This window comes from Podarcis vaucheri (genome assembly GCF_965113315.1).
Source record: "Podarcis vaucheri genome assembly, chromosome: 12".
NCBI lineage: Eukaryota > Metazoa > Chordata > Lepidosauria > Squamata > Lacertidae > Podarcis > Podarcis vaucheri.
Window position 1 is genome coordinate 31,536,941 of NC_138750.1, and position 109,434 is coordinate 31,646,374.

Below are 109,434 nucleotides of genomic sequence, written 5' to 3' on the forward strand. Positions count from 1 at the left end.
GGCTTCTTTTGTTTACACTGGCTAATGTTTGGGATTATTATAAAAGAGCAAAGGAGAAAGAAAAAGCTAAGCCGAGGGTATGCAGACAAAGTGCTTGATGTGGTCAAAACAGGAAGCCTGTAAAATTGTTCAGGCTGATGGTGATGCTAGCAAAGATAAGAAACCAGTAAAAGAGGCAACGTTTTTAAGTTAAGGAGAGCAGACTCTCGTAGCGGAGGCCCTTACTAAGAGTTGGAGTGGCTTTTAGCATGCACAAGATAAAACAAAACGGTGCTGTGGGTTGCTTCACTAATTTCTAAATGCAATGAGCCAGACCTGTTGTGTTTGGGGGTCATCTTGCTCATTCTGCGGCCCTGGGCTTCACCCCCAAACTCCTGCTCTGATAGCACCATTGAAAAGCACTGACAGCTCATTGCTGAAGTGCACATTTACTAACTTTGTAATATTTCCAGGTAGAAAGAAATGCCTCTAGCTTAATCTTGCATCGAGGGAATTTATTAGAGTGCCATTCAGGCATGGCTGTGACAACACTATGAGGTATAAGCCAGCAGAAGACACAGGAGCCATTCATATCTGTGTCCAGGAATGGGTCCAGAAAGTGACACTGACCGTGAACTATTCAGACACAAGCATTAGGATGCTGGCCATAGGCAGAACAGCAAATACTAGCCCTTCATCTACAGCTTCACTAAATATAGCAAGATATGGTTCCTTCAAAACAATAAACATGGATGTGACAGCATGTCAGACTAATTGGACGACGGTAAGTGATGAGTGTCCAAAGCATTCCAAAGAACGTATAAGAAAACCTTCATATAATATTAAGTGTCTGATGAATGCAAGCTCACACTCCATTCTCTTATTAAGCTTCCCCCTCCCCTTGGTGGGGACACTCACTTCTATCGGCAGAGATGAAGTATACAAAAATTAGAATTTTTAAAAATGCAAAGAAATGTTTCATTGAAGGCCAGTCTATTTATATTTTGCTTAGCTTAAGCCTGGTGACTTAAAAAAGGGAAAGGAATAAATTTCTAGGGCTAATGTAACCCTACTGAGCTACAATCCAGCAAATATTGCAAAGTTCACACTGACTTGTGCCTTTCAAGTTGAGCATATGCATGTACGAAAAAGCCCTTTTAGAGCAAGGGTAGCCGATATAAATCCCTCCAGATGTCATCATATGGGAACACCCATCAGCCAGCATGGTTAATAATTAGGGTGATGGAAGCTGTAGTTCAACAACATATGGATGGCACCATATTGGTTACCCTTGCTGTCGAGTCACTTGCCACTCTGATATCCCTCTTCAAACACTCTCCCTCCATGTTTGCAGTGGAAAGCAGAACCACATCTGTTGACTTTGCCCACAGCCAGTTGCCCACCCCACCACTGATATCCATGTGTTTGGTGCAAGGATGCCTACATGTTTACAACTCTCCATCCAGCTGGGAATCCCAGTTGTGCAGGGTGGCCCAGGAGGAGGAAAACCTAAACCTGTGCAATTTCCAGTATCATGTAAGAAGCACTTTCAGAAGTTGTGCTAAATGCACAGACGTGTGGGTTGAGGCTGGGGGGCTGGGAGGAACAGGGACGTTGTTGCCTGGGCTGGTCCCATTACCACATCCACACATTGGCTTCTTGAATGGAGAGTTTCTTTGAACACCTCAGCTGTAGCAAATTATTACCACGATATTTAAAATGACACCCTAAATTATGACATCCCTAATAAAGAAACCCATCATCCGTCAGTGTCTGAAACTGCATGACTTGCGCACCAGCCGTTAGCAGTTTTCACAGGGAGTTTCATAGCTTATGGAGCCCCTTCTTGCAAAAGCATTCCATAGATTCATTCCTTGGAGACAAAAAGGATAATGACTCGCAAAGTGTCATTTCAACCTCAGCTTTATTTATTCTTGTTGTCAATTACATGAGTGGAAATAATCTGTCGTGCCGACAATGATTTTTTCGAGATGTGTCATGTGTTTATGGTTTAAATATGTTGAACGTCACATGAAAGTTGACAAAGTTATGGCTCAAGGGGGGAGCACTGTCAAACGTCCCCCGATTCAGAGGCGGCTGTTGTCATCAAACTGATTGTTTCTGTTTGATTCCAGTGTGTGGGGCCCTGAGTTTTCATATCATGACTTTTGAGAGACAAGGAGCTGTTTCCAAGAAATGAATCTGGTTGCAGGCATGAGCGCATATGCGCTCACAGCTGCCTCACCTAGAAGAAACTAAACCCAGTAGAGTTCTCTGAGAGAGACGAAGCTGTGCAGACCAATCCCTTCCTCAAGGCAGGATCTGCAATGCAGGGTGCAGCAATGAGACTCATACAATAAACAGTGGAAGTTTAAAGTGCTTTGCAAGTGTGGATCCAAAATGGTGCAAGGACCCTCTAAGTGCCTCTGTTTTCCAGGGACAGTCCTGGATTTACAGAAGCCATTCAGGTTTCTGATTTGATCCCAGAATGTCCCAGTTTTCCTTAGGACGTCCCTATTGTCTTCGGAGAAATGTTGGAGTGTAAGGAGTTATGCAACGCCTGAGCCAAGTAAATAAGTAACTCTACAACCTTTAGAAGACATCTGAAGGCAGCCCTGGATAGGAAAGTTTTTTAATGTTTGATGTTTTATTGTGTGTTTTTTTTACATGTTGGAAGTGGCTAGGTAATCTGTCAGAGGCTGGAGGCCAGTACTGGGTGACGACAGAACCCATACAGTGGTACCTCGGGTGACATGCACTTCAGGTTACATACACTTCAGGTTACAGACTCCGCTAACCCAGAAATAGTACCTCGGGTTAAGAACTTTGCTTCAGGATGAGAACAGAAATCATGCTCCGGCGGCACAGCGGCAGCGGGAGGCCCCATTAGCTAAAGCGGTGCTTCAGGTTAAGAACAGACCTCCAGAATGAATTAAGTTCTTAACCCGAGGTACCACTGTAGTTTTCTGGATTAACTGCCCTGCTTCAGTTTTCATCATAGCTACCACAGATTAGCAGCACTATCCAGCTAAACAGATCTGTTAGCACCAGGATTTCCACTTGTGCCATGTAAATTCCCTTCACTCTCTTCTCCCTGTGCACTTCCTATGCCCTCGCCACAGCTGCTCCAGAAGGTTGGGAGGAAACTCCAGAACAAATTTAGGAGGGCATGGAAGGTGCAAGGGGAGAGGAGGAGCGGAAGTTCCTTTGTACAGCCCAACAGTTTTGCCCTATTGAATCTTTTTAGCTGAAAACCACTCTCAGATTCTGAATCCTATGCAGGTCTTCTCAGACATAAGTCCCACTGTATTTCATGGGGTTACTGTCAAATTTTATTTTTCTAGTTGCAACTGATGAATACAGGTACTAGTCTGGAAAGCAAATGACAGCAATTCCTTTTTTTACTTATATGTGACATGCGCGTGCACACACAAAAATATGCACACCTATACCCATGGAAGAAGCTACCAGTTTGTTCTTAGACTGCAGAGGAGCATATTTTCCATGAGCCCCATAACTAGGCAAAAAGAGGGGAAATAATCATAGAAACCATGGTTAAGAAAGGGTGCTGGGTTCACCTGCAATGTTAAGCCGTAATTAAAATAGACCCAAGGTTCATAAGCTAACAACAAACCATGACCTTAATGTCACTGTGACCTGGTTCACATGTGACATTAAGTCAAACTATGGCTTAGCACAAATGGACAGGTGATGTTGAAATCTGGAGAACAGAAAGTAAGGAAACTGAAACTGAGAGAAACCTAAATTTGCCCTTTGCTATTCACCACTAATGTGCCCTTTTTGATGTAAAAGTCAGAATTCCTGGCTTGCTTTATGCGTGAACAGAATGGACACATGTATAAACAACCAATCATGACTTCCCTAAACAGGCCCTTTAGTTGCTCCATATACTGTACCTAGTTTGCCCTCTGTTTGACTGAACAAGTCCTGCTGCTGGTACATTAGGAATAATCCTAGTGAAACCGACACTTTTGCAAAGTGTTTGCTTTTTTTTCATATTTAGTCTCCTGTGGTTTTTAGCAAACTGGCCAACTTCAGTAGCAGTTGACTCAGAGGATTATCGCTGCTGTAAACCATTTTCCATGGTGATTTATAATATTTTAATTATGTTTAATACAGGGATTTCTAACACAGCTGGAGCAGGATTGCAAGCACACCACGAATCAGTATGAGCTGGCAGCTAAGATGTGACTTTCAGCCAAGGAGATTTTTATCAACGGTCCAGTCCCTTCCTCATTAAGAAGGATCATATTATAAATACCTCCTATATTTACATGCACATGCCATTTTAAGCACAGATGATTCACATTTTATAACATCCAGGAGCCAGCATAACATGTGCTACTGTGGACTTTTTAGAAAAAATATTTGCGCTGCCTCTTAAAAATGCAACAAGAAAAGAATGGTGATGCATATTTTCCAGAGGACTGCATGCATGTACATTTGTAGAACCTGAGCTAATACAGAAGTCTAGGTGCCCTAATCGGAGTTACGCTGTCACATCTTCTCCTGGGGGCTGATGGATATGCTAACCTGCAGAGCTACAACAGCTGGCATTTGATGCACAAGGTACAGGTACCTGAATACTTTCTAGTCAGAATAGTCAGAATAATTCAGCATCACTTGAATCATAAAGCTGCCCTATGATGGAAGCAGAAGACATCATTCAATCTGGGGACGATCCAGCCTCAGTTGAGCATTTGATTTCCACAGAGGAAGGCAGCCCCTGTGTATTACAGTGGTACCTCGGGTTAAGTACTTAATTCGTTCCGGAGGTCCGTACTTAACCTGAAACTGTTCTTAACCTGAAGCACCACTTTAGCTAATGGGGCCTCCTGCTGCCGCCGCGCCGCCGCAGCCCGATTTCTGTTCTTATCCTGAAGCAAAGTTCTTAACCTGAAGCACTATTTCTAGGTTAGCGGAGTGTGTAACCTGAAGCGTGTGTAACCTGAAGCGTATGTAACCTGAGGTACCACTGTACAGGGGTGGAATCCCACTCCTGTTTTCTGTCTCCCCTCTGTGTGCTGAAAGGAAAACCGCTCTCTGCTGCAAGGCCCATTTGCACCTGGCCTGGGGGCGGGGCCCAGACTCACCTTGAACAGCTAAAAACCTCCTGGGAGGCCGGAGGAACATTGCTGGAACAACTCTTGGGTTGGGGCAACTGGCTAAAATGTTTTAAACGGTTCTAATTTTGGTTCCTCTGTTTCCTTTTTGTCGGGTTGGTGTTGGTTAAATGTTTAGTTAGGGTTGGCGGTTATTTTAATTTGGGTATAACTGGAAATTGTTTGTTATTGTTATTGACTGTTTGTTGCTTATATAGGATATTTTGTTTTTTAATGTTTGATGTTTTGTTGTGTTTTTATATATGTTGTAAGCTACCCAGAGTGGCTGGGGAAACCCAGCCAGATGGGCGGGATATAAATTTTAAAATAATAATAATAATAATAATAATAATAATAATAATAATTATTATTATTATTATTATTATAATTATTATTATTATTGTTGTTGTTTTGTTGTTGTTGTTGTTGTTGTTGTTATTATTATTAAGCCAGCATGTCTTAAAAGCTGCTAGTCCTATGATTTTAAAAACAAACAAACAAAAGGATACTTTTTCAAATAAATACTTCCATCACAATACTTGAAATTTCCTTTCTTTCTTTTTCTGTCCACCAAACTATGTGAAACTGTGATACCTCGACACTTACGACTGCTTTGCTAAAATGTGTGTTCCGCTCTTAAGTAATCAGATATGGATCAATACCATTGGGATATTTACTAATTATTCTCCTTAGACCTCCTGTCAACTTGGATCATATGACAGACCATGGGGGGTGGGAATCATTTGATATTCATTGTTTGGTCCCTTTTAAAAAAAGAAGCTAAAGAATCTAAGTTCCAAGCCATGTGAAAAAGATTTCACACAAGGAGTTATAGCTTGTTCTCACTTTCCTGTTTGTGATAGTTCCAGTCTTAGCTCCTGTGCCATATCCTTGACTACAGCTTTGTTTATGTTGGTTTACTTCTTTTATAGATGTTACACCTGCTCATACATCTCTTTTTCAGCACTGCTTTGTTCCAGAGACAGTGTCTGGCATATTGCTGCCCTGGAGCAAGAATGGGATATTTGTGACCCTCCACCTGTTGTTGAACTCCAGCAACCATCAGCCCCAGCAAGTACAGCCAGTGGTCAGGGATAATGGGAGCTGGAGTCCAGTAACACTTGGAGGGCACCAGGTTCCCTAGTCCTGTCCATGAGCCCTCTGTCCACTCATTGTCCCCCTGCTTGGACCTTACATTCCCCAAGGGCAACTTCATGTCTCAAATCTAAACATACACATCAGCAAACTGTCCCTTGTTGGCTGCTTGGATCATTCCCTCCACACCTCTCAGTAACTTTTAATGATGTAAGAAGACTTTTGCACAGTCCACAATTTCCTGTTGAACTCCACTGCTTTGTGTGGGAAATTGCAGACAAACGTAACAATGCATGAAAGCTAGTTGGTGCATGAAGGAGTTAAAATCAAAGAGTTCTGTTCCTAGACTCCGCTAGGTCACATTCCCTTTTTTTCCGGGAGAAAATGATGTCAGGTGTGGGACAGGCAAAGGCTGGGCTTGGCTGAAAGGAGTTTTGCAGGCATTGGTGATTTCTGCAAAGCCCCTTGGAAGTGCTTCTCGAGGGCCGACTATCAGCTGTTTGTCAGCTCTTGCGAAATGCTCTTGTCAGCTCTTGTGAAATGCTGCACACATTTTTTTTAATTTCATTGTCATGTCAGGCAATTGGCAGGTAGACAGCCACACCCCCTTGGCTCATGGATGTGGGTCAGATCCATTTCCCCACCTCTGTTTTATATTATGGTAGAAGATCTAAACAGCAGATTCTTGTCTGTTCTCCTCTTCCAGTTATAGAATTCCTTTCCTGGACGCCTACATATAGTATTCTCCAAAGAAGACAAACTGCACAATAGCTGTGCTGGTTCACTAGGTGGCGATGGGGACGGAGGGGTGGGAAAACCATGCGGGGGTCGTAAAACAAAGATCAAAAGATGTTAGGCTTTATTGTTTGATCTTTTGGGGTCTGTGCCAAAGACTACAAGCTCTAAAAGCTGTTGAATTGCCTCTTTTGGGAGGTTATCTCCAATTTATCTATTCTTTCCATGTTATTGGATCTTTGAGAATTCAGAATTAATGCATTCAATAGCTGAAACCCAGCTTTGGAGCCCACTCTTAAGGCAAACATTTAGGCAAACATTGGATATGGCAGGTTGAATGCTGCGGGTAAAATCCAACCAAGAATGTCTCGTATTTCACAACTCCCAGTGGATCATGTTCTATTTTGGAGAGAGGAAATACGCGAGCCCATATGAAACACGTATAGAGAAGCCGTTTATGAACAAACACGAAGGCTTCAGTTCAAGGTTGAATCGCAAGTTAGACTTTTTGTTTCGCATGCTTGCATGGAAGGCCTTTCTGTATGGGGAAACTTATGGAAATTGCTCATAGGCTGCAAACTGTGATAAGCAGGTATGTGTCCCTTGATTCATGCACTTGCCTCTTAGCAAAGCAGCCACAGGGAGCCACTAGCTCTCCCATCCATCTCTGTCCTTACCTCTTTAGGCACCAATAAAGCTGTTGTCCCCATTATGCTTTCCGTCTTCTGGCATAAAATGACAAGACGTAACATGGCTGTGAGCACCAGCAGCACCTTATCTGAATGGCAGGAAGCAATAGGAGGAGTGATTTCAAGGCAGAGTTGCCTGTACAGTGGTACCTCGGGTTACATACACTTCAGATTACATACGCTTCAGGTTACAGACTCCGCTAACCCAGAAATAGTGCTTCAGGTTAAGAACTTTGCTTCACGATGGGAACAGAAATTGTGCTTTGGCGGCGCGGCAGCAGCAGGAGGCCCCATTAGCTAAAGTGGTGCTTCAGGTTAATAACAGTTTCAGGTTAAGAACTGACCTCTGGAACAAATTAAGTACTTAATCCGAGGTACCACTGTAGTTGCTTTGAGGACTGGCAACTATTACAGGTATTGAAAGGCTTCATTATGCACATGCCAGGAAAATAACTCCAGCTACAGCATACACCTACAAAATGGAAATACAACTATCCTTACACATATATTTCCAAACTTGAGAAATCTCAGTCAGATAAGCATCCCAACTAGAAGATCAATGCCCATAAACATAACTGATTAATGGGACTTTTTTGCTCTTGTTAATGGAGGCTGGATGTATTTACTTCACGGTGACCACAGATGTGGAAAAACCAATGGCCAAACACATAACAAATATGCCGCGTCATTGTAAATCCCAGCCAAATGCTGTGATGATAAAGTTGGGTATGGTTGCAATTACTTTCAAAGACAGAAACAGGAGAAGACTTGTACAAGATGATACAAAGGATAATTAAATGTTAAGGGAAGTAGAGAACAATTTAGGTGATTCTCCCCCCCCCCCCGATAAAATACTTTGACTGGAAAAAAAGTTCTTTCGCGGCACGTTATTGCAGTCTCATCATTTTCATCATTTAAAACTAGAATGAGAACACTTGCTGCAGGAAGCAATTCCTGATGACCTAGAAACAACCAAACATACAATCAAAATTATGGTATCTAAGAACAAATGTCCTTTTTATTCCTGCTGCAAAAAATGTGTTGAATTAAAAATATTTCTGTTTTCATCCTGCTGTTAGGCTGGCAGCCCTGAATTCACTGGTTGAAATTATGTTTTTACCTGTTTTTGAATGCTTTTTTATTTATTTTAAGGAAGCTATTATTGGGTCCCCACCCCACCCTGGGCTTCTTCGGGAGGAAGGCAGAGATATAAAAGCGTGTTCTCCCTAACAGAGAGCACGTGTTGCGGTTGGGGGAACAAGCCACCCTGCCGTTACTGGGCAGATTTGGTGAGGAACCCAAGCCTTTAAGTGGTTAAAACTGGGTTGCTGGGGAGTTTTGATTGTTGCCAATTTGGAGGAGGGGTCAGAGTCTTTAAATACAGGGGCCAGACGTTGGACGTCCTCTTGGTCGTTTTGCACCGGATCACCCGTCCTCCCTCCCTTTAATAGGGTGTTTTTTTCTTGATCGCTTGACCTTGCTATGCCTGTCATGGGGTCGTCTGCCTTGGAGCGGGGGCCTGGTAGGAATTTTGCCATCTGGCTGATTGGCTGGTGCCATTTGGTTTTTGCCTACTGCGTAGCAAATCGTCACAACTTGTAAGGTTGGCGGTTAGGCATTGGTTAAATTGGTGCTTGGAGGGGTAAGTGCCTATCCCTCCAAATGATGCGGAAAGGGAATTCCGTTAAAGGAATCCAGGGGCTTGCCATTCTTTTCGTCCTTGTCCCTGGCATCGGACTTGGGCCGTGCAAGCCCCACCGGAACATGAGGGTGAGAAGTGAGGGACTGATACCCAGCTTCATTCTCACCCAATACTTGTTTCCCACGCTGGCTTCCGTTGGTGTCCGGAAGGCCAGCTCTGTCCCTGAGGGCAAGGACAGATAGTCATAACCAATGCCTAAGCAACCACTCACATTTTTTGTATTTTGAATAAAGTTGTGGCCAAAATTATGCCAAAAACCTTAAACAAAAATTGATGTGTGAAGTGTGAATTTTTTGGGGGGTGGCATTGTGGGACTCAACACGCAATTGAATCAACGTGCTATCATGTACATATCTAATGATAAATGTTTCACTTATCTATTTATTTATTCAACTTCTAAGTCACCCTTCATTAATTAAGATCCCAGGGCAGTTTACATACAACAGATGAAGTTAGACTTTCACCCAGGTAAGCACTGATAGGACTGCAGCTTAAATGTGATGGACTTTATTAACAGACAACTGTAGTTATTTCGTGGGATCCATACACAGTCATACCTAGAGTAGACACATTTTGAATCAATGAAAGTCGAGCTAGTTATGACTATCTTTGAAGGTTTGGCATCATTATAAGGAAGATTGTTAGACACCTTTGATTAACTTTTAGATAGACAAGTGGGGTGTAAATGCCTTTATTGTATTGTAAATCTCTTTCAGGTACTTCATCAGAAGTGATCAATAAATGAAATAACTAATTGTGCAAAAATATATTTACCAAAAATAGATGCCAAAAATATTGTAAAGCACATGAGAATGATTGGATTTCAAACAGAACAGAATTTATCTGCACAGAAAAATAGAATTATGCATGAGCAGACTTTATCATCCCTCACTTATAGCTAGACTGGCTGGGACTGATAGGAACAGCTGTACAATGTCTGGAGGAGTGCAAGTTGCCCATCCCTGATCTAAGGGAAACTCCCTACATCAGCTTCATTTTACATTCCCTCTTGATGCTGTCTGAAATTTATTTATTTATTTAGCCAAATTTATATTTCACTTGTGGGTAGGAAAACCTCAAAGCTGTTTACAAGAATCCAAAACGCAATGTTAAAATTCTCGATGAAAAAACAGTTAAAAACAGGTACTTAAAAGCATTCAAAAGATGATAAAAATGAACAGATAAAAACACACACACATGCAGCTTCTACGTGTCTGGATAGGCTTGCATAAACAAAACGGTTTTAAGCAGGAGCTGCTAGGTGTGAACACACCTATATGATGTCACTAGGCAGGAAGTTCCAAAATGTAGGTGCTGCCACACTAAAAAAAAAAGATTTATTAAAAGTATTTTGTGGCACCTTTAACAGTGCAGCTCATGGTGGTTAAATGGGTATATTTGAAGGGAAGTGATCCCACAAGTAAACTGATCCCAGGCTGTTTGGGGCTTTAAAGTGGATTAGTTTTAATTTGTGCATGGTATCTAATGTTTTAGGAATGATTATGATCATTGGTGTGTTACCTCTACCACTGACAAAATCGCTCCAGTATGACTGGTCCAGGTTAGAGAGCAGGATTTGTATTCAAGAATACTACACAGATCAGACAATGGCTTCAGCTTCATATTCTAGATTTGTGTTATGGAAAAGACAAACCCTTGTATGTCGCCGTTGACAAAAGTGAGCCTGACATGGTTGACTTTATGAAAATGTGGTTTCTTTTTAAACAGACCTTCCATGGTTACCCCATCCCAATAGTTTTGGGATAGTTCTGCCAATGTTTGATTTATGTTTTGGCTAGAATGTCTGTATTTTCAATGCTGGATTTTATGGTTTCATTGTTACCAATAGCAGTTGTTTTGCATGGTTAAGAATACGACCATGGCTGTGATCTTTTGCACAAATTTTTAGAATTTCTGCTCCATGATTGCAGTAATGGGATTTTTGTCTGTCACATGACGGTATATGTTTTGACTCCACAGAGTGGGAAGTGACGAAGACAGGGTGTTTGTGTTACTGTGTTCCGTGAAGTGGGACTATTGTCCTTTGTTCTTTTTCTCTTTGCTGTCTGATGCTAGAGAGAGAGGGAGCCGTGTTGTAGTGCTCTTTGTGTGTTTATATGTAAAAATAAAGTAGATTAGCCAAAATGCTGAGTTGTTGAGGTCTGTTACATGTGATGCGCAAACTCTGCAGATCCCTAAGTGTGCCAGTGTCGGTTGGCATCAGTCGCTGTGATGTTCGGGCTGAAGAAAGCTTTTGAAGCTCCCGAACGATCGACCAGGAGGGAGAGAACATGCCAGTCGGGCATGTGTCTCTGCCAGGATCCTACTCGAGTGTAGGATTAGCTCCTGACACAAATACCTAGGCAGTGGTGCCAACTCTAGGGGACCAAAGAGACTTCATCCCCCTCAAAATTTGTTTTAAGGGGGGCGGCTCCCCTGAATCTTCAGACGACCTTGCACATGTTGTGCGCACAAGATGTCATGTGCACAACGCATGATGCAGGTCCAGCTGCCAGCTCCTCCAGAGCTCTTGGCCTCCTGCATCATGTGCAGGTTGTGTATGCAACATTACACATGCGTGACGAGTCATGGGCCCTCCAATCTTCGGGGTAACCCAGTGCCTCTGTCCTTTGGAGTAAGGAGAACCTGCTGGATCAGGCCATTGGTCCATCTATTACAGCATCCTGTTCTCACAGTGGCCAAGCAAGCAGGACCTGAGCAGAAGACCACTCTGCCCAACTGCAGTTTCCAGCAACTGGTATTCAAAAGCACCATTGCCTCTGATTATGGAGGCAGAACATACCCATCTTAGCAAGTAGCCATTGATAGCTTTAAGACAGTGATCCATCCTTCCAAGTAAACATGGGCATGGGACTGGCCTATAAACATTTCATCCACATGCCAAGGTAATTCAGCAAGATTGCACAAGTAATCTTAGAGAATGGGGTGGGGGAGGGAATTCTAATGCAAATGCGCAGAGGTAACAGCAAATCAGTTGTGACCCGTTCTAGGAGTGTGTTTGAGAGAGCTTTTTCTTCTCCAGCTTACAATGACAAGCTTTTGTTGGCTTCTAGTAAGCAAACATTTCGTTCGGGATGCATTAAGTCATCTGTGGGTAAAGGCTGCATTGTTATGCCACCCATTTCATGTTTGAACAGTTAAGCTTGAATCCTGGGCCCAGTTTGCTTAGGTAACCATGACTCGAGGAAGAACAGAAATCTCTGGCCCTGGTATTTAGCTGCTGTCTGTCATGGCACTGTGCTCCCTGCTCCTGCTGACTCATGCCGTGTGTGTTCAACAAACACTTAGAAACATCTGGCAAGATGGCAAAATGCAGGCAAGGCAGGTTGTGTTTGTTTTGGACTGGAATGGGGTAGATTTCACAGTCCACCCACTCACGTCCTGCCTGCCATCTTGCCAGCTTTTCGTTTCAATGAAATCAGGTCTGCAGAACCCCACGGTAGATCATTCAAAACTGATTTGACTATGAAGGTAATTTTGATCTGTTTTAGTGTTTTAAAGTATGTTTGGCATGTTTTAAAGTATGTGTCAGGGGTACAGGGACAGAGGCACAGGGAAGGCAGGAAATGGAGAGTGATGGAGAGGAATCCCAGGAGAGCGAGGAAGAGGATAGCAATGACGCAGGGGACTCCATGAGTCTCTCCAGCGAATCAGAGGATTCCCAGAAAGGGGCGCCTGTGGTAAGGGCAAGGGGAGCCCCAGGGGGAAAGTGTCAGGAGCGGGGGGCCAGCAGGGGACCCCAAAGCGGCAGCTGGGAATCAGGGCCAGCCTCCCCACCTGAGCGCAGCGAGGGAGGGGGAGGTTCCAGTGTGTCAGAGGGAGCAGCTCCGGCGACAGAGAAAGGGGAGGGATCAGAGCAAGCCGTTCTCCCGGAAGGGGAGGAAGGCAGTGAGGGGAGTAGCATAACTGTCAAAAGGAAGGTCAGAAGTTGGGCGCACGCGCCAAGTTCAAATGAGGAGGCGCGCAGGAGAACAGGAAGCCCGGAGGAGGAGGGGCCAGGACCCAAAGCCCACAGGAGGGGGCAGGAGCAGTCTGGAGACTCCGCTTCAGGAGAAAGCAGGAGGGAGGGAACCCCGACGGGCAGAAAGACCCTGCGGAAAAGGAAAGAGAGAAAGAGGTGGAGCAGCGTTAGCTTATTAAACTGGTGTAGGGGAGGGACCGATTCAGAGGGGACTTCTAATGTCTAGGAGAAAGAGACGCGGGGCTGCACGCCTCGGTTGTGGAACCAATAATGAACTGCAATAAACATCCTTGTATATAAGAAGAGCTTGGCGTTGGTCTTTTGTGAGCTGAGACCTGAGGCAGCCCTGACAGTATGGCTGTAATTTTTCTTGATTTTTCTTGTTTCATCTCTTTGTAAACTGCTTTCAATGTGCTTTTTTATTATTACAATCAAGTGGTGAGTAAATTTTATTAATTAAGTAAATAAAAATAAATGCATCACCTTGTCCCATTGCTGGTAGCCAGCAGTAAGCTCCCAGCTAGGACATCATGGAGTGGATCCAAAGTCCCAGCAACTCTGCTGATAAAGAAGGGTGGTAAAGAAATTTAATAAATAATAGTAATACAATCCTGTAAGTTAACCCCATCAGGTCTAGTTCAGAGGTTGTAACACATGTGCCCACATATGCCTTTCTTGGCACCCAAAGAATCTTCTCCTCCCCACCATCTACCCACTGAAATTAGGGTCAAAAGAAGCACACTATTGTAGCAAGCAGACTATGTTGCAGTATGGGCTTGGTTGTTGTGGTTGTGTGTGTGTGTGTACATGAACTCAAGGGCCCAACAAGATTTGCAGTCCCTGATCTAGGGGAACAGTGAACAAGTTTTTACCCTCTTCTATGTGGCAAGTATCTGCTGTCTTCTATTGTGTTCTTCAAAACCTATAAGTGAAAATCTTTTTTCAGTCAACTCTGTGCTACTTTTCTTCCTTCCACAGGGCATTCAGATGCCCTACTTGAAACTTGCAAAATGAGCCTGTTTCTATAAAGTCTGCTCAGAACAGGCTTCAGAAGCCTTGCAGCACTAAATGCAGGAAATCCCAAGGATAGAGTCACATGACTTTTCTGAACAAAATAGAAAAGTGACATGGCCTTGTTTTAAGAAGAAAGGAACAGGAACGGTACCATTCTGTTCAGGGCCTGGGGGTGGGGGAGATGACAGAATCAGATTGAAACCAGAGTAGCTATTGGAATTGAAGCCAACACAATTAAGAACAATTAGGAGAAAAAAGTGGATTTAAAAGAAAATGATCACATGGATATAATTTGACAATACCATTCAACTAGTAAACAAGGGAATAGCTTAATGAAAAGAGGAAATTGCAAGAGTGATGAATTTTAAAATGTGAAAGGGACATACAAGACATGAACAATTTAATAGCATTTTAAAAAGATGCAAATAGCAGATGAAGGGAGATCCAGAGAACAACCTGGAGACAACCAGGGCAGCAGAAGTGGTAAGGGGGAGGTGGCAAAGTTGAGTGGCAAAGCTTAGATCTTTCTCTCTTTGCCATGATTCCAACAGAAAAAGCTTTTCCTACTATTTGCATCAAAACCCTAATTAAACATAAGGTCAAGGGCGGGGGCGAAAGGAGACACACGCCTCCTTCTCATCCCCAGCATGTTTAATCGGGGTTTAACCTAATTAAACATGTGGCCAGTGGGGAGAAAAGGAGATGCACATACCAATGTGTCTCCTTCTCCTCCGCTCCTGACCACCAGGCCACCAACCTTCTTGACCTTTCCTGATCACTCTGGGTTGACCCAATCCAACCTGGGGATAACTGGGGTGGCCTCTATCTGATCCAGCTGAATTAGATCCAGCCAGATTGACCCGAATCGGCCTGAATCGCTTTAGGATCCAGGATTCAGCTTGATCCGATGCACAGCCCTAGTATACAAGGGACACACAGTGGTATAGTATACAACAATGTGTGTTAGTTCACTTATTTCAACATTTAGTAATTTGCCTTTGCTGCTTTGCACCCCCCCCCCCAATTCTGCTGAATTTGTGCTCCAGTGTTCTGTCCTGATCACACAACTAGAACCAAAAAGACAATCAGACTTGACTAAGGGATTTGCCAAACAATCTGTCTGACTTTATGAAGCACGATATAATTGCAGTCATTGTCCGTTTCCCCATATTTCTGGCTGTTCTGTCACTAATTAAGGTCTGATTTAGGTTAATTTTGCTGCATGCTTTGACTCCCTGGGTCTTTCTATCCTGTCACTTCTGTTCATTCTATCAAGCAATAGGTGTTTCTAGGGGTAGGTAGATTTCAGGCTTAATTTGTTGGTAATATACAGTTCTTCTTTTTCTAAAAACATGTTTAGGGATGCTCTCATTTTCCTACTCATATTGAAATACTGCCCCTCAATGAGGCCAAACTTAGATTCACAAAATGTTTAGGGGTATGTGTACCCCCAGGAAAAAAAGCACTGGTAATAAACCGCAGCATCCATTCAGGTTTCTTTTTTAGTAGATCGAAAAATCCATCTCTCTACATTTCATTGAGGTTTGGTTTTGTTGTTTTACCCCACCTCATTTATTCTTTAAATTGTATGTCTTTTCATGCCATGACATTCTTATGTTTGCAATCAGTTTTGAGTTATTCCGTTTTTAATATGATGCATTACGTAATTGCTAATTTATATGGAGATGGAATTTCCCATTAGTTTATATTTCTGCTCTCTCTCTTTGTTGGATTCACAATGTTTGCTAGCGAATATAAAGTTCCAGCATCACTTACAAAGGATTACACAAGGCTATTGTATTGCAATGCAATTTTCGGCAAGACTCCACATGCTGACTTGCCAAGTGTGTGCCTTTGTAATAAAATAGATACATTTGTGACTTTCTGGAAGTGTTTCATACATGCATCTTAGCATGAGAGGCTTAACATTATCCTTCTTCACTTTTCAGATCCACACACAAAAAGAACTGAATAGGCACTAGGTTACCAGAAAATTAAGGCTCAAATATTCAGGGAACTTACTCTGGACCAGTTCTATTTATTTTTAAAGTCCTAAAATGCAAATAAGGTAAGTTGTTGACTGCAGCCAGTTTAACAATTATCCCCATTTAATGGTAACTTGCAGACTTGGCTATCCTTGGGGCAGGGATTTAGGAGATCTGTTTCAGCTCCATGGAAGCCAGTTGGTAGTTTGAGTTCATTCATTAGCAATCATCTTTAGTTCTTGTTGCAGTCTATCTCACATGAAATATGAAGTGTTGAGGAAACCATCTTTACTAATAATACATAGTATTCTGGAGCCACAACTTGTAGATAAGACAAGTGGTATATCCCTTATTTCCTGTGCAAAATGATATAAGCATCTACTCAAAAGTAAGCCCCACTGAGTTCAACAAGACTTACTCTCAAGGGAGGAAATATTCCAATGTTACTCATAATTCCAACTCACACACACCTGAAAGTATTGGTCCATCACTACCTCTGATATGTATAATGACATTGTCTGAATCTAGCAACAACTATTCACATTTATAGCTGCAAGAGATCACCACTATTCTTCACAGGTGGGTGGGTGGCGGTGGGTGGGAGGGAAATCAAAGGATGTTTAAGTAGTTACTACGAGCATTCAAGAAGGGAGCAGAAAAGCTTGTGCCAGGCAAGGTCACAAAATATTTAGAACAGTTCCATTGTTACTAAAGCATCTCTGGCAAGGAAGAGATATGAATGATTCCTTTTTTATCTATAACACACACACACACAACTTCCCTCTCCAGGCAACTTTTGAGTCAGCACTCAGCAATCATGAAACAAATAATTCAAAACTGACATCAGAGGCAGCTTCAGAGCTTAATGTCAGCAGATGACAGTGAAAGGAAAGGCAGACATCAGAGATGGTTCTCATCAAACGAGTTTTTGGATCTATCTTGGGTTGTCTAAATATAGGCCTGCTGAATTAGTCATCTTGCTCTTTGACTTATCTTTTATTCTACTATGGGAAGAATTTATCCTCCTTGATATTTTCCTGTTTTGATTTTAGCAGCAGTTTTGGGGTGAAAGGAACAAGGTGCCATCATCCTGACAGCAGCAAAGTCTTTCCTGTCTGGAACATTAAGAAGCTTCAAAACCAGTCAACTGACTCGCACCTAGAAAGTGCTACTTGAATGTCTACAGAGCCTAGGTGAGACTTGTGTGGTTTAACCAACAGATTTGCATCCCAAGTTCCTTTAGCTCTCTGAGCACTGGCACCGCCAGTGGCCATGAGCTAGATGACCCTTACCTTCTGCACCAAACAGATCAGCGGTGACATCACAGCAGGCCAGCCATTCATTGCCAGATGACTCACAGCTTGTGGTCTCTGAAGTGCTAATTTTTACCCTGCACCATTCTGAATCACCAAGGCATGCACTAAAAATGTCAAAGGGAGAGAGACAGAGAGAGAGAGGAGAGAGAGAGGCAGGGAGATGAACTATGGTGTGCAGTTTTCTTTCAAAAGCACAATTTTAAATCTGACATTGTAATATGTGAAACTTTTAATGGGCCAAAGATAAATGACTAGATAAAAGGTAATGCCTTACAAAAACATTATTTCATTTTAAAAAACCCCCCGATATCCCTGCCAAAATTCACTGCAGCTAGTTTTTCCACAATATGTCAAAAAGTATCAGACAATCAGGCGTCGGTATGATTAATATCACCCCTCTTTCTTTTTCTCCTCCAATTGACCTCTGGGAGCTCTGGCCTGCGATGAATAAGCTTGCCATTCCAGCATGTTAACGGAAATGTTTGTAAACATATGACATCCTTTTCTCCATTAGCTTGTCTCCAGTCAGACATCTTGACCTATTATATCAGAATGATTAGTGTGAGTAATCGCTGAATACTGCTCTCCTGTTTTGATTTAACCCCTCTGCAAACGTAAGTGGGGAAACAAAATTAGCGCTGGGCTGCAAATAGGAGCTAAGAACTTAAATGATATTTTTGCGCATCAACACTTTGGAGGAACCGCTCAAGATCAATCCACTATGGCAGCTGAGCTCTGGATTGGATCTAGATGTCCCTTCTTAAGGGAAATGAAGAGCAGAAGGTAAATCTGCTCAGTAGGATATGCGTGTAGGTAGAAAGGGATACTGAACTGTTCTCCTTCCCAATGATTTGTCCCTGAAACTACCTCCTGGTCATTTAAAACATTTTTTTGTTGTATTTCTCCCCATCCAGATTCTTAAACTAGAAGTAAAAATCAGCTGGGGTTGGTGAAGCAGATCAAACAGCCGCTGCAGGTGGGACTAAGTACTGTTCTCTTCCATAACCCTTCCTCCCCAAAATTAACTAATGTGGGGCTGGGATCATGCATTTGGCAAGATAAAGTCTAGTTCTACCTCCAGACTGAGATAACATTGCACAGTCATACCTCAGCTCCCAAACGTCTTGAGAGTCGAACGTTCCGGCTCCCAAATGATCGAAAACCGGGAGTGTGTATTCCAGTTTTTGAACATTATTTTGGAAGCTGAACGTCTGACAGGGCTTCCATGACTTCTGATTGGCTACAGGAGCTTCCTGCAGCCAATCAGATGCTGCGCTTTGGAAATCGAATGTTTCAGAAGTCGAACAGACTCCTGGAATGGATTCTGTTCAACTTCCAAGTTATGACTGTATAACAAACCCAACGCTGATCAATTTTGGTGGGAAATGTTTGTTATTATTAGGGCTCACTTATTATGAACTATCCTAGGCATCCCCAAACTCGGCCCTCCAGATGTTTTGGGAATACAACTCCCTAGCTAACAGGACCGGTGGTCAGGGATGATGGGAGCTGTAGTCCCAAAACATCTGGAGGGCCTAGTTTGCCTATGCCTGAACTATTCTGTGCTCCATTGGAAGCTTCAGTTATGCTTCCATTGTCATTGGCCTCAAATTTCCATCATCCCTTGCAAACATAAGCAGAAAGAGGCTGCAATCAGGGCAATCTACAGTTCCTCAGTGGGAGAGAGTTTCTGTTCTTTCCCCATATCTGTTGTTGGTCCTCTTTGCCTCCCTTCACCCCCAAATGGTGTAGATTCCTTACATGTGTTCCAAGGGTAGGCACACAAAGAGCTGGTATTTTGCATAGGCACAAAGTCAACATGTGCAAAAAATCTCTCACAGAGCTACAGCTTTCAGGGTGGTTTAACAGTCAATTCCTCTTCTTGGGGAACTCTGGAAACTGCTACTCTGTGAGGGAATAGGGATCTCCTAAAAAGCTCACAGAACCTTTAACAAAATACAGCACCCAGGATTCTTTGGGGGCAGCCATGACTGTTAAAGTGTCAGGAAAGTCCTCTAAATGCATGGCATAGATGTGACGCTAATGACAAAATCTGAGAAGGCCCCAAGTAACTCAGAATGTATTCAGTTCTCTCATGTTAACATTGCTGCCAGAATCTGGCTCCTAACTCAATTAAATGCAGTTATCATTAGCCTCATTATCCTAACCCACTGTTAAATGTTCCACATGTTTGGTTCAAAAGAAGGTGATATAATAGGAGCAGACAACGATGGGCAAGTTCTCTTTTGCCTCAGGAGGAACTAAAAGTATTTCTCTCTCTCTCTTTTTCCATTCTTATTTCTGTCCTTAAAGGTAAAGGTAAAGGTACCCCTGCCCAAACGGGCCAGTCTTGCCAGACTCTGGGGTTTGTGCGCCCATCTCACATTTATTGGCCGGGGGCCAGCGCTGTCCGGAGACACTTCCGGGTCACGTGGCCAGCGTGACAACGCTGCTCTGGCGAGCCAGAGCCGCACACGGAATGCCGTTTACCTTCCCGCTGGTAAGCGGTACCTATTTATCTACTTGCCCCCGGGGGTGCTTTCGAACTGCTAGGTGGGCAGGCGCTGGGACCGAGCAGCGGGAGCGCACCCCGCCGCGGGGATTCGAACCGCCGACCTTTCGATCGGCAAGCCCTAGGCGCTGAGGCTTTAGCCCACAGCGCCACCCGCGTCCCCTATTTCTGTCCTTACGTGGTCTTATTTCACTTCCTTTGTGGTTGCATTGCAATAGATCTATGACGGCAATCCTTGGTAAGGGATACGTACAATTCAGCTACATATTTATCAGTAAAAAGGGAAGAGCAAAATCACATTTACCAGAAAAACAATTTGGAAGGCTTCATGAAACTTCCTCCTTTTGCTTTCTCTCGTTCTCCCCTTTTTAGAGGGGCTAATTAGGGTGAATAATAGTTCCTTGTCTTGTATTTCAGCTGGGAAGATTAAATTAGTTGCCCCGAAGGCAATATATTCTATTCCAAATGGGGGGGTTGAGCGCAAAAAAAGTTGAATGGAACCATCTTGCTCCTAATCCTTCCTTCACCAGAAGTCAAAAATCTGTGTTTTATAGTTTCTTCCCACAGAGACAAAAATAAATGCCAGTTTGAAGTGGAGAACATAAGCAAAGTGTCAGCCTCCCCCAAAATTATGCCTTAAATCTTTATTTTTTAAAAAATAGTTATAGCTGAGTAAATCAAGAAGAATGCATTTCAAACTCTCTCCCAAAGCTAAGTAAGGGCTAGTGGCTTGAACAAAAGAACATATTGTCATGAAAAAGCCTCACCACCAAGTCCTTTTTCCTCACAAACTTACTAGAGATGAAAGAATGTTAAAGGGCATCTATAGTTCAATCCACAGAACAGTTGGAGCACTTCTAGTAGCCATGACCATTTCATTTATTTATTTAACATTTATATCTCGCTTTCCTATAAAAAAATATACATCCAAGGTGGCTAAGAAATATATAATTTTTACATCAAATATATCAAATTAACCATTTAAAAGAAATAAAAAATTATTAAAGCAAGGTCACAAAGTAGTCTAAAAGCAGCTGCCGAAGCAAGCTGAAAGTCATCACACATCATGCCCATCAGAGGTAAAGGTAAAGGTCCTGTTTGTCCACAGACAGCTTTCCGGGTCATGTGGCCAGCATGACTAAACTGCTTCTGGTGCAATTGGACACCCTGATGGAAACCAGAGCGCATGGAAATGTTGTTTACCTTCCCATTGCAGCAGTATCTATTTATTTACTTGCACTGGCATGTTTTCAAACTGCTAGGTTGGCAGGAGCTGGGACAGAGCAATGGGAGCTCACCCCGCCGTGGGGATTCAAACTGCCGACCTGATTGGCAAGCCGAAGAGGCGCAGTGGTTTAGGCCACAGCGCCACCCGCATCAGAACATATTCATGGCACTAGTTCCAGTTCAATGGGAGGGATGCATAGGATCTCCTTATCCTGTAATAAGCTGGGTCTAGGTCAAGGTAGGAATCTGATTGACAAGCAATATGCTTATCTGCCACTATGGAACCAAGTTCGGCAGGGTTTGATGTTCTTCACCCCTTGCTTTCATTGTAAGACTATCCACATCCACTGCAATCCCTCCACAGATTAGCATGTACAATGTATATTTGTTGTGTGCTGCCAAGAGCTGGCAGTTGCAACTAGAGATTGGGGGGCAGGGTGCAATTTGATTCAGTTCACATTTAATTGAGAACCTGCTGAATTTGCATTATTTGAAAGGATAAGCAAACAGCCCCCAAATTCGCCCTCCTCCCGATGTTGCCACGCAGTCCTCCAATGAATGTATTAATGATAGTAATGTACAAAAGGGCATTAAATGAGAGGGTGAAATAGCTTGCAAAAGAAATCAAAGCTGCGTCCAAAAATACTTCTGTTAGTAGAAAGGCTTACTAAAATGCTTACGAATTTTCAGGAGGAATGTTTTTATTTTAAGTTTCAAATCGCTGCAGAAATGTGGAGAACTGCACTGAAGACTGGAAGTATGAGAAATTGATAGAAACTGAAATGGAAAGATTCAGAGCAGCAAGTGATCCAAGTCTTGCACCTTTTCTACAGAGACCTCATAAATATTGTGTTGTGCTCTCCCTGGCCCGTTCAGTTGCTATGGCCCTTGATCTTCTTTGCATTTGTCTCCATTTGAATTCAATCCACATGACCCTGGGTGACTCAATTCTCAAATAGAAGCTACAGACTCAAGCTTTTTTCTTTCTTTTCCTTTTTAAAGTGGCCAACATTTTAACTTTGCTAATGTCTGGTGTTCTCACTTTGGGGTTCAAACTTCCAATGGCTGTTTGCACGAGTGTAAATTTCAGCCAACAGATTCACCTAATTCCTTTTGACACCACAGGGATGTCGGTAGGTTTGCAAGCTCTTTATGTAGAAACCGAACGGACAATGGTCTAAACAACCTAAACAAACACATCTGCAAAGCGAACATTTTGCAATTATTCCTCTCTTTTTTTCTTAAAAAGAAAAATTGTGAAATGTGTTTGATGTGTTCATGTTACAAAGACCAGACTGCAAACTTTTGCCATCCTCTTTGTAAAAAGAAAAGAAAAGAATGTAAACTGACCTTTTCTATTGCATTTGTGAAAGCCAGGAGCTTTTACAAAAACAATTAGAAATGCTAAGATGATTTAATGATTTTTATTTGCACTTTTAAAAGAAAATGTGAAGGAGTTGGTGCCCTTTTCCATTATTTTGCAAAGAAGGAGAAAGCTAAGTATCTACAAGGAAATATGTTCCAATAGGTTAATTTAGCTAAAAGAAATATTTGCTGTTTATTTGCAGGCAGTGTTGTTGGCCTTATTGAGCTGCAACATACATAAGTTCCTAAAATACTACTTTTTAAAATCCCACTTTTACCTTCCATTAAGTGCTTATATGTAAATGTAATCTTACTCATTAATGAAAACAGCAACAAGCAAGGCCAAGTCACTAGTCATATCTACACTGCACATTTAAAACACACAGCTTCCCCCCAAGAATATTGGGAACTGTAGATTACCCCCTCACAGAGCTACAATTCCCAGCACCCTTAACAAAATACAGTTCTAAGGATGCTTTGTGGAAAGCTATATGTGTTAAGTATATGGAATGGATGTGACCGTACATAATTTTACTAATCAGAACACAACATTTTACAAAATGCTATTTTCATAATCTAAACTAACGTAGAAACACTGAAGGTCACAGCAAACCTATGTAGGGTCAGGAAGAGTGGCGTCTCAGACCTTGCCAGATTATGCAGGTCAAAGTTTAGGCAGAGAAAGATCAACTAGCACAGGAGGCCATCAAAGACCAGGTTCCTTTTAAGTTCCTAGCAATGGTACCAGGCTTGACTTCCTTGGATAGCTCCAGTATCTCCAGGCAATTTGTTTCATACACACTCACAAAGGAGTGATATAGATGTTTCACTTAGTGCCTTTGATCTGTTTCCAGAATCACCTGTGGTTTCAGTTTTCACCAGATGGAGGGAATATGGGTACATACCAGGTGTGAGGAAACTTTGTCTCAGAGGTTGCTGAACTTCTCTGAAAAAAAATCTCCTCTTATATGTAAATCTCCTTGAGACTGCTTTAGAAAGTGTTTAATAATAATAATAAAGTAATAGTCAGGGATTTATTTCAGTGGGAACTCGCCAGAACTCAGTTCCGGCACCTCCCAGGTGGACGCCATTTCCATTCTAAGAGAACGAAGGAGGTGTTCATGGTGAGTTCCGGCACTACTTTTTCTAGAAAAATAGCACTGGTAATAATAGTAATACTAATAGTAATAGTAATAACAACTCCCGTTAGCCCCAGCAAACACGTGCAATGGCCAGGGATGATGGGATTGTAGTTCAGCAACATCTGGAGGGGCAAAGGTTCCCCACACCTGGTATACATAAAAGTTCAGTGCATTTGTCATTGAACACTTCTCCCCATTGGCAACATGGAGTTTTTGTGGGTGTGCTGAGATCTGACTCCTTTCACACTCCATTCTCTGCTTTCACTTTTGGACTGCATATTGGACCATTGTATTTTGCCTGTTGTGCTATGTGGAAGCTCATACCCATCCAGTGGCGTAGCGTGGGTTGTCAGCACCCGGGGCAAGGCAAGTAATTTGCGCCCCCTAACCCATGGAGAGAGTGAGTGAGCCAGGTAGGGGCAGAGAGCTGCGAGTGCGAGCGCGCCCCCAGATGTTGCGCCCAGTGTGGCCGGCCCCCCCTGCACCCCCACGCTATGCCACTGTACCCATTGACTGTCCCGATTTGAGCGGGACATTCAGGAATGACAGAAGCCATCCCAGCTTCTGATTGGATCCTGGGATGTCCCGTTTTGGTTCCTGCGAGAGTGTAGCCCCCAAAGACACCCATTGGGGGGGGGAGACATGATCTCGCAAGAGTCCCCCGGCTCCTGCAAGAGCACAACACCAAAAGAAGGGTGCCCCAATTTTCCTCTGTGACAGTATGGAGGGTATGGAAACTTCCTATAGGAAAAGGCTTTGCTCTATAGTTATATCTGATTCCTGTGGGAATGTGTCATGTTCTATTTCACAGTAGAAACAATGACCCTTAAGGAATGCTTGTTTCCCTTGGAAAATGTAATATGCTAAAATGCTAAACAAATAAAATGTTGCCGTTTTAGCCAGCACAACTAAATATCTCAGTTTTAGCAACACTTTTGATATGGCCTGTAACATGAAACAAAGCAGTCCACGACAAAACAATAGGATTCAGATGGTAGAACTATCATCCAAGAATGCAGTTGTACACACAATAACTAAATGATACTTGAGATTCTACTCCTAAGTAACTATGCATGAAACTTTCTTTTTAAGCTGCAGAAAGGCAGACAAGATTTTTAATTCAGGAAAGTCCCAGTCTCATTAATGCACTTCCTTTTCCCCCCTAAATCAAGAGTTTAAAGTGCTGACGTGTGTTGCCATCAGCCATGATGTTGCAGCAAAAGTTCAGGTCCCCACTCAGCAGAGGGGCCTCCAATTGCCAGGGCATCAAAAATGTTCAAGCAAGTGAGGTTGAAAAAGTAAATAAATGTTCAAGCAAGTGAGGTTGAAAAAGTAAATAAAGCAGGGCCAGCCCTGTCATTAGGCACGTTGAGGTGGGTGTTTTAGACAATTGATTGTTGTATTTTTACTGTCGGGGGCAGGAAGATATGTTTGTGGAATCTACTACCTCTGGTTGGCCTTGTCTTGCATGTGGGGTTGGGGTGGGGAAGGGGTTGCTAATTTCTTTCCATTTCAGGCACCAAAATGTCTTGGGCCAGCCCTGAAGGGGGCCCTGTGGGGACATTAAATCCAGAGACTAAAATTATTTCACGGCACCAACTCAGGCCACTTCTGTGTTGTACATTTAGAGTACTCTTTTACCATTTAAACTGCCATGGCTTCCCTCAAAAAATCCTGGGAACTGTCGTTTTATGGATGCTGAGAGTTGTTAGGAGACCCCCCTTATTCCCCTATATATAGAGCTACAATACCCAGGGAGATTTAACAGTCAATCCTTCTCCCCAGGGAACTCTGCGAATGGTAGCTCTGTGAGCTGGTGCTGTGGTCTAAACCACAGAGCCTAGGCTTGCCAATCAGAAGGTCGGCAGTTCGAATCCCTGCGGCGGGATGAGCTCCTGTTGCTCGGTCCCTGCTCCTGCCAACCTAGCAGTTCAAAAGCATGTCAAAGTGCAAGTAGATAAATAGGTAACGCTCCAGCAAGAAGGTAAACAGCGTTTCCATGTGCTGCTCTGGTTTGCCGGAAGCGGCTTTATCATGCTGGCCACATGACCCAGAAGCTGTACGCCGGCTTCCTCGGCCAATAAAGCGAGATGAGCGCCACAACCCCAGAGTCATCCACGAATGGACCTAGCGGTCAGGGGTCCCTTTACCTTTTTTAAAAAAAACCTTAAGAAACTACAGCTCCCATGATTCTTTGGGGGAAGCCACGGCTGTTAAAGTGGTATTATAGTGTTTAAAATGCATAGAACAGACATGGCCTGATACTGAATGGATTCTACCTAGATGCTGACATTTCTAAGGAGACGCCAGTGTCTGGGCTTTCCCTTAGAAATGGGAGAGTTTGAGAAGTGTAAAACAGGGTCTGTGTTGGTCAGTCCATGCCAGACAGCGACATTTACTGAAGGAAAAGGAGACATGTTTGGCGGTGATGCACCTTCATTAGAACAAATGTCTATAAACCTTAGTAGCCAGACTGCAATGAAATGCTCTCATTAGCGCATACTACAGCCTATCATTAAATTGCTTTAGTCCTTTCTTACAGCAAAGCAACTAACACCACTTACGTTTAAGGTCTTCTGCTCTCGTGATACATCAGAGGGTAATTTGCGTGCAGTAAATAAACCAGATGGAAATGCTAATACCAATTACATATTTCCCTGTCAGATACCGAGTTGGCTGCATACTTTTCTAACATAGACAGCTAAAAGAGGATTTGATTGTCTAATGTGCAAGATTCTGAAAACTTCAGACCCTCTATTAGGAGCAGCCAGCTATACGGTTAAAAGGATAGGTAATAAGCATAAGCAAGCAATAGTTCTGCATGTGAATTATGCTAATTAATGAAATGGGTGGCTTTTAGAGCTCTGCCTACTTCTTCGTTTCCTCTTCCCCACTGTTGACCAGCACCAGCATTATATTATGGATCAGGAATGCCTGGCTTTTAATTCAGCACAGTGAGTAATACTGGCAAGCTCATCTTGACAAATCCCTACAGCAAAAGGGCAAAATGGATCCCAGAGGAAAAATGTCAGCATGGGAAATATCTCTTAGGCCCGTGAGTCAGTGTGACAGGGTCACAGGAGCAAGGCCACAATAAAGCAGGAAAGCCAGAAACTGCTTTAGGCTGTAATCCTATACCCTCTTACCTGGGAGTAAGCCCTACTGGACTCAGTAGGATTTACTTCTGATTAGAACCAAATAGGATTGCACAGTGGGGGCAGGGGGCAGCTAGAGGGGGAGAGTCCATGATCAAAGAATGAAGCAAAAAGAGGATGCTAGGCAGTCCAAAGAGAGGATGCTACCTGAGATGCTACACAAAGGAAGGAGGAGTTTAGAGGAGCAATGTAATTTATTTTTTATAAAGCTACTAAGCTGAGTCCCAAGGAAAAGAGAGCTAAATCTCCAAGGGGGTTTAAAAGTGGGTGGAAGCTAAGGTGGCCAATTAGGCACTGCCGAAAAAAGATGATACCATGAATAGAATAATACTGATTTCCATATGTTACTATATATGCATCACTGCCAATTTGGGGGGGAGGATACTGCAGTTTAAACAGAAATATAATCAAACTCACCATCATGGGGAACAAGAGCATGAATGCTTGCTTAGTCTGCTGTCCAGGTGTTAATCTGTTCACCATCACAGTTTGCTCTCCTTTATAGGATTCTTTATTCGTAAACTAGACTTGGAGCAGTCGGCCCCCAAATAGAGGGCACCTGCAAAGAGAAGACTGTCCTCTATAAAGTAGAACTTTAGTTCTGAACTGACTCAGTGCAGACAAAAAGGCACTCATGATTAAAAAGAACTTGGAGGTGGTGGTGGTAGGGAGTAGCCCCCAAAATGGATGCAGCTGCCCAAAGATCTTTTTAGTGGTCTGGAAACCCTAAAGTGAAAGGAAACCCAGGTGATCCATCTTGCAACCATGAACATGCACTTGTGAGGCAGCCCAGTTAGGGCTTCCTTCTGAATAAGCATGCATATTTTGCCTTGTCAGATGAGTACAATGTTGGATCACCAGTGTGTTGAATAAGATCAAGGCAGCGAAAGTTTGAAAGGAAGTACCCACCGTGGGGGACACGGGTGGCACTGTGGGTTAAACCACAGAGCCTAGGGCTTGCTGTTCAGAAGGTCAGCGGTTTGAATCCCCACGAGGGGGTGAGCTCCCGTTGCTCAGTTCCTGATCCTGCCAACTAGCAGTTCGAAAGCACATCAAAGTGCAAGTAGATCAATAGGTACCGCTTCGGCGGGAAGGTAAACAGCGTTTCCATGCGCTGCTCTGGTTCGCCAGAAGCGGCTTAGTCCTGCTGGCCACATGACCCGGAAGCTGTACGCCAGCTCCCTCGGCCAGTAAAGCGAGATGAGCGCCGCAACCCCAGAGTCAGTCACAACTGGACTTAACGGTCAGGGGTCCCTTTATCTTTACCTTTACCCACCCTTAGAGTAGACATTGGGACTTGGTGGACCTCCTGGTGTTGGACTCCAACATGGCCCCAGTGGTCTGGGATGAAGGGAACAGTAATCCAGCACATCTGGACAGCCACAGGTTCCTCACCGCTGCCTTAGAAGCAAAGGGGGAGCCACTGGGCCCATTGCTCAAGACGTTGATGTTGAATAAAAAAAGGGATTGAGAGTGCAATCCTAAGCATTTTCACTCAGACAGAAGTCCTGTTGTATTCATTGAGGGCTTGCTCCCTATTATAGGTGCCAACTCCCTGGGTCCTTGGGTGCCTGATCACCCACAAAATTCCCCATGAAGGGGCCAGGCACCCACAAATTTCAGTGCCAGGGCCATGCAAGCTGCATGGCACCCACGGCCCTGGGTACCCTTGGTTGTGGGGCCAAGTTGGCACTCTTGCTCCCTACAGTGTGTTTTAAGATTGTGTGTAAAGTTTCCAGCAATGTTAACTTTCTGCCTTCAGAAAAGGAGGCCCTTGTGATGGCGAGGGGGTTAACAGCAGTCGAGAAAAAAGGAAGAGGAAAAGTCACAGCTGAGGATAATGGAGCATATCAAATAATGTTCCCCCCCCCCCGCCTGAATGAGCACTGGGGTCTGAGAAATAAACTCGAGGCATCTTGAAGAAGTTAGTGCATCAAAGAATTGCCCGTCTAATGTTCGTATACTGCCCTGGCAGATGAACAGAGGCCTATCTATAAGAAGAAAAGTAATTTAGGGACTTGCAGGCCTTCTCCCTCCCCACACTCCCCCCCCCCTTTTTGGATGGCATTCCAGCAAATAAGAATAAAACGACTTTTTAAGTTACCCTAATGGGAAATGGAGCATTTACTAGCTACTATTGTCGTTATATAAAGATCAAATCATGCTAGAACAATTCAGTTTCCTTTGACAGAGCAACTGGTTGGGAACACACAATGTGGGTTGAGGTGATGCTATCAGTTCATGCCTTGCCAGAATTTAGAGGTCTCTTAGCAAGACTAGAGCTACCAGAGGACCAATCCAGCTTTCTTTTGGCCTAGCATAGACTCCAGACAGTCTGGAGCCCAGGCCCAGATGAATTTGTGAGAAGCAAAAACCAAAGAAAGCCCGGGTTGCTTGAAGACTTTGCGGGGGATTCTAGGGCTTGTGGTACAATTGATAAAGGAGGTCATTGATGTTTGGTTGATTCCATAGACACCCAGGAAACAAGAGGCATTTAGTAGGACTGCATGAAGGCAACAATGGATAAATCCTTCATTTATGTGAAGTCTTGGGCAGAGGGTTGTAATATTCAACACCTGTAGAACATCCAGTCTAATCTGTTTGCAGAAAGAGCAGCTTGCCCAGCGGGGTGGAGTCACAGCAGTAGCCCCCTGCAATGGTGGCTGGTAGGGTGGAAGTCACAGAGACCAACAGTAGGTGGAGCCAGAGCCAATAACAGGCAGAGTCATCGTAGATGCAGGCTGACTGTGGGCAGATTGAGGTTGGTGGGGCAGTGACCCATTTACCCTAAGAGACCAGCTTCCACTGGCTTCCTGGCAGTGGCATTGCTGCTGCTGCTTACCTAGAGGGGAATAGCAAGGTACAGTGTTTTTTTCTAAGAAAAAATGTTTAGGGGTACTCACCATTTTATAGTTCAAATTGGGAAAAACAAATACAATAAAAAATGGACAGGACAGAGAAGACTTATTCCAAAAGGTGGCTTTAAATTTTTTTAAAAAAGGAATCCCAGAGGGGAAAACACAAATCCTCAGACCAAAATTGGTGGTTCTGCCAAAAAGAAAATGAAAAGAAAAAAGGAATGAACTGATTATCAAGGACCACAAATTTTTTTTTATATAAAAATATCCAGAAAAGAAGGGGAATTTAGATCGTTCCAAAAGCCTTCCTGTATCCAAAAATAAATGGTAAAATGGAGGGGGATGGCAACCAGACATTGACAGATACTTCAACGAGAGGGAGGTTCTTGCTTAGCTATAGCTCCGCTACTGGTCTTCTGTTCTGAATAGCTTATTTCTTCTCCTCTCTGCCAAAGACTAAGACTATTGGAAGACCATAGCCCTAAATCACATTACTTTTGGGAGCAGAATACGGGTGTTCACTTGTATTTTATGTTGCTAAAGGCATGAACACATTTCTTGGGAAATGAAAGTACTCGGAGGTAGAGATGCAGTGCAGGTGGTCCATGGTATTCCTCAGCCAGGTTGGCAACCTCAAAAACAAAAAACGGTTGAAAAGGAAGTGTTACGCAAGAACCAGTCTAGAAGCTTCAAAGGTTTGGCAGTCATAGTGATGTTTTACATGCTCCCAGGAAACTGCAACCTTCTAACAGACTGCTAAACATTGCACAATGAAGCAAAGCAAATAATAAAAACTATTTGTAAATAATTAGTTTCTAGTAAGTTTAATCAACGGAATTGTAGTTATTTGCTTATAAATATATATATTTTAAGTGTATCCCACCTTTCTTTTAAAAAACAGTCTAAGGTGGCTCACAACATGTAGGTAAAGCAATGGGTGAAGTCTAATTAGAATATAATTGCACTCACAGGAGGATTTTGATCCAGTGGACACTTCCACCCATGGAAGGGGGGGTTGATTCTTGGTGTTTTTGTCCTCCCCCCTGCAATCCCCCTTCATGGCGACTTCCACCTGGTTCTAGAGGATCCATCAATTCTCTAAGCCAGTTTCAAAGACTACCGGGGCCTCACTGTGTAGACAAAAATCACCCTAATCTTCCATTAATTGAGGGAACTTTTGGATCAAAACACCACGAACCTTCTCTAAGCGCCAACTGGATTGCACTCAACAGTACAAATCAAGTTCAATTAACGCTTTAACAAAACCAATTAGAACAGCAAAAAGCGAATGGTGAGGTAATGCCTAGACTATGGTCCACAAGGAAATCTCTATGAGCATTAAGGAAAAGATTGTTTATGTGACTGAGATGTTTTCATGGTCGCTGTTTGAAAGTCCAGACAAGAATGTTCAGTCCAAACCACTCACTTTGTTTCTGTGGATTTGTGGGCCTTCAAACAATAACCCAGCAAGAACTGCCAGACTCAACTGTCAAACAAAAACTCAAAAATCTGGACCATTTGTCTCTTCAAGCCTCGTACAGCAATATTTGGACTACTGCAATATTTGAGGAAAATACCCACAGTATACGCCTATTGCAAGGGAAGAAGAAACCACAAACATTCAGTGCCATATGGTGGAACTTTATTTAATGTGCCAATACATCAGATGTGCAGAAATGCATGTCAGTTATGGGCAAAAGACTTGGGATTGCATTAAGTTTTCTCTCCTACACTATACATGGACCTTGTCCTTCTTTCTTCTCTTTTCTTTTCCCCCCTGAAATGTCTATGTTGGCAACTTCCACCTGGTTCCTAAAGATCCACCAACTCTCCATTACAATTTTTAGGAACCACTGTGTTGGGAAGGTCTTGAGGTTTGTTTGGGTTTTGTTTTTGTATATGCAGTTCTTTTTTGTTCATATGTTCTTACATATTTGAAAGCCTAATAAAAAATATTTTTTGGAAGATTCCATCAGAGCAGCAAAAAGTAAACAAAACAACCAGCAACAGCATACACAGAGCAGCAAGCAACAGTTGATCTAGATGTCTTTTTAAAAGACCTATCTTCTTGTCAAGGCTTTCCCTGACTCATGAGATCAGATTCTGTTTTTATTTGCATGAATTCCCTGAGTTCCTGTTTTTAATATGCTTTTATATAACCATTTTACTGGTTTTATGTTGTATTTTTCTAATAATGTTTCTTTTTATGTTGTACACCACTTGGAGACTTTTAAAATATTATGTGGCTTATAAATGCTTTTAGATAAATAAGTAGCACTCAGCATTACAGTCAGGCTCAGTCATGCAGCTTACTCAAAGAATGATCTTCAGCATTCAGTGAAAGGGACATGAGCCTCTCTCATTTGGTAGTTCCAGGGACCAGGTGCAACTGCCGCAAAGGCTCTGTCCGTAGTTGCGACAGACAAACAGGATGGATGGAACATGTAAGACTGCCTCCACACATTTGTGACCTAGCAAGTAGATAGGTTTCTACTGGGAAAGGTTATCCTCAAGATTAAAAAAATGGCAAAGGTAAAGGACCCCTGGAGACTTAAGCCCAGTGGAAGGAGACTATGGGGTTGTGGTGCTCATCTCACCTTCAGGCCAAGGGAGTCGGTGTTTGTCCCCAGGCAGCTTTCCGGGTCACGTGGCCAGCATGACTAAACTGCTTCTGGGGTAATGGAACACCGTGACAGAAACCAGAGCGCATGGAAATGCTGTTTACCTTCCCTCCACAGTGGTAACTATTTATCTACTTGCACTGGCGTGCTTTCGAACTGCTAGGTAGGCAGGAGCTGGGACAGAGCAATGGGAGCTCACCGCATCATGGGGATTCGAGCCACCAACCTTCTGATTGGCAAGCCCAAGAAGTTCAGTGGTTTAGACCCACAGCGCCACCCACGTACCTCAAGATAACCTGGTTCCAACCAGGTAGACTTTAAAAGTCATAATCAGTCATTGGAATTAGTTCTGGAAACAAATCATCAATGGACTATAGGTAACCCATGTAGAGAGTGTTGCAGATGATATTATTAAACAAACATTCATATTATATGTTGATTTGTGTGGTGATTATCTTAATCAGTGACTCTGATGAAGAAGCAAAGTTATCGGTTTTGTGGATAATATAAAACTGGGAGAGATTTCCAACATTTTTGAGGATATAGCCTATAAATTGTCTTCGTGATCTGGAGAGCTGGTCAAATGTCCACAGTTTTGTATTAACCACGTCTAATCTACTGTGTCACTTAGATTACCTGCATTACAAATAAAAATATATAAATAACAAGTAGAACTGAAATAGAACTTTTTCTGCCCTGCTTCTCAGACCTAAATACCATCTTTGGATGGTAGCTGTTGGAACATGCCATCTTGGATGGTTTCAAGAAAAGAATTGATCAAGCATCTGCTAGAGTGCCTATGCATTCCTGATGGCAACACCTTTGATAGGAATGCCAGTTTGGACTACGTGCTCGACCTCAATGTGCTCCATGTTCTCAGTATTCCTTTTCAGAGTTACGGTTCTTGTTCATATCTCTCTCACCGACTCTTTGTAATAAACAACAGCTTAGTTTACAGAAAATGCTTCATAAAACATGCTTTTCTGCAGAAACCTATTCATGTTAATCGGCCACAAAAAAAGCATTTGATATATAACTCTGAACCACTTGGGAGATTAGACCATCATCAGATCATCCCATATATTATATAAAAATCTGCAGTGCATTTTCTAGCTAATTAACAAGGCAAGTCTTCAGTGCTGAAATCACATCTTCCTTTAATAAGCATAGTGAGCACACTTTTTATAAAATAAGATACATAGGTTTTAGGTTGTTCTTAGGTTCTGAAGCCAAATCCGAGAAGCCTTAGGAAAGACTTGATTTTTGTGTGTGTGAGTAAATGCCAAGTATTTTTGGCTTAGTTTGGAAATTTAACAGCTGAATCATCATAATTCAGCAATGGGTTATGATGATATTATCAACCTTGCATAGAAAATGATAGCCTAATTTATTAAAGAGGTCTTCATTTAAATGTAAATTAAAAGCAGTTTAATATGCTTTGTTATGTGTATTTTGTAGTTCCAAATGCATATGCACCCTTTTATTCTAATTTAGTGAAGAATGTAAAACATTTTTGAGCATGTCTGGCTAGGAATTATCAAACTGACTTCTAAAAATGTATTCCTTTACTATGTAATTGTTTTCTGTCCAATAGGGGAAATTTGCTTAGTGCTAATTGAAGAAATTAGCATAAAGCAAATTTTTGATCTGAAGGGCAAATCACCTGATGTTTCGTTTACCCCTCACTATCAGTATAGCATAACTTGTACATCTTATTCTCATTCCTTTCCTTTATGGAAATTTAATTTGTGTGTGTGTGTGTAGTTTTGCTAACGTTGCTCTGTAAACAATGTACATATTGATGGTGATATAATATAAGTAGCACAAGGGCAAAGTGACAAAGCACATTACTTTAATATAGTGACTGAAATGATCAAATAAGAATTCGCTGCAGCTGAGTCCAGTGTAGTTTCTCTCTTAGGCAGTTCTCTGGCAAGCCGTCCACTGAGGATATGCAGCTGAGGTCCTTCCATCCTCAGGGACAGAAGAGTAACCCTTTCCCTGCCTGTTGTCAAAAGTGGACATTTTGCACAGCGTTACAGTGACTCAGTAGGAAAACCACATTGCACAGGCTGGGAGATGCTAAAAGCCCCAGTTATGTTCAGAAGGGCAGTAAATACCAGACTTGCTTAAAACGCCATAATTTTGCCTTACATGCAAATGAGTCTCTATGGGCATCTCTACCAGTGCTGTTAATTTGATTGTGTTTTGTGATGCTACAAAAGTGGGTGTCATTTAGAAGAAACAAGAGGCAACTTGCCAAAAGAAACCCTGGAAATAATAAAATTAATAATAATAATTATAAAAATAATTATAAAATTAATAATAATAATAATAATAATAATAATAATAATAATAATAATAATAATAATTGTTATTTATACCCCATCCATCTGGCTGGGTTTGGCAGCCTCCAAAAAATATTAAAAATACACTAAAACATCATACATTATAAACTTCCCTAAACAGGGCTGCCTTCAGATGTCTTCTCAACGTCAGATAGTTGTTTATTTCCTTGACATCTGATGGGAGGGCCTTCCACAGGGCAGGTGCCACTACCAAGAAGGCCCTCTGCCTGGTTCCTTGTAACTCTTCTTGCAGTGAGGGAACTGCCAGAAGGCCCTCGGAGCTAGACCTCAGTGTCGGGGCTGAAAGACATGATCCACACAAACTGATGTGGAATTATGGAGAACTAGAATTAAGATTTGAAAAATACGAAGCTGAAAGAACCAAAACTGACAGGTCCATCCATTCCTAGTCCTGTGTGACATCACATAAAGGGTAAGTAAAGACATAGCTGTAGAAAGATAGATTGAACTGCCTGTTCCTTCCTCAACTGGGTTAAGGTGATGAACTCTGTGCAAGCCGAAATCAGTAGTGTGATTTTTTAATATTTGCAATGAAGAACTGGTCTTAACACTTTTATTGCAGGGCTTTGAATATCAGTGCTACATAGTTATAGCAGTGCCAGTTTGTTAACTTTCATGGATTCCATTGCTTGTTCAAAACAGGATCTAGCAAGATAACCCATCTGGGCAATGTAAATATTTTGCAAAGTTTATTGCACTGTGTAACCGGGGCAGTTGACTCAAAGTTACATCACATCCTTAGTGCTGGTTTAAAAGCCTATTGTCTTATAGGCTTAAACCTCTCAATAGATGAATAGATAGAGGTGTGCCTCAGATTTGCATTGAAATGTGACTTCTTACAGAGACCTTTCTGCTGTTTGTTAACATAAACAAGTAAGACAACAGAAATACATTAAAAGAGTTTTCGAATGGAAAGACAATGTTTTTGGAACTCCAGAACCTATACCAGGAAAAGCTCTCCACAATTAGTATTTGTGAGAAGGGGTGGTGGAGGAAAATGTTTACGTTCCTTCAAATAAGTATCTGTTTTCATTCAGCAATCCATAGCTTTTTCACAGCGACTCATGAATGTCAACAAATTCAGAGAACATGGAGCTCATGCAAAACGAACAGAGAATTCCTGACAGGAACAGGCCAAAGGGCAGATTTTACAGGAGGGAATTGCAATGGCCGTATTAACAGTAATGGTGGTTTAACAGCTCAAGATGTCATAGGTAACTCAGAAAATGGCTGTAACCCAACAACTTCTGGCTGACCTGGTATAGCCCATTCACTAACAGCAGCCATAAAGAATGTTAGACTCTCTTTTCAGATTCTAATTTCAGTCGTGCACATGGAACCCTATTCCACTAAAGTCAGCAAAGAATCCCCAGAGCTACACAACAATAAAATGAAATGGAATTAGGCATATCTCTGGTTTGGCATCTTCTGTCTGCTTGAATTGCCAAATAGTTTGTAAGCAGAACTACTGCCAAGGAAAACATGGACACGCGCATCAACAGTAAATGAAATCTAAGCATCATCCATCATTCTGCAAGCCAAATCCTAGTGGCTCCCAAAAGTGAACAGATCTGTTGTTTCCACTGGATATGATAAAGCATAGATGCTGCCTTTCTGAGCGTCATGACCGATGGCTGAATCGGAGAGTGATGTCTGGGGAATGAAAACATACTATAAATGCCTTTATTTTTGTTTGAAGGAGATTGGAGGAAAGCAACTGTGCTTGTGGGGCAAGGTTTACGTTCTTTGAATAGTTGAAATGATACCAACAAACGAGAAAATGGTATCTACAGGGATATGGTTCTGAGCAGGATTGCCAAGAATGATCCCAATACTCAAATGCAGACACATAGACAGTGCACAATTTTTCAAAGAATCATGTTCCTCAAGACCATGAGCTGTAAGAATCACCTGCATCCTTTTTGTTTGAATCGGTTAACAGGAGACCATTCCTGCATAGTCACTCAGTAAGCTGGTCATCTGAATTGTCTTGCGGAGAATATTCCCTTGTTCTCTGTGGCAGGATTTTTCCTTACTATACAGATAAACAACTTACCAAACCTCTTGGCCAGCAGTTGTGTTGGTAGAGCATTCCTGGCTGATACATTTCCAATGCTACTTATAGAACTTTAAAAAAACCACAATTTTCCCCAAAGTTGGACATTAAGAAAACTATACATTTTGAATCTGATCCTTCCATAATGAAGTCAGTTTCTACTAAGTCCCACTGAATTCATTCAGGCCTGCTCTCAAGGAAATATGCATAGAATTTCAGATTTAGGTTGCAAACCTACACCCATTTATTTGGGAGTAAACCCTATGGAACTCAAAAGTAGGCGCGTATAGGAGTGCACTGCCATGCTATAACTCCTATAGCTATTTGTTTGAAAGGAGGTGTGGTTGAAGCCTTCAGGACTCCCAACTGGACGCATATAGGATCAAGCTGCTGAAAAATACCATTAGACGTTAAAAGAATGTGAGGTAGACCTTTCTTCACTTAATTCGATAGTGTTTTGTTCTTCCCCTGTAATGTCTAGGGTCCAGGACCTCCTTCAACCAGTTTGTTAGATTTGGCATTATGGTTTTGTCCTTGTTTTTCCAAAGTTGTGCAGTGCAGATCTTGGCAGGGCTGAAGAGAAAATAAGGAAGATCTAATGTGGTGTCGTGTTGGGTTAGGACCTGGGACATCAGGTTTCAAATCCCTGCTCAGCCATGAAACTCACTAGGTGACCTTGGGTAAGTCACAAGCTTTACTTACCTCACAGGGTTGCTGCGAGAGGAAACTGGGGAGGAAGAGAACCACACACACCGCCTTGAGCTCCTTGAAGGAATAGTGGGATATAAATGCAATAAAGAGGTACTAAATGAAACCATACAGCAATTTAACAATTAAACCTACTTTCTTTCCCAAATGTAGGCCTCACACTTCAGTTACCAGCTATGAGAAGATGCTCAACCCAAATGTGGGTGTCATTTGTGAAAATGGTCTCTGTCAACCCATTATTTCACTCCTTTTTGTTATTAAAACAAAAACAAAAAAATGCAGGGTGGTGGTTTCACAGTGCTCCTAATATTTACAATACAGACGCAATTGTCTTTATTAGCTATTGAGTTTTCCTTAACAAATTAACATCTGAAAGACAGCATAATTCCCTTCAGAGGGTCTGTTGTGGGGAAAACAACCCCCTACAAACGGCCGAATTCCTCACGCTCACTGCAGTCATAATCGTTTGATGTAAGGTACAGATTGCCTTTGTGTTTCCCTAAATGGAATTAATGTCTGGAGGATTCAGTAGTGCCTCATTAACAGGCAAAATGACTGAGCGCAAATGACTTCCAGCTAATGACTTTGGTAATATTAACAGTGTGCCAGGGAAATATATATCCTAAATGGCTGAGCTATTCCTTTTGGCTTCAGCTTCATATCTGAAAGGCTAATACTGTGTGAGCGAGCATAATTGCAGAGCATTTTCTTATTATCTCTGCCTAAATCTCTGTGTGGGCTAAACAGAGAGGCAAAATTCTAATGCTATTTCCTGTCCCTGGAGAAAGAAGCTGCAAATATACCGTGGAGACTTTTTTTTTTTTTTACAAAGGAGACATTATATGTTTAAGCATGGTAACTGGCCTGCGGCATGAAGCTACCACTTTCCTATAGAGCAGGGGTGGAGAACATTTTTGTCGGGGGCCACATTCCCTCAGAAGTCACCTGTCAGGGGCCACATGCCAGCAGGCAATGGTGAGTAGAGCCAAATATTTGTTTCTTTGTTTCTTAAGATTTATCTGTCACTTGTTTGCAGCATACAAAGATGTTCTCAATTAATTAGTCTGATTAAAGACCACCCTTCTTCAATTTTCATCATGGGAATCTCAGATTCACAGTTCATATAGGTCTACTCAGAAGTAACTCCCACTGGGTTTGATGGTGTTGCTCTCAAATAAGTAGGCAGAGGAGTTTAATTTTATTTTTTAGTCCAACAGACCAGGTCAGGAAAGTAAGTGAAAGTAATTCCTCTCTGACTTCATTGTGTTAGATACATACACATGGCAACATCTTACTAAGTTGTTTTTAGGCAGTTGGGTATGGATGGGTGAAATTCTTTCCCCCAAGTCATACAACCAGAGAAAAAGTTTTAAAAACTTATTTATCCTTATCAACTATTTTTTTAGTAAAGGGGCTTCCCTGCAGGTAAGTCAGAAACTCAAAAGCAAACCTGACATGGTCCATAAAGACATTATTCTAAATATAAATTAATGTTGTGGTTTTGTCAATTAAGTGAAAAACAAGGCCTCAGAATGTTTTCATTTTTCATAACGTCCTAAATTCTGCACCCCAACAATGTACAACATTTTAAATAGAAATCACAGAGGGGTAAGTATCTATGTATTTCTTAATCCCCAGGAATTTAAAGATTACCCTTGCCCCTATCTTTCTGAAATTCAGTAGGCACCATCCCTATAGAAGGGGCAACAATGCCTGCAAATTTTATCTAATTATGCCAAAATGGTTCTACACTCCCTCCACCCCTGGCCATTTCTCCACGTAAGTCAATGGGGAGATTTTGTAAACCTCTGGTTTTCCAAGGCAAGGTTCTGATTCAGCCCTGAGGCAAAACAAGTTGCGCCTGAAACATTCTGTCAAACTGACCTGCTTTCCAAAATGGGCTCTCAAACTGAATCATCTTTGGTGCACACCCATTTTGGACAGGAAAGGACAGGAAAGTCTATGGGTAAATGTATGCTGCAGTACAAACTGAAGGGCGACAGGATAGGAATTTGAACTTCTGCTTACAATCCCTGCTAAAGCTGTTTGTCCTAAGTTTCCTCAGGTTAAAAAAGAAATGAGGATGTGAAAGGAGATAAGCTAACGGTAAGCCATAAAAGTGCCGGGTCTAGAGAGACAGGTTCTGATCTGCAGGTCACAAGGAGATGCTTTGAAATCCTTAGATCACCAATGAATTCTTTCAGTGCTGCTTGATCAACAAGCATGCTATGAGTGGCCTCAGGCCACAAAACAAAAAGAGCAGTAGCCCTTTTTAACTTGTTAAAATGTGGTCGGCAGGGTTTGCAATGTGGGAAACATTCATTTCGAATACGAATTGTGAAAGGAGGAAGTTATAGGGGGAAAACATTCTGTAGAGAAAGGGCTAAGCACTCTCTACTCTTGTCTCCTCTTCAAATTGTCCCTCCCAAGAGCTTCAGTATGCTCAGCCACAGTATAAGATGGCGCGTGTTGCCCTTCCCAACGTGGTGATACATCCTAGGAATAGTGCTTACTTGGGCTTGGCTTCCTCTGGAACAGAGAAATCCTTAGCCATTTCTGTAATATTTGAGTTTATTTACAAGGTGGGAACAGCCTAGTTAGTACTCCCTACCAAGCAGCACATCTGCTGTCCCGCATCAAAACTCCAGAAAGGCATCCAAAATGTTGACCGAAGTCATGTCCCTCTTCCTCTTTTTTCCAACATTACTCAAACTGCTTCCATTCTTTTAGCCCTTTTGCACCAGCTTTCCCCAATCTGGTTCCTCATAGATGTTGAAGGACTCCGTATTCCATCAGTCCCAGACAACTGAAAAGGATGGGCTGCCTATGGACTTCTCAGTACATCTAGCTGGCGTCAGCTGAAGAAAGACGGGTGGACTAGATCATAGGTAGGCAAACTAAGGCCCGGGGGCCAGATCCGGCCCAATCGCCTTCTAAATCTGGTCCGTGGGTGGTCCGGGAATCAGCATGTTTTACATGAGTAGAATGGGTCCTTTTATTTAAAATGCATCTCTGTGTGATTTGTGGGGCATAGGAATTCATTCATTTCCCCCCTGCAAAATATAGTCGAGCCCCCCACAAAGTCTGAGGGACAGTGAACCGGCCCCCTGCTGAAAAAGTTTGCTGACCCCTGAACTAGGTTAACCCTGAGACTAAATATCAAATGGGTAGTTAAGATTACCTCTGATAATCTAATTTATAGCTTTCCCTTTTATCAGCGATAGGAACTCTGTTGATGTAGTTGGACTACAGCTCCCATCATCCTTGACCATTGCACAGGCAGATGGGATTTGGAGTCCAACATCATCAGGGGAAGCATAAATTCCCCATTCCTGCCTCAACTCTACTGGATTTATTTCCTGCTAAGTGGCTCAAAGGAATGGCTAACATGTAAACATGGGCATAACCTCATGACAGTGGGCTAGAAAGTCAACCCCAATTGGCCACATGAGAGAAGTAGATGGACTGTGAGATATCAATTGCTTTTATTAAGAATATACCAGTATTTGCTCCAATGAACTTGCTTGGATGTTGAGGTCCTCTTCAGGGTCCTCTACTATGGATAGTGACTAGAAATAGGGTGTCACCACTGAAAAGACCCTATATTTTGAATATTCTCCTAAGAGAGGATCTCCTTTATCATTCTGATGCTAGGAGAAGTGTCCACCACAGCTTTTAAAATGCTGTTTATTCTTGATACCTTTAGTTTATCTGTTTTTTTAACATCTAATTTTGCTATTTTAAAGTTATCATTGTTGATTCTGATTGCACTTGGTTTCTTCAGTGCATTATGAGTGGTTAGCCACACTGGGAAACTTTTGGACTGAAAAGCAAAAAAAGAATATATTAAATAAACTAGAAGCAGCAAATTTCTCTCTTGCCAACGACATTTGTGGGCAAAATTTTTTTAATTTGGGTATTTTAAATTCAGAAGAAACAATGTGATGCCAAATTGGATAAAAAGAAGGATTTAAAAATAATATTCACTTGAAGTTCATTTTTGTGGAAGAATTGCAGATCTGAGGCATTAATGTTGTTCACAGGGAGATAGATTCACTACAGAATATGTCAGTATCAGTTTCTCTCTATCATTTCCCAAATCTTAAAAGTCTTCATGCAAATTAATTAGCATTTAAGTGTGAATTTTGCGTAACACACACATTTTTGCATGCTATTTTTTGATATGCACATTTTTGCAAAGCAATTTCCCTATAATGCATTTTTAAAGTCATTTCCACAAATATATGCATTTTTCTGCACACTACCCTAGCACAGGCATTTTCATGCACATTGCTTCACTGGAGAACTGCACTGCAAAATTCAGAGTGGTGTGAATTTTAAAGGGTGGCTGTGTTTCGGTTCACATCTTGTTCTGAAAATTGCAAATCACATAAATCTACCTTTAAATGCTAAATGAATCTGATTTCTCTCTCATCCCTAACTAAAGAAGGTGATAAGTTACCACCTTCTTTAGTTGCAATAACGTAATAGAAATCTAACAAAATGTCTCTTGCATGTACTCCAGTTGCCAATCTGCCAATGGACTCATACAAGTAGTCCACATTCAAAGTATCTTTTAAGTAGTCAGGTTGGCCTGCAGTAATGTTAAACTCAGTTTGCTCAGTTGTAATAAATTTCTAGAAAATGTGAAATAGAGCATCTGGCCACTAGCCTATGCATGAGAATGAATTCCATCTAGGGCTACCAGAACATCCGCTAATCAACTGCCCTTTTCCTAATGGCTTATTTGTACACACAAAAACTGGTCTTAATGTCTAATGGCCCAAGAAACCAGAAGCTTATTAGCAAAATTAACTAGAGTGCAGAGAGTTTGCTATGTTTGCGTGAGAGATAGTGGTTTCGACGTGATCTCAACAGGAGATGTGTTTTGCTGAACTGCAGATCTGCTCTGAGTTCAGCCTGGGGGGGGGGAGAACATACAGAATTCCCTGCGATATCCAGATGCTACTTCAGTGATTGAAGCGAAGGAGAATTCATACTGTAGTCCACCATTTGGAAAAGACTGATATCTATCTCAAAACTGGACAAAGAGACTTTTATCTGCACCGACAAAAGACCTCTTTGAAGCTCTGCCATTCAGTCAGGCAGCATTTTGTGTCTGGTCAACTTTCTGTTTGGAACCATGAAGACTGGATAACTACACAGACATATGGGTGGTCTCAGAACATCTGGATGAGAGCCAAACACATGCCCTAAGTTAAAGAGTCAGTCACTCCAATTTTGAAGAATAAAACGGGAGTCCAGGATCATCAGTGGAAGCCATTGATGAACCCCCAACTTAAGAGATGCCACACGTATATATAACTCATACCACAACATGCAAACAAGTAAAAAGGCAGATCAGCTTTATTTGTTTAAAACATTTCTATACCACTCTTCACCACTGATTCCAGGGTGCTTCACAGCAGTACATGTGCATTTCTAATAAAAAAGCAACATATTAAAATATGCACAAATTACCTCAAAACAGCAGCAACAAACAGGCCAATTTCTACTAAAAGCTAATGGCAAGTGCCTGGACAAACAAACAAGACTACAGCAGACAGTGAAAGCTTATCAAAGCCTGTGCTTGCCTGATTTCAGAAGGAAAGTGATTCCATAAACAGCACCACAACAAAAAAGGCCCTCTGCATAGCTGACACACAACAAATCTCATCAGACTGTGACAAAACCAAGAGGAATACACCTAACAATCTCAACATGCAAGAAATTCTAGCTATGTGGGATATGTAAAAGGTAATGGAAAATGACCCCTGGATGGTTGAGTCCAGTCAAAGGCAATTATGGGGTGCAGTGCTCATCTCACTTTCAGTCTGAGGGAGCTGACATTTGTCCACCATGACTAAACCACTTCTGCTGCAACGAAACACCATGATAGAAGTCAGCATGCACAGAAATGCCGTTTACCTTCCCGCCGCAGCTGTACCTATTTATCTACTAGCACTAGTGTGCTTTTGACTAATAATAATAATAATAATAATAATAATAATAATAATTTATTTATACCCTGCCCATCTGGCTACGTTTCCCCAGCCACTCTGGGCGACTTTCAACAGAATATTAACTTCTAGGTTGGCAGAAGTGACACACACATACACATAAATGGCCTCGGTCCTGTATACCTGAAGGAGCATCTCCACCCCCACCATTCAGCCCAGACACTGAGGTCCAGTGCCAAGGGCCTTCTGGTGGTTCCCTCCCTGCAAGAAATGAGGTTACAGGGAACCAGGCAGGTGGCCTTCTTAGTAGTGGCGCCCGACATGTGGAACGCCCTCCTACCAGATGTCAAGGCAATAAGCCACTATTACTTTTAAAAGACATCTGAAGGCAGCCCTGTTGAGAGCAGACAATTTTGACACACATGAGAGGGATGGAGAGAGAGAGACAGAGAGAACCAATGGAAATGTGTTAAGCACTCTTTCCACTCTTAACAGCAGAAACACATTTCTGTATTCTGTGATTGTGACAGCATTTGGGGAGCTGCTACTGTCACAGAAACATTGGTGGGAGCAGCCCACCTTTTTTTCCAACCATGTCCTGGTGGATCCTGAACCACCAAATGCCAATTTGTTATGCCTGCATTGCCAGAAATCAAAACTTACAGCACTACAACCACCTTGCTCTGCTGTCACTAGACAAAATCACAAATGCAGATGCTGTGAACTGCATGTAGTTACATTTCTCACAGACGCCTCACACCTGCTTGCGGAGATACCCCAAAAACTTCCCTTAGGCCGTATCTCATCTTTAACAGTATCATGAAAATAGAGCCCGACTTCTAGATCTGAGCTGGCTAGATCAAAATGCTAGATCTAAGGTGCCTATAAGAGTTGATAAGAGTGAAAGACTAAAACCTATACTAATGCACCACTGATTTGTACAGAACTGGAGAACTTTGAAAATGGAATGCATGGATAGGGACAAGAATCATGCCCAGCACTCACTGTTTCCACCTCTGACTTGCATGTATTGACTGTTCTTTGCACACAATATAACTTGTGTATGCAGCAGCTTAGTGCATGCCATGTACAAAGTTTGCGTGTTGTGCAGCTTTTGCATTTGGGGCACTTAAGAGCATTCAGTGCATGGAGAACAAGCTACAGACCAGGGACAGGGGTGGGGCACATGGCAGTGTGAGCTGGGCAAAACCGGGCAGAGCAACAAAAATAAATTTTATCTTTGTACAGTAGGTTTGTTACTTATGCAGCAGCCTTCTAGCTATGGTCCAGTCAGGGAAGCAAGGGGCATTCTCAGGTTTCAAGGACAAATTTCTGCTTGGGAGAAGTGCTCAAGAAGGCTGCAAAGCAGGGTTAGAGAGGGGCATGGCTGGAGAGGGTGCGTGGTCTGGGTGGAGTCCCCAAGGCAGTGGTGGAGGAACCCTCTCCGGCACCCGGGGCAGGGCAGCCCGTACGGAGTGCGCATGTGCAGCATCCCGTATGGTCACCGTGCGAGAGGCAGACCGTATAGACACCCATATGGACGGTGCACAAGAGCAGCATCCTATACAGTTGCCATGCAAGAGGCAGCCCATACAGACACCGCGTGAGCAGCGCCCATATGGATTGCGTGCGCCCTCGGCCTCTCCACAGCTGGGGGGAGGCAGAGGCCATCTTGTCACCCCCCCCCCAGAGTGGCACCCGGGGCGGACCGCCCTCTCCGCCCCCCACTTCATACGCCCCTGCCCCAAGGGCCTGGAGGGCCACATTTGAATACTGGGCCTAAGGTCTCCCATGTAGACTTGTGGGCATGAAAACCCATGTGCTCCCTGTACACTGTTGGAAGACTGTAAGGTAAGAATCATAGAGTTGGAAGGGACAACGAGGGCCATCTAGTCCAACTGCCTGGAATGCCGGAATCTTTTGCCCAGTGTGAACCTTGAACCTACAAACCTGAGATTAAGGGTGTTATGCTCTACCGACTGAGCCATCTGATTCAACCAATGTGGCATGCAAACATCTGTATCAGCAACCTCTTTGGAGAACAAGCTTTGAAAAATATTCTACAGATTATTATTTTTACCCCTTCTAATCAGCTAATTACCCTGGAAAGTTTATGCAATTAATCATGTGTCTGCAGAACAGACAAATAAAAGTTTTTATAGGGTGAACTAGCATTTTATTGCCTATTAGGTTGTTTGCCCTTCTCTAGGAGAGCATCCTTTTTATTGAGGTGTATGCATATCTGTGTGTTTGCACTGAAATCCACTGGCAATTACACAGACATAAATAATGAATTGCATTGTTTAATGTTGTTTAAGAGTTATTAAACAGATCACATGCTCATAAAGGACTCATTTAGATTTCTTAGTAATTAGTATAATGGTTGCGCTTTATGGGAACATTCCCACCCCCTCGCCTGCATAAATTGTGATTTGAGCTTTATTCCCCACCCCACCCCTGTAATCTGCTTTTAACCAAAAAGAGAGAGTAAAGAAAAGAGAAGAAACTAAACGAGCAAAACTCTCATTTGGTGCCCTCTATTGATCAAATCATGAACAGCACTATCTGTCCCAAACTAAAAGGCATGATTATGCTATTTTCAGGTAAATAATTGCCTTCTTGCATTTCTATCAGAAAAGGAAAAGGCTGATTCAGAGTGAGCGAGTGCCACTAATATAATTGAAAAATGCAAAAACTGAGGTCTGCAGCGTATAAAGGGCCCTAACAAGTCTCCAAAATTCATGAAGAAAGCTGTACACCGAGCACATGTCAACATACATACTGAAACTGGTCTAAATGTTTTAGCTTTGTCCCTGCAAGAAACCACAGGCATTACAATTCTTGGGATGGTGGCATTCTTAAGAAATTATACTCAGCACCCAAACTTTGTCCTTTTAGCTCCTGAAGAATCACAAGCATTTTGCAGATGTTTAGGGAAAATGTATGTTAGCTTGAAGAATGGAGTCAGCACGTGCAGGCTCCCCTTAAAAGTTATTGTCTCTGCCAAACCTTTCTGCATGGAGAAGGAAGGTCTGACCGAGAACTCCTTGCAACCCGGAACCCTGATAAAACAGGGTTTCTGATCATGGAGAAGATTCTAAGTCTGTTCACCTGAATCCAAAAACTACAACTAAGCCAGCCGATCTATTCATTGATGCACACTGCAGCAGATGGGCATTTAAAATGATCTCCCATACAGAGATGCTCATCTCTAATCTGCTAGTCCCAACTGGATTTAGATTCAGAACGTCTATAACCTCCAGACAATGCTTACCTAGCAATGAGTCCCATGGCAAATGAACAGCAACGACAAAGATAAAGTTTCTTGGGAATGAGTTCCCAAACATAATCACTTGGCAATCCATTTTAGGGTACCTTATTACAGTGGTACCTCGGGTTAAGAACTTAATTCGTTCTGGAGGTCCGTTCTTAACCTGAAACTGTTTTTAACCTGAAGCACCACTTTAGCTAATGGGGCCTCTGGCTGTCGCTGTGCCGCTGCCAAGCGATTTCTGTTCTCATCCTGAAGCAAAGTTCTTAACTCGAGGTACTATTTCTGGGTTAGCAGAATCTGTAACCTGAAGCGTCTGTAACCTGAAGCATCTGTAACCTGAGGTACCACTGTATACCACATTTCTAGAAGTGTTCACTTTCAAGTACAAATTTGTGGAGGGAAGTTAACCACAAACCAGTTCAGTCCAACATACAGTCCAATTGTCCTGCAGAACTTTAGATGCATTTAAGTTTCATTTTACATTAAGCAGGCTGAAAGCTATGAACGAGTGTTAAACTGCTATGGATTGCTGTATAGTCACTGAATTAACTTCCTTCCTTCTGTGGAAAGCACATTCACCATACACAACAAACCACTCCCATGAGATCAAATCCATGTGCCCTGACAGCTGCTAGCCATATGTTATGTTAAAACTAGTTTTGTTTTTGGGCAATGCTATTATTCCTTATTCACTAGCTGAGGCTGATGGGAGTTGTAGTCCAATACATCTAGGGGCCATCTGTTTGTCAAAGGATGGGCTAGACCAATATTGCTGTTGCCAACCAGGTTATTCCTTTCAGCCGTTACTTCACTTTGAAAGCTTGATTTTGTGAGAGACCGGTGTTGCTTACAGGAAGGAAAGTGCCAAATGGGAGTGTCAAAGCAAGACAGGACTTGATCCCCTGAGGGAGGCAACAGGTCTGCTGTCACCATGGCAAAGGAAATACCAATTAGATATGACGAAAGCAATGCTTTGGGGGATGAAGCTTGGATCTTTTATTTATGGTGGACATAAATATTGGATTTGTTCATGAATACTGTTGTTGAATATTGAAATTCACGAATATTCCGTAATGGTGGTTGCTAGAGAATACTAGATTTGCACAAACTCTTCCTAGAGGTATAAGACACTAGAACAATTACTAGCAAACCTAAAGGATAATGATTTGGAATCCAGACTAAGTGAATTGTGATTAGATCCCCACAAATCAATGTGACGTAAGTAATGATTATCTTGTCCCACTGAATTTAATGGGAATCAAGTTCAACTTAGTCTGCATCCAACCCAATGTGTGCAAATTAAAGGTTTAGATTCAGATGTAGTCATGGTAAGAATAGACCCACTGAAATAAATGGGAAAAGTTAGTCATGACTTAGATTCCACAACAATGAATGGGGCCTAAGTACAATTGAACAGAGCTTTTGGAATGCATGATGGCATAGACATTGTACTGACAAGTTGCTTCATACCCTACAAGCTACTGCAGTTTCACCCCATGCTGCTGAATGCACAGTGGTACCTTGGGTTAAGTACTTAATTCATTCCGGAGGTCCTTTCTTAACCTGAAACTGTTCTTAAACTGAAGCACCACTTTAGCTAATGGGGCCTCCCTCTGCCGCACTGCCAGAACATGATTTCTGTTCTCATCCTGAAGCAAAGTTCTTAACCCGAGGTACTATTTCTGAGTTAGCGAGTCTGTAACCTGAAGCGTATGTAACCTGAAGTGTCTGTAACCCGAGGTACCACTGTACATGTAAAAATAGAGGGGAGACATCTTGAAATACACAGTGGAAAAGCACAATGGAGCTACTGCTTGTTGCAGTTCTCTGGCATGCAAGCATCATATATATAATCATAGAATTGTAGAGTTGGAAGGGTCATCTAGTCAAACCCCCTGAAACACAGGAATCACAACTGAGGAATCCTTGTCAGATGGTCATCTAACTTCTGTTTAAAAACCGCCAGGGATGGACAGTCCACCACCCTCTGAGGGATTCCGTTCCACTGTCAAAGAGCTTTTACCGTCAGAACATTATTTAGTCGACATCTGAATCCACTTGTTCAGGTCCTACCATCTGGAGACACAGAAAACAGGCTTGCTCCATCATCTATGTGACAGCCCTTTAGATATCTTGCAAATTATATCACATCACCTATCAGTCTTCTCCAAGCAAAACAACCCCAACTCCCTCAACTGTTCCTCATAAGGCTTGGTTTCCAGAGCCTTTATATACATCACTGTATGGAGATAAGCGCGTCCCCTCACACTTGATGTGTTTACCACCACAAATACTAGATAAACACCAGTGGCACTCATGTGGAGCCATTCTCTCTTATATGTAAGGACCATTTCATGTATGCAGCCTGACCACTCACTTTTCCCATCCTTCTAGTGGAATGGGCTTATATGGAGAAACCTCTACATGGATTTGGCTTCTCCTGTCCAGCAGCTAACAGTCAAGTCACTGATGGATATACCATTTTCCTGACCATCTGCCTGACCTTCCATGCTAATATGAAGGGCATAAAAACTAGCCTCAACTGGTAGGAGAGTTTCAGATGCTGAAATTTGCACGTGTGCTTTGTTTTGGAGCATTTAGAAAGCTGGTAGCAAACCAACACACTCTCCATCAGTGGCATAAATATTCGGCTATCCTGTCCAATCCAGGTCTCCATATGCAGAGCAACAATTGCTATTAGTATATAGACCCTTTCATAATAGCTACATGTAGCTTAAAGCGGAAGTGGGAAACTTTTTTTATGTTAAGGGTCACATGAGACGGGGTAGAAATTCATTCTGGATTTCAATGCAAACCTATCTAATTTGCATTTTGTGAAACTGAACCAAAACACAGCAATCCTATGAAATTCGCACTTCTCTGAATTTTGTGGTGCAGTTCTTCAATCAAATAATATGTACAAAAATTGTATGTTGGGGAAAGGGTCGTAAAAATGCACATATTGCTGCATTATAAAAATGTATTCTATTATTGCCAAATGTGTATATCTGGGAAATGTTACCCCCCCCCAAAAAAAAAACCTATTAGAAAAAAATTATCATAAAATGTTGATTCTTTTTCACAAGGACCTTTTGAAAATATAATTCACAGACTGATGCAGAAATGTGGAGAACTGAACTTAAAAGTGGAAAAATGAGAAATGGAGAGAAAAACAGAAATTGACATATTTGTTTACTCCTAGGGTCACATACCCCAGAGGAAATATCTTGGGGACTCTGTGTGTGTGCTTCCCTCCCTCTGTTTCCTCATGCTTTCTGCTACAAACCTTTCCATGTGGCTATGAGGCATGGGTAGAACTTTTCTCCCTGAAGCCTTATTGACATAGGAGATTGGGGGGACGACACACAACTGCAGTGCAAAATAAGGGTTATTCACTCTCCTCCACAGCTGCAATCCCCCCACCCAAACTTGCCCTCCCCACAAGGCAATTGGGTTTATAGGAGCCTAATAATCCTGCAGAGGAGTAATCAACAGCCACTAAAAACATACGATAGACACTTAAATATTACATTTCACATATAGTCCCACACCCCAGCTGGAAATTTATGGCAAAAAAAGAGGAATGCACAAAACCAGAATGGTTGCAACCAAACTTTTGATGCCTCTTAAAGAACACATGAAAAGATTGTATCATTTGTGTTAACCATTAATGTAAACCTGCTGCATAAGCATCTCTGGATATGTCATTTGTGACTAATTACCATTGGCCCCACCCATTTTATGGAGCCAGCTGCAGAGATGTGCTCATATTCTCCAGAAGAAAAGCCAGAACATTTTAATTTTGGCAGATGCTGTAACATCACAAAGGTTCCCCAGGAGGGGAAAATATTTAAAATGGTTCCACAGTTGAGTTCTATGTTCTCTTAAAACTATTATACAGCATTAAATAAAAATCTAATAGCAGCTCTTGTTAGAAATCCTTTCATTATGCTGATTATTCTAACCCTTATCTGGAACACATTTAAAGAAGCTCACTACAAAAATACAGTATCTAACAGTAAATTTAAGTTCTCTTCTTCCTTTCTGAACCGTCAACTACCATCACTGGGCTGATCATTGGAAAACACCTCTTAAGAAAAGAAGAACTGAATCTGAAAAGACTTCAAAAGGAGAGAGGTCCTCTGAAAGCTGAAACCATTCTGAAATGCATTTATATACTTAATTAACTGGCAGTGTTTATGTGCCATCTCATGACATAAAGCATTCACTTTAATGCCCCAAGCAACATGTTCAAGGACCATGTCAGCGCAAAAGCCTGAAAATAATCTTCAGATTGCCTAATTTGCAGTTACAGCTAAAGGACTGAGTTTTGTCCAGGGATGGGAGGAGAATTTTGATTCAGTTCACATTTAAAGGTGAACCGACCTGACCTTCACTTTCTGAAACTATACCAAAACCACAGTTCTTATTCAATATTCACACATCTCTGAAGTTTGCAAAGGAATAGAATAAGCCAACCAGGGAACACCCTACAATCAAGTCTACAGCAAAAGTCACATGAACCAGATTAACTGTGTTCTGCCTATTCCTACTGCAACTCTTGCATGAAAAATAAACTTTCATGTCAATGGGTATAGAAACCAGCCTTTCTATTGCATATTAGATTTGCTTATTTTATAATATGGGCCTCAGTGGTCAAAGAATTTGTGAGGTTAATCGGTGATCCTTCCCTCACACCAGAAGAATTTTGACTTAGATACTGTATTATAGAAGCATCCTTCCCCAACATAGAGCCTTTTCAGATACTGTTGAACTTCAACTCCCACCAGCCTCAGCCAAGTTGTTTGTTGGTCAGGGTCAATGGGAGTGGTAGTCCAAAAACATCAGAAAAGCACCAAGGTGGAAAAAGGGTTTAAAAACTGATATTAGCTGTCATTTCTGCCTTATACACAAGGTGGCTAGGTGGGCGTTGTATTATCCTGGTTCTTCCCCACAGTAACCTGTTGTGGGCTTAATCTACAAAGTAAAATATGAAAATAATTACAGATAGGAATCCTCTTGTGTATTTTGGATATAAAATACATTGCTTTGTCTGAATCAGTCATTCTCTCATATCCAAATATTTTAGTTGAATATTTGGTGTCAGGGAACTGACATCGGAGCCAGAGGTCGAGGGAAGGCTCCCAAGTGATGCTGGAGAGGGACCCAGCAGGGAGAGAGGCAGCTCATCAGCTGGGGAAGGAAATCAGCGCAACACCAGGGATAAAGGGGGGCAGATGGGGGAATCGGTGAAAGGGCTCCAGGACTCCTCGCCGGACACCAGTGGGGAGAGCACGGATCCTCCGCTACCCACACCCTCCCTGCACAGAAGACTTCCGCGCAGGGAGAGTAGGAGGAGACTTGGTGTCAAACAGCTTTTATGCTGGAAAAGGTTTAAGAAACGCCCACTGACGGATTCTGCTAGCGACTGAAACAGCCACGAAGTGAAGGGCTGTCCAGACAGAAAGGTTTAACCAGGTAACCTAGCCGGGAGTGGCAGCAACTTACACACGAGCAACCCCTATTATTATTACATTTGGCCTGTGCAAGAATAAACATTGTGTTCATGGCTTATAGCCTTTTTATTTTAAATCTTCTTGCATTGTCATACAGTTGTCTAGAGTGCTATATTTTGACCCACAAATACATACAAGAAACATTGGTCATTAAACTATCCCATGAACATGTCTACATATCCTCCGACAATTCTCCGATGGCTTGTCCTATTCCATAATAATAATAATTTTATTATTTATACCCTGCCCATCTGACTGGGTTGCCCCAGCCACTCTAAGTGGCTTCTAACATATATAAAAACATAATAATACAAACATTTTTTAAAAAAAAAACTTCCCCATACAGGGCTGCCTTCAGATGTCTTCTAAAGGTTGTACAGTATAGTTACTTAACTCCTCGGCACGGGAGTCGCATAACTCCATACCCTCCAACATTTCTCCGGTGAAGATAGAAAAAGCGAGACATTCCAGGGTCAAATCAGAAACCGGGATGGCTTCTGTAAATCCAGGATTGTCCCTGGAAAATAGGGACACTTGGAAGATTTCTGACTATGTGTTCCAAATAGTAAGAATCTGACAATACAACCATTGTTCTCTTTAGGTCAGCTTGGTGTTTTACTTTTTTTAAATAGCATCTTTGCCCTTTAATAATCTGCTACCATGTTATCATCAATACCATTCTTAGAAACACTGATCAGAACCAGTGTTTGTCATTCACTCCATTCTGATTACAGAGCAACAGGGGTAAATGGGAACTAGGGCCTTATTAACTTCAGGAGGCTTGATAGAATAAACCACCCAGATCACGATGGGCAGTCTGTAATGACAGACCAGATAGCAAGCAGATACTTCAGTTGCAGAAGAAAATTTATTAGAAACTTCAAGAGCATCACTCAAAGTACAGGTAGCTCGGCTGTGATTGGCTCAGGGAGGTTTGCTCCTTAGCAGGGTGCAGCTAGCTCAGTCAAGAGTTCTTGGGTCTCTGAAGTGGTTTCCTGAAGCTTGGAGAATCTGGAAGTAGCTGCAGACTATAACACACCAGGTAAGGCAGGGGGAGACAGCAAATAAGGGCACCTGCCAGACTGGAGACCCCTTAAGATACTTATTTGAGGTTTGCAGTGCAATTTACTCATGTCTACTCAGAAGTAAGACCAGTGGGTTCAATGGAACTCACTCCCAGGTAATATACACTAGTGGCCAAAATTGTGGAAACCTTTTTGGGAAAGTGGTTATCTAAACACTCATGCTCACTGGCTAGATTCAAAAGAAGGAAAACTACTGCATATCAACCTAAGCAAGTTGTGCTTCCTTTTTCTGGTTATTTGGCTATAGCTTTTGATACAATACAAATAATTAAACAAACTTTGTTGCATTACATTCTTCATTAAAGTATCTTTCTATTGATATATAATGTTATGGCATTACTCCCAAAAAAAGTGGTGTTATGAGCCATCAAACCTCAGAAATACACTTTTTCCAAAAAGGTTTTCACAATTTTGGCCACTAGTATGCCTCCCATTCAAGGGAAGATGCCAGAAGGTTCTTTAGATGGTAGTGTTTGAGGCAGCAGCTTGCTAGTGCTGCAAAAGCTGTTAATGAAACCTCTATTCAAACACTAGCTAGGATAGGAAACAAAGAGAAGAAAGGAAAGACAACTTCCTAGAGATGTTAGTATCCTATGGAGAATAAAATCTATAGGCAAGTGTACTGTAAATATATTTCCCCATCAGGACAGCAAGAGAATGCCAGAATCCCTAAAAGCAACTTTCCTAGTATATATATATCTCAAGACCATCCTTTGTTCTGCAGAGCGTTTTTTCTTAAGAGCTGGTAGAAATGTTTGGTTTAGCAGATGGAAACCATTAGTTTCAGGCTATGAAATAATGCTGGTTATTTGAACTGCAGCAGAGCAGGTGTATCCTCCTGCTTTGATTCTAAGTAGTGTCATAGGTACAGAGGTTCAATGAAATTAATTTGTTTTCAATAATGGGGATTAATTCAAAAATATCCGCAGCATTGGCTAGCCCGGTCGACACACGTGAAAAACATTTCCCATTCTTCCGAAACCGTTTCAAGAGGGATCTGGTTTTAGTTGACTGCTCTGCGTCCCTTGTCAACCTATTGTTTTAGCACTTCCTAAGTATCTCCTGCTAAATCTCGGTTCCCTCCTTGATGCTTTGACATCTAAACCTTTTGCGATCAGCAGTAATGAAAGAGGATTGTTTGCAATCAACTCTTCTTCTTCCTCTCTCTTTGCTATCATACACTTCCCAAAATGCATACACAGATCTGACTTCCCCAACAGAAACATCTGTGGTATATTTCCTGTAATCGTGTGGTTGAAACCAGTTGCCTTATTAACGTGCAGATATTCTATGGAACAGAAAGATGGCAATTAACCGGAAGAATCTTTCTGTATGTTGTGCTGCCAAGATTAAGACGAAAGAGATCATCTGACAGTGGTGAAATAACCTAACATGTTTGGTGGAACTGATGAAATGGGTTGCCTCAGCTAATTAGATGTGGAAGGTCTGTAGCAAACACTAAACGCCTTCTATGTATTTAAAGAACTTGTGTATATTTTATTGTGTATGGCTGAGCACCCCCATAGTATATTATCATGGTCTACTGCATTCACAAACAAGATAAACAGGAGATTTAAACTTAATCACATTAACATCAGGGTTGAAGTGCACAGAGGGGGAGGAGCATGCACTTAATTCCCACCCCCAGTATCTGTGAATGAAAGGCTCACCTCCGATGTTCACACTTTGAGTATCAAGATCTGAAGCAGGTTTCTAAGAGTGCCCAACTGAACACTGTTAAGAGCATGGGTAGGCAAACTAAGGCCCGGAACCCGGATCTGGCCCAATTGCCTTCTAAATCAGCATGTTTTTACATGAGTAGAATGTGTCCTTTTATTTAAAATGCATCTCTGGGTTATTTCTGGGGCCTGCCTGGTGTTTTTACATGAGTAGAATGTGTGCTTTTACAGAGTGAGTCCTTTAAAAGAGGCTCCATGGATACAGAGTACACGTGTTCCAAGGGGCCTCTTTTAAAAGACTCACCCTGTACTTAAAATGCATCTCTGGGTTATTTGTGGGGCATAGGAACTGGTTCACCCCCCCAAAAAAAATATATAGTCCAGCCCCCCCCCCAAGATCTGAGGGACAGTGGACCAGCCCCCTGCTGAAAAAGTTTGCTGACCCCTGGTTAAGAGCCTCGTCACAGTTGGGAATCCTGATAACATACCCTCCAACATTTCTCCAATGAAATTAGGGACATCCTATTCCATAATAATAATAATTTTATTGTTTATAACCCGCCCATCTGACTGGGCTGCCCCAGACACTCTGGGTGGTTTCCGACATTTATTATGTTTTTATAGAACATTAAACATTTCAAAAGCTTCCCTATGCCTTCTAAAGGTTGTTCAGTTACTAATCTCCTTGGTTCAAGGATCGCATAACTCCATACCCTTCAACATTCCTCTGATGAAAATAGGGATGTCCTAAGGAAAAGAGGGACATTCTAGGATCAAATCAGAAACCGGGACAGCTTCTGTAACTCTGAGACTGTCCCTGGAAAGTAGGGACACTTGGAGGGTATGTGAAATGCAGGATTCCTGATCTCACAGGTGTTTCTACCTACACTCAGCTGAACACATGCAGAAGGTGCTTTCAAACCTTTGTGCTCAGTGTGTGATGGTTTAAGAGGATCCTGCACAGGCACCTTGATGGTGGGGAGTTGCATATGCACCCCTGTCCCTCTACATACTTTTATTCCTCACATGTTCCGGCAAACATCTGAAGAAGACTATTATGTCACATGACATAATGAGTAAAGAATCTGGATTGGGAAGCTTCATTTCGAACGCATGTGCATTTACTGAACGATACCATGAAACTGAGAGATGCTTGCGGTTCCATCACACTGTATAATGGATAAGGCATGGTAGAACTGCAGTACTGTTAACTGTTACGAGGTTGAATTTGACTTCATTATTTTTGCTGCCACCATTTTTTAATGGTGAATATGGCCAATGGCGAGAAGGGTGGAGGGAGACTTTGACTGGAAATATAACAAAACAGGAAATGGTTATTTCAAGTCGAAGGTAGGAATAGAGATTCACAGCACATGTGATGTTTCTATCAATACTCTGCCCTTCCGGCTTGAGAAACCTTCAAAAAGGTCAGAGTACTAAAAAAAAAAGCGCTTGTCTACATGTCAGCCATCAGCAATTAATTCAAACAACTGCCGCTTCTTGTTCACAAAGCTATTACATTTTGAGAGATAATTACTGGGGTGTATTCGTCTTCCTTGCAAGATATGAAATAGCATTTTTAAAGAGCATTGGGCCATGAATGTCTCTTGAAAATATATTTTAAGTGTTTTGTTATTATGTTGTTCCTGCCGCTGCTAAAAATACACAACAACATGACCTTTATATTGCAGCAAGCATACCTTGAAATTTGGCTCCGAATTGTTTTTCTAAACAATATCATGGTTAGTTCAGATGAAATGTTTGGTTTAGGAAGCTGTTGCCTACAGCCCACTGTGAAATTTCTTGTGACCCTGCTTGTGGTTAACGCTTAGCTGGAATGAAATATTCAACGCAGCAACAGAGAAATAATAATTTATTTGTCAGACAAATAAATGAGAGGCACAGTGGTATATAGTTACCAAGCTCTGGCCTGGCCTCCTGCCATTATGGCCAGCACTTATATTCCCTTAATCCAGCCCCCCTTTGCTTCTCCTGTGGCTGCCTCTGTTCAATCAGCCTGGTTGGATTTCCTATTGGCTGATTGCTATAATTAATTCTAAGAGATACACCCATATCCTTCTGTCCTTATATGGAACACAAAGAGCTATATATTGTTACATCTATAAATGACAAATAAGTAGTAATATATCTTACATGTGTCTCAACAAGGCATCTTAATTACCAGCTCACCTCTTGCCTTCCTTGCCCTCCAAAACAGATGGTTAATAATTTAAAATTTTATCTTGAACAGATGTCAGAGACCTTGGGTTCATATTCTCATGCATCATCAATGAAATATCTCCTTTTGGAGGTCTTTAAACAAAGGTCTGACAACCATTTGTCATGCGGGCTCGTTTTGGCGTCTCTTGTCTGACAAGGGGGGCTAAATACAACTATATGAAATCTAGCATTTCTTAAATCCTTTGCATAATTACATTTAAGACAATATATTTAATACATAACATAGGTAGCCTTTTAAAAGGAATAAGGCCTTTGTAAAGTAAAAAGGAACTCAGTAAAAAAACAGCTTCAAAAGAAGCCTCTCCAGTTTACAACCCCTCCTTCAGCCAGCTGCTTTTCCCATTAGAAAAAAAGACTTGCCAGCTAGATGCTTCCCCATTTGGTCTTGGCCTTTTAACCTTAGAAAGAAGATCTGGGTCATTTACTGGGAGGCACATTGATATTATTTTACTATTTACCAACTATTAATTATGTTTATCTCTGCCTTTTTTATCTTCTGTAACATGTAGGGTCAGTGTCCTGTAATTTCAGCTTTTACGACTTTGAGAATTGTTTTCTGCTATCAATCAAAAGGGGCCCTTGTCTAGGAGAATAAACATTACCAAGGTTGTAAACTGCTGGTCTTCTGCCTGGCTTGAATACTTTTGAAAATCTAAGCCCATTTAATTTAGGAACCTGATCAAGATATAAGCCAATATATGCCTTGATTAAAAATGCAGTCTATATTCAGATGCCACATTCCCCCCTTTCAAGCTCAAGGACCTTGCCACCAAGAGTCCTTGATAGCTTGAACTTCATCATATTCCTGAGTTAAAGCTCTGTATAGGGCCATGATATGAGGTAGAGTTTCATTCGAAATCATCTTGCTAATTGTACTTCTAAAACATGAAATGATACTTGGCATCATACATAAAACCATCACTACTACTGTCAAGAAAAACAAGCAAGACAATAGTATCCCTTTTAGGTAACCAATTGGTGAGCCATCCCATATCCCATCCTTCCCATGTTTGTACTGGGACATGTGCTATACTCTCCTTCTTTGTGGCCAACACACGGATTGCCTCACCATTATCTGAAATGTTAAAGCAACAGGCATTCCCTGTCAAGTTCAAGACTCCACATAGGGCTCCCTGCTTGGCAAGTACATAATCCATTCCCATTTACAGCTGCAAAATGACGGCTCTACTTTCATCCAGCTGTTATGCAATAAGTCCCACTACTGCTTGCAATCGAATTATTCTGTTTAGATTATAAATAGGATCCCGTGCCCCTTGTATGGGCTCACCAGGATTCCAGGAGGCAGGATCATAATAGGCTATAATGCGCTCTGGTGGCCAATCATCAGTACCGCTCCAACTTTGGGTACTTCCTCCTGCTATATGAGAAATATCAGCGTTTCTTCGTGTACGCTTGGCCAAATTAGTGGGCATAATCCACATTGGTGGTAATACCCCAGGAAACAAGTCCCACTCCATTTGGAAGGGAGTTTCTTGTATGCCCATTCTCCACATATCCACCACAACCATCGGGTCTGAGGGTTTTGGTATGTGGAGTGCATAAGGCAAAGTATCACAAGGGGTATAGAGTTCACAGTGCAGTATGTTAGATTGCCTTTTTCTGTCACAGTTATGTTTCATACCACTTTCCATGCATGAATAAAAGAAGGTGCACAGGGCAAGGCATTCCGAGTTCGATAGGTAGTACCGTTTGCCCAGGTATTCTTAATATTATCCCAGGTATAGTGACAATGAGAAGAGCCTATCATAGTAGAATCAGCTGCATCTGATGATTTATGTACACAGAATTCCCCTTATACAGGTATAACTCGTAATGGTTTAGTTGAGTTCCATCCGGGGAAATTCTGTACTTCTGTGTGGTGTGGCATTTCGCTTACCCTACCAATGGCATTTAATGGTATCGGTAATAAGGGCATACCTCCCTCTGAATCATCTGGCCCAAGAGAGCAAACAAGGCAATTGGTCCTATTTGCAACATTGGCTACCATTTCAGCTAAACCTACCCACATATTGTGGTCATAGCGGAATCCATATTTAGCAAATTTGGTCAGATTCAAGGACCCTTCCCCTTCCCAAGGGATCAGGATTAATAATAAAATCATGTTGATGTCTAGCATATGCATTCCTTTCACAAAAGATTACCTTATTGTGATAGCAAATAAATATCAGTCCCAATATAATTCCCCCAGTGACAGAAATGGGGAACCACCAAGACCAAAACATATATCCCAAGGATCCCCAATGTGTAATATCTCTGATAATTGTTCCACAAGGGGGCAGTCAATCAATTGTATAAGAGAATCTTTCCGCTCACAGTCTCTGGTTCAGACGCTCCTCAAGCTTCAGGCGTGCGCAGGTCAGCCAGCTTCCAGTGTTGTGGCTGCAGCAGGCCGGTCGTCTAATGTCGCCCGTGACCCAGCCCGTTCCCCGTAGGGCTAGATACAGGGGTTTTTGGAGAGAGTCAGTTTTAAAGGATTAGAGGGGTCACCTTTGCACGTCCAACTGCCTTCGGACTTCTTCAAACGGGAGTGATGAATCCAGGGGGGTCACCTCAGCTACCTTCACCGCTGTTGGAGTAGAGAGCAAGACGGTGTAAGGTCCACGCCACTTAGGTGCAAGTGGATCACGTTTCCACTCTTTCACCCATATGCTATGCCAGCCTGGAGCTGATGAATCGGCACGGCAATGCTGCACGGCGTGCGCTCGAGGGCCCACCTGTTAAGATAAAAACAAACAAACCAACACGGGAGAGAGACAAAAACACGGGAGAGAGATTGCACTTGTCCCTGTGTTGCATGGTCTCCTATTTGTTTGAGGTCAGTTGGAATATCCTGAATAAAGGAGGGCGGCCTCCCATACAGGAGCTCAAAAGGTGACAACTTAAGTCTTTTTGTGGGTGTGCACCAAACACGAAACAGTGTTATGGGTAACACGTCTACCCTCCTGAGACTTTAGACAGATTAGTGGGCTTCTGGCATGCCCTGCAGATACCTTGCACAAGCATCTGGCAGTAGGTGTTAAGCCTGGCCAGGTGAATTGCATTGTTTGGATCCCAATTAGGATCTTCCAAGGGAAAGTTGTCCTGGAGATGACGGTCAATATTATAAATATTTCCCACTCTGGCCTGCTCACGCAAATATATCTGTGCCTTTTCAATTATGTCTCTCCTTTCCTCAGTGGTGAACAGAGTATTCAGGAGCTGGCGGCAATCTGTCCAAGTAGGACTATGAGTATTTACTATTGAAGTCACCAAGTCCATCATAGCCCGAGGTTTTTCTGCGAAAGATAGGGTGTTTTCCAATTCATCAGAACCGTAGTTGTGAATGGAATGTACTGGAGGATCGAAGTTCAAGGTGGCCGTGTTCCGAGTTGCCCATTAACCAGCACAGGCTCCTCAAGTGCATCAAATACTCTTCTAAGAGGGGCTACGACGTGACCTTTCTCTTCGCTTTGCTCTAGGGGCCTCAAATCATAGGGGATGGTATTTGTCCCAAGGCGTTCTTTTAGCAGCTTTATACGCCTGGCTGTATTGCTTGCTGACCGATTAAGGTCTCCCTGTAACTTCTGTAATAATTCTCTAGGACTTGGATATACAGGGGTTTGGGGTAGGCAATCAGTTATTCCACTAAAAGAGACTGTAGATGGAGTTCTACTGGGACTCACAGGTGGAATAACCACTTCTGCTTGGGCTTTATTATAGGCCTCCAATGCCTCCTGAAGATATTTATCATAATCTATCAAGGAATCAAGTTCTGTGACTCCACCCCCATTATTCATTCCACTTTCTTGCCTTGGGGTTACAACTGGTGGAGGGTTTGAATTATGCTCCCTTTGATGTGGAGCATAGGGTGGAGATAGAAGCACCTCTTCCTCTGGTCCCTCAAAAATGGGTTTGAGTTTATTTGGCAAGATTCCTTTCCTAGCTTCGGCTTTTACAGCCAATAATTTGCATCGTTGGACTTTGCATTCCCTTATCCATGGAGGATTTTTATTTAATGTGCTCAGCCAGGAATCTATATATGAAAATTGTTCTGGGCACCCTCCAGTTTCTTTGGCGATGTTAGGCCAAAGTTTGCTTACTAAATTTATATCAAAGGTTCCTTGAGATGGCCATCCAGTATTTTGTTTCGGCCACTCTAATTCACATAACGTTCTCAGGCGTTCTGGCGTCATTTTGACTCCATATGCCCCTGAGAAGGCTTTCTTAAAATTATTTAACATACATTTAAAAGGTGTATTTCCCCCCTTTGAACCCCCAACTCCCATTGTATGGCCCTGTGAAGTATCCACTCAGTCACTCACACACACACCTTACTGGGAAACGAAGTAGTACTCACTCCACACTTAGGTCAGCTACACATTGCTCTGTACTTTCTCACACATACAATGCGCCAGATACTTCACCACACACTCTACCTCCCATTCTTCCCTTTTCCCCCACCAGACCACCATCTGATGTACCCAGCCACCTAGCGTACTCAGTTCCCCTTTACTGAGACGCAGAAGTTTGATCAGGACTTCTCTTCCTCCCAATTAATTGGAGGGCCAAAACCCCTTAGTGCACTTACCCTTAGCTGGTTCCCTGTTTATTTCTCTGGTTCCCCCCGGTCCGTCGCCGTCAGTGGGCAGGGTATCAGACAGACGAGACTGCTGCGTTCCCCTGGAAAAAATTTTTCCAGTGCGCGCTGGGTAGGCAATCAGTTGTCCTCTCTCTTGTACCCCGTCCAGTAAGGCGAAGGGGCTGCGTTCCAGCAGACCACTTATCCGAGTCGCAGGCACCATAAAATGTAGCACCCTGCTTGTGGTTAACGCTTAGCTGGAATGAAATATTCAACGCAGCAACAGAGAAATAATAATTTATTTGTCAGACAAATAAATGAGAGGCACAGTGGTATATAGTTACCAAGCTCTGGCCTGGCCTCCTGCCATTATGGCCAGCACTTATATTCCCTTAATCCAGCCCCCCTTTGCTTCTCCTGTGGCTGCCTCTGTTCAATCAGCCTGGTTGGATTTCCTATTGGCTGATTGCTATAATTAATTCTAAGAGATACACCCATATCCTTCTGTCCTTATATGGAACACAAAGAGCTATATATTGTTACATCTATAAATGACAAATAAGTAGTAATATATCTTACATGTGTCTCAACAAGGCATCTTAATTACCAGCTCACCTCTTGCCTTCCTTGCCCTCCAAAACAGATGGTTAATAATTTAAAATTTTATCTTGAACAGATGTCAGAGACCTTGGGTTCATATTCTCATGCATCATCAATGAAATATCTCCTTTTGGAGGTCTTTAAACAAAGGTCTGACAACCATTTGTCATGCGGGCTCGTTTTGGCGTCTCTTGTCTGACAAGGGGGGCTAAATACAACTATATGAAATCTAGCATTTCTTAAATCCTTTGCATAATTACATTTAAGACAATATATTTAATACATAACATAGGTAGCCTTTTAAAAGGAATAAGGCCTTTGTAAAGTAAAAAGGAACTCAGTAAAAAAACAGCTTCAAAAGAAGCCTCTCCAGTTTACAACCCCTCCTTCAGCCAGCTGCTTTTCCCATTAGAAAAAAAGACTTGCCAGCTAGATGCTTCCCCATTTGGTCTTGGCCTTTTAACCTTAGAAAGAAGATCTGGGTCATTTACTGGGAGGCACATTGATATTATTTTACTATTTACCAACTATTAATTATGTTTATCTCTGCCTTTTTTATCTTCTGTAACATGTAGGGTCAGTGTCCTGTAATTTCAGCTTTTACGACTTTGAGAATTGTTTTCTGCTATCAATCAAAAGGGGCCCTTGTCTAGGAGAATAAACATTACCAAGGTTGTAAACTGCTGGTCTTCTGCCTGGCTTGAATACTTTTGAAAATCTAAGCCCATTTAATTTAGGAACCTGATCAAGATATAAGCCAATATATGCCTTGATTAAAAATGCAGTCTATATTCAGATGCCACAACCTCTCCATGCCTTATGTAGACCCAGGAAGATGATAGTGACCTCATTGCTTATTGAATCAGAAAGAATGGCCAGCAACAGAAAGGAGGGGCTCATGAGGTGAAAGTTCTCAGCCAACAACACAAATTACAATGACTTAAAAGCAATGGCAAATGGCAACAGTATTGGAGCTCACAAATAAATGACCAGGAAGCATAGGAGCCAACTCCTAAGGGCCGAGGTCCCTTTGGGCCTCCCATCAAATATTTGAGGAGGCCGCCCCCCAAGTTGATGGGCATTGCCATTCAAATGTGCCCCCTGGCACCCCTGGCAGGAAGTGATGTAAGGTAGAGCTAGGTCAATATTTTCAACTGGACCCTTTTCATGAAGCTCTATTGTGGGGTGAATGGTGGAAAGATAAGCAATGTAATGTGCATTATAGATAATACAATTTTAAAGTAAGTGCAAAGTGTGGTGAAATGGTTAGAGCTTTGAACTAGGACCATGGAGAATGAGGTTCAAATCCCCATTCAACCTAACCAAACTAGTTATAATGATAAAATGTGATTGTGGTGGGGTGATGCATGTATACATTCTTGTGGGTAGACCTTGTTCCAAATTGTCATGGAGGCCACGGTGGCACAGAGTGTCTATGCCTAGCTGCAGCTGTTCCTGGACCACTTGACTACAGTGGCCCATGCTCTAATATTCAATTTGAATGAAATAGATTTTTTAAAATCCTCATGGTGAGATAAAAAAAAAAAAGCACCACATACCAGGGGAAAACACCATGGGCACAAAAATTTGTTCCCAACAGGAAAATCATGCTGCTCTATTAACCATAAAAATATATAGCTATGACTATCAAATTGACCAATGTAACTGAAAAGTATTTCTGCCGTTTGTGAGGACATGGATCCCACTACATGATGTTAGACTACAGTTCCCCTCATCCTTGACCATTGGCCATGCTATCTGAGAGTGATGGAAGTTGGGAATCCAAAACTTCTGGAGCACTGCAGGTTCCCCATCCCTGAAGTGAAGGTACCAGACCCACTTCTGTGGGAGGGAGTTCTACAACTTAGGGGCTGCCCCAGAGAAGGCCCTTTCCTGGGCCACCCCCTCTTAACATCTGAGGGGGGTGGGGCTACCAAGAGGCCTTCTTGTGCTTTCCTTAATACGTGAGAGGCTCTGTGGGGAAGAATGCAATCTTTCAGACATTTGGAGCCCAAGGGCTTTAAACACTGTTGCTGAGGACTTTTGTATACAACACTGCCAGCACCATATTCCCCTTTCCTCATCAGTTCAAACAACAACACTAGAGATATAAAATAGGCAAACTTTTAAGAAAGAGGTCAAAAATATCCAGAGGAGAGAAAGCCGTCTTACAGATCCTGGCTCTCTACAACTTTTGCTGTCTGGTTCTCAGCTTCCATTGTATAATCATTTAAAAGCTTGTGGTACAGTGTTATCAATACAGGGAAACATTGATTTAAAAAGGCAACGAAAGCAAATCTTCCAGCAGATGCCTGGCTGACTCATTTAGCAGCTGCCCCAAAGTTCTCCAATCTGTTTCTGGAAAGCATTCTCATTTCTGAAGTCTTTACTGGGACCTTTAAATGCAGGGGAAATTAAGTGACTTTTCATTTCTCATGGCATTCTGAATATTTCATTTGTGAACATTCAGCGGCTTCATAGCACAGCCTAATTTCCTGGTTCTTGACCTTAAAAATCTGGTTTGGCTTTTCCTCCATCACCTGCAAATTATTTTATACATAAATATCATAAAAAACCCACCATAAAAACTACATTTCCATATTTGAACGAGCCTCAGGTTTTTTTACAAGTTTTTTTTTTTACTTAAGTTATTTGAGTCAAATTAGTGCCACTCCTTCAACTACAAGAAGCCTTGAGGAGGAAAGCTATGGAATGCATGGATCATACTGATATCATGAAGATCAATTTGCTGCAAAAACAGACATTTGATTGCATTTATTCTGAACACGTCTACTGCTCCAGAAATAGATCCGAGTCCCTGACTAATTTTTATTTATTTTTTACTTCCTGGAAGATTACAAGAAAACCAAACACAAAATTGTTTGTGGTTTGCAACCCATTTTATAATTATTATAAAATTATAATAATGAGTTGAAGATGCATCTGTGTGTGCAAATTCTAGGCAATGATTCACCCTATCGGACAGAGTCATCGTCTCTTTGTGTCATTTAGTATATCATGGATGGGGACCCCCTGGTCTTCCAAATGTTGGACTCCCCAAATCCTATTAACCCCAGCTAGCAAGGCCAATGGTTAGGGAAGATAGGAGTTGTAGTCCAACAACTGGAGGGCGAAAGGATTCGTATTCTGGCTTATATTAATTCACAAATTATCATAGTTGCAGCTTGGGGCTGGTATTTTTAACTGAGTATCTAATCTTCCCCCTTCATGGATCACTGCCTTGTCATAGTGAAGGGGCTTGAATGACTCCAAGAAGCTTTGAGTTATGCCGTGCAGGACCACCCAACATGGACAGGTCATAGCCGAGAGTTTAGACTAAATGTGAAGAAGGAAATGGCAAACCACTCCAGTATTTTGCCAAGAAAACTCCATGGACATAAAAAAGGAAAAGCTTTGAGAAGAAAGTGAGAATTTCCAAGGCATGCTGTGGTTCATGGGGTCACAGAGAGTCGAACATGACTAAGATGACTAAACAACACACAACCAATCTTCCCATTACACTTTCCAAGTTTCTTCACTATCTCCATCTCCAGTTCCTCCAACCCCTACATCACAGGAATCCTTGCAGACAGGAACGGACCTGGATAGCTTAATTGGTTAGAGCCTGGTTGCAAGTTCAATCCCCCTATGAGACAAAAGCATATTCCTGCATTGCAGGCAGTTGTACTAAATGATCTCTTCCAACTCTATGATTCTATGACCTGAGAGAGTGGTGCACTGTTAGGGCTCAGGCTGAGAAGAGCCATGCACATGGAAGCCAGGATTCATGCCTGAGAGCCAAGGTGCTTCTAGATTGTTGCTTCTTTGACGTGAGAGGCAATCACATACTGGCGCCATTACACTGGATTGGAAGGTCTTGTGCAACAACCCCTCTTCTCCTGAAGATGGTCATCTAACTTCCCTGCAAACAAACCTGAATGCTCAATTAACAGGTCATCTGGAAGCAACATCAGAGCAAAAAACCAAAAGAAGTGTCCCAGGAGCAAGTGGGAACTAGAAACAAGACTTGGTGGGATGAAGCCACAGGCAAGACCCAAAGATGTACAGAAAATCATCTGCGCTCAAGAAGAGCTTGTAACTGAAGTAAGACTTAGTTGCAGGTAGGAGGACCATCTATGGTTCTTCGTTTCCAGGAGGCTCCCATTAATGGTCAGCCTGGAGGAACTGAGCCACTCCTGAACTTGGAGATACTCATGACAGCAATCTGTAGTTCTGCCATTCACATGTTGGATTTCATGTTGTGTTAGTATTCTATGACATTAGCTATTCCTGATCCTCCTTCTTTGTGTCATCTGCAAATCAGTGTTAGATACTGAGATATGAAAGCTAGGAGCTAAATGGCACCTTAAATGTAGGTTGTAGGTGCAACAGCGGAATGAATGTCTAGGCGTCCTTTTTTATAACAAGAATACAAAGCTGAAAATGAAGTAACTGCAGCTAAAATCTTATGTTCATTCCCCCCCGTGGTCTAGTCCTCATCTGAAGACTGCAAAAAAACCAAAGCCATGCTTCCCCTGCCCACCTCTCTAATATTCTTAAGAGGGTCTCTTCTCTAGTCTTCAGAAAGTAGCAGGAAGTGGGGAGGCAGAAAAGTCCCTCTTTCCTTCCGCTGTGCAGTTTTTTAATCTGAAAACCAGAGCTTAGAAACTGCTCACGCTAATGAACTTCCTTGTTGCAAAATGCACCTACAACAATGGGAGTTTCAAACGCTGCTGTCAATTTAGTAAGGATTTCCTCCACCCCTTGATCTAGCACCAATTTTAAAAACATATCAAAGAGCGCAGTGCCAAGGACTGAAAACTGCAGCATTACATTTGAAACCTCCCTTTAGTCTGATAGGAAACCACTAATGAACACTCTTGAGTATTTTCCAACCAGCTATGAATCCATGCGATGCTGAATCTGTTCTGCCTACCAAAATATAATGGGGAACTTTGTCAAATCTTTTGCTTGAATCCAACTTTTAAAGCAACATGTATGATCAGCCTTATGGTTCAACCAGAGCATAAATAGCAGAATCTTTCTTGGACTGGCTTCTGATGTTAATGATATGAGCAAATACAGAAAACATCAGTGGGCTTCCTTTCCTGTGTTCATGCTAGATGGTTAAAATAATAATAATCAGAAAATATTTCCTTGCAGTCCAGAACTCTCAAACTTGATTTAACTCTTCTGAGGACCCCACAAGTCCATTTCCTCCAAGCTGCATTTAAATGATTATTAAAACAATGACTCAAACAGTGCCATTTTAAAAAATGCACAATAAGAATATTTGCAATCATTTTTTTTGCAGCTCTCTGTAAGCACTTGTTGGAATTATTTCAATATTTGCATGGTACTTTTGTCCCAGCAGATGGCGCTTGCAGCATAAATAATGAATTCATCTACCTTCACTGCCCCGCATTCAAGCTAAACAATAAAATAATTTAATCTTGCCAGAGTTGTTCAGGAAAGTTATCTAGTTTAGCAGTGTGGAAGAGACGCTTCATTCTAAATACTCCCAACAGTTGCAGTCAGAGATGGAAAGACTAGCACAACAACATTGACTCTAAAAAGGCTACTTCTTCAATAAAGGGACTCATAACAAAATATTGGGATCTCTGCAGTGGTTAACATAGATAAAATGCATTTCAACTTCTTCAGACTGGGAAGGTGGTGGCAAGATGGGGTCCTCATGTGTGGGGTTGTCTGGGGCCAGTGCTGCAGGAAATTGCCTCCCCTACGCAATCACCTTCTCACAGTCCATGGTATCATCTCTCTAATACGGACAATCAGCTATTCAATCTTAAATTCTATGGGTTGTGCTCTAAGAACTGCAAGAGGAAATATTTATGCAGGAGTTCATGCAGTGTTAAGATGCTCCAGATTCTATTATTCATCTTGATTGTATATCTGCCTGAAAGAACCCATTTAATGAGCTCTTTTGATCCTGATGTCAAGACTGAGCTATGGGCTGACTGAAGGGAGGCAGGAGCAAAGCGTCAGGAGCTCTGAGGCCAGCAAATACTGGACAGAAGAATGCATCAAGAGGGCATTCTGAACCAGCTGCCCATCCACTGCTAAGCCAAGTTCAAGGTCCTCATACTCATTTTCAAAGCCCTGAACAATGTGAGTCCAGGGTACCTTAGGATCACCTAAGCCCTTACATACAAGATCAGTCACTAAGATAATCTGGAGCAGCATGATTTGTTGTCTCCAGTGTTGGCGAGTCCCATCTGTCAACAAGAAACCTTCCTATTAGCCGCATTGGTCCAGTCCTATGGAATGCTCTGCTAATACAGATTCAGTGAGTGCCTTTTGTTTCAACCTTTAAACACCTGCTGAAAACTTTCCTGTGCCACCAGGTTTATGCAGGCAATTAAGAAATGATGATTAGTTGATGGGCTTTGATTTTTAATTTTTATGTGCTTTTAGTATAGATAATTTTGGAAACCACTCTTGTTTTTTAAAAGATGATACAGCAGTATATAAATATTTCATAAATAAAAAAAATAGATGATGAATCAGAAGGGAGGCGTAAACCAGAAGTCAGAACTGTAGAATCAGAATTGTAGAGTTGGAAGGGACCCCAAGGGACATCTAGTCTAGCCAGCTGCAATGCAGGAATCTCAACTAATTCATCCAGGACAGATGGCCACCCAACCGTTGCTTAAAAACCTCCAAGAAAGTAGAGTCCACAGCCTCCTGAGGGAGGCCATTCCACTGTCAAACAGCTCTTACTGTCGGAAAGCTTTTCCTGATTTTTAGTTGGGATCTCCTTTCTTGTAACTTGTAGCCATTGGTTCGTGTCCTACCCTCCAGAGCAGGAGAAAACAAGCTTGCTCCCCCTTCCATGTGACAGCCCTTGGCTACAGGGTTACAGCCCATGTGACAGGCCTTCTCTGCAGTGGCTCCCCGTCTGTGGAATGCTCTCCCCAGGGAAGTTCACCTGGTGCCTTCATTACACACCTTTAGGGGCCAGGCAAAAAAGTTCCCTTTTAACCAGGCCTTTGATTGATCCAATTTCCATCCTATGCCCTTTTCAAATGTGTTTTTTTGTGGCGTGGGGTGTTATTGGTTTGCTGTTTTTATTTTTATTAGGTATTTTGTGGTTTTATATCTTGATTTTATTCTGTGAACCGCCCTGAGACCCCCAAGAATAGGGCGGTATAGAAATATAATAATAATAATAATAATAATAATAATAATAATAATAATAATAATGGGAGGTGGCTATCATATCATATGGAAGAGAACACATTTTTGCTCTCCTTCAGCAGTTATCAAACACACATGCTTAATTTTATTATATTTACTGTACTCAATGGAATCAACCATTACTTTAGGTTGTTTATATTTATGAGTTTGCAAGATGAGAAGGGCTCTTTAGGGCATCCCTGTTTAGGGAAGTTTTTAATGTTTAACAGACTATTGTATTTTAATATTTTGTTGGAAGCCGCCCAGAGTGACTGAGGAAACCCAGCCAGATAGGTGGGGTATAAATAATAAATTATTATTATTATTATTATTATTATTATTATTATTATTATTATTATTTCAGTCTCCTCTTTCCAGGCTAAACATACCTGGAATGTTTAGCTCCTCATAAGGTTCGGTTACCAGCAATAACTAACTACACGTCAGTGCTCAGGAACAGAAGAATTCACAATGGTCAGTTGGAACAGAAAGGCTTCTTATACTCTTTCCTGTCTAGGAAGAGCCAATAGGCAGCCTAGGTAGGCGTAGTCAGTCTACTTCTGTGGCAAAGCTGGCACCTGTAATTCAAAGGTTCACCACCTGGGAGAGCTGCCCACATATCCAGGATTTCCTGACACCTAATCGGTGTCCCAATTGTCAGTGTATTCCAAGCAACAAAAAGGGGCAAAGATAACATAGGTGTGTAACCAAAGTAAACAACTCTCTGCTGAAAGCACAATGAAGTCAGCAGAACTGCATTAGAAAACACATTTAAAACTCTCGTCCTCCTTACTCATCCATAACTCAATCATTATTCTGTGAAAGGTGAGGACTTTGTGTCGTCCCTCCCTTCTCGGTTAAACTTTTTTTTTTTACCTTGATTTCTTAATTACATTTTTTCTGCACAAAGGCTAACTGTTGTATCTTCCTATTAGTTTCATCCCTAATCTCAGAGTCCTAGTGAACTCAGCCATTCATTGGAAACAATAGGACCTCCAGTTCCAACTTTCATTGCTGGTTTCTTATTTCACTGAACTGGAGCCAGGCTGTAGCCATTTGGGAGGAAAAGCCACAGATGCACACAAAAACGCTACTTTTCCTCCGTTCCAATGCAATGACACCTGATACAAGCAAAGATGGGGAGAGAAATCTGAGCATTCAATATGCCAGGATGAGAACTTGCAGAGAAGTTTAGGGAAAGGAAGGAGGGAGGGAGGGAGAGATGGGCCAGGGCCAGGCATTGCTATCCCTTTTTCAAGGAACTATACTGCTGTAAAATCTGGATGAAGGGACCAGGCAGGTCAGCTCTTCTCAGATCTATAAATCACACCCACTTTAAAACATTTGCTTCCTTGGCAAGGAACTTTCGCCGGCGCAACTGATCAGCTCCGGTGAGCAAAATCCAGAGTTTTTAACATCTTTTAATTGCAAATTTACCTTAAACAAAAGAAGCAAATAAACCAGGGCAGGAAGAAGTTACACACGGTCTACCCATTTTCTGTGAAATATTCACTAAGGGGCATCTCTTGGATGCAATACCTGTATTTGAAGTAGATTTCATAGTGTTGTAAAAACTTGCTGACTTGCTGGATTTTGTTTATCTAGGGTGGGGTCAAAGGTTTCCAATAGCAGCAGTTATGACTTGTATTAAGGAAGAGGGCAGGAGATTTTCCCAATGAGAAAAATGTTTCATTTTAAAAAGAAAATTATATTTTAATGCCAGGGTAAAGTTTAGCGGCTAGTGATTTGTGTGTCTTTGAAGAATCTTGTCTGCCATGGTTGGCGCGAACTTTGTCTTTGCAAATCAGAAATGGTTTCTCAACAATATCGTATTAATTTCTTTAATTAATAAGATATTAATAAGAAATCTCTTTAATTTCTTATTTAAACAGGTGTGCTTAGTGCTTGCTGTTACTAACCTCTGCATCTGACAGCGATAATATTGATTGTTTAAGGTCTCCTTTTATCTGTAATAATTTACCATGTAGAGAATTGGGAGCTAACCTTTTTGTCCCCAGGAGAGATTTCTTGGCTGAGAACAAATGGAGGAAAAGCCATTCCATACAACTGATGTCAAAGGCGCAATCCTATGCATGTCTACTCAGAAGTATGTCCAATTAAGCTCAATAGAACTTACTCCCAATTAAGAGTGTATAGGATTATAGTTTAATGCTGCAATCCTATGCCAATTTGTCTGGCAGTAAATGCCTTGGAGACTTACTTCAGAGTAAATATGTATAAATTGCATTGGTTCTCTTAAATGAAGTCTTTTACTGTGAAGGTAAAATACTTATACCGAAAATCCTAACTTGTCTACAAAAGCAAATACTTTTACAATTTCAGAATTTCTGGAGAATGAAGAAGCCACAGTACAATCTTGTGACAACTTCTCAGTAGACATTTACGACTACGATTTGTTGTGACCCTTTCAAAGTGCATTTGAGAGAATTTGCCAATATTAGCAGAATTCAGGTTGCAATTTTATGTCCACCTTTCCCTGGGTAAGCCCCACTGAACTCAAGGGAGACCAACTTCTGAGATTACAAGATTGTGCCGCGACCAGCCATGTTTACAAATGGCCCATTTTGTCCAGGTCTTGTTAAAAAATAAAAGAAAGAACAGCGGAGATTAGTTGCTCAATGAAATTTGCAATTGTTTCTTTATGGAACCATAATTTAACATGAAATGGGCTGGTGCAATGAAAGGAAACATTCCTTTGAATATTCAACAAGAAGGTCAACCAAGTTCCTATGGGTTTATTAATTATTATTATTATTATTAATTATTATTAACATTGCCTAGTATTGGGCAAGCCTAGCATTTGAATTTCTGGTTAGATGTGGGAGAAAAATGAATTCAAATCACAACTATCGTCAGAAGCTTTGTGGCATTTTTGGTGCCTAGCATCATAGAACTGTGGAGTTGGAGGGGACCACGAGGATCATGTAGTCCAACCCTCTACCATGCAAGAATCTTTTGGCCCAACATGGGGCTCGAACCCACAACCCTGACATTAAGAGTCTCACATTCTACTGACTGAGCCAAACTGAGCCATTTCAGTTCTGTTAAACAGTTTATGTTCCATAAAACAAGAGTGAAGGGGTTGCATTAAATTACTACTTTTTTAAAATACAAAATTACCCTTCGAAAATTCAAACGTTTCCCTATAAAATGAGATTTTTGAATATCAGACAAGTATACATTTCCTGGTCACCATCTGCTCATAAGAGTCAGAGGGATTGTTCTTAGCGATATTGTGCTAATGGGCAAAAATAAAAATGAACCTGAAATCACTATTAATCATTCAGCATAATCTGCCTGTCTTTTTTCATTAATACGTGGGTTTGGTTTCAGTAGTTTGTTAAAGGAAATTCGTATCTCTTTCTTAGAATAAAAAAGTATCTTATCAGAACACATATAAGCACAGCTTCTCAGGAAGATACCAGGTTAAAACATTGACTTTCTCTTCCATTTATCAAGGTCTATCTTGAAGAGGGTTGAAAGAAGACAAAGATGCACTCAGCGCTGGGCTTATCTTTCATGCTAATTGCTGTTTCCTCCAATTTTGCAATGGCAATCAAAAAGGAAAAAAGAGTTCCCCAGACACTCTCCAGAGGTACTGTAGTGTCACTCTGTTCTTTGGATCCCTGCACGATCCGATTACTTTTTAGAGTTCATTCAAAACAATTAGGTGTTTAACGAGGTATGGAAATTTTTAAAGATAAATTATTATTATTTAAATAACCACTGGATCAGGAAGGTTGTTTGAAAGATGAACATCATTGCTTGCTGGTTCTAGCCTGAAAGCATCACTTCATCCAGACTCTAACCTAATTAATAAATAATAATAATAATAATAATTTATTACTCATACCCCACCCATCTGGCTGGGTTTCCCCAGCCACTCTGGGCGGCTCCCAACAGAATATTAAAAACATGGTAAAACATCAAACATTAAAAACTTCCCGAAACAGGACTCACTTCAGATGTTTTCTAAAAGTCAGGTAGTTGTTTATTTCCTTGACATCTGGTGGGAGGGCATTCCACAGGGTGGGCGCCACCACCGAGAAGGCCCTAGAAGAATGTGGCTTCTCCTTGAATATGGTGATGGGTTGGTTTTTCAAATGGTGTGAAAACACTGTCCCACATGCTCTCACCTTAATATATGTGCCAAAAATGTCATGAGAAAAGTGGTGCCTAATAACAGACAGGATAACATACAAACTACTGGTCAGCCTCTATAAAAAGACGGAAAGGGTGGACATTTGCAATTTTCATTGTTGGCTTAGATTACTTTGAAAAATATATTGGATGATTGAATGGAGAGTGATCTACCTTGAATCTGTTGTTCCAGGATGGGGAGATGATATAACTTGGGTACAAACTTATGAAGAAGGGCTCTACCAGGCAAAACAAAGGTAAGATTCCATCCCTGAAGCTGCTTGGGAGAAGGAAGTTTGCTCTAACAAAATATCCCTTCCAGGCTGACAGTGTAAGAACTATGCATATACAGTAGTATCTCGGGTTAAGTACTTAATTCGTTCTGGAGGTCTGTTCTTAACCTGAAACTGTTCTTAACCTGAAGCACGACTTTAGCTAATGGGGCCTCCTGCTGCCACCATGCCGTCAGAGCACAATTTCTGTTCTCATCCTGAAGCAAAGTTCTTAACCCGAGGTACTATTTCTGGGTTAGCGGAGTCTGTAACCTGAAGCATCTGTAACCCGATGCACCACTGTATCTCCGACAACTCAAGGATGGGGAAGCAGTTTCCATTCACTGGAAGCTGATTCTCCCTCCCAGTGCTGCACTTTGAAGCAGCCGCATGCTGCTCCTTTTAATTTCCAAAAGCAGCAGCAAGGGAAAACTTGCTCCGTGTGGCTCCTTCCCATTTCCATCAGGGGTGGAAAGGAGCAGCGTGGGGAGACTTGCAAAGCTTAGGGCTGACAACACCCTTTGAGCTGTGCTTACCAAGCTTGGGACCCCCGCACAAGGGATTTTGGCAGGTGGGTGGATAATCCACCTGTCAACCTTTCGGCATCATGATGACATCGTGTGAATGACAGGTGGGTTGCCCCGCCCATATTTCAAAGTTGGCCCATGGGGTGGGGTCACAGTCAAAAAGTCTCCCCACCCTTGCTGTTAGGTGTGGTGCCATGAGTAGAATTCCCCCCACTGATCTAATGGATCTTCCAGGTTGATAGAAGAGCAAGTAATATTTCACATAATTCCTTTCCAAATTGTTATGGGCTTTATGTATGAGGTAGGAGTCTTGAGATGAAATATGGAAGAAGGTATTGTTGGCTATTTGCAGATTAGTTGCGCTGCAGAGAACTTGCTGGGGAGACCACACATTACAAGGAACACAAAATAACTTTAGCTAGGTTTTAATAACAATAACAATAACAATAACCCCTTTACATTAAATATATCAATAAGCATGACCCATCCCCCAGGGTACTGAGAGAGCTAGTTGCTGCTCTTTATATACTATACCCAATTGCTGACACAGCTTAATTAACACAACTTAGCAGCACCAGCTATACTGTTTCACAGCTGTAAAACTAGGTCATGTTATTTGTTCTGGCCCTTAAAGACATACACATCTTGTGGAACAATAATGAACCTTCAGATTTAAAGAGACCATTCAACAGGTATCAGACATTCAAATATGGCTCTTATAGTTGCTCTGCAGGTTTTGTGTTTCACCTGCGCCTGTCAGGAAGGGAAATCCTACAATGGGACGGGGTAAACAAACCTAGACTGCTTACTTTTCTTGTCCGTTTGCAGAGGATTTCTCTGAGCCTGTTCAATGTACTTTGTAATTGTTACTTAATTCATTGCCACACCATTTGCCCATCATCCCATTTATGATAGAAAAATGTATCTGCATTTAACCTAATATGTCTTTCTCTCTCCTTGGAAAAGTAATAAGCCACTGATGGTCATTCACCATTTGGAAGATTGTCCGTATTGTCAAGGTAAATCAAGCATGTTTGATTTGAAGTGACAATTTCTTGCATCTCTCTGCAAACATAAATGATTCTACTGTGTGCTGCACTTCAGTTGGCTGCTTGCATATTCCCTGCAAAAAGGAAACAGGATACGCATTTGACTCTAATTAAGGTTACCAGATTTTTTTCAATGAATCCGAGGACACTTTTCAACTTCAGTAGGAATGATAGGATTTTGTGTGCGGACTGATTTGTAAATCCGGGGACTGTCCCCGGGAAACAGGGACATCTGGTAACCTTACGCTAATTCAAATAGAAATACAATGTCTCTTACCTTGATGGGAAAGACTTTGACCGGGGTGCCTGTTCTGTCTTCTGTTGTGAAGAGGAAGACGGGGTCATGGAAGATATGACCACAATGGATGGTTCTATTTTGTATTGTTCTATGTCGTAGTTTTGTTGTAGAACAACAGCATGCAGAGTTCAGTGGAGCTGGGAGGCCAGCCAACCAGAAGAGTCTCTGAGGTGTACTTGCCTGGAGGTCAGGCAAGTCAGCATCCAAAATCAGGTCCAGTCCTAAGATTGGGCAAACAGCAATCTATGTGGTCAGATGGTCCAGGGGTCAGGGAATCTGATGATCATGGGGTCAAGACAAGCAGGAAGCAGCAAGGTAGGGCCAGGAGCTACAAGAGTTGTTGCCAGCATCTGACTGCTGCTGGAATCTCTGCTTGAGAAGGCTGAAGCCAGCTGGTTCTCATCAGTGCCTTCTTCTCCTCTGTGTCCTTGAAGGCTGATCAGCTGCAGGTGGAATGACTCTGCCTTCTCCCCCTTCAGGCTGCTGTTCAGCAGGCGAAGCTGACTCCTGGCCCACAACACTCTAATAAAGAGGAATGCTTGCCTACTCTCTTGGCATTTGTTGTATTTTGCACTTGGAATGACAATCTTCCTTTGCTCTCTCCAGCACTGAAGAAGGTTTTCGTGGACAATCAAGAAATTCAAGAGATGTGCCAGAACAACTTCATCATGCTCAATCTGATGGTGCGCACATGTAATGCACAGATTAAACTTATTGTTTGCAGTTATAATGCTTGATTTAGTGCTAAAGGTTAAGATGCTGTGCATTCTTTTTTTCTTTTTTCCTGCCAGCATGAAACAACAGACAAGAACATGTCACCTGATGGACAATATGTGCCTCGAATCATGTTTGTAGGTATGTGTTGGATGTGACTATGACCCTAAAATGAAACCTCATCTCAATGAAGCATGAGGATTTCCAGCAGTAGCCCATCTAAGTCTTTCAGGAGTAGGAACTGCTGGTTGACACTGCAGGAGAGTCCAGGGATGGTGAAGGGAAGGTGAAAATTGCCTGTTCCTAGCAGTAATGTAAACTTAAAATAAATACATGGCTAACATTGCAGCCGTAGATCTCTACAAAACATTGCTAAGGTGGTCAACTACAGAATACACATTTAACACAACAAAGTTAATTAAAAAAAATAATTATCTGAAAGATTTCAAAAGAAAACATAACTAAAGGAATACAAAATACTCATCTAAGAGAGCATAATTAACAAGAGAATACAGTAGTATCATAAGCATGGTACATATCTGCTGTTGTTGCTGCCATTCTTGCCAATGGTGGTTTGTTTAATAATAATAATAATAATAATAATAATAATAATAATAATAATAATAATTAATAATTTATTTATACCCCACCCATCTGACTGGGTTTCCCCAGCCACTCTGGGCAGCTCCCAATAGAATATTAATAATAATAATTTAAAAAGCAACAAAACATCAAACATTAAAAACTTCCCTAAACAGGGCTGCCTTCAGAAGTCTTCTAAAAGTCAGATAGTTGTTTATTTCCTTGACATCTCATGGGAGGGCGTTCCACAGGACAGGCGCCACTACAGAGAAGGCCCCCTGCAATGAACAGGGTGGTGATACAATGACTACTGCAATCAACACAAGATAATATCACCAAGGCAACTATCTGTAAACAAACACTAAACATCCATAAAAATGGCAAAGGTAGTTTCTTTCCCAAACAAGTTTTATCTTAAACAATAGCAAACATAGTAAATAAAGAGTCCACTTGTGATATACCAGTGGTTCAGCGCTCAGAGGTTGTTCTGGTAACCTGATGTTTCGTCGCTAAAGAGCTTAGTCATCGAGCTTTGTAGTAAATAATATACAAGAGAAGACCATATGTAAATGACTTAAAGCAGGGGTATATCTGTCCCCATCTGCATGTTGCCATTCGGCGGAGCATAGAAAGAGGACAATGTCCTTCAATTTGTTAAACCTCCTGATGGTTTGTGGCAGGTGGCGGCGGTGGAAGCTCAGGCTCGATGACCTGGGTCTTCAACTAAGAGACAGCCCAGATAGATTCCTACTCACATCCCAACCGTCCATCACTGTTGTGCAATGGGTTGGTTCACACTTAATGCTAAACTATTGTTTGGTGCTATAGGAACAAGTTCTTATACACATGCTCTCTCATCCCTCTGCTTCCGTCTCCTTTGAGTGCTGTACTAATTAATTAGTAATGTCCAGGTGTTCAGAAAACCATAGTTTGCTTTCACATCCAAACCAGCAAACTATGGGTTGTCCTTGCCCTGAGAACCATAACTGGAATCAGACTCTAGACTGGGCCATATTAAAATTAATTTCATTACAGACTACTGAGTAACATCCCTCAAAAATCTTAATTCCTACCTCTTAGCATGAAATAAGAGTAAGATGCTGTTATATCAGGGATGACTGCAATATATTGTTTGCTTTTCCAGATCCTTCTCTCACTGTAAGGGCTGACATCACTGGAAGATACTCCAATCGACTCTATACTTATGAGCCTCAGGACCTGCCAGTCTGTGAGTTGATTCCTCAAAACAAGCTTATGTTTGTGCTGCCCATACAGGGAGTGATCAGGTGAACCCCTCCAGGAGATTACAAAACACCCAGAGTGAGAAGCAGGTCTGCACTTTCTGCTTACTGCTGTGCCAAAAATTTACCTCCTGCACTTTAAAAAAACAAAAAACAACAACCCTCTATTAATTAATGAGAAAAGAAATGGCTTTCAAAAATTATTAAAGTGGGAAGAAAATGTTACAGAAACTCTCACAGGTTGGGTGCAGGTTTTTTTGTCTTGCTCGCCTTACTTTTGAAGAAACCAAGGGATGTTTATGAGTGAAATATACTCGGAGTCGAGAGTGGATTTCATGCTCTTTATTCAGCTCATAGTGGTGAGGAGGAATGGAAGTTCCCCCAGAATGTCTGCTTTATATACATTATTTACACAATGGGCCCCACATTATTGGCTAATTCCAGGATTTTCCTGTAGGCCAATCAGGTTGCGGATTTACTTCCACCTGGAGCTGGATTGGGTGGCTCCTGTGGACCAATCAGACTGCTGCATTCTGGATCCTATTGTTCCAGGACCAATCAGACTGCTGCATTCTGAATCCTATTGTTGTAGGACCAACAATGAGGTTCCTTTTTTCACCTTACATATCATCCCAGCAGTGGTCTGCACTCTGCAGCCTTCCTGGACATGTGCATTTCCATTAAAGCAAGAAATTCTAGAATTTTGAGGACAGCTGACAGCACAGCACTAATGCCTATATGCTTTACTGGCCCCATGCCCTGATGTCTGCATGTTTAGTGCAGCATCCAAAGGGGAGCTTTCATATACTTACACGCACAGGTTGCTGTTTCAGATGTTCTGAGCATATGGACATTGGCCAGGGGAGCAGTGCACTGCTATCCTTGTGCTTGTGGCATATATATACAGTAGAACCTCTACTTATGACCGCCTCTACTTGGGCCCAGTCCAAGCTGCAACCATGGCAAACCTGGAAGTAAATGCTGGGTTTGCAGCGATTCCCGCATGTGCAGAAGCGGCTTCTGCCATTTGCGCACGCGCAGAAGAGGCTGACACTGTCTGCACATGCTCAGAAGCGTGCTGCCGCTGAATGCACCTGTACACAATGGCGCTTCTACCAGCGACCCGGATCGACTTGCGGATGGACCTCCGGAACTGATTACGTCCGTAAGTAGAGGTTCCACTGTATATATATTCAAACTGCTAGGTTGGCAGAAGCTGGGACAGAGCAACAGGAGCTCACCCCGTCCAGCGGATTCAAACTGCTGAGCTTCCGATCAGAGAGAGAGGTTTTTTTCCAAGAAAAATAGGCGCCCGTATGCACCATGCCTCCACCTTCCCCTCTGCCTCCATCTCTTGTCCCCTCCACCCACTCAAACCCTCCCCCTGCACCTTTGCCACCGCCACTTCCCGCTGCTACAGACATGGCCTCTCGGAGCCACACAGTTGCTGAAGAGCCTTCCAAGGAAAGCTCCTGACAATTGTGAAAAGGTCGCACCACCATTTTACTATTGTGTGTCAGCCAAGATCCAGATATGGGGAGCCAAGCACATATCTCCCCTTCCCCGCACTGGCCCCTTCTGCTGCCTTCATACTTATATAGAGCTGGGGACAGGAAGAACAAACAGAGGTCTGTTGGGCCCAGGCAGAGATTAATTGGTATGTGGCTGTATTGCACCTGCACTTGACTGGATGGAGCTCAAAGCATTTCTGGGTTCTTTTGTTTTGCTCTCCACGTGCAAGAAGATCCCAGCTGTTGCTTCCAAAGGTCAGTGGGGTGGGGAAAACAGCAAGATTTTTGGTAGTTTCTTTTCTCTATTTTTAACCGTGATCATCATTCACATCACTATCTTTTTCTCTCCTTTTTTTCAGTAATAGAGAACATGAAGAAAGCATTGCGTCTTGTTCAGACTGAACTATAAGTGCAGCGGTGAGATCATTACACCCCAGGGAAGCAATGTGAATCAAGAAGTGTCTATCTGGACCATCTCTCTTTTCCCTCTCTGGAATTTTATTCCCAACCTGCCGTTATCCCATTCTAGGCCTATCCTGCCTCTTCCAAGGGTGGTAGTAGTAGTAGAAGTAGGCCCCATCTTCAGTATCATGCCACTTTAAATAGTCATGGCTTCCCCCAAAGAATCCTGGGAAATGTAGTCTGTAAAGGGTGCTGAGAGTTGCCATTCCCCCTACAAAGCTATAGCTCTCAGAGTGGCTTAACAGTCTATCCCTCTTTCCACAGAATTCTAGGAATCGTAGCTCTCTGAGGGGGGTAGGTGGCCTCCTAACAAATCCCAGCAACTTTAATCAACTACAGTTCCCAGGATTCTTTGGGGGAAGCCACGACTGTTCAAAGGGGCATTATGATGCTTTCAAAGTATGGAGCAGTTGTGGCCATGGATGCAGTATCAAACCTCAGTTAGTGAGAAAGAAGGCACAGTTTTACCTCAGGATCCTTCCCTTCCTGGAACTTCATATCACAATACCCCCCCCCCACAGAGTCTCATTCCACAGCTTGAGAATCTGCAGTTGGAGGAAAGCATACATAGCAATGCTTATATTTGTGAAAATAAGATACAAAGTATGCTAGGATGGGGAAAACTGCTTTGCAGAAATGTGTATAGTAGGGGAAATTATGCACAAGAATGCATCTGTTTGGATCAATTAGCATGAAAATGCTGGTGAATTTTATATACATGGAAATGTGGAGAACTGAATTTAAGATTACAGAAGATCGGAGAAATGGAAATTGACAGATTCACCCATCCTGAAAGCCACTAGCTGGCAATTTCATACAATGTCCATGCAAACATATTAGCATAAATGTATGGCTATACACTGGAAGCTCCCATAGTTTTCAACCTAGGGTGTAAAATGCTCTGTTTCAGTGCATCCCAACCATACAAGATGCACAGATGAGCATCAGTCCATGCTGATGCAAACCAGTGCAGGCTCTGCAATCTAAATAGCTAGGAGCTGCTTCTAGCATAGGCGTGCTGGAGATGAAAAGGTATTTCTCTTTTCCAGTGATGCTTCTTGTATTCATGGTTACCTAGATGAGAATCTCCTGCTGCATTTCTTATGTCCATTAATTTACAGTAGTTAGCTCCCAGTCTTTATAATGCTGTGTAGAAATAGGCTTTTGTGCAGAGTTATCTTGAAGATTTCATTGCAATCTGCATTTGCTAAGATAGTGTGAATGAGCGAAAGATCAATTTCTTACAACACAGTCCTAGGAAAGTTTATTCAAAAATCATTTCCACTGATTTCAGTGGGATTGACTTCTTAATAGGTGGCTTAAGAGCACAGCCTTAGTTGTTCTGCAAAGGAATTGGTTGTGTTATCTGCACAAATTACTCAAATTATTTGAATTTTGTATGGGGAACCCCCCCCAAAAAAATAAAATAATAAACTGATGACGAATCCTTCAGACCTCTCTTTGGTGTTGTCAGTTTGTTTTATGATTTCTGCCTCTCGTTTCCAACTATAGCTCAAAGCACCTTTCATCAAATCTGAAACTGCAAAGCTTGGGGGTGTGGCAGGCAAGGGAGGGGGGCACTGGGCAGGCTGTGACCCACTTGAAAGTGACCCAAGGCTGTTTGAGAAACATTGGCACAGAGGATGTGCAGTCCCCATCAGTGCCACAGGTGGGCACTGTACTCACATGGAGGTTTCTCCAAGCAGAAATTACTGAGCCACTGTCGGAAAGAAACAACCTCTCTGCTCCAGACCTTTTAAGCGCAACTATTCTACTTGTTAAACTACATTCCCACTCGGAAGCCCTTCCATCTGCTCTTATTCAGTAACATCTAAATCCTTTCCTCCGCTTCCGCATCACCACCTAGTCGTTCTGTGACCAAGTGGCCATTCTAAACCTCTCCGTTCAGCCTCAAGCACCAACAGTGACTGCATCCATCTAAAACAGATGATGGGGCTCTTATGAAGGAATCTTCTCAATTCTGCGTTCTGAAGCACACAGTGGGAGCCAGAGAAACAAGAGTAAGGAAAGAAGCAGACAAGTCAACAGCACAGGTCATTGTGAATATAATGGGGAAAGACAACATCTCCTGAGACGTAAACAAGACAGGCAGGGCACCTACTCAGAGAGCGCTTAAGCAGCAGTGTGTTTCTTTGAAGATTCTCATCTTCCTAGAATAGATGCGACAAATCAAGAGCAATGTTTTTCTTCTTTTTCAAACTGCATCCACACAGAGAGGACGTCTCAATCACTCATCACTCTGGCTCATTGCACCCACTGCCCCTTTGTCCTGCGATGTGGGAAGAGAGTTCCTATTGTTCTTTGATCACATTTAAAGTTTGTCCCTTGTAGACTGACTTGATTGCACTTCTACCCTCTTGTGGACTTTCTGCAGAATAAGAATTAGACTTATCAACTGAAGCTTGGAACAAAAGGTGGGTTGACTATGGCATCTTCCTGTTCTTTTCCATGCCTCCGTTCTGCCCTGCCCCATAACCATTAGTCAGGATCCCACAGCCACTCACTGGCCTGTTTTATTGAGGGGGGGGGCACGCATCTCTTCCATTTATATTTTTTTTCTAAAGCGTTTTTGTACTTTTGCGAAACTTCTTCCATGCCTATTAAACATTGATGGTACTATTTTGTGTATAATTTTATTAAGTTTTCTGTTTTACCATTTAAAATACTCAGTTTACATCCTTAAGATATCCATGACTTCCCTTCTTCTCGTTCCATGGTTCATTTTACATATCATAAATCCCTGCATATTTTACAAAAACTGTACCATTCAGTATTCCAGTATTGCACCATCAAAACTTGTTTACATTGTTGAATTTACCTTAATACTGCCAGTGTTTTCTTGATGGTGCTGTTTTGGCTCGCGCCCTGAATATCAGGAATGGAGGTAACAAGTGGGACTTGTTGCAACAAAATGCAGCAGCATCGAACATTCCTAATCCTAGAACCACAGAACTGTAGAGTTGGAAGGGACCACGATGATCATCTGGTCCAAGGCAGGAATTTTTTGCCCGATGTGGGGCTCAAACCCACAACCCCAAGATTAAGAACCTCCTGCTCTACCAATTCAGCTGCCCTATTCAGAGTTCCAGCCAACCACCCATGTCCTCTTTCATTCCTCCTTCCTCCTGGTTTCCCATTCGCCCACCCAACAATCAGCTGGGCATGCTTACAGCATGCATAGCGCCCTCAAAAAACTACAGTTTCCAGGATTCTCCATGACTGTTAAAATGGTATAAGAGTGCAGTTAATGTGCAGTGCAGTTGTGACCTAAAGGAAACACATAGTCATAAAGACTCTTTTTTCTGCGCAGTCTAAAAATGCACGTGGAGTCTCCAGCAGTACAATAGGCTGCCTGCTTCAGACAGGTTCCTTCCATGAGTTGTAAGGTAGTAGGAATGGCAATGGGAGGGAGGGCAGAGTTTGCACGCTAGTCCCTGTTCCACCCACCGCATGTTTCCTTTACACTTTCTCTGTAACTCCTGCAGAGGGCTGTTGTAAATGCCTACAAAAGGACATGCCCCTCCGCTGTGCCGAGTTTTCCTTCCACGACACAGCTAAGAACTTGTTTCAGACTGAAAATGATGTGTGCAGAACGGGGTGTGGGATAAGCCTTGATACGATTCCCAAGCAAATTTGCGCGCACCGCGTTCTTTCCTCCTCTTATCGGCAGCCAGTAATCTGAACAGGAAGCAAACAAACTCCTCCAGCTTCAGAACTGCACACGGACGGGGATGCAGAAAGTCGAAAACTGACGGAACAGGTCCTTAGCCTGTATCCGTCTCCTACTAGGTGGGTGGTGGCTCCCCTCAGCAGATGGCAGGTCCATAAATATATGGGGCTGAACATTTCACTCTGTACAAATATTTGCTGTGAGCTGTAACAAAAGAGGGAGAAAATGTTTGCCATGGAGACCAAAGGCTTTGGAACACCTCAGCGTTTAGGTGACAGAAAAAGCATGAACTGGATGAATGAGCTCTGGGGCTGATTTACGTTTCATTGTTTTATGTGTTACACCTACTTGTAAGCTGCTAAAAAGGGCCTGTGAAGAGGAAAATTCCAAATGCTGATGTGTCTTAACCCGAGGACCAGTCAGATCCAGAAACACAGCTCTCCTTTATTTGGTTGTAGCAAGTCACTGTGTTCCTTCAGACATAAATCCTGAATGCTAACGCTGACTGCCTACATACAATACAATTAAAGCACATTTCTCCCTTCTCCCCAAGAATCCTGAGGAATCTAGTTTACTCCTCAGAGAGCTACAATTCCTAGCACTCTTAAGTTCCGAGGATTCTTGAGATGAGGGCTTTAACTGTATGGTGTGTACGCCGTCTCTATTTAAAATCCTTCAAGCCCAATCCTAGCTCTGTTTACTTGGTGGGGGGTAGTTGGGTTGCCCCCCACCCCCGTGTAAATAGGACTTTAGCCTGAGACAATCATCATAACAGAAGACTTACAGCAGGTGACTTAGGGATTCTGAATGTTGCTTTTCTCCAAGGAGGTTCAGGGAGAGATGAAACTTCTATCCCACATGATTACATAAATATCTCTAATTCCCAAGTAATTCCACTTTAGACATCATGCTATTTATAGGCCAAGGCTCAATGAGTTATGTTAAGTTTGCCCCTGAGCATTTGGAAATGCCCAACGGGATCTGTTGTTGTTGTTGTTGTTGTTATTTTGCAGATCAGAGACACACGCACACCCACAGAGCCACATACTGCAAACTGCTTCGGTAAAATTCCTTCAAAAGAGGTTTGCCAACAGCATGGAGAGTTCATTTTCAAGAAACACAAGCCCACATTCCCTTTGAGCTAGCCCAGCCAGTTGTACAGCTGTCTGAATCCTGCCATAGGATTATTTGCAAGGGGGCATATATCCTACATTATAGAGGACAGTCCTGTGTTTGAGAGGGCTGTCTGTGATTGGTTGAAAGAAAGGAGATCAGAGGCCTTGAAGCTGTCCGTCAACCCTTACCACCCAGTGAGCACACAAGTCTCTTGGTCCCTAATATGGTGAGATGCATTGCATTCCTATTTAAATCACAGTAATTATTTCCAAATTTTCACATACCAGATATATGTAAACCCTCTTCTCTTTTTTTTGGAGATACACAAGTGACCTTCCTAAGTATTACAGCAGTAGGTTCATAAGCCTGCATAGGAATGGGGAAATCTATGTATTTTACTGCATTTTAAAACTTTGAGGCCCAGTACACTACCAGCTTAAAACAAGTGGCTTTCTTTTAGGAAAACTACAAGTGGAGCCTCACCCAGACCTTGCAGGTGAGTACAGACAGGAAGCCTGGTGAATGATGCCCTTGCTTCTGGTGGTGGTGAGAAGCATGGATGGACTGGAAAAGCTGCTCCTCTTTGTCCATCCTCAGCAGCATGGCAAGCAAGGCAGGAGGGGAGATGGGGACACAAAGAGAGGTGGCCGACAGGGTCAGCAGACTGGCAGGTGAGAGGCTCCAGCCAGGTTCTGCTGCTCCGCTTGACAGCAATATAAGACAGTAAAGAGACTCTGAATCTCCTGGACCTTATGCAAAACGTCCAGGCTTGCAAACGTATTCCAGACTTGGAAGTGGATTTTTCTTCTTCAAGAAGATAACTCCAGAGTGAGCTCTAACTTGTGATTTATTTGGTGGTGGTGGTTGTTATTATTATTACTATTATTTATGTACCGCCCTATACAAGGATGTGGGTGGCGCTGTGGGTTAAACCACAGAGCCTAGGACTTGCAAATCAGAAGGTCGGTGGTTCAAATCCCCGCAACGGGGTGAACTCCCGTTGCTCGGTCCCTGCTCCTGCCAACCTAGCAGTTCGAAAACACATCAAAGTGCAAGTAGATAAATAGGTACCACTCGGGTGGGAAGGTAAACGGTGTTTCCGTGCGCTGCTCTGGTTTGCCAGAAGTGGCTTAGTCATGCTGGCCACATGACCCGCAAGCTGTACGCCGGCTCCCTCGGCCAATAAAGCGAGATGAGTGCCGCAACCCCGGAGTCGGTCACGACTGGACTTAATGGTCAGGGGTCCCTTTACCTTTACCACCCTATACCCGGAGGTCTCAGGGCGGTTCACAGAACAAAATAAAATATAGATTAGATTTCCAGAAGAGATTTTTACAGTGTGTGAAAGCTCAAACATAAGGCGGAAATTAACTGGAAACACCAGGGAAGTGGAGTAAATGGCAGCCTTACAGTGCTTCCTATTAGAATGAAGAATGAGGATCAATCTTCTCTTGGTCTGAGAATGGTATGTTCTAGGGGCTTCATTTCTCACGCCTCTTCTAGGTAAATCGAATATAATGGTTAATTAAACTCCTTTCTTTTCCAGCAAGGCTTGACTGTAACTGCTGTTTGTGTTTCCTTTCCCCCACTCAAGGCTGCTTTTCTTTTCTTAAGGTGTAGTTTGTGTTGTGCCCCCCCTTTTAGTATTTTATTCATATGTGGGCTGTGGTTTTTTTGTGGAGGAAGTTTATTGTTTTACTGGCGCTTATTTTTTTAATTATTTTTTATTTATAAATGCATCGCCCCTAGTCAATTTCGTTTTGGAGGTGAAAATCCGGGGACTAGTGTGCATAAAGCTAATTCAACAAAAGGAAATCTCCAGGATGTGTGTTCCTCTAAGAATGAATCACCAAGAGGGCTGAGTGCATGAATGACCTCACAGCATGCTCTACCAAAGCATGAAAATACAAAGGCATTATCAACACCATTGCGAAATAAAGAATTCACATAGGTGCAAACTGGGGGCAATTGCATGCTACAAAAGTCCTTGAAAGAGTGTTAGGAGACAAGTAACGGCCCCCTTATAACTCAGTGAAGAAGCCAAGGCTGCTCCAAAGGATGGGGGACGGGGACCCAGAATAGATTTAGGAAGCACACATGGGGATGAGAGGGGGAGTCTCACTGCATAAAGGAAGCCACCTTGTTTATGCAAAATGCCACTTAAGTACAATCCATGGGGGAATGTGAACCACACTTCACTTTTCCTGTGCCTATAAAGTGCTGGTGCAATAAGTTTTCGACTTTTTGTGTGTGTCAGGCGGCAGAGGAACCAACCCCCACAGCAGGATGAGACAAGGAAAAGTTACAAAACTTTTGTAGTTTTGTAAGAAGAAGAAGAGTTTGGATTTGATATCCTGCTTTATCACTCCATGAAGGAGTCTCAAAGCACCTAACAATCTCCTTTCCCTTCCTCCCCCACAACAAACACTCTGTGAGGTGAGTGGGGCTGAGAGACTTCAGAAAAGTGTAACTGGCCCAAGGTCACCCAGCAGCTGCATGTGGAGGAGCGGAGACGCGAACCCGGTTCCCCAGACTACAAGTCTACCGCTCTTAACTCTACACCACACTGGCTCTCTAAGGAGAAATATACGAAGTGTTACAAAGTAGAAAAAGATAGAGATATTGGTTATGAGTTTGAAATGTAATAGGGAAAATAAGAAATGCATACTAAGAGAGTAGATTTGAAAATTTTCAGACAGGACTGATGGAATAAGATGTAAAAGTATGTTTAATTACTGTTGAAAATGATGTGTTAAAAAACTAATAAAAATTTATATATAAAAAGAGAGAGAGAAGGAAAAGTTCTTACCATCTGCTTTTTATTCAACATTTACAGAGAGAGGCTTGGGAATGCAGCCTCTTGGAATAATGGTGTTGCCCCAAGTGGTCTCCACCCCCTTTTCTCCCACTTCTTCATTTGTTACCTTCTCCCATATGAGCAGTGCTGAGGACCCTTTGCTTTTGAGCCCTTTGCTCTCCTACTTTCAAGGCTTGCCGGGTTCTGGGAGAGGAGGGAATCTGAAATGCTTTCTAATGACACTGTCTCCGCCAGCTGTTGCCCTCCTGTTGCTTCTTCTTCCTCCTCTTCCTCTCCCATTATTTCCCAGCTTTCCCCCTCATCTTCCTCTGAGCCGTGACCTCCCTCAAACCCCTGTTGTAATTTTGAACTGTCTTCCTCTTCTCTGGAAGGGTCAGGCTGGGCAGGCGGGTCTCCACCATTCCTCCTCTGCCCAGTGCCTGACACTGTGCTTTCTAAGCAGAGGTCCAAGCGGTTTTCCTTCCTCCCTCTGGCGGTCATTTGAGGAAGGGTATGGAGCGGTGGCGCCCTTGATAACATCCTAGATGCCCAGACTGGCTGCAAACATACACTATGGCAATTTCCCACATAAATTTTGCATTTCTATATTGACAGCAAAGAGCAGTAGCACATTTGGAGGAACATGGGCATATGCCTTAAACCATGCCCTCAAACCATTTGACCATTGAGCTCAATACTGCCTACACTGGCTGGCAGCAGCTATCCAAGGTTTCAGACAGGACTCCCAGGAATACCTGGAGATGCCGGGGATTAAACCCAGAACCTTCTGCAAGCACAGCCGATGCTCCACATGGAGCTATAGTCCTTTCCAAAAATCTGTTTATCTAATTGTTGTGGTTTCAAACTGTTGAATTTCAAGCTGAATTTAAGTCAGTGGCTTGTCATGCCCTGAGGGGGGCAAATGACCTGTGAAAATGGTTAGATTCGATTAGCTTAGTCCTGTCGACTTTCATTTTTTGAATTCAATTATAAATTGATTGTGCTTAAGAATGTACAACACCGCGCCCTCTGAGATCTTGAGCTCATTTGTCAAACCAGTCTTACTGCAGTTTTAACCTACACTGCCAGACCATTCTTGATGTTGCCTTTTTAAAAGTTTTTTTTAATCTCTTCTGCTACTGCTTGGAAAAGAGCGAGGCACCATCAGGGTGCACAATAAATGCTTTCTAAATCTCTGTGGGCAACAGATGAAGCATATGGAGACTCTGAGGAAGAATATGGTCACTTGTTCAACTTGCAGATCCACAATTTAACCCACTAATGCATAAGGCTGGCCCTACCATTGGACAGTTGTTATAGGTGGTGGATGCTGGGTGTGTGGGGTGGGGTGGGGTGGGGGAAATAGTCCTGGCTCTCTTTGATGGATGAAGAACTTGAGCTTACAGCACCAGTTCTGCCCATGTCTTTAATTTTCAGATTAGATCAGTACATAAAGCATATCCCGGGTTACAAGAATGCACAGCTACGTGAGAGGTTAAATGCAGGGATAAGCATAAGCTAAGATGTTGATCCAGCAAGCAACACACATTCGCTGCACCTTCCTTTCAAAGAGTGGGCAGGCACACCTTTAGCATGACAAGCGGCTGGAGTCCTGAGATTGGGTGAGCCATTTAGCAAATCTTCAGGTGGACTGGACTTGTGCTGGTGCGGGCATCTCCATGGTGAGAGATAATAGCTCGATCAGCATCTCACTTTCTGCTAGCCACCTCCTGGAGGTGATGGGGGGCTCCTGAGTGAGGGAGAGGGAGAAGGATAGAAGAATCCTCTGTTAACCCACTTGGATCATCACCCGGGTCCAGGTCTCTATCGCTCAAGCCACCGGGCCCTTTTGTTCATGTCTATGACCGCATAACAAAAGAAAGTGAAGTGAAGAGGTTCAGAAAACCTCTTGTGTCCCAGAATTAATGACCTGCAACCCGGTGGGACCCTCTAAGCTCCTCCCATTCCTCCTCTGACTATGTCCTCCACAGCGCCTCCTAGCGACTCAGGTCAGGAGCGGCAGCAGCCTTCTAGCTGAGCCCCACAGTCATTCCCTTCTGTTCCGTACCTCAAAGGGCAGACAGGTGTCTTCCTGCAGGTTCAGCTGGGGACACCGTCTCATCTACTGTGTCAGTCAGGTGTCAGTCCAGGTCGCATCCAGACTCTCAGCTTTTTTGCAGGAGGGAATTACAGCAGGCTGCAGCACATAACGCTGCATTCTCGCACTGCAGCATATCCATGGAGTCGGAACAGGTGCTTTTAGAAACCTCAGCCCCTTGCTGTTTATCACCTGGCAGCCTAACCAAGGTCATTGTCTGCAGTCAACAGAGATTCCAAATGTATGAGTATTCAGAGCCACCCTGCACAGGAGGAAATGCTCTCGGTTCCTTTGCCTATGAAAACTGAGTGCAGATACCATGCCAAATGAGATGATGGTGCCCAAGAACAAGAACAATCTCATGTGATCTGCAACATGGGGGAAGCATTCTGTTATTTTTGTTCAGGACATCCCTGGTCCTTTCTGACTTCATATTAAAAAAGCGGTTTCTGGGTAAATAGAGCAGCGAAGTACAGTATTTCTATTCCAAGTTCTCATATGCAGACTAATCAGTAACCACCCTGCTCTGAGAGGGCTTTGAAACAGTAACGAACTGGTTTGCTATCGCTTAATGAAATATTTGCAAGCTGAACTAAGCATGCTTAGCACTTGTTGTTATCTGACTCCCCTTGTCCAGCTTCCAATACTACACACTAAAGATGGCAAAGATACAACATTGATTTCGCCATAGTTGAAACATCAGACGGGCTACAGAAATAAGTACAATTCTGCCAATCAGTTTTGTAAGCAAGCAATAAGCAGGAACTGAGTGCAACAAAGTTCCTGGAAACTTGCACCAGGATCATATGCCCGCACCATTGTACAGACATTTTTCAGGGTTATATATTTTTTCCACTAATTTAATAAGTTTTTCTGCCTTGTGGATGTGGAAAAGGAAGTCAAAGTTGTTCTCAGAGATCAGGATATGTAATGAAATGATGTTGCCCAATGAAATGATGGTGTCTATCTTTATAAGCACACCATACATTTAAAGCACAATGATACCACTTTAAACAATCATGGCTTTCCCCAGGGAATCCTGGGAAATGTAGTCTGTTAAGAGTGCTGAGAGTTGTTAGGAGACCCTTATTCCCCTCACAGAGCTACAATTCCCAGGGTGGTTTCACAGTCCATCCCTCTTTACAGGGAACTCTGGGACCACTAAACCTTGCCAACATGGGCATCCCCATCCCCATCCCTTTGCTCACCAACTCTGCCTACCCACTCACCAAAAAATCCTCACCAAAATCCCAACTACACCTCCATCCACCCTCAGACTTCACAAACCCCCTCACAGCTTGCAAAAACCCCTCCCCAGATCAGTAGCGTAGCGTGGGGGTGCAGGGGGGGCCGGCCGCACTGGGGGCAACATCTGGGGGTTAGGGTTAGGGGGCGCAAATCCACGGGTTAGGGGGTGCAAATCCATGGGTTAGGGGCGCAAATTACTTGCCTTACCCCGGGTGCTGACAACCCACGCTACGCCACTGCCCCAGATCTTGTAAAACAGACACACAAACAAATAAACAAACACACACACACTAAACTCCACAAACCCCTTAGACCTTCCCTTTCTACTCCATGCCACCACTGCAACCAAGCAAGATGAAGAGTCAACCTGGCAGAAGGAGTTCCACAGGAAGAAGGCCAGGCAAGACCTTGGGTCTGCTGCCATCTTATCCAGGCTGACTATCCCAAGAGGTGTTGATAGCTGCAGTGGATAACCAGGCTGAATAGACACCACTTTAAGCTGCCTTCCTTCTTCCTGAGCTGTCAGACCCTCCAAGTGTCCCTATTTTCCAGGGACGTCCGTGATTTAGAGAAGCCGTCTAACCCGGTTTCTGATTTGATCTGATCCCAGAATGCCCCACTTTACCGTAGGATGTCCCTATTTACATTGGAGAAATGTTGGAGGGTGTGGCATTATGCAACCCGCCCCCCCAGCCATCTGAAGGCAATCCTGTATAGGGAGGGCTTTAAAAAAAAAAAGTTTAATATTTTGTTATGTTTTTATATATGTTGGAAGCTGCCCAGAGTGGCTGGGGCAACCCAGTAAGATGTGTGGGGTATAAATAGTAAAATTATCAATATGGAATGGGACGTCCCTATTTTCATTGGAGAAATGCTGGCGGGTATGTGCTGTTCTCCCTGCCAGGCCCACTCATCATCTTAATCAGTGCCAGCAGAAGCAGCAGGTTCCCAGGCTGACAAGAATGGGAAAGGGTAGCCAGCAGCAGTGCCAACTGGCCTAGAGATCTGGGTACTGGGCTCAGTGGCCTGACACCAGTGGCGTAGCGTGGGGGGTGCCAGGGGTGCCGGCCGCACCGGGCGCAACATCTGGGGGGGGGGCGCGCTCGCTGCCTCCGGAGTCGCCGAAGAGCCTCGGGCGCAGGCTGTAGCGGAGCCGCATGTCTTGCGGAACCGCCAAGCTGTGCGCGCGTCTGGGCTGAAGGCGCCCGGCAGGCAGCGGCTCTCAGCGCTCGCCGCGGAGGACGCGCCAGGCAGCCCCTCTTCACAGCCCCGCCTCCGCCGGTGCTGTTGCAGCTGCTGGGCAGTTGCATTTTCCTCGCCTCTCTGCCCCCCTCCTCCTCCGGGCAAGCGGCGTCGTTTGGGCGGCAGCGCCAGCGGCAACTCGCGGGTTAGGGGGGGGCGCAAATTACTTGCCTTGCCCCGGGTTAGGGGGCGCAAATTACTTGTGTTGCCCCGGGTGCTGACAACTCACGCTACGCCGCTGCCTGACACAACAGACCTGGGGCTCAGAGCCATTTTCAAAGATCACTAATCCTGAAAAGAAGTACAGGATAACATAGACCGTGCATAAAAAACACACCTCTGCCTCTCTAAGAGTCAGCAACCACTCTTCACAGTCCCCTGTGAAGGGAATAGGGGTCTTCTAACAACTCTCAGCACCTTTAAACTACAGTTCCTATTATTCAGGGAGGGGACACTAAGGTAGAACAGTGCTTTAAATGTATGGTGCAGATGAGGCCCAAGCCCCAAAAATCCTCAGGTAGAAATAACATTCTGTGATGACTAGGCCTTAATACCTTAACAAAGCACTGTGGTTGTTTGTTTTCAGGGATGGGACACTCGGCAAGGCTAGTGCGGCGTCATAGCTCAGCCCAGCAGGATTTGCCCTAGAAGTTAGGTACACATCATCCAATGACATTTCCGGTCTGGGTGAAGCAGACTTGACAGATTCTTGCATGTTTCTAGAAACCTGCAGCGAAGTCCAAGTGCTCCCTGGAGCTTTTGCTGTTGTGGCACAAGCCAGTATTTGCATTTGCAATGGCGAATGTTGCATTGAAAGGAAGAAGTCGATGCAGTCCTTAGATGACCTCTGATTCCGAACATAAGGAGTAAAGAACAACACAAAAATGTTGCACAGACCCGAGGAACACCTCAGTTTCTTCCACACTATAGCACAGAAGCCATTTTCACATTCACTGAATGCATGGAAGGGAGAGCTCAGGGTCACACTCATTGACACTGCTCAACTCAACCAAAGACTCAAGCTGATTGTGCTTAAGAATTATGGGGGGGGAGTTTAAGTACAGTGGTACCTCAGGTTAAGTACTTAATTCGTTCTGGAGGTCCGTACTTAACCTGAAACTGTTCTTAACATGAAGCACCACTTTAGCTAATGGGGCCTCCTGCTGCCGCCGCGCCGCTGGAGCACGATTTCTGTTCTCATCCTGAAGCAAAGTTCTTAACCTGAAGCACTATTTCTGGGTTAGCGGAGTCTGTAACCTGAAGCGTATGTAACCTGAAGCGTATGTAACCCGAGGTACCACTGTACACAGTGCCCCTAAAGGAGGATTTATATTTAAATGTGTTCACTTCACTAAACATGTATCTGGGTTAGCGGAGTCTGTAACCTGAAGCGTATGTAACCCGAGCCCCTAAAGGAGGATTTATATTTAAATGTGTTCACTTCACTAAACATGTATCTGGGCAACTTGGAGGATCTATCTTTTTCTGCATATAGTGCCATCCTACTTATCTTTTTCCATCCCCCCACCCTTTCTTAAGCTAGCGGGTGCCAGTTCTTAAAGAATGGGCAGCTGTTGCATTTATGAGCCAAGGAAGAAGCAAGGAAAGAAGAATGCATCCAGCGAAGCAAGGTGAACACCCTTTTTTACCTGGATAATGATGACTGGACTTTGTAGCCTGTTACAGTCTCCACCTTAGGAAACATATTTGCTATGGCATGAGAGACGGTGAGATCTGCCGCTGGGCCTTAAGTACACGTGTCTTTACAATTTTTTGGTACGGCACACCAACCAGGAAAAGGTTAGGTGGACATTACTGATTCTAATCAATCAATGCCTGTAAGGCAATTGTAACTACAAAGAGTCTTATGTGCTGCATTAAAGACTGGTTAAAGACTGCTTGTGGCATAAGCTTTTGTGAGCAAGAGCTGACATACTGCCCTAAGTATGTGCATTTTTAGTATTAATCAATATTCCCTGGAAGGCTTACAAACAAAGGGTAAAATACAATACAGTCGTACCTTGGTTTTCAAACAGCTTAGTTCATGAACAACAACAACAACAACAACTAATAATAATAATAATAATTTATAATTTATACCCCGCCCATCTGGCTGGGTTTCCCCAGCCACTCTGGGCAGCTTCCAACAAAACACTAAACAACTTGGAACTTGAACATCGTAAACCCAGAAGTAGCTGTTCCAATTTGCGAACTTTGCCCAGAAGCCGAACGTCTGGCGTGGCTTCCGCAGCTCCCAAACATTTCAGAAGTTGAACGGACTTCTGGAACGCATTCTGTTCGGAAACCAAGGTACGACTGTATAGGAAAAATAAAATCATCAACAACAAAACAATAAAAGGCAGCAAAAAATTATGTCAATTATAGCAGAGACAGCATGAAACAGCCAAGAAATGGTGGTGGTGGTTGTCGCAGGCCTTCTGTGACTGCCCTCTCCATTTTGCAGACTCTGGACCCCACTGTTTACAAAATTTTCTTCCCCACTCATACACTTCTATAGCCTTCTGTATACATCCACCAAGGATAAATGCTTCATTCATCTCACAAAGTGGGGACACTGGGCGCTGCCTCCCACTGAGTCAGACCATTGGTCCATTTAGCACAGTAATGTCTACACTGGCTGGCAGTGCCTCTCCAGGGCTTCACAGAGGGGATATTCCCACTTCTGTTTGGCAATGCCAAGAATTCAGTCAGGAAGCATTTACACTAGAAACAGGTGCTCTGTTGCTGTGCAACTGCCCCTTCCCCATAGTCAGCAAAACTACCAATGACTGCATGTTTGTAGCTCACTTTAGGTGTAGCTCACTTTAGTCCATGGAAACATATGCTACAATTATCATGTTGATCTTGAAGGGGCCACAAAGAGTGTGTGTGTGCTACAGAAGGTTTACCTGCACTTTCAAGCTTTTATTACTGTGATATCAGAATCAGATATCAGATGGGAAATTATATCAGATAATCAGATGGGAAACCCAGCCAGATGGGTGCAGTATAAATAATAAATTGTTGTTGTTGTTGTTACCTGTACGGATTTTGTTTTTTGTTCCATTTTTAAAGTATTTCACAAAAATTATTTTAAACATCAATTAAACATGGTAGTTATATGTGGATCGGGGGGAAATTGTAAACTATGGAGTCAAATGCCTGTGAAATGTATAGAGTACAGTTCTGCAAGAATTAAACTTTGGCTGGATTTTACCCCACAGTTTACAATGTTCTTCCCCTTACAGCTGCAGCTGCTGATGAGAACACTTCTTGCATCTAGTGAAGTAGCCTCAATCCACAAAATCTTATGCCATTATATATTCATAAATCTTTAAGGTGTCATAAAACTCTCTGTCATTTTTTACATCAGGAGAACACTGGTAGCTGTTAAGGCTTAATGAGAGCAGCAAATATCTGGAACAATCTGTGCCAAACTTGGTGTTGTAGGTGATGCTTTAACAGCTCTCGTGGCTTCCTCTTCCCTTTCTAGCACAATTCAAGGTGCTGGCTATTGATCTAGAAAGCTTGGGCTGTACTATTTTTGAGAGTGCATTACGCTCTATGTTCAATTACAGCCTTGAGAGATGGCAACTCAGAAAGGGGTCACTTGCAGTTCTCTGTTCCGTCTCCAATCTTCCTGCTCTTAGAAGCTTCCCCACAATCAGAAAAACTAGTAATGTATGGGCCCTGATCCACAGAAGGATGGTCAACTAGTTTATTTTAGCCCACCTTGGTAAGAATCTCCTTTCTATGGCAGAATTCGAATGATTTCTGTATAAATTAGTAACCAAAAATATCGTAAGTAGGATCCAAAATATGTTGGAAATTATATGACAATACTAACAGTAAAGGTAAAGGTAAAGGTACCCCTGACAGTTAAGTCCAGTCATGAACAATTCGGGGGTTGCAGCGCTCATCTCACTTTAAAGGCCAAGGGAGCCGGTGTTTGTCCACTTCCACAGACAGTTTTTCTGGGTCATGTGGCCAGCATGACTAAGCCACTTCTGGTGAAACCAAAGCAGATCACGGAAACGCTGTTTACCTTCCTGCCGGAGCAGTACCTATTTGTCTACTTGCATTGCATGCTTTCGAACTGCTAGGTTGGCAGGAGCTGGGACCGAACAACAGGAGCTCACCCCGTACATTATACTAACAGAATAATGTAATAATTATTACTACAACTGGAAAATAGAATCAGCAAACACATTGGGGGTGTGTGATGGGAAGTCTTATGTAACTGAGTAAGAATGTTTGGTGAAATGAATTGCTTAGGAATGAAGTGATTTTTATTTGTATTTTTTGTTATACCATTCATAAGAATGTTTTGTTATCTACTAAATTCAATAAAACTTTATATATATATAAAAGAATCTCCCTTCAGACCTTCCTACTCAATGCAGTCCTCGGCTCAGTACTCACACACAATTAAGGGTATGTACTTGTGAAATACAATGTTCATCACATCAAATTGCATGCATGGTAGTATTGATAAGCTTCCCTTATATAGAAATTCACTTAGCAATCTGTTCGGTTCAGCTTCTATTCCTTTCGTTGCTAGGAAACAGCTACTATTCCAAGAAGAACACCAGGTGGGATTCAACAGTGCACTGATTTGAGTGCTTCATCAATGCAAGCAGTGGCAGATGGGATGACCTCCCCTCTCCTTCCTCTGCCTGCTGTCCTGGGGGTTCTCCTGACTCTCCAGAGTAGATTTGGGGGAGATGGGGCACCCAGGCGAGAGGAGAGGGAGGCAAGCCCATTGAGCTAGCAGGAGTCTCAGCACCGGCTTCCACTAGTGTATACTGGCTTAGTTGAATCCAGCTCAATAAAATCATTTCACACTGAAGGCAGAGGGTCTGGGCAGCTCCCTCCTTAAATGATGAGAATCATATTTTCAGCATGGTTTCCAACACTGGAGTGATGTAAAAGGCACTTGAAAGCAATGGTGGGGAACCAGTGACCTTGCTGTGAGGCTCCAAGTCCTATGGGCGATGGGAATTGTGGGCCAACACCACACCCTGCTTTGGAAGATGAACTGTCAGGTTCCATTTTCATTTGGCATTTCCCTTGGCTTCTTTGATCTGGATCAGTGCCCTGGACTCAGTAAAGTGACCATCTAATTCACACTGAAGTTCATATCCAATTTCATCTTCTCAAAGGAATTGCAGACCTGTGCTTTAGAACGAAGCTTCTGTCCAATCACAAAAAGCCAGATCAGCCTTCAGGCAAATCAGAAGCCTTGATTTATGCTTACCTGGATTTGGCTCATTGCCCACATCAGAAAATATATTTCCCCAAACTCTCATATACACATAGAAATTTTACTTTTCCAAAACTACTGATACACTGTACGCTGATGGCATTTATTTGTTTCAGAAATTACTTGCAAACGTCTTGTCTTTTATTTATTTTCTTTAAAAAAGTAAAATAAAATAGAGGTTTCCCCCTGCATCAGAAGTATTCAAATGCCACAGCTTGTGGGTGGGGATGAGGTGTGCCCAGGTGCATAAATAGGCATACCATGCCTTCCTTGTTCACACTGAAACTTGGAACACTTTAGCAGTTTCTCAAAGGAGGAGGAGGGCAGAGCAGGTAAGATGATCAGCTCTGGGCTTAGCAAAGCACCTGTTCAGAGTCCTCTGAGCCTGTGAGTCAGGTTACTTATTGATGGGCAGGTAACAAAGAACAGGCTGGGAAGACTGGAGCAGTGAAAGGGCAGTGAAAGGGCTGTGCAGCAGTTCTAAGAAAAGCAGCTAGAGTGTTTTGCTGTTTCTTTCACTAACTATGCTGATGACCACAAGTGTGTGTGTGTGTGTGTGTGTGTGTTAAGCTTTACAAACCTTTGTGATTTTCTTTTCTTTTTGAAGAAGCAACTTTTGTCAGCCATTGCTTTCCCACTGGGTCTGCTAACAACTCTGATCCCCACCCCCTTGTCTGATTTCCTGCTTGGCAAGTGCAAGTACTTTCTAACGCATGGGTAGGCAAACCAAGGCCCGGGGGCCGGATCTGGCCCAATTGCCTTCTAGATCCGGCCCATGGACGGTCCGAGAATTAGCGTGTTTTTACATGAGTAGAAAGTGTCCTTTTATTTAAAATGCATCTCTGGGTTATTTGTGGGGCATAGGAATTTGTTCATTTCCCCCCAAAAAAATAGTCTGCCCCCCCCACAAGGTCTGAGGGACAGTGGACTGGTCCCTGCCTGAAAAAGTTTGCTGGCCCCTGTTCTAATGCCTTTGTCAAAGCTCTGTTTTCTTCTATGGTGCTCTGGTTTCTGTGTACTACATTTACCAGTCTTGAATCTTCTCAGCTGTCTATCTTCTGCTGCTCTGCTTGAAAGGATCGTGCCCCACACCCACCCACTTCTTCCATTTTTTGCCCAGTTGTGTTTCTTCCCGCTTCCCTGATGCTGACACAGTGCCCATTGACATCAGCTGTGCCATAAAAAGGGACTCCGCTGGATGCATATTGGCCTACTTAAATGCCCCTGTGGTTTCAAAGGATGACAAGATGTCCTTGCTGCCTGTTTTCTTAAAAAGCCAAATACCCCTCCAAAAACTTGCCTATTTTAATTTCCCCCATGAAGACATAAGGATGTCTGTCACTTTAATAAAACAAACCTGTGCATGCTTATTCTGCAAAGTAAGTCCCAACATGTTGCATGGCATTTACTGTCATGTAAGTGTGTACAGGATTTCAGTCCCTTTTAAAAAACACAAATCCAAAACCTGAAAATCAGCCCCATTTGATATCATTCAAACTTCCTTCCAAGTTAATATGCTTAGGATTGAAGCTTCAGAATGCCCATTTTGGCCACCATTGTTTCCTGATTGTTGTAGAAAATCTGAGAAGAAAATATGGAAGATGAGTAACATGCTTGAAAATTGTATTTCCTGATTTTTGAGCATAGTAGACTTAATCCTGACCATATCAGCCCCGCTTGATCTTCAGAGCAGGGTCTTGATTATCTCAAATGGTACCGTTATTATTCCTCCTCAGCCAAATTTGATGGAGGCAGACCCACTCTCTGCAAGGCTGTCCCAGAAACCTGGTGCCAATCTAGAGAGCCAAATGGGGTGTGCAGCTGAGACCCTTCTCTGCTACTTACCCACAGCCCCTCATCCCAGAACTTTTTCTCCCAGCCCTGTGTGCATCTCCAGCATCAAAGCTCACCTGGGTGGAGAGCATGTGGAGGGACATGCTGCATATTGGTGGAGAGGAGGGTTCAGCACAATCACTACTTCTTCTTAAGTTGGACATCTGCTCTCTCTCTCTCTCTCTCTCTCTCTCTCTCTCTCGTGTGTGTGTGTGTGTGTGTGTGTGTTTGGAAAGTCATGCCTTTAAATAGAACTTCTGCTGTTCCCTGCAGTTGGGGTCTAAACTGAGATACTGATCAAAACTCCAGGGCCGGTCCTGCCATTGGGCAGAGTGAGGTGGAATCCTCAGTTGGAATGGAGGACCCAGCTCTGTGCATCATGCAGCTAAACTAACCAGTCTTTGTATAAGATTAAACAGCAACAGCCCATGCTTCAATATGCCACCACTGTTGAATTGGTCCTGAGACCCTTTGCTTCTCTCAAATTTGCAGTCTACCACATTGAGTGAGAATCGTCAGGTCTTAGCATCAACTGTCTGTCCCCCGTAGCGATGGATGCTATTTTTAAAAGTCAGGATTTTGAAACCAACAGATCTATAATTGGACTAAAATGAGGTTAATCAGATTCATTCAGAATTGTGTTCACCATCAAGACAGGGAGCACTGGAAATGCTAGCAGAATTAGCATCTTGAGATGCCTTCATTCGAAAACTTACTGCGTGACTTTTAATTGGCTTAGAAAACTTCAAGGCTGCAGTGCTCAATATATACACTTACAAGAGAGCAAGTCCAACTGAACACCGTGAGGCTTACTTCTGAGTAAACATGGATAAGATCAGGCTGTACATTTGGGGGGTGGGGAATGCATCATGTGTGAAGACACGCAGCACAATCTTAACACGTAGACTCATAGAATTGTAGAGATGGGAGGGATCCTGAGGGTCATCTAGTCCAACTCCCTGCAATGCTTACTCTGAATTAAGTACCCCTGTGCTCAGTGGGTCTTACACAAGGGTAACTGTGCATAAGACTGCAGCTTTGGGGTGCATTAAGTGGACACTGGCTGTCAGAGCATAGCCAACTTGGCAAGCCTAGGGATTTGAAACTACTTTGATTTCATTGTCTCCTTAATATTTCCCTGTTGTCACCACACTGAGAGAAGTGTTTCACTCCTCACAACCCAAGGCAAGGGCCTCGAAAATACTTTGCTTTGCTTTGCATGGCTCCATTTTCTTCAAGTCCACTGTAAACACCAAATTAGTGCCTGGGAAATAAAGGTTAGTTTTTAATTCAAAGTATCAGCTTTGAATATCACAGTAGAGTTACATTTAGCTCTGTTTGTCTTCACAATGTATCCATCAATGGAAGGTTTCATTATAGGATGGGGAAGAAATTGGATTCAGTTTGCTTTTTAAGCAAATCTACCTAATTCACACTTTCTAAAACAGTAAACAAAATGAAACACAGCCATCCTTCAAAATTCACACTTCTCTGAATGTTGCAATGCAATTCACCAGCCAAGTAATGTGCACAAATATGCATATACCAAGGTAAATGGTGCATAAAACTGTATATAGTTTCCCATCCCTGCTTGAGCACAGAAGGACTTCCTTCTATGCATACTATACACTGAGTCCCAAGCAGAGTTTCTCATGCATGTTGTATGTAGCACTTAACATTCGGTTGCTCCTTTTTTTTACTGTGACCAAGCTGGAACTAGAGTAATTCCATTCCATTGCTTTTAACTTAGCCAGCAAGATTGATTGCATGCCTCTATTGTTCCATACCTAATAGTCTCCTGTTCTGTAATGCAGCTGAATAAATCCTTAGTGCTTTTTTTCTCCCCCTAGCTTCAACCATGGAGAAGAGCCTTGTATCGGTATTGCTTTTGCTCGTCGCCGTCTCATACATTTCAGCGAAAGACACTACTGTGAAAAGTGAAAAGAAGGATGTAAAAGAAACCCGTCCCAAACTGCCCCAGACTCTCTCCAGAGGTAAAGGAACACTAGCTGATTGCAGTGGGAAGACAGGGTGGTGTTGCTTTTTTAACCCTTTCTCAAAATACTAGAACCCAAGACCATCCAATGAAGCAAAATGATGGGAGATTCAGAACAGACCCAAGCGGGTTTGTAGCAATTAGAGTGTTAGACTAGGACATGGGAAACCAGGATTCCAATTCCAATTCACTCATGAAGCTGATTGGGTGACCTCTCTTAACCTAACCTATCTCAGAGGGTTGTTCTGATGGATCCTGCCCTTTGAGAACTTACAAAACTGCACTACATATATCTACTTGGAAGTGAGTGTCACTGAGTTCAGTGAGCCTTACCCCTTATACGTTGTTATAAGATTGTAGTGTAAGAGGGTCTTTTCTCAATAAGGAGGGGTGCACATTATTTAAATAAGGAAGCCTCAGGGGACATTTCTCCAACAGCCGGTAATTCGTAGCAGGTAATTATCTAAATTTCACATTGAACTTGAAGTGAGTGCTAGTTCAGATTAATGCCAGCATTTGAAGTAATCATTGCAATTAATCAGTGGGTTGGGGGGGGAATAGCGTATTTACGCAAATCTAATGCACCATCGAATCTAATGCGCACCTCAATTTTCAAAACCTTGAAACCAAAAAAGTATTCACTGGCGCATGTAAATGTGCCATCAAAACTAGGGTGCACCCTAATTTTCGCAACATAATTTGGCCAAAAAAAGTGCGTATTACACTTGTGTAAATACAGTAACACCTAAAAATATGGTGTTGGCGGGAGGTATTTGGGCTAACTGGCATAAGGTTATATAGCTGGAAATTTGTGATTTGTTTTATTTTATTTGCTTTATTATATTTCTATGCCACTTTTCATTCGAATGTATCCCAAAGCATCTTACAAACAATAAATAATAACAACATGACAGAACACAATAAACATGAGAGAACATCACAAACACAGCATAAATCATATAGGATAATTCACAAATCATCAGGGAAACAATTGCAATCTATAAAACACTGTTAACAAAACAACAACTAAAAAACAAGCCAAACATCACAATGTAAGCAAAAGTCATATTATATGATTAACAAATACAGCATTTATAATCTATAAAATAATATCAACATTAACAAAATAGCATCAATCTTTCACTCTGTTCAGCTCATTAAAATACAAATACACACGATGCGCATGGCTGCAACTCCCTTCTGAAGGTTCCTCGGACTGGAATTGAGGCAGCACAGATTGAACCAACCAACCCCTGATGGCAAACAGAAAGTCTTTCTCCCCTCACAATTCTTCCTCTGGAAACAGCTCCCTTATCATGGCTTCTAGGTCTGGAGGGTAGGGCAAGGCGGGTGGGAAAAGCCATTGCCTGATGACCAGCACTAAGCCTCACTTAGAGTTGCCTTTGTTCAGGACTCAGTTCAGTTGCCATGTGTCCTCTTTTTCCAGGACACATCCTCTTTTTCATGGGTATGTAAAATGTGTGTTGTCATAGCGATCCATAGTTAAAAGTAGAAGTCGGCAAATGGGCCCTCTTTCTTGCTCTTCAAAATATGGCAACCCTACAACTGGTTACGGGATTAATGCCTCCTCAATTATAATATGCTTTAAAGCTAAATTCCATTCATCATTTCCTTTCAGGCTGGGGAGATCAGCTTATCTGGACTCAGACTTATGAAGAAGCTCTCCATAAAGCCAGGACAAAGTAAGTTCCCCTATCTCCACATGGTTTTCACTATGGCGTGTGAAGGTGTCCTCCTTCCACTCTAAGAAATGAGAAATGTTTCAATACCTTTTTCCAGGACCTTAAATCTTAAGTCATTGAGATTTTTGTCCATCATGAGTTTTGCTCTTTTTATCACCTGCTACTGTGAGATTCTAAAATGGACCTTTTCTTCTTTTCAGCAACAAACCTATAATGATCATCCACCATTTAGAAGACTGCCCTCACAGTCAAGGTACCATTCTTTCCAACAGACACATAATCTTTTGGTCTACATCCAAGCAAATACAATTACTACCAATAATAATAATAACAACAATAAACCGGCTCTTTTTACACTGAAAGCATAATCTATATTTTTATCCCATACTTAATAACTGGGGAGGTTTAGATAAATGGAAGGCAGAAATTTCTATTTACATTCCCCCCCCCCGCCCCCTCACAAATGATCACAGTCAGAAACAGAGATTGATAAATTTGTGCCGAAGAGCTCGTAATGATAGCCTGTCCACACATCGTATGAACACCCAAACTCCATGCATTCTTTGACAGTTGTGAATATGTTTTTTGTTCACTTAAGAGACTGGTTTTTTTGGGGGGGGGCTTAGATCCAGCACTTATCTCCTTAGAAATGAAACATTTATTGTATAATTCAAACTAGAGTGACATAGCATGAGTAAGTCAGTAAGTGCAGTTTCCTGTCTTAAGCTGCAATCCTGTGTCTACTCAGAAGTAAGTCCCACTGAATTCAGTGAGGTTTACTGCCTGGTAAGTGGAATTTGGATTTCAGCCTCAGGCTTCTTGTGAATTCCTTTGCTAAGCAAAAGAATCCAGGTTTCAAAAACCCAAAACATTGATTGTGATAACCTTGACCTCCTTTCGTTCCCAGACCTGTTTCTAAACTTTGAGCCTTTAGCTTATCTCTTTCATTTTACAGTGATCTGTATTAGGCCTTCAGGCCTTAAGCGTTCATGAATTTTTATTTGATCTGTACTGACAATAGATACATAATGTTCTTTCTATGTTTCAGATTCTTTCTTTTTTTCTAATAGTGAGTCTAATTTCTTCTCCCATTCTAGCACTGAAGAAGGTATTTGCTGAACACAAAGAGATACAGAAATTGGCTGAGAAGTTTGTTCTCCTCAATCTTGTTGTAAGTTTTCTTTGACACTTTGCTCTGTTTTGTAATAAAGCAATTATTCTCTCAGCCAAGTTTCAAGTTGATCTACCGGTATTTAATTCTACCTAGAGCTGGTTCACACAGGGCATCTTTCCAAAATGGAAGCACTCTGTATAAGGGTGGTTGCTGTTTTTAGAAAAATAGGCAGGTGTTTAGATTGCCATGATTATTGGGAAAGTAATATATAGATAGGGTTGCCATATTTCGAGAAGTAAAAATCTAGACACAAACAGTTGTTGAGCTTATTGGGGGGAGAGGGGGATCACCCAAAAAGTTGTTGGCCTATTTTTGGGAAGACACTTCCTGGTTCTGTTTGCAAAAACCTGGACACTTTGTCAATTTTTTAAAATCCCCCTTGGATGGAAATTTCGCCATTGGAATCCTGAACATGTCAGGAGAAAACTGGACACATGGCAACCCTAGTATAGAGCAGCTTCCCAACAAAATGGATACCTGTGCATTCTTCATGTATAACAGTTTAATATACATTTTTCTTATGTGGATATTATCTCCATATAGGGAAAAATACTGTGTGTGAAATTTAGTGGGTGGATGTGCTTGCTAAAATAATTATAATGCTCATGAAATCCTCATTGTGGTCCGATTCTGTTATATTATACATTAGGGGATGGCTGTCACATCATCATCTATTCCACCTAACCTTTCATTATGTTGAAGTAACTGGCAATGTTTAATAGATATTTTGACTCCTCTCTGTGTGATCTAAATGGCTTGCATCACAGATATTTGTATTCTCTTTTTCTTTTCTTTAAGTATGAAACCACAGACAAACATCTTTCACCAGATGGCCAGTATGTTCCCAGAATCCTGTTTGTAGGTGAGTAGTTAAGGGGTCAAAGAGTTCTGTTTTTTGGCGGGGGCATGCCAGGCTGAATACAGTGGTACCTCTGGTTATGCATGCTTCTGGTTATGCACGCTTCGGGTTACAAGCTCCACTAACCCAGAAGTAGTTGCTCCTGGTTGCAAACTTTGTCCCAGGATGCAGCAGGAAGTGCCATAAGCAAAAGTGTGCCTCAGGATAAGAATGGTTTCAGCTTAAGAACGAACCTCTGGAATGAATTACATTCGTAACTAAAGGTACCACTGTAGCTGAGATGAGTTAATATTTACTGTGGAACGAAAGCTTGATTTATCTCCAGGTTGCATCTCCAATATGGGGGAAACAAGGTTTTGCAAGCATTCCAACTGGAGAATGTGGCTGTTGCTAGCAAAACCTGAATCTCCTGTACCACTGGTGTTATTGGGGTTTTTGCTCAAAGACCTATAGGATGGGTCCCATAAAACCGCTCTTAGCATGCAATACACTTGCCACATGTCCACCCAGTTTTTGTAATTTAAAGTAGCTTTCTCCTCTCCTGTTTTTAAGGAGGGGAATGATAAAGGGCCAAAAAAAGTAGTTGTGTAAAATGAAACATTTCACATTTGCATCTGCAACAATAACCTGCCCAAAATTTATTTCCAATATACTTGCATCTCTGCAAACAATGGAGCATTGTTTTATTAAATTGGCTAAAGGGTGGGTTTTTTACACACACTCCAAGGAGTTAATGAATGACACTGATCTTAAGAAGATTCCCCCTCAGGCTGGTGCTGCTCATTGCTTTAACATCTACAGCTTACATTTTACTTAGTTATTATTTAGGATGGGGGTGGAGAAATCACCGAGTCCCATTTCTGCCCACCAGCTGTTCAGTGGAAGCAGCTGAGAAGGAAAGCTTTGTTGGTGTACAAAGCCTTGCTATGGATTTGTGGGGGTCCAGATTCCCCTAAATGCGTGGGTGTCAGATTCACTCCATAATTCCTGGATGTAGAATTAAACTTTGCCAAACACGGGGACCCCCTGGAATTAGTTATGCTAACAAGGCAAGCCAGCATAGCAGAGTGGGCTGAATGGGCCATTAGTGGAGGAGAAAGACCAGGGATGGCCCATCAAAGGGCAAGAATGCCAGGCAAGGGGGAGTGGAGCCCCTTCTTGGCTGGGTGCCAGGTTTTGGGTTTCGACTCTGAACAGAGGTGCCGAGTTCTGCCCGACATTGTGGGGCCCCATTGTGCACATGTGTGACATCACACGCATCGTGGCACAGGGCCCTGTTAGGGCCACCACAGCTGCCACAACACTGCAAGTCTCAGCAAGGCCTGCTGCCACTGCAAGGCCAGGCTCCTCATGATGGAGGAGGGATTCAGCCCCATCCAAACAGACTTTGGGTGGGTGGGGGGAGGGGCTGAAGACATCTCAGCCCTGTGGAGTTGACACCTATGTCACTGAATGATGTAGGCTGTGGGAGGTCCTTGGAGTTGGTTAGCAGCATGGAGGAGGAGGGGGAGAGCTGGGGAAGACAGACTGGAAGGAAGGGACACAAAGGGTGGCTTTTTGCTGCTCTTTGAATCCAATGCTGCGCTCAAGAGGGGAGCCGGACCCTCACAGGATGTGAATGCCCTACAATCTCTCCATCTAGGGGCAGGATGTTTATATGTGTAGATAAAACCATATGTCATAAGGACATCATAGTCTCAGCTGTGTCTTGTTGTCCCAAAAGGGAACACAGACTTTGGTAAGCATGCCAGATACCCCTGGAATCTCACGCTAATTGTGGAGATTCGAGTGGACTGTAACAGCACACAACGACAGCTCCTTCCTACAGAAGCAGGGAAACATTTCTCAGCATTTCCCCTGAAGATATGCAAAAAAGTGACTATGCATATCCATACTGGAGAATTGTAGACAACATTCATGTGGTTAAGCATCTTTTGCATGGGGACAGTAGAAGCCATTTTCATTGAGGGTTTTTTGACGGCTGCAGATGGAAAGTTAATGCGATCATTGTTTCTCCAGATCCGTCACTGACAGTTAGAGCAGATATTACTGGAAGATACTCCAACCGCCTCTATGCTTATGAGCCTTCAGACATTGCATTACGTAAGTATTTCCTAGCAGAGCTTTTTGCATAGATTTGGAACAAAGGAAGGTCTGAAATTCTGCTCTGGAGCTCCCTCCAGTTGCACAATAGCATTGCAAAATGTGCATAAAATAGTAATAAATGCTGGTGAATTTTCATGATGACTTCTTTTTTTTAAAAAAAATCACAAACTGATGTGGAAATGTAGACAACTGAATTTAAGACTGGGAAAATGTGGAATTGAAAGAAAACTAAATGGATAGATTTCACCATCCTAACTTCTGAATAAATATGCATAGCAACACATAGAAAATGACTGATGCCATTTATGTAAATGGTTTAGAGTCTGTCGTTTTTGATATGGATGCCATGTGAATGTCACCTGAAACCGGTAATCCATCCACATGGATGGTCCAACATGGTGCAGATTGTTTTCATGCCACTGCCAAAATATTCCCAGAGCAAGTTCTGCACCTGACATGACCCTCATGGTGGGGTCCTATGCACAATAACGGCTCGCTGTATGGAAACCTCAGCATGAAAAGCATCATTAAATCCATTTAAATCTGTGTTATCCAATTTAACTGAGTTGTCAATGATGTGTGGACCATTAACAGTGTGCACTGCTTCTGCTATTGTAAATGCTGGGAAATTAAAGTGAGATTTGGTTTATTGCAGTTTGCATAATTTAGAAAGTTCAAACTGATGTGCATTACATGCTAGATTACTTTTTGTACACCCCCCGCCTCCCTGACTCATCATCTGTTTGTTTTTCTAGTGTATGCAAATATGCAGAAAGCTCTGAAGTTGTTGAAGACTGAATTGTAAAGAAAGAAAACAGACACACTCTCAGCTCTTCCACCTCTAATGCAGCGTATGAAAAAATAGTTCTCCCCGAAGAGAATGCGTAGGCTGCCCTTGGATATGCATATCAACAACTCACCGTATGCATAACTTCCAGGAGGATAACTGTGTTATAAATACTCATTTGTAACTGTGTGGTATTATGTATTGATTGCTTTTATAAAATAAGACGAAAAAAACTGTATGCTCTTTTCTATAAATCAAGATTAAAAAGAAAAACACTTTATGGAGTTTGCACTTTTGTGGTCTGTCTTATTTTGCAATCTTGTACAGAAGCATCTATAATATTTCCAATGAGAGAGCCAGTGTGGTGTAGTGGTTAAGAGCGGTAGACTCGTAATCTGGTGAACCAGGTTTACGTCTCCACTCCTCCTCCACATGCAGCTGTTGGGTGACCTTGGGCCAGTCAGACTTCTCTGAAGTCTCTCAGCCCCACTCACCTCACAGAATGTTTGTTGTGGGGGAGGAAGGGAAAGGAGAATGTTAGCCGCTTTGAGACTCCTTAGGGTAGTGATAAAGCGGGATATCAAATCCAAACTCTTCCTCTTTTTCAATGACACAAATAACACAGCAAACAAATTTTAAAGAACCTAATTCCATGCAGACCATCAGTCCCCGATATCTGCAGACAGGGCTGGAAAAGTCTCCTCTCCATTCCTGGGAAGTTGCTGTCAGTCAGTGCAGACCAGGGCTGAGGAAACTCTGCACCCCCCCTCCCAGATGTTGTTTCATTCCAACACCCATCATCCCTGAGCATTGACCACACTTGCTGGGGCTACTGGAGTCCAGCGACATATCATGGGCCACTGAGATAGATGCACCAATGGTCTGATTCAATGCAAGGTAGCTTCCAATGTCAGCAAATGGACGGCAGACTTCAAACTGC

At 42.6% G+C, this 109,434-nt stretch overlaps 2 protein-coding genes and 1 long non-coding RNA gene across 6 annotated transcripts; all 3 read left to right on the forward strand.

Moving 5' to 3' along the window:
- The first annotated feature begins 12,737 nt into the window (after positions 1-12,737).
- LOC309515836 lies at positions 12,738-17,477 on the forward strand. Its single transcript, XR_014212693.1, has 3 exons — positions 12,738-12,815; positions 16,269-16,387; positions 17,357-17,477. It is a non-coding gene; the product is annotated as an uncharacterized lncRNA (long non-coding RNA).
- A 20,943-nt stretch (positions 17,478-38,420) lies between these two features.
- On the forward strand, positions 38,421-82,035 carry AGR3 (anterior gradient 3, protein disulphide isomerase family member). Of its 4 annotated transcripts, none has more exons than XM_082194029.1 (8): positions 38,421-38,608; positions 73,245-73,380; positions 74,119-74,182; positions 75,691-75,743; positions 76,678-76,754; positions 76,863-76,926; positions 78,512-78,595; positions 80,479-82,035. In XM_082194029.1, the coding sequence occupies exons 2-8, from the start codon at positions 73,278-73,280 to the stop codon at positions 80,526-80,528; spliced, it is 495 nt and encodes a 164-aa protein (XP_082050155.1). In that variant the 5' UTR covers positions 38,421-38,608; positions 73,245-73,277; the 3' UTR covers positions 80,529-82,035. The 4 variants fall into 4 exon arrangements, with proteins under 4 accessions (XP_082050155.1, XP_082050156.1, XP_082050157.1 ...); XM_082194030.1 differs by lacking the exon at positions 38,421-38,608 and adding an exon at positions 71,057-71,155; XM_082194031.1 differs by lacking the exons at positions 38,421-38,608; positions 73,245-73,380; positions 74,119-74,182; positions 75,691-75,743 and adding an exon at positions 76,074-76,386.
- A 16,261-nt stretch (positions 82,036-98,296) lies between these two features.
- AGR2 (anterior gradient 2, protein disulphide isomerase family member) lies at positions 98,297-108,774 on the forward strand. Its single transcript, XM_082193189.1, has 8 exons — positions 98,297-98,368; positions 101,720-101,863; positions 103,505-103,568; positions 103,769-103,821; positions 104,666-104,739; positions 105,541-105,604; positions 107,621-107,704; positions 108,463-108,774. The coding sequence occupies exons 2-8, from the start codon at positions 101,728-101,730 to the stop codon at positions 108,510-108,512; spliced, it is 525 nt and encodes a 174-aa protein (XP_082049315.1). The 5' UTR covers positions 98,297-98,368; positions 101,720-101,727; the 3' UTR covers positions 108,513-108,774.
- Positions 108,775-109,434: the final 660 nt, after the last annotated feature.

Excerpts from the sequence above, each read along its gene's own strand:
- AGR3 (XM_082194029.1), top strand. The coding sequence starts at position 73,278 with ATGCACTCAGCGCTGGGCTTATCTTTCATGCTAATTGCTGTTTCCTCC. Across the intron at positions 74,183-75,690 it reads CTCTACCAGGCAAAACAAAG|TAATAAGCCACTGATGGTCA; the intron begins GTAAGATTCCAT and ends TCCTTGGAAAAG. Across the intron at positions 75,744-76,677 it reads AGATTGTCCGTATTGTCAAG|CACTGAAGAAGGTTTTCGTG; the intron begins GTAAATCAAGCA and ends TGCTCTCTCCAG.
- AGR2 (XM_082193189.1), top strand. The coding sequence starts at position 101,728 with ATGGAGAAGAGCCTTGTATCGGTATTGCTTTTGCTCGTCGCCGTCTCA. Across the intron at positions 105,605-107,620 it reads TCCCAGAATCCTGTTTGTAG|ATCCGTCACTGACAGTTAGA; the intron begins GTGAGTAGTTAA and ends TTGTTTCTCCAG. Across the intron at positions 107,705-108,462 it reads GCCTTCAGACATTGCATTAC|TGTATGCAAATATGCAGAAA; the intron begins GTAAGTATTTCC and ends TTGTTTTTCTAG.